At 35.4% G+C, this 144179-nt stretch overlaps 1 protein-coding gene and 2 long non-coding RNA genes across 7 annotated transcripts; 2 read left to right on the top strand and 1 right to left on the bottom strand.

Annotated features, from left to right (window-relative positions):
• Nucleotides 1-5761: 5761 nt before the first annotated feature.
• LOC128548456 (uncharacterized) lies at nt 5762-11059 on the bottom strand. Its single transcript, XR_008367057.1, has 2 exons — nt 10737-11059; nt 5762-7323 (listed from the first exon to the last, which is right to left on the bottom strand). It is a non-coding gene; the product is annotated as an uncharacterized LOC128548456 (long non-coding RNA).
• Nucleotides 11060-15785: 4726 nt separating this feature from the next.
• LOC128548454 (uncharacterized) lies at nt 15786-18574 on the top strand. Its single transcript, XR_008367056.1, has 2 exons — nt 15786-15873; nt 17656-18574. It is a non-coding gene; the product is annotated as an uncharacterized LOC128548454 (long non-coding RNA).
• A 33748-nt stretch (nt 18575-52322) lies between these two features.
• On the top strand, nt 52323-116179 carry LOC123527326 (uncharacterized). Of its 5 annotated transcripts, none has more exons than XM_053523285.1 (9): nt 52323-52447; nt 74440-74510; nt 77379-77726; nt 83959-84080; nt 86764-87001; nt 90830-90991; nt 91795-91911; nt 102953-103199; nt 115891-116179. In XM_053523285.1, the coding sequence occupies exons 2-9, from the start codon at nt 74450-74452 to the stop codon at nt 115904-115906; spliced, it is 1311 nt and encodes a 436-aa protein (XP_053379260.1). In that variant the 5' UTR covers nt 52323-52447; nt 74440-74449; the 3' UTR covers nt 115907-116179. The 5 variants fall into 5 exon arrangements, with proteins under 5 accessions (XP_053379260.1, XP_053379263.1, XP_053379264.1 ...); XM_053523287.1 differs by lacking the exon at nt 115891-116179 and adding an exon at nt 104977-105152 and having other exon boundaries at nt 52331-52447; XM_053523286.1 differs by lacking the exon at nt 52323-52447 and adding an exon at nt 52818-52854.
• Nucleotides 116180-144179: the final 28000 nt, after the last annotated feature.

The raw sequence follows: 144179 nt of genomic DNA, 5'->3' as shown, positions 1-144179 counted from the left end.
TGTCTATAAAAATTCCCCTTTCTCTTCCGTTTGCATTTTAATTCCGTTATTCGAGCGATAAACAATGTTTCGTCTTGTCAGCAGATATAAAATAGTTCGATTAATATTGATCGAAAATCGTTATCAGTAAAACATTAATAAGCATAACCAAAGGTGATAAATGCATTAGAAAATTGATTTGAAAATTATTCATACTTCCTATTTCCCTATAATGTTGTAATACACTCTATCATTGTTTAACTTATTGAATTGAAATGCAATTTATAAAAGTATGTGTTTTTTTTTTGTTATAGTGAACGACTTTCTATATTTCCATTATTTATATCATGAGGTGTCGGTCTTGAATGACTTTTTATGTTACAAGTTAGACATTCTAAGTTATGTGACCCAAGAGAGTTGGGGCGGTGACATTGATATCATTTGTTAAAAATAGGCGTGTGAGTGGTCTAAATAAGATATTATGTTACAACTCGCGGCATTTTCGGACTTTCTGTGATGTAAGTAGGATGATTTGTGAGTAATAACTGTCGTAAATCGGTGTTAATTTCATGCGACTTATCTACTGATCGACGGTCAATTATTTCAGTTTTTCTTAATTGATTTGCATGTCTCTGCCATGATAGTAAATGTATCTCTATCTTTTTGGTTAGTGGACCATCACGAGAAATAATTCTACCACCTACCTCGGTTATCACACGCTAGAAAACTCTCGCCAATTTCGAAATCACGGTATTTTTTTCGGCGAACGCCGTCTAAATTCGTTTTCGTTATCTATGCCACGTGACTTCAGTTTGCAAATCAAACTACTTGATAACGCATTATAGATAATTTATCAAAATGGAAGATTTATGCAACACTCTGCCTGATTGGACGAGAGTGTCAATTTCTTTCACTCTGTTGATTATGCTACGCTGAGTGAAATGTAGACAAAGCGTTTATCCTAAACGACGCTGTTCAGTTTTAAAGCTAACTTTGGCGCAGTATATTTAGCAAGAATATTGATATATCTCAAAATGATAAGTAAGTTTAATAAATATGATAAAAACCTGTTCAAATACCAACATATATCAAATTTAAGAAAGAGCTGAATACGGTCTGCGTATCACATGAATAAGGGTGTGATAAGAGTCTTTTATGTAGAGAAGTGCTTTTTAAAAGATTTTCCTTGTTACAATTGTCGTCTGTATATGAAAAGGTTTCTTGCTTTTGTGACTTATTCAGATTGCATATTAAAATGAGTACTTGTTTGCTTTGGTATATTTGTTATAAATTATTTGACTGATTTATTACATATGAATATTTTTCTTTAGTATGGTATGCAAATATTGAACTCAGTTGAAATCTGTTTTATTATATATATGCTATATAATGACTGAATCTCATTACACTGAAATGAAGGTACGCTGCATACAGTTTATCTATGTGATAGGCCTACGGTCAAACTTTGCTCATGAAACAGAAATATTGAAACAATTACTATCGTATGTTTTGCTTGGCCTTCACTTTTTTATAGGTGTGACGTCATTGTCCAGAGATTCATGAATAGCGAATATGCATTTGTTAAAGCGGGATCAGTTGGCCTATTTTAGAAATAAATAAAAATAATAAATAAAAAAATCCTTTAATTGATTTTTTCTCATGTATTCTAATCAAACTTGATTTGTAGCATCTTTATTAGGCCCGCAGCCAACTTTGTTCAGCTGGGACATTTGACCCCTTTTAGGGGCTGCTAGAGCTAAAACTAGAAATGCCTTTATACAGCGTCTCATGAACAGCTTGGTGGATCTTTGTCATACTTGGTCTGGAGCATCATTATAAGGTCCTCTTCCAAATTTATTTATATAGGAACTTGGGCCCTATTAGGGACCACTATAGCTAAAAGTAGATATGCCTTTCTTCGCATTAACCACTAAAATGTAATGGATTTTTATCAAACTCGATGTGTAACAATATCGTAAGGTCTCCTGCTATTTTGTTACAAATGGGGATAGGGACCAATTTAGCTAAAAATATAAACACGTTTAATGACCTCTTCTCATGAACCGCTTCATGAATCTTCATCAAACTACTGCTGTAATTATTCGTCTAAGGATAAACGAAACAAAATTGCAACCCTACGAAACCTTTGCGAATAATTAAAAGAGAACCATTTAAATTGTTAAAGTGCGGTGTTTAGTTTTGCAATTTGAAAAATGTTAGATGAAAGATGAATATTAGATGAAAAATTCATAAACTTCTTTCCTTATTACAATTCGCCGACCATCATTTTTAAAGATATTTCTTGTTGGTCATCATTTGCTCATCAGACACATATCGTTTTGTTTCAGCCCTGACAAGATCTAGTCTACATCCCAGAAAAAGTTTCGTGGATTACTCGTTAGTTGTGCTGGGTGCTGTGTAACGACAGTTACAAAAAAAGGACATTTAAGTTTCTAATCTAAATTCCCCGTTTCGAAAGTCATATACTTGCCTTGAAAGTATCTGCAATTTTTTCTGTGCAAGTCCGTTTGTACTTGTATAAAGGAAATTTAAGATGCAAAATGCCATTATCTTTCATGAGGTTTGTACAATAAAATATTTGCACAGAACTGAAGTCCATTGTCACTAACGATTTGTGCACTAGATAATCCGTTTCTAGCAAATACTGTACATGTACGCAAAACATGTGCTGTTATTTCGGACGTAAAACTTTTCATTTAAATAACTTCTGGCCATTTCGAATGCACATCTACAATTATCAAAAACATGGGGTATTTCTCAACAAATATCTCTTCATTGACAGATTCTTTAAAGCCTCCATAAATTCTCAGATCTCCATTTGGCTTGACAAATGGAACAATTGGTGATGCCCATTCGGATGTGTTCCTTTTTGAAATAATTTCTTGTTCCTGTAACATGTCCTGTTCTTTCTCCATGAATATGGCACTAGTTTCTTTAAGTGATATGGTAGCTTGCATACCTTTAGCTTTCCCAATGCCCTCAGAAAACATTGAGTCGTAACGCTTATGTATGTGGTTTAATTAAACGATTTTATACTGTTTGATTGTCAATAGCATTCACCAGCACAATACTATTCCAGTCAAGATTGACATGATGTAACCAATCTTTGTCAATCAAGATTGGTCTGTTGCCCTTAAGAACACAAATCTTCTCTATCTTTGATTGGCCATTGTATTTGATATTTACCGAGTTTTTACCTGTCTGCTAATTTTGCTCTCAGCGTCCATTTTCGCGTTTCCAAAGTATTTTCGGAATTCCTGTATTGACATCAGAGATACAGCAGAGCCTGTATCAAGTTCCATTTCGGCAGGTTTGTCACCAGTTTCCGGTGCAATTCATAGTTTATCATTCGACCGTACACTCAATTGACAAAATATGTCACTTTCGTCGTCACAAACCGAACTGACGTTTGACGAGTTAGCTTTGTTTAATTTGCACATTCTTTTTGTATGTCCAGTTTTCTTGCAAATGTAACACATTACATAAACATTTGCTTACCTGAATTACTCTTTGCTTTGAAATGTCCATGCGGGAGAACAAAACACATGATAAGTCATAAACATTACATGTAATATGCGCGTTTATTTTCTACTGAAAATGAAATATTTGGATTTTTAAAATATTTGGATCTAAATTAATACAATATTTGTCTGTGTAATAGTTGCAAAAAGAACGAAATTTATTGTAAAAAATAAAATTTGAAATTGTTCTCGCGCCTTTTTTGGAACAGTAGTGTAGGAAAAGTTATAACAATGGTGTCAAAGCGTGTTACATGACGTTTTATGTCATGTACTAGTTAGATATTCTAACGTCTAGGTAAACTAGCTACAGACTGTCCTTTCTTTCATATCCTTAGGACGGCCAGCACATATCTATGCAATCTCGCCAGGCGTATATATGTTTTTGATAACACAGAAAATGACAACACTCGACCATCAGCTATTTCCGGAAGTAAAGAAAATGAAAGTAGAAAAATTTGTAAACGAAAACCGTATTTTGATTTGTAGATAGTCAGGGGTCAAGCGCAGGCGTCACCGCGTCTAAATGTATGCGCGTGGACTTTTTTTTTTTGCTATTGGGGATTCAATTTTCAGCACTTTCTAAGCCCCCATCACACCAAAATAGTTCTCAAAACGTCCCAGCCCGTCCTAAAATATTGTAAAACAGGCTGCAATCTGGCTAGAACATTTGTACTTTGGCCGGAAAATATCCATAATGCGTAATTAGCCAGTCCGTCTTACTGTAATTTTTTGAGTAGGCTCAAAGTTCTGGAGCATCATTCCCGTTCAACCCCGTCCGAGCCAGTCCTTAAAGTTCTTAGACAGACTGTAGAACGTCGCTACTACGTCTGTTCCGTTGCCACACAGTTTGAGCCCGTTCGGCTACATTTTTTAGAACGTACTGAATACTAGCTTGGTGTGATGGGGGTATAACAAATTGAAATTACCTGGGCTTTGGTACGGCATGTCAGCTTTTCATCTACGAAAAGATATTAGAGCTCGGGATAAACACAAATCCCACAGGGGTCCGTAACGGACCAAGGGTACATTGATAATTTTGGACTTCATCAAATCGCTCAAGAGGTCGTTTTTGATGTTGTCAGTATATGCATCGGATGTAAAATATAACCGTATTTGAGAGCTGCAGACCTAGACATTTCAGAAATATTTTCGAAATAAATTTCGTGTAATATATGTTGATTCTACGGAAGCGTGAAAGGGCCATCAGACGCCAATACGTTTTATTAAGTTAAGGCTGCAGAAAGGATATGAACTCCACTTACTTTATAACCGTAACGGTTTTTCGATATTTTCTAGCATATCAGATTTTCAGAGACTTATATTTCCCCAAAGAACTATATCGCTACTTTAGAAATGCAAAAAGAAAAGGCGAGTTAACTTTTATATATTAAGAAAACTACAGTTCGTTAAATACAAGCGGCTTTAAGTGAACTGACGAAATATTAACAATGTATTAACGGTAAATGATGAAATGAATTGACATGAAAGTGTTGAGAGACATAAAGGGATTTGAAAAGAAATGTTAAAGCAATAGTCAGATTTTTTAAAACATGTAATAAATTGAAACGTTCAGGTGATTACGGACATGTTCATGTAACGACACTGAGCTGAAGTACATGGAAGGCGAGACTTTTCATGGTCACGACACGGCACTTAAAGACTCCTGATGTGTCTATGAACAGATCTTTTTGACGCATAGAATTCAACCAAGCACAATAATAGCATACTCGGTTTGACTGAGTCAAGTTATGAGAGGTAATGAAATGTGCAACACCCCTCACGCCCACCAGCACCAGCTTAAGCGGACTTATTTTATAGTATAAATTAACGTTCTTCTTGATTCCAAAGAACCAGAAAATATTACAACACTGAGTCCAAGTACGGGGAGATTTTTACGGCCACCGCACGGCACTTAATAGAGTTATTAAAATCTATAAAAAGATCACATAGAAGCATAGAATGCAACCGAACATAATAATTGCAGACTTGGGTTGACTGAGTCCGTTCTTGAAAGGTAATGAAATGAACAACACTCCTCAGTCCCATAGGAACGGCTTAAACGGGATTCTAAAAAAAAAGGTATTGAATTTCTTTCCAAAATACTAGAAAATATAATAACTCTAAATCCAAGTATTCGGAGGATTTTACAGCCGCAAAACGGCACTTAAAGATTGTTGTTGTGGTAGTTAATAAAATCGCAAGCCTTCGTTCTAGAGGGGACAGGTAGATAAATATGCAACTTAAACTTGTAAAACCTTTAATTTGATTCACTGGCATTTCTAAAATGAATAAAGACATATTCATGTTAAAATGTTTTATGAAAGAAATGTAAAAATATGCATGTGATAAAACTTCATTGTACGTCAAACTAAACATAAACACACAAAGCAATGAAATGACAGCAAAATGTATTAAATATATGTTGTAAAATATCACAGTTTCAATGTAATGTAGAGTCTGAATGATATATGTCGTAAACGTCAATTTTCATGTAATAGAAATTAGGTATATACCATTTTTAAATGACAAATGGCAGTATATATATAGATACATAAGGATAGCGTAAAAACGGTTGGGTATTAAACATGTAAAAATGTCATGTGGAGCTTGAATAAAACATTATGCTGTGAGCGTCAATATCTATAATATTAATAATAAATACATTTCTGACGAAACTTGAACAAAGTACTCAACTATCCATAAATTTAAGCTTATATAAGGCATAAGATTTTCTTTAATAATATATTCAATCAAAAATGATCGTTATATAAAATACATCTACCTACAATAGTCTTCAAATCATCATTCTAGAAGACATCCACTATATATATGACTTCATCATGATTATAAAAAAACTCACCAAATCTTCTTCTATACTTCTGTCATTTATAATTTCGATTTAAAATATATAAAAATGATTTCGACACTATAATAATTCTGTTAGAACTACGTTTGCTAAAAGACTTAGTGTTATATTAGTATTCACTGATCTAAAACAGTGCGATGAAAGAAATTAAGAAGCTTTTGTATTTTGGATAAAAAGACAGTTGATAAAGTTAGCAAGAAAATAGTATAGTATATGCAAATGAAACTGAACTTGAAATTCAAAAATGTTGATAAATACTAGTGGACATTTATGAAAAATACTAGACGTAGATACAAGATGTTCATTTGCGTGGCACAGCATTTGAAAAATAATAAAAAAGCATGTCTTAACAACTGACGAAACTTCTTGTTTATACATGAATTTTTATCCAGTTAATCTATGCCCGATCCAGTGAAAGAAGTAATTATTTATGCAAAAATATAAGATGAATAAAATCATTGAATTCTGCCATTGAAATTTTACTTTTCAAGCTGATTTTATTTCCGAAACTTTTATCTTATTTTCTAAAGAAAGCTATGCGAAACTTTAAACACTTTGAAACTAATAAAGTGCGCAAACAACAACCCTAACTAGTATGTCGACTACATTACCATCAAAAGAATAAAGTCTTCTATAAATCATTTATAGATAATTCTTTTTCACGTTTCGGTGTCATTTTGGATCAGTCCGCATTTTTATGACACTTGTTTTTTTTACAGGATATAAACACTACATTTATTTATACATTTAACTATCCTAATAAAACATGTCATGGTGAGTTCTACTGTGTGTAGGGGTGTGATTATCCTCTGGGTGATAAAGACAGTTGTTGATGAAAAGCTGACCTCTGACTAATTCTACGTGTTTTCCTGCTTTACGTTCTCGGTCCATTATTGGTTTAAGTGATTCCCTTCGCTTCTCTACGGCTTTTGAAAACTGAAAATAAACCTTTAAATAATACATAGCAAAGTTACGATTGAATGTTTCCACGAGTTTTTTTTATTTAATACAGTACAGAGAATGTTTACGACCTAAATCATCACCACAATATACCAGACCAATTACGGCAAAGCGCCTAGCAGTACAATTAGTTACGATGCTGCTTATATATATACGCCCGATTCGTACTGGTTCAACATTTGCATATACTCAAATCTCTGTTTTGATGTCTTGTTGCTTGATTGGGACCAGAGAACTTCTGAGAGAAGCAATATTTTGAGGATATATTGAATATATATAGTTTGCATTAAGGGATATATTTAAATTCAGAGCAGTTGACGATCCACTAGGATACACATTCGCATTATAAATAATTATATGGTAACTAGTTTGTTAACAAAAAAGATGACTTTGTAGACATTTCTCATTCTCATTTCTATTGAAATATGAACAATAATCAACATCTTTCCCCCCAGTGACGCAACAAAATATTTCACATGCAAATAATTATCATATGTATGCTGCAAAAATGATACTTGGTCACAGGGAGGAAAGTGTAAAAATGAAAAAAGAAACAAAAAAAAAAAAACAAAAAAAACAAAAAAAAAAAAAAAACAACTACATACAGGGTGTAAGCAAACGAATTTTACATTAAATATTTTGACACTTATTGCATGTGTTTCGTAAGTCTTGCATTTCTACAGGTTTACTCGTTTTTGTAAATATTTCAAACATAGAAAACGCTATAATAAATAAATACTGGACATAGAAAGTCAAGCTTGAAAGAAGACTGGTCCTGATAAGTATATTTTATGAATTTTTTCAATCAGGTCTGCTACCTCTTGGCAATCTAAGTCCGTCGGTTGAGTGTCATCAGGATTGAGACAACTGCGTCTGTCCCAAGGCATGAACCAAGCAAGTGACTTAGACATATACAGTTAGATTTATGTGTCTTCAACCTAAACATGACAAAGAAATACAGACGAACTTTTATAGGAAAAGTGTCACTGTGGTGCAAATGCTTTTTTAAAAACACTTTGTAGGACACAATTATGGCACACCTATAATGCATTTTAAGAGCATACTTTGCTTTAGTTCGAACTGAAGAACCACTGGATCCAACATTTTCAATTCTAACAGAACTTCACTAGACACCAACTCCTGAACTGACCCTGGTGCCTTCAGAACCAACACTGACACCCTCAAAACTAACACTGACACCCCCTGAATTAACACCAATTCTCCCACACGTCTGAAAGCCGACCGAAATAGTTGTTACGACCTCCAAAGAACAAACACTGACGCCCTAAGAATATCTACATAAATATTGGTACTAGCTAGTAAATTCTGTTCCACTGATATATTGGATCAGTCGGTATTTTATTCATACCACATTGTATTATTATGCTGTTTTATTCTTTTTTGCACTGGATTAACAAAAAGCATATTTAAATGTTTGCTAGGCATTAAAAAGTATAGGCTAAATGTGCATGACTCTGTGGCATAGCCCCTAATATTTAAGCACAACAGGACTGCGCCTACAGATAATTTCGGAAACAGAAAAACCAAACACACCAAAAATGCAATATTAAGGGACCTTAAAAAGAGCAAACAATGCATCTAGAACGCGCCCATATGTGTCAGAGCAGTTGACAATCCGCTAGGATACACATTCGCATTATAAATAATTATATGGTAGAGATAATTTATACGAACTGAATCACCAAATAAATATTTCCTGATAGACTGAATTAAAATGATCGAATTATCCCTTTTCTAAATGCATTGTGAAACGAATGTTCATCAGTACAAGTGTTACCGGAATTTGTTTCTGCTTTAAATATGTTTAAGAACAATATTAGAAAATATGTAAGACCCGTCTTAACAGTTTGTGTTCCGAATATATGAACTAAATACAGTGTGCGTAACTAAAGAAGTGATACGTAATAGCACAGGAATAAGATTTAAGAAAGTTTAGTGATCAAATATTTGCTCGCACTCTATCATACTTTATTTTGGGAAGATAATCTTTTTATGATTAAATGACAGCAAGAAATATTTGATTAATTGATAACAAAAAGATTATAAAATAATTTGTTCTTTTAACAAATGAAATCAAATACACGCAGTGATTATTTGTAAACACAGTACAGAACCTAACACAAATATTGCAGACTATAGGTCTGACTGAGACTGTTTATGAAGATAATGATATATGCAACACCCTAAAGCCCTTTACTACACGCTAAACGGCATATACATAAATAGCGAAGTAACTCTATGATTATAAAGAACCTACAAATCTAAGAACACCGAGTCCGAACCATTAATATAAACACTAAAGACTTCTTGTGATGTTATTTTTATTTTATTCAACTTGTCTTTCATTTCATGTCAGTCTGTGTAGACAGACCGTGAGGGAGGTAACCATAGTCACGAATTGGTACTATTTCCTACCATCCCTGATTAAGAGATACATGTATTAATATCCAATTTCACAAGCCACTGGATAAGTAAACCATTTATTAGTCCCCTACCGGTAAAACAACTGACAGAACAATAGAAATGCCCTCCGTCCGTCCATCAGTTCATATTTCTGTCCACATATCTGGATCATGCAATTACTCAAACAATATTCAAGCTAAGTTCATATATCTTGGTGTGTGAATAGTGTGCGATAGTAAATTATACATGTATATGGCATGCTTGTAGGTCAAAGGTCAAGGTCACTATTGAAGGTCAAGCAAAATTTGTTCCCGCTCCAAAACTTTAATATGCATTGATGAATTATCTTACCATTACAAATACATATTACCAGTAATGAGACCACGTGTCAACACATGACCTATGCTTAACTAATGGAATTCTTCCTTCTGTTTTGCCTCTGCAATGCTCAGTCACTTGTTATTATGTGCTTAAAGTATTTTAATATTTATAATTTATACTTAAATCAAGCATTTTTAATCAATTTGAATCATATCTTTCCTGCCATTTGAAACATTCTCGGTCAACTGTATTCATTTATTTAATACAGAAAATAAAATAAAACTCAAATGTTAATACTGCATGCCAGGGAAATCATTCAAAAGAGTCAGCTGAAGAGTGCATACATAGTGATAAGAGACAAACGTAATAAGAGTCAAATATTATGTTTGGTGTAATCTTCGCATCGGGTTATATAAGATATAGACTTACATTTGTCTGTCATCTGTATGTAAACATACAAGGATGTCATTACCATACTGCATTAAAAATAGTATGTAGGGTCAGAAAAATAGTATGTAGGATCGAAAAATTGTATGTGAGATCGGTTAATAACTCTTAAGTTTTTAGTACTTTTTAAAAGAATTTGTAAACACACACAGTTGAGTAACAGGTCAAAGATAGCAATATGATAAAAGTATACAAACATGATGATGATGACTATCATGATGGTGTTCCTCCGGATGCTGCCGTATAGGAGGCAGATTCGGCCTGTACATAGATCCCGAACTGTCGGTGGCCATATCGTCATTCTCGTCTGGAAAGCTCGCTGAAATTCCTCGAGATTCTATGTATGTGCTAAAATAGATGATACACCTTTTGGGTGCTTATTGGACATCTGTAAATATTCTAAAAATGAATTATTTGCATTAGCAATCAAAACAGGTTTGCCGTTTGATATTACAGGTCAAATAAATAATTCATCAGTTCTATTCTGGAGTATGTGGTGGAAAGTAGGGGGTGGAGGTAGGGGTGGGGAGGGGGTGGGGGGGAGGGTGGGGGCGTGTACTAATACAGTTTGCAAATTATTGCCTTTCACTACCGTTTTGTCAAATTAAAACATTAATCATGGCTTCGTTTAAAATAAATGTTAATGCATCGTTTGTAGACACAGGATTACAGATATGTTTTTCTGATTAAAGCTTTTATTATCACTAAATTTATTGATAATAAAACCTATGAAAACAATCCCTATGGATATTTATTAAATATATTTCTGATTATATTTAGCTTTCAAACACCAAAATCTGATTAGAATAAAGCCACTGCCACATTAATAAGCCACAGGTTCCATCAACAAAATACGAATGTTAATTACTATTTTAACGTACACATATTCTACACTCCACAAGCTTACTGGCGTAAAAGAATGTATTTTGTGACACTTGTTCTAAAATCAGATTTGCTCCCAATCTAGATGCTTTCACTTACTCTTTAAATTAAACAAATGCAAGAGTATAAGCATTGTACAGCAAATAAAAGTCAAAACTTTATAACATACAAAGTTACCAGGTCGTTATAAGGAGATAAACATGTACATATATAGAAGGAAAATAAAACAACCAAGTTATGGGTTAAAAGGCTTGACTGTTATCAGTTCAGGAATATGATACAACAATTTTACTATCTATATATTATACAGGAAATGACATAGAAAGCTCTAGGTGCAGTGATATGATAATGTCATAGAGAGCATTTAATTTGATGATATAATGGAAATTAAACTACTCACCAATTAATACTTCTACGATTTAGCATCTTACAGCTCGGTCCTGACTTACAAGATGCATTTTAGCATTTGTATGCAAACTATTTAACACATTTGGTTTTAACTTTTATCCTGCTAAATTTCTTAAATGGACTGGTCTTTCATTCATTTTGGATACAACCACTTATGATTCAAAGGGGTGTCCACATAAAATATACTGACTGAATAGTGAGCAGTGCAGATCATAATAGCTTGCACGGATGTGCAGGCTAATCATTGTCTGCATTGGTCGCAGAGGCAAAATCACTTGCTGCCAGCAGGCTAAATGTTAATACCACTCAAATACTAGTGTTTGATGAATTATCCCGCGTTAAGAATTTAATAATAATAGTGTCTTTTCACTAAGCTAGAAGTCTTTTAATACGATTTGCAATTTGAAATATATAAATATAATCGTGTTTTGAAAAAAATAATCAGAAATACATTATTATTATGTTATGCTGTAACTTGCAGCCTTTTTCATTCAGGACATGAACAAAAATACAATTTTGAATCCAAACGCTGTCAGTTTTCAGTAGGCTTGATCACAGTTGTATTAAATGGCATATAATGATCAAACTGTAATGTAAAACATAGACAAATGTTTCAGTTAAATAATTCAAATTTCTGTAATTATAATCTTCCTGAGAAAAATATGTGTTGGTTTTGTGCTTACAGGCCCGAATCACTAGAAGATTTGTATGTGCAAATTTGCACTGAGGCAAATATCCGTTTACAGAACGATATGATTACCTTGATAAGACTGTAATGTACCACTAGAAAACAAAACATCTTTGAAACAGGCATTTATTCAAGTTACAAATATATTTCAGAAAACAGATTAATTGCTTACTACAATGCAGTTTACATTGCTTGATAAATGTACAGTTATCAGTCATATCTAAGCTTACTCAAGGTTATATTAAGGCATGGAAGAAATGACCACTTCCACATAGCAATAAGTACGGTATAAACTTCTGCATAGAAGTGAAGAGGTAAACGTATGTCTCCGGCCGCGCAGGTCGCAGGTTCGAATCGCTGCGAGCGAATACTAGGCTGTTGTTCAGGAAGCAGGTATCGAACGTTGTAAGCCTAACTTATAACAACTCTATCGAGTGAAATATAGATAAATACTGAAACATCTATCAAACATTCAAAGACATTAATATATCAATGTAAGCAACTGCATATGTAAAAGGCAAAACAATATTGTTCACATGTAGACAGAAATACTGTATTTCTACAGAATTGTCTTCACAACGTATAGTAAGGTTCCATGCAATGATAATTCATGATCCAATAAATTCTCGTTGGTTTACACTGACAGTCGCTATAATTTAATATATGCCTGTCTGCAAATTTTTCCTCAATACTGTCAATTGCTTGTATATTTGACACGTCCGAGCAATTGAATTTTGTTTCCCTTTAGTCGTCTTTTCTAAAACAAGATATATATCAATAAACAATACTTACATAACACGCAGGAAGAAAAATGAAAACTAGTTAACATGGTTATCATTTAAACTTCCAACAGGACAATATATACCACATCAAAAGTCACAAAAGCATATGATGGCGAGCATACTAGTTAAATCACTGGTATAGGAGTAATTTCATAGTTGATAGGAACGGGGACGGCGTCAGCCACCCATATTCTCATAAAAGAAATGGCAACAAATACAAAAAAAATATATCATATCAATTTTTAACTATGACAATACAATGCTCTCTCATATAGACTTGTTCCCGTTAATTGCTGTTACTTCTTTGCAAAAATCAGCAGATTTTGCCAAAAGTTGAGAGAATGGGTGGCAAAGGATATGCTGCTCCACAATCACTCAGAATGTTCGGTCGAGGGTGGGGCGGTGTTGGAGATGGCAAATCCCCTTCCACCCTTGCTGTAAAACCTTTGTTATATGTCTTAGTTTATAATATATCAAATGATATTTCTATAAAATGTAATTGATTATTTTGAAATAATGTGCAATATTTTATGTAAAAACTCGAATGATGGAAAGGATTTAAATTTTGTTATTACACCTTTATTGCAAATGTATATACCATAACTTATAACAGTTATCAGAGACATGCACAGTATAAAATTATTTACCAGCTACGCAAATATGCCCTTTTTAAAGAGATTTTACTACGTATTGTCGCATTAAGGTCGTTTGATACAAAATGAAAATGGTTCTACAAATTGACGGTAGTTTTTAAACCATAGTTTTCCAAGTTTTCATTACTTACATCTCAGTACGCACATTGCATCAGCATGAGATCACATTCCAATAATAACAGTTAGAGGACAACTCTTATCAAGAAAGTGACAGAAGGAATCGACGTTTAAACTTATGACTTTATATTCGTATATATATGCAATGAATTATTACTTTTACTCAATATTCATTAAAACATATCATTACCTTATCATATCAAATTCAAAGCGTCTTTGTATCCGAAGGATATGAAGCCGATAATAAAGGAAAAAGTTGTGTCGTGTGCCTGATTCTACGTCACTCTGTTTTGAACATTGTGTATCAATCGGTCAATTCTCACATTGAGCTTTTTATAGGAAATCACAATTTTGAATTTCAGTTAAGCTGGTCTGCAGTTCGCAGTTCGCGTTTGCAATTGCGAACTGCAAACTAGTCTGCAGTTCGCAGTTCGCGTTTCGAATTGAGAACTGCAAACTGGTCTGCAGTTTGCGATTCAAATTGCGAACTACAAACTGGTCTGCAGTTAACGATTCAAATTTTAAAATGCAGTCTGATCAGCACTGTCCTGCGCATTGCAAACAAGAATGCATTTCAGAGTTGGTCTGCAGTTTGCATTTCCAATTGTGAACTGCAAACTGGTCTGCAGTTTGCAGTTCGCGTTTTCAATTGCGAACTGCAAACTGGTCTGCACTTCGCTATTCGAATTGCAAACTGCAAACTTGTCTGCAGTTTACGATTCAAATTTCAAAGTGCAGTCTGATCAGCACAGTCCTACGCATTGCGGGCAAGAATGTATTTCACAGTTGGTCTGCAGTTCGCAGTTCGCGTTTCCAATTGCCAACTGCAAACTTGTCTGCACTTCGCGATTCGAATGCAAACTGCAAACTGGTCTGCAGTATACGATTCAAATTTCAAAGTGCAGTCTGTCTGCACTGTCTTGCGCATTGCGGACAAGAATGCATTTCACAGTTGGTCTGCAGTTCGCAGTTCGCGTTTCCAACTGCGAACTGCAAACTGGTCTGCAGTTCGCTATTCAAACTGCAAACTGGTCTGCTGTTTACAATTAAAATTTCAAAGTGCAGTCTGATCAGCACTGCCCTGCAAATTGTAGACAAGATGCATTTCACAGTTGGTCTGCAGTTTGCAGTTCTCAATTCACGTTTCCAAATGCGAACTGTAAACTGGTCTGCAGTTCGCAGTTCACAATTCGTAGTTCATAATTCGAATTGCGAACTGCAAACTGGTCTGCAGTTCAAGATTCGAATTGCGAACTGCAAACTGGTCTGCAGTTCAAGATTCAAAATGAAAATATATTTGAACGTTACTCTTTTACTTTTAAGTAATAGGTCAGTGTTTGCTAAATATAAATGTTTATAGTCTGCACTTCCTCCCTCTCCATTAGAACTCCAAAGTGCCGGCTAGTCTGCGGCCCTAAGCTTCCGATTCGAATTGCAAACTGCAAACTGGTCTGCAGTTCGCGGTTCACGATTCGAATTGCAAACTGCAACCTGGTCTGCAGTTCGCGATTCATAATGAAAGTTTATTGGAATGCTACTCTTAATTAAGTTAACCCTCTAGAGCCCAATGTTGCACTGGTGCAACATAACCGTTTAGAAGCGTATCCACAGAACAGATATTGCCAATTTCATGTGTACACCCTCTTTTTAGTGGTGGCTGACCCTAACGAGTAACGGGATTTAGCCGCAGCTAATGGCTACGTTTTCATGAGTTGCGTCCCTTTGATGCAAATACGCCATTTGTCCAATGTAAAGTCGGACCGAAAAGAATATTAATTTCAACGTCTATATTTCTAAATAAATGGTAAGTAAATAGGTTTTTTTGTGTTTAATTATTCAAGTAAAAATGGATACATCATTTTGCCTCATTGATGACCTTGTATCTTGCATGTTTTTTATAGGAAAAAAAAACACAAATGGACTGTTGCACAAGTGCAACGTTGGGCTTTTGTGGAAAATGAGATTTCAGGCCCAGTGCAAACAATTTTACTTCAGATCAGTTATTTATAGCTAAATGTCACTGAAGCTTTCAATTCAGTTTTATATTTTAATTGCCTGACTATTTTTTAGACTTAGTCAGCAAAAAATTCTTGTGACATGAGTAATTCTATGAGGAAAAGCCTTCGGGTCTGGCCTATTTCTATAAATAAGACTTTATATTAGACTTAAGATGCAAAGAAAAATTAAAACGTAAAATGTCAAAACTGTTGAATATTGAATGGAAAATGGTGCATGTAAAAGCTTATTTATAGAACTAGGTCTAGCGGGGATTTGGACCCTGATCTCCTGGGCGACGGCCAAACACTTAACTCGAGTGACGTTTACTTACTTACTTGGCAGCTTACTTAGTCAAATTTACTGATCTTTTTTTGGAAATAGTTGACTTGTCATTTAAACTAAGCTATTTGCAGACATCCCAACTTTTTCTGAATGCCAAGTGGGAGTTTTTGCTTTCCAAAGTGGGAGATTGAGGTGTTCAAGTGGGAGATTTTAAACCGCGGTAATAATGTTCATGATAACGAAGCTTTTAACAAATCTAATGATAATATAAACTTATTTGCCCTTATAAAATCACTAGTCTTAAAAAAATTCACTTGTCTATATCTTATTATTCATGCATTTTTAATGTTTTGGAACAATAATACATGAAGCCTTCTGTGCAAAATTAAATAGTTATGGCACTTTAAGCACCATGTCTAAATTCAAAACACCACTGAGAATTAAACCTGCACTTTTATTTCTTTTGTTGGAAAGAAGACTCCCCAGGTGAATTTTACATGACAAACACTGTGCAGCTGTTAGAACTGTAAAAACAAAATGTATATAGCTAAAAGAATAAAAGTTTAAGCAATAGAAAATTTACTGTTTGATTCTCATCCCTGTCAACCAGTATTTAAAACCCCTGGCTCAAATACTTTTATTGATCAAAATCCTGTTATCCAAAATTGAATGTCCGGGTATTGTTACACTTTCGTAGATTTGCCTAAATCTCCAGTTAAAAGAATGTGTTTGACAAATTGTTATGATGCAAAAACAGTTTAACAGCATTTGATAGTAAGTGATATTAAAATTTACCATGACATTTCCTCTTATCAAAATGATTTTAAGAGAAATGTTTTTTAAAACCTAGCAGGTTGACTCGGCGACCATCTACTTTCGATTTCAAAAAGTTACAGAAAAAGTTAAGTAAAGCCAGTATAATTTCTAATCTAAATTTGATTGAATTTTATAAGATATCTAATGTCTGGATTTTAATTTCAACTGTGACACATTAATCAACACCTGGCTTTGTTAAATCGTGTAATAAACAATAATCAGCACGGGTAGAATAAGGTGCGAAAATATCCGAAAGCTGTTGTTTACAGACTCGTCAGTAGTGATGCAGTATCAGATAGGCGCAAAGAAGCGGATTATTTCATAATTTTTGTGTGTTTATGTTGGTGTTTTTTTTAATCGGGAGATTGAGACTTCTGATCGGGGTGATCGGGTTTTACAACCAGAATCGGGAGAAACCCGAACGGATCGGGAGAGTTGGGATGTCTGTATTTGTTTTGTCTAAGACGTAATAATTCTTTTTTATTTTCAGTCTGTGCAATGGAACTAATGGAAGAAACTGCTAGGCCTAAACGTAGCAAAACTGTGCGTGACTTTTCGGAGTTCTTCAAAGTGTTACACACAGTTACACCTGTTACCGGTACCGTGCTGATTGAAAAGTGTTACATGCAGTTACACCAGTGACCTGTTACCGATACATGCTGATTGCAAAGTGTTACACGCAATTACACCTGTAACCGATACATACTGATTGCCAAGTCTTACACCTGTAACCGATACATGCCAATTGCAGTGTTACATGCTGTTACACCAGTTACCGGTACCATGCTAATTGCAAAGTGTTACACGCAGTTACACCTGTTACTGGATACATGCCAATTTCTAAGTGTTACACACAGTTACACCTGTTACCGGATACATGCCGATAGCAAAGTGTTACATCTGTAATCACTACATGCCGATTTTAAAGAGTTACAAGCAGTTACACCTGTTACAAACAGCAAATGGAGGCAAGTGTCTGCTGAGGTTCGCCATGATGGTATTGATCATTTGCCAGAGATTGGAGAAAAGCGCAAACGATGCAGATTTTCAGGGTGTGATGGGATTACGTATGTTAAGTGTCCCAAATGTGACGTAAATTTATGCTTTGTGCATCAGAAAAACTGCTTCCGGGACTATCACACATAGACACATATAGACAGATGGGACAGTGAATGATTAATTTACACTAAAAGAGAACTTACTGTAAAGTGTCACTGTTGTAGAATTTAAACTATCATGTACCAAAACTGTGTGCATGTGCATGAAACAAAATACTGTTAATTCAGTTGAAAATATCAAGTTCTGAAATAAAATAGGTGTAGATTTTGAAAGGACATCAGTACGTATGTACATAAATAGGTCAAAACTGACTGCCATTGTATTTTAATTGGAATTATATCTATTTATTATTTCATTGTTTATCATTAAATATGTTACACCTGTTAAAAGTATTTTAGCTATTTATTATTTTCTTTAAAACCAGTTTTATGAAAACGTTGCACTGATGCAATGATTCAGCAAAAGCCCAACGTTGCATCAGTGCAACAACAAAATTTTTTTTATCTACAGTTGGAGAAATAAATTTCTTCCAGTACTGAGTATGTCTACCAAGTGTCTCCTCATAAACAAATTATCAGAATTTTCTTTGAATGTTAACAGGGGTTGGGCTCTAGAGGGTCTGCACTCGCCCCCCAAACCCCACCTCCCCCGCCCCCTCCGCTAGAATTGCAAAGTGCCTGTTAGTCTGTGGTTCTAAGTTTTCGATTCGAACTGCAAATTGGTCTGCAGTTTGCAGTTCGAAGTTCACGATTCGAATTGCGAACTGCAACCTGGTCTGCAGTTCACGATTCATAATGAAAGTTTATTGGAATGTTACTCTGAAATGTTAAGGGGTCTGCACTCGCCCCCCTCCGCTAGAATTGACGGCTAGTCTGCGTTTCTTAGTTTTTGATTCGAACTGTGAACTGCAAACTGGTCTGCAGTTCGCAGTTCTTAGTTTCTGACTCGAACTGCGAACTGCAAACTGGTCTGCAGTTCGCAGTTCATGATTTGAATTGCGAACTGTAACCTGGTCTGCAGTTCACGATTCAAAATAAAAGTATAAGGTATGTCACTACTATAATTTAAGGACTTAGTACTAGTAAGTGGTGGCCACATTGAGGTTATGTGTCTGCACTCCCTACTTCTCCATTAGAATGGCAAAACCGCCGGCTAGTCAGTGGTTCTCAGTTTTCGATTCGAATTGCAAACTGCAAACAGTTCTGCAGTTTAATGAAGTTTTGCGTGCAAGTTACTCTCCAAAACTAATGCAGATACTGGATAACATTTAGGGTAATATTCCTGCTTCTGGGACAATGAATCAAAAAGTCGAGCACTGGCTGTCTTACGGACAGCTCTTGTTTATTTTGCAATTTATCATCTAAATTGAATGGTCTTTTGTTTTTGTGTGTTTTTCATACGACACGCTAAAGAGCTAGGGGAGCGTCTGTCATTATCTTGCCGTATCCTCCTACTAAATTTAGTTGTCTGTACTCCGAAGGAGTCGCCTATATTACTATTGGCGACTATAAATAAATTTAAATGCAAACAAACCAAACTTAGAGCGGACGCAGTGATCCACTGTCTAACTACGAAACCAGGTTATTAGTTCGATACCCCGCTCCTCCAATAAAAGTTACTAACACTTGGATAAGTGTCCCGTGCATGGGTGCTTTACACCTGGAATAGTAAAGAAGAAAGGAAGATTCTTGAAGTGGAGCATCCTCTGTATCTTGCAGGATTTTTTCCAATGAAATTGGTAACATTTTTATGGAGGAGCCGCCCATATCAATTACCGGTGACAAATATATAGATAAGCTTAAATATAAACAAAGAAGACATGTAGAAGTTATAGCATGTATGTCTTAACAGTGACGTGCGCCGCGCATAGCGGGGAAAGTAATACTTTGCCCTAGCGGTATCGTCTGCTGTTTAATTGAATCGGATATCCTCGGCAATGCAGAATAATAACGTTCTTATGTACTTATTTTGAATTGCAAACTGCAGAAAAGTTCGCAGTTCGCAACTGGAATTGAATTGCGAACTGAGAACTGCAGACCAGTTTCCAGTTTGCAATTCGAAACGGGAAGTACGAATCGCAGACTAGCCGACAGACCAATTCTGACGGAGGGTGGGGTGGGATGCAAACCCATAACCTTTATTTAGCAACCACTAACTTAGTACTAAACTTATAAGAGTAACGCTTCTTATACTTAAATTTTGAATATTTTGACTTATCTTCATGAAAGTTAGAATGTTAATCTTGATGACCTTTAGGTCAAGTTCAACTCTGAGTCATATCGGGTCAAAAACTGGGTCACAGGGTCAAATCAAAAGAAATGCTACTTAACACTTTAGAGGCCACATTTATGACCATATCTTAATGAAACTTGGTCAGAACGTTAAGCTGAATGATCTTTAGGCCAATAGGGCAGGTGAGCGATACAGGGCCTTCATGGCCCTCTTGTTTAAGATACAGCCTTGAAATTGTGATGACTTGTACAGTTTTGCACACTTATCTTAAAACTGACTTTCAGTGACCATGAATATGACCTACTGACCTACTTTCTTGTTTTTGAAGCTTTAGCAAAGAAATTTGTTCAAGCAAGCAACTTAACTCAGGTGAGTGATATAGGGCCATCATGGCCCTCATGTTTTTTAAGATACAGCCTTGAAATTTGGATGACATGTACAGTTTTGCACACCAATCTTAAAACTGACTTTCAGTTACCATGAATTTGACCTACTGACCTACCTTCTTAATATTTTAGCATCAGTTTGCCATTTGAAACATGTGGCTCATATTACTCAGGTGAGCGGTCCAGGGTCATCATGACCCTCTTGTTATGTCTCCCCCAGGAGACATACTGTTTTTGCCCTGTCCGTCCGTCCTTCCGTCCGTCCGTCCGTCCGTACGTCACACTTCATTTCCGAGCAATATCTGGAGAACCATTTGACCTAGAACCTTCAAATTTCATAGGGTTGTAGGGCTGCTGGAGTACACGACCCCTATTGTTTTTGGGGTCACTCCATCAGAGGTCAAGGTCACAGGGGCCTGAACATTGAAAACCATTTCCGATCAATAACTAGAGAACCATTTGACCCAGAATGTTGAAACTTCATAGGATGATTGGTCATGAAGAGTAGATGACCCCTATTGATTTTGGGGTCACTCCGTCAAAGGTCAAGGTCACAGGGGCCTGAACATTGAAAACCATTTCCGATCAATAACTAGAGAACCACTTGACCCAGAATGTTGAAACTTCATAGGATGATTGGTCATGAAGAATAGATGACCCCTATTGATTTTGTGGTCACTCCGTCAAAGGTCAAGGTCACAGGGGCCTGAACATTGAAAACCATTTCCGATCAATAACTAGAGAACCACTTGACCCAGAATGTTGAAACTTAATAGGATGATTGGACATGCAGAGTAAATGACCCCTATTGATTTTGGGGCCACTCTATGAAAGGTCAAGGTCACAGGGGCCTGAACATTGAAAACCATTTCCGGTCAGTAAATTGAGAACCACTTGACCCAGAATGATGAAACTTCATAGGATGATTGGTCATGCAGAGTAGATGACCCCTAACAGTTTCAGGGTCACACTGTTAAAGGTCAAGGCTACAGGGGCCTGAACATTGAAAACCATTTCCAATCAATAACTTGAGAACCTCTCGACCCAGAAAGTTGAAACTTCATAGGATGATTGTTCATGCAGAGTAAATGACCCCTATTGTTTTTGGGGTCACTACGTTAAAGGTCAAGGTCACAGGGGCCTGAACATTGATAACCAGTTCTGATCAATAACTTGTGAACCACTTGACCCAGAATGTTGAAACTTCATAGGATGATTGGTCATGAAGAATAGATGACCCCTATTGATTTTGTGGTCACTCCGTCAAAGGTCAAGGTCACAGGGGCCTGAGCATTGAAAACCATTTCCGATCAATAACTAGAGAACCACTTGACCCAGAATGTTGAAACTTCATAGGATGATTGAACATGCAGAGTAGATGACCCCTATTGATTTTGGGGTCAGTCTATTAAAGGTCAAGGTCACAGTGGCCTGTTCATGTAAATCATTTTTTGGAAATAACTTGAGAACCACTTGACCTACAATGTTGAAACTTAAATGACCCCTATTTATTTTGAGGTCACTTGATGAAAGGTCACGGTCACAGGAGTCTGAACAGTGACTTGAGAACCACTAGGCCAAGAGTGTTGAAATTTAGCGGGATGACTGGACATGCCAAGTAGATGATCCCTATTGCAGCCAACTATCAGTGTCTCTTTGACTTTCGCTCCTGACCCCTATTGACTTCTTGCCTATAGGACTTTGCATTGGGGGAGACATGCGCTTTTTTACAAAAGCATTTTCTAGTTTTTATTTGTGATCACCCTGTGTCCATTGTCCCTTGTTGTCCGTCTGTCTGTCGTCGTCCGTCCGTCCGTCGTTGTCAACAATTTGACTGTTAACACTCTAGAGGTCACAATTTTGGCCCAATTTTAATGAAACTTGGTCAGAATGTTACCCTCAATAAAATCTTGGACGAATTTGATATTGGGTCGTCTGGGGTCAAAAACTAGGTCACCAGGTCAAATCAAAGGAAAATCGTGTTAACACTCTAGAGGTCACAATTTTGGCCCAATCTAAATGAAACTTGGTCAGAATGTTACCCTCAATAAAATCTTGGACGATTTTGATATTTGGTCATCCGGGGTCAAAAACTAGGTCACCAGGTGAAATCAAAGGAAAAGCTTGTTAACACTGTAGAGGTCACAATTTTGGCCCAATCTTAATGAAACTTGATCAGAATGTTACCGTCAATAAAATCTTGGACGAGTTCGATATTGGGTCATCTGGGTTCAAAAACAAGGTCACCAGATGAAATCAAAGGAAAAGGTTGTTAACACTGTGGAGGCCACATTTAAGACTGTATCTTCATGAAATTTGGTCAGAATGTTAATCTTGATGATCTCAAGGTCCAGTTTGAATCTAGGTCATGTAGGGTCAAAAACTGGGTCACCAGGTCAAATCAAAGGAAAAGCTAGTTAACACACTAGAGGTCACATTTATGACCATATCTTAATGAAACTTGGTCAGAATGTTAATCTTGATGATATATAGGTCAAATTCAAATCTGGGTCAGATGTGGTCAAAAACTAGGTCACTCCGTCAAATCAAAGGAAAAGCTTGTTAACACTCTAGAGGCCACATTTATGACTGTATCCTCATGAAACTTAGTCAGAATGTTAATCCTGATGATCTTTAATATGTCAAGTTCGAATCTGGGTCTTATGGGGTCAAAAACTAGGTCACCGGGTCAAATCAAAGGAAAAGCTAGTTAACACTCTAGAGGTCACAATTTTGGCCCAATCTTAATGAAAATTGGTCAGAATGTTAACCTCAATAAAATCTTGGACGAGTTCGATATTGGGTCATCTGGTATCAAAAACTTGGTCACCAGGTCAAATCAAAGGAAAAGCTTGTTAACACTGTAGAGGCCACATTATTGACTGTATCTTCATGAAACTTGGTCAGAATTTTAATCTTGATGATCTCAAGGTCCAGTTTGAATCTGGGTCATATAGTTTCAAAAACTAGGTCACCAGGTCAAATCAGAGAAAAAGCTAGTTAACACTGTAGAGGCCACATTTATGACCATATCTTAATGAAATTTGGTTAGAATGTTAATCTTGATGATTCCTTGGTCAGGTGTGCGATACGGGCCTTCATGGCCCTCTTGTTTCATTCTATAAAGTGGTCTAGAAAGATAAAATCTGTCTTAAACCAAGAAATCAGTAAATTTCAGAAGCCCTCCCTTTAAACGGCTTCTGCTCATAAAGTGCTTAATGGATATTTATGAAACTTGGTCTTTAGCAGTTTTATTAAGTCTTGTGTTAAACTTTTTCAAGTGGGGGAATTTAAAGTTGGAATAGAAATATCCTTTAGAGACTTTTTCTGACAGATCTTCATTAAATTTGGTCCATGTCATCCTTGTAAGGACCTCTCAAATTTATTCAAATGGAGGCTCTCAGTATTAATGTTTTAGCTCATTTGAACCAAAGGATCCGCCTTTGCTGTTAGTATAAATGGATAGTCTGTCTTTCGTCCATAGTCCTCAGTTTACATAAACATCTCCTCTGAAACTACTGGTGAGAATTACACCAAATTTGGTCTGTAGCAACCTTGCAAGGTCCTCTTTCACATTTATGCAAATGGTTCTGTTTGAGCCCTTTTAAGGGCCACTAGAACTAAACATAGAAGAACCTTCAAGCAACGTTTAATGTCGTTACTCCAGAAAAAAGAGACACCAAATTCCCAACAGTATGTGCATTTCCACTTCAAGTTAATGATGTATACAGGTTTCATTTTATTAGATGGAAACTGTACTAGTTGAGAAACACTATGTTCAGATGTACCTGTGATATTTACAAGTATAAAAAGCACCATTACACTAGAAAAAATAATTGGAAAGCACAAACAGGTATAATTGTTTCATAAATAGGTAAGAAATTATCTCCTAGATTGATCTTAACAGGTACAGTGAGATGTATTCAGAAATATGCCAGTGAGTATTTCCATTATTACCTTTTAAAACAAGGCTTTTAGTGGGTGTATGTGTCACCTTTTAAGACATCTGTAACTGTGTTTGTTTGAGGAACATTGATATGACAAGCTGTAACAGTGTCTGTTTGAGGAACACTGCTATGACAGCTGTAACAGTGTCTGTTTGAGGAACACTGATATGACAGCTGTAACTGTGTTTGTTTGTTTAAGGAACACTGATATGACAAGCTGTAACAGTGTCTGTTTGAGGAACACAGATATGACGGCTGTAACAGTGTCTGTTTGAGGAACACTGATCTGACAGCTGTAACTGTGTTTGTTTGTTTAAGGAACACTGATATGACAAGCTGTAACAGTGTTTGTTTTAAGAACACTGATATGACAGCTGTGACTGTGTCTGTTTGTTTAAGGAACACTGATATGACAAGCTGTTACAATGTCTGTTTGAGGAACACATATATGACAGCTGTAACAGTGTCTGTTTGAGGAACACTGTTATGAAAGGTGTAACTGTGTTTGTTTGTTTAAGGAACACTGATATGACAAGCTGTAACAGTGTTTGTTTGAAGAACACTGAAATGACAGCTGTAACTGTCTGTTTGTTTAAGGAACACTGATATGACAAGCTGTAACAGTGTCTGTTTGAGGAACACTGATATGACAGCTGTTAAAGTGTCTGTTTGAGGAACACTGATTTGACAGCTATAACTGTGTTTGTTTGTTTAAGGAACACTGATATGACAGCTGTAACTGTGTTTGTTTGAGGAACACTGATATGACTAGCTTACATCACTTAAATCTTATCACCAAATATATTGTTTCTGATTTATAGAACATCTAATGGGAAAAGCACAACAATCAATGCTATGTTACGAGAGAAGATATTACCAACAGGTATAGGACACACAACCAACTGTTTCCTACAAGTAGAAGGGTCAGATTCACATGAGGGCTATCTTCTCACAGAGGAGGAGCCAGACAAACCCAAAAGTGTTCAGGTTAACATTAAACTATATTTTTACACACAAGATTCATAAGTTAAAAGGATGATTTAAATTCTTAACTGTTAACTTTGCACACTTTTCTTGCCAGATTAAATCCAAGTGATCATTGAATCTGAGTTACGCAAGATTTGTTTAATAACACCAAAATGTTGAATATAAGGATGATTTAAATTCTTAACTGTTAACTTTGCACACTTTTCTTGCCAGATTAAATCCAAGTAATCATTGAATCTGAGTTGCGCAAGATTTGTTTAATAACACCAAAATGTTGAATATGTAACATGAAAAATACACTGTAGTCAAGAAAGCCACTAATACACTGCAGTAGAGATAGTGTTTAATATACTGTAGTCAGTATATTGTCTGGAGACATTGCAGTCAGTATGTCTTCTAATACACTAGTCAGTATATTGCCTGGAGACATTGCAGTCAGTACATCTTTTAATACACTGTAGTCAGTATATTGTCTGGAGACATTGTAGTCAGTATATCTTCTAATATACTGTAGTCAGTATATTGTCTGGAGACATTGCAGTCAGTATATCTTCTAATACACTGTAGTCAGTATATTGTCTGGAGACATTGCAGTCAGTACATCTTCTAATACATAATACACTGTAGTCAGTATATTGTCTGGAGACATTGCAGTCAGTATATCTTCTAATACACTGTAGTCAGTATATTGTCTGGAGACATTGCAGTCAGTACATCTTCTAATACACTGTAGTCAGTATATTGTCTGGAGACATTGCAGTCAGTATATTTTCTAATACACTGTAGTCAGTATATTGTCTGGAGACATTGCAGTCAGTATATTTTCAAATACATTGTAGTCAGTATATTGTCTGGAGACATTGCAGTCAGTACATCTAATACACTGTAGTCAGTATATTGTCTGGAGACATTGCAGTCAGTACATATTCTAATACTATGTAGTCAGTATATTGTCTTGAGACAATGCAGTCAGTACATCTTCTAATACATTGTAGTCGGTTATTGTCTTGAGACAATGCAGTCAGTGCATCTTCTAATACACTGTAGTCAGTATATTGTCTGGAGACATTGCAGTCAGTGCATCTTATAATACACAGTAGTCAGTATATTGACTGGAGACATTGCAGTCAGTACATCTTCTAATACACTGTAGTCAGTATATTGTCTGGAGACATTGCAGTCAGTGCATCTTATAATACACTGTAGTCAGTATATTGACTGGAGACATTGCAGTCAGTACATCTTCTAATACACTGTAGTCAGTATATTGACTGGAGACATTGTAGTCAGTACATCTTTTAATACATTGTAGTCAGTATATTGTCTTGAGACAATGCAGTCAGTACATCTTCTAATACACTGTAGTCAGTGTATTGTCTGGAGACAATGCAGTCAGTACATCTTCTAATACACTATATTCAGTACCATATAGCGAGTTAATTGTACCCCCCGACAACAAAGTTGTAAGGGGGGGTATACTGGTTTCAGGTTGTCTGTCCGTCTGTCCGTAGACGCAATCTTGTGCGCACCATCTCTCCTTATCCCCTTGACAGAATTTAATGAACCTTCACACAAGTGATCAGTACCAACAGTAGTTGTGCATGGGGCATGTTAGGTTCTTTTAGAAAAAAAATTTGCAGAGTTATGGGACTTTGTTTTTTTGTTACTATACTATATACATAGACACAATCTTGTGCGCACCATCTCTCCTCATCCCCTTGACACAATTTAATGAAACTTCACACAAGTGATCAGTAACAACAGTAGTTGTGCATGGGGCATGTTAGGTTCTTTCAGCGACAAAAATTGCAGAGTTATGGGACTTTGTTTCTTGTTAACATACTATGTACATACAGTCTGCATATGAAATCTTGTGCGTGCCTAATCTACCAAACCCTTACACACAATTTAATGAAACTTCACACAAGTGATCAGTACCAACCCTAGTTGTGCATGGTGCATGTTACATTCTTTTAGATAAATATTCTGCATAGTTATGGGACTTTGTTTTTGAGTCGGCTAAAGGCTGAAAGCCTTTTGACGAGTCCTTGCTATCCAACGATTCTCTAAATGGACCAAATAACACAGTGAAGGGATGTAGTTCCATTAGATTTCTCAAACTTCAAACAGTTCACTGCATGAATGAAGTTAAGTTGTGTCAATTCCCTTTGCTATGACAAATATACGATGTTATCTGTCGTCATATTTATGACTTGTAATTGTGCAATACTCGAATGTAACTCACTAAGCATAAATGTGCATTTTAAGAATTGCGCAGGCTTACAAAGCTTTGGTAACATCCAGCGAAAGACAAAAAATAGTTCCACAGGGCTCCAGATAAGATGCGTATTAGCGTAAATTACGTATAGAAATAATGCAAATACGCATGTCTAATAATTTCTAAGCGTATAAAAACGTATATAAAATTACAGAAACGCACACAATGCTTTTTTAAAAACAAAATCTGAATCGTCTGGATGCGTTAGGTAACATAGCCGATCAGCCTTCATTCTCCCACATTGAACGTAATCACGCATCGTATGATTTCTATAAACTTTGCGTGGGTTGAATTTTGCAGTCAGTAAACGGATAAATTATCGGAAGAAGAAGCTCTTACTGGTTTGTTTAGTTTACTACTGATATAAAAAATGATTTTAATTCTTATTTTTCGAGAAATAAACAAATCGGCGAAACATTAAATTGTATTTTCTTGTAGTTTTTGAAATCGAAAGTAGATCGTCTATGTTTGGCTGCTTTCACGAAACGAAACAACTTTTTTATGAAAAGATTTAAATAAGAGGTAATTTAACCGTAAACTTCAATGTCAGATACTGCCAATTGCTGCTAAATGTCTTCGTATCATCACAATTTGTAAAATATATTGTTCAAACTGGAGAAAAGTGTAATCGTATCCGGATATAATATTTTGGGTAAATATCGAGCTGTGTTATGAAATTTTAAGACAAAAACTAAAAACAAACTGAAACTGGTAGACTATACTGTCAGTACATCAATCATTAGCCGACTCAGGCCATTCAGGCCTTTGATTTGTTACTATACTGTATTCATACAGTCTATATACATACAGTCCACATAATTATGCAATCTTGTGTGCGTCAAATTGCAATGTACTGTGTCAGTGCATGCGGGGGGTACATTCATCACCTTTAGTGATAGCTCTAGTTTTTATTAGCTCATCTGTCACATAGTGACAAGGTGAGCTTTTGTGATCACCCTTCGTCTGTCGTCTGTGCATCCGTCAGTCCGTCTGTCCGTCCTTCAACAATTTCTTGTCTGCACGATAGTGGTTTCATTTATGATTTTATTTTAACCAGACTTGCACACACCTTGTATCACCATAAGATCTCGGTTCCTTTCTTGAACCGGCCAGATCCCATTATGGGTTCCAGAGTTATGGCCCCTGAAAGGGCCAAATTTAGCTATTTTGACCTTGTCTGCACAATAGCAGCTTTATTTATATGATTTTTACCAAACTTGCACACAACTTGTATCATCATAAGATCTTGGTTCCTTTTTTGAACCGGCCAGATTCCATTATGGGTTCCAGAGTTATGGCCCCTGAAAGGGCCAAAATTAGCTATTTTGACCTTGTCTGCAAAATAGCAGCTTTATTTATGATTTGATTTTTACCAAACTTGCACACAACTTGTATCACCATAAGATCTTGGTTCCTTTTCTTAAACCGGCCAGATTCCATTATGGGTTCCAGAGTTATGGCCCCTGAAAGGTCCAGAATTAGCTATTTTGACCTTGTCTGCACAATAGCAGCTTCATTTATGATTTGAATTTGATCAAACTTGCACAAAACTTGTGTCACCATAAGATCTCGGTTCCTTTTTTAAACCGGCCAGATCCCTTAATGGGTTCCAGAGTTATGGCCCCTGAAAGGTCCAAAATTGGCAATTTTGGCTTTTGCAGCCATATATTTACTTCATTTATGGTTTTATTTGATACAAACTTCCAAAATATCTTCAACAACAATAGATTTTGAATTCCATGACAAATCAGATCCAATCGTAGGTTCCAGAGTTATTTTATATCTGATTACCTCCCCTGATTGTAATCAAAATGGATTTATATCAGTAAGTCCTTATAGAACTTATTTGAACTTTCATTATTGTCATAAGTTGGACTGAGCCAATCAGGGTAGATAACTATGGATGATTTTATGTCAAATTACCTCCCTTTATTAACCAGGTTTTCAACAAAAACCCTGAGTTATTAGATTGGGGTAGATGTCGGTCGGGCGGGCGGGCGGCGGCGGCGGCTGCGGCGGCAAACTCTGGTGTTTCCGGTCAATAACTTTTGTTTCGGTAAAGATATTTGAATAAAACTTGGTGTGTATGTAGCTTATATCAAGACAAAGGCTGGGATTGATTTTGGGGTTTCTGGGGTCAAGGTCAAGGTCACTGTTACTCAAAATAGAAAAAGGGTTTCCGGTCAATAACTTTTGTTTCGGTAAAGGTATTTGAATAAAACTTGGTATGTATGTAGCTTATATGAAGACAAAGGCTGGGATTGATTTTGGGGTTTCTGGGGTCAAGGTCAAGGTCACTGTTACTTAAAATAGAAAAAGGGTTTCCGGTCAATAACTTTTGTTTCGGTAAAGATATTTGAATAAAACTTGGTATGTATGTAGCTTATATCAAGACAAAGGCTGGGAATGATTTTGGGGTTTCTGGGGTCAAGGTCAAGGTCACTGTTACTTAAAATAGAAAAAGGGTTTCCGGTCAATAACTTAACTTAGGAATGAGCTATCATGATGAAACTTGGTGTATAGAAAAACTTATATAAAAGTTGTAGCTTGGGATTGATTTTGGGGTTTCTGGGATCAAGGTCAAGGTCATTGTTACTAAAAATAGGGTTAGGGTTAGGTTAGGGTTAGGGTTAGCATATCTTCTACATGCATGGAGGGATTTTGATGAAAGTTGGCACAATTGTTCACCATCATGAGACAGAGTGTCATGCACAAGAACCAGGTCCCTAGGTCTAAGGTCAAGGTCACACTTAGAGGTCAAAGGATACAAGAATAAAAACTTTGTCCGGAGCATATCTTCTTCATGCATAGAGGGATTTTGATGTAACTTGGCACAATTATACACCATCATGAGACGAAGTGTCTTGCGCAGTTCCCTTCTTTAGAATTACTTCCCTTTGTTGTTACTATAAATAGCTTATATTGTAAACTTTTTCATTACTAGACGTAGGGAAAAATCGAGACCACTTTTCTGTAGTACAACATGCATGTTACATCCAATTTTGAGGTGTATTTTGACCAATCTCTACCTGGTAAGGATTTCTGTGTGGACTTACAATTTTTTTTTTTTTTTTTTTTTTTTTTTTTTTTTTTTTTTTAAGATTAACTTCCCTTAGTTGTTACTATAAATAACTTATATTGTAACTTTTTTATAATTGACCGTAGGGAAAAACCAAGACCACTTTTCTGTGGTACAACATAGTTCTTACTTTCTAATTTTAGGTGTATTTTAAGGTATCTCTACCTGGTAAGGAGTTTTTTTGTGGACTTGGAAAAAACAAAAGAATTACAATGATTACTAAACAACCACAAAATTAAAATTATATCTGCAAATACAGGTGCTAGAGTAAAGAAATTTGCTGTGACGGGCGTATATTGTGACATTCTGGTACTCTTGTTTATTCTTATGAAAAGTGTTGAAACCTGGTTTCGTGGCATTGCCGCGTTTCTTGTTTCAAATTAAATGGGTATTTCTCCGTAAACTAATGAGATACTGATCTGAAATTTCATTTATGTCAACAGATTTATTTGGCAGATCCTTATTTTGTTCACTTACAATAATTTGTTTTTTTTTAATTACTTCCCTTTTACGTTATTATAAATAGCTTATTTTTAGTAACTTTTTTATTATTGGCCGTAGGGAAAAACCGAGACCACTTTTCTGTGGTACAACATGGATGGTACCTCCAATTTTTAGATGTATTTTGACATATCTGTACCTTGTAAGCATTTTTTTTTCTTTTTGGTTAAATTTCTTCCCTTTGTTGTTCCTGTCCTTTGGACTTAGATATTTTTTCTGAGGACCTTCTTGTCCTCAAGTGCAATGATAACAGGTGAGCGATATAGGGCCATCATGGCCCTCTTGTTTCTGCTTATTCTGCGGGTCGAGGCTGTCATGCAGAAATAAATTCTGGACATTTAAACTGTCAGCAGAATTTTTTGACGCAGAAATAACTTTGATATTTCGCTTAATATAATGACCCGTTATCTTTATAGGCCAAAGGTGAAGGTCACATTGACCGGAACAGTTAAACCTTTCGGACGATACCTTGAGAACGCTTGGGCCTAGGATCACGAAAACTTAAAGGGAGGTTGATCATGACCAGCAGATGACCCCTGTTGATTTTTAGGTCAATAGGTTTAAAGGTCAAGGTCAGATTGAACCAGAACTGTAGAACTTTTGTTACAGTGAGCATATAATTTCTGTTCCTTGTGCAATTACTGAATGCATCAGGGGCGGCATTGTTGTGTGCGACAAGCTCTTGTTATATCTTTCATAAAACTTGGTCAAAATGTTGTTATTGTAAAGTCTTTGACGATTTGAAGTATGCAGTATTTAAACCTTACGCACTACTGTTTTTAGTGGCGAACATGATTATTTTATTATTACATAGACAATATGTGGTAATTGTTCATATATTCAAATATGAAGTTTGGGCATAATATATCTTTAATATTGTATAAATCCTTTTATTTGAAATAACATAATGTGAGATAATTATATATGTGAACGATGTAAACTACATAGAACTCTTTTTTTGGATTGAAAACAAACAACTTTGAAAATTATAATGGGTTAAATTTTTAAAAATGGTTGTCATTTTTATGACGTCATAAATCTCTCCAGATTGGTATTTGTCGCCATTGATCTTTTTTCCAATCGCACTGGACCTAAGATAACTCACTTTATTATTAAATCTGTATTTATAGTCCTTTCCATTGGTCTAGATGTAGTCACATGATGAATGATAAAAAGTCATATTGACCCGAAGGCGGAGCCAAAAACACGAATTGACCTCAGCTGTGACGTCATCACGATTTGACGTCAAAACAAATCCATGCCGTACACAATTTACCATGAAAAATGACCAAAAGGCTGCAGATATTTGTATTTAGTGTTTATGCTATTGAGTAGGCTGGATTTAAGAATAAAACAATTGTTGCCTTTTAAGTTCGGTTGATATGTGGATTTATCGACCTGATAAAAGCGATATTGACCTCACCAAAAGGCAATAATTGTATAATAGTACCCTGTAATCAGTATAATATATAACTTGATAGCCTGTAATACAGTGCAGTCATTTAACTTGACTGGAACATCAATATAATACTGTCAGACTAATTGCTTTATATTTTTAGTTCACCTGAGCCAAAGGCTCAGGGTGAGCTATTGTGATCGCTCAATGTCCAGCGTCCGGCCGTCGTCCATCTGTCCGGCTGGCGTCATGCGTCCGTCCACACTTTCCTTTAAATAACATCTCCTTATCAAACATCAGGCCAATTTTGATGAAACTTCACAGGGATCTTCCTTGGATGGTTTTCTTTAAAAAATTTTCAAAGAATTGAATTCTGTACAGAACTCTGGTTGCCATGGCAACGGAAAGGAAAAACTTTAAAAATCTTCTTGTAAAAAACCACAGGTCATAGGGCTTTTATATTTGGTGTGTAGCATCATCTAGTGGTCCTCTACCAAGATTGTTCAAACTATCTCCCTAGGGTCAAATATAACCCCGCCCTGGGGGTCACATGGTTTACGTAGGCTTATATAGGGAAAACTTTGAAAATCTTCTTGTCCAAAACCACAGGGCCTAGGGCTTTGATATTTGGTGTGTAGCATCATCAAGTGGTCTTCTATCAAGATTGTTCAAATTATCCCCCTGGGATCAAATATGGCCCTGCCCCAGTGGTCACATGGTTTATAAAGACTTATGTAAGGAAAAACTTTGAAAAACTTATTGTCCAAAACCACAGGGCCTAGGGCTTTGATATTTTATATGTAGCATCATCTGGTGGTCCTCTACCAAGATTGAACAAATTATCCCCGGGGGTCAAATATGGCCCTAAACCGGGGGGGGGGGGGTCGTAGGGTTTTTAAATAGACTTTTACAGGAAAACTTTTAAAAAATTCTTGTTTTAAAAACCTTTAGGCCCAGGCTTAGATATTTAGTATGTGTTATGCTCTAGTGGTTTTACCAAGATTGTCAGTATAGTCCCGGGTTGTCCCTAATGTTTTAATAGGCCACTCCCGGGTTGCCCCTAATGTTTACATAGACATTCTTTTTTGAAGCAGTGGCAAAGAAATTTGGAGCACAAGCATAATGTTTAATACAGATTTCAATATTTATCTTGTATGCCTTAATCATGACCTACTGACTACTTTCTTGTTTTTAAAGGTACAGCATAGAAATTTGGACCACGTTTATAACTTTTGGTACTGATTTCAATACTCATCTTTTATTAGCCCACCATCATGATGATGGTGGGCTATTAAAATCACTCTGCGTCCGTGGTCCGTCCGTCCGTCATTGTCCGTCGCCCGGGTCGTCGTAACAATTTCTCGTTATCGCATTCCTCAGAAAACTACTGGGGGGATTTGACCAAACTTTGTCAGAATGATGTATTGGTACCCTATTTGTGTCCCCCTGAAAAACAGACTGGTTCAACAATTTATGAGTGAGTTATGGCCCTTTGTTTATTTCTATAATTTATATAGATTTTTTATAGGGAAAACTTTGAAAACCTTCTTGTCCAAAACCACAGAGCGTAGGGCTTTGATATTTGGTATGAAGCATCATTAGTGGTCCTCTACCAAGATGATTCAAATTTTTTTCTGGGGGTTTAAAAAATGGCCCCGCCTGGGGGTCACATGGTTTATATAGACTTATATAGGGGGAAAAACTTTGAATAACCTCTTGTCCAAAACCACAGGGCCTAGGGCTTTGATATTTTGTATGTGGGCATCATTAGTGGTCTTCAACTAAGATTGTTCAAATTATACCCCAAGGGTCAAATATGGCCCCGCCCCGGGGGTCATATGGTTTACATAGACTTTTATGGGAAAAACTTTTAAAAATCTTCTTGTCAAACCACCCAAAACCTAGGGCTTTGATACTTGTAATTTTAGCTCATCTAGTGGTTCTCTACCAAGTTTGTTAAATTATCTCCTAGGGTTAAATATGGCCCCGCCCCGGGGGGTCACATGGTTCATTTTTAGACTTATATAGGGAAAGCTTTTTAAAATGTTTTGCAGTAACTACAACATTCAACTTGGACCAATGTTATTTTTGAGTGGCAAGATGAACCTTGACATGAGTTGACCTTGATTTTGACTAGTGACCTACTTTCACATTTTTGTTGCTACAGCCTTCAAATTTGGACCACATGCATAATTTTGTGCACTGGAAAAAACTTTGACCCTTTATTTTTACCTTTGTGACCTACTTTCCCTTTTTGAGGTACAGGCATCAAATTTGGACCATTTTGCATAGTTTCCTGTTTCAAAAAGAAAATTTGACTTGATTTTGACCTAGTGACCACTTTACATTTCTCAGCTACAGCCTTCAAATTTGGACTACATGCATAGTTTTTTGTACCGAAAAAAAATTTGACCTTGGGCATTTACCTAGTGACCTACTTTCACATTTTTGAAGGTACAGGCTTCAAAATTTTGGACCCCATGCATAGTTCTGTATTCTGAAAAAAAATTTGACCTTGATTTTGACCTAGGGGACCTACTTTTACATTTCTCAAGTACAGCCCTTTAAATTTGGACCACTTGCATAGTTTTGTGTACTGAAATGACCTTTGACCTTTACATTGACTAGTGACCTACTTTCACATTTTTAAGGTAAGGCTTCAAATTTGGACCACATGCATAGTTTTGTATTCCGAAATAAAATTTGACCTTGATTTTGACCTAGTGACCTACTTTTACATTTCTCAAGCTACAGCCTTCAGATTTGGAAACCCCATGCATAGTTTTGTGTACCGAAAAAAAACTTTGACCTTTACATTGACCTAGTAACCTACTTTCAATTTTTGAAGGTACAGGCTTCAAATTTGGACCACATGCATTTGTTTGTATTTTCCCAAAGTAAAATTTGACCTTGATTTTGACCTAGTGACCTACTTTTACATTTCTCAAGTACAGCCCTTTAAATTTGGACCACTTGCATAGATTTGTTGTTGTGTACGGGAAAAGAAATTTGACCTTTAGCTAGTCAGTAAAATCGAAATTTGGAACCTCAAAAATGGGACTTGGTGGGCAAAAGATACTCTGTGATCTCTTGTATTCTTAATATAACCTCTTTCTTTTTTTGCTAAGGCTAGATTCACACGCCTGATCGTATTGACCCGACCGAAACATTGTTTCGAGTACTGGACTAGTGTGGTCGGGATTATTAGTCGTGTGTCTTTAATTTGTATAAATGTTTGATCAATTATTGACCGAGGGGTTCGGAAAGTTATCGACTGCATTTGTACGGCCGTCGGGTGGCGGTCTAGTTAACATTGACCAAAACATTGCCAAACGTTCGTGAAGAAATCGTGAAAAGATCATGTAGCAATCGGCTCTTCATCATTTAGAAACTGCCTCGATCGAAAAAAGATTGAAAAACGATACTCGATTGCTGTTCGAAATCAACACCCGATCGATGCCATCTGCTGTCCGGATTAGTTCAAACTACCACTACCACCATCACTACCACCATCACTACCATTTATATTAGTACCACTACTAACACTACCACCATAACAACCACTACCACTAAAACCGCCTCGATAGCCTAGTGGTAGAGCTTCCGCTTCGGGTGCGAGAGGTCATGAGATCAATTCCCCGCCACGTTATACCAAAGACGAGAAAATTACTTCCAGTCGCTCTCTTGCTTGGCGCTCAGCATTGAAAGGGAAACTGGCTTCTCTTCTCTCGTAACCACGTGGAGGTGAGGTATCGAGAGTGATTATTATAACTTGTAAAACTTGTTTCACAACCTATCTAAAATAAATTATGTATAAACTAACCAGTACCATCACCACCACCACCATTTTTACCACTAACACCGTCACTACCACTGCCACCACCACAAACACTAGTACTACTACCACCACCAATATAACTTCTACTACTACCATCATTACCACTACCACCACCACTACTACCACGATCACCACTATTATTTCTACTACCACCACTACTACAACCATCACCACTACCACCTCTACTTCTACCACCACCACTACCACCATTACCACCACTTCTACTACTGCCACCACCACTACTACCACTTCGACCATCACAACCGCTACTGCCCTTTGAAATTTCTTTCTTTGAACTTTCTTTGTCATACCGCTGACCATCATGCCGTTTCAAACAGTGACGTCATGATGATAAAATACGCTGCTTAATTCATTTATGTACTGCCTGTTTCTTTCTTATGAGACAGCATTGTTTATTCGGCGTTCGTAGATATGAAACTCAAAAACATCGGTAATCCCCTGTTTATATATTTTTTAATTACATCAAGTATAAAACATCACTATACATTTTTATCGGTGCAACAGTTAGGGAAATCCATTGTAGCATTTCATTTTTCATCTGAAAGCCTATGCTGTAATTTTTGGAGAGCCGAAATGCAATGACGGGATTGTCTATTACAATACATTTATTTCATAAACACTGAGTAAACTTGATATATTTGCATGACCGGCTCCTACGGGGGTGGGGGGGGGGGGGGGGGGGGGGGGGGTCTAGGGTCTAGGTGCTAGGTTTCATGGTAAAACTTTACCAAAGGGCTATGTTGTCACACCGAGGTGATAATTTGAGGCAAGTTTCATGAAAACTCTTCAGTAAGCTAGGACATATGGAACGGAAAGAAAATTCCAATGCGTTTTTCCGACAATCAACCCTCCACTGGCCTGTCTTACCGCAACGGAAACAAGAACTTGGTTTCCTGTTCACCGTCTGCGTCTGTGTATAAACGTTGATATGGACGCTGTACCGCTGTCTAGACTGGTTACCGGGTATTGTGTAGGGAACGTAACGTCTGCTCCTCAAACGTATCTCCCTCTGAACTTTACGTTCTGCCTGCATTTGGGCTCTGTAAATCTTTTTCTCATCGGAGTTGTCTGCCAATAGGTGAGCTTCGTATTCATGTACTACTTTCCAACCGTGTTCCGATGAATCAGCGAGCTTAATACATTTTTGACGATGCTGAAGAATATCAATACCTCCGGTAATTTTGCTGATGGCATTATCTGCGGCCTCGATTGAAGAATCTCTGCTGGCCTCTTTTACAAAACCCTTTGCTCTACGCAATTTGTCGATAACTTGTGAATTAACTCTATGCTGCTGTTCATGTCCCTTTTTCTTAAACACGTAATTGTCATGAAGATTTTCTTGAATCACTGAAATCTGTGACTGTGATAATTCCTTCTGGTTATCACTAATCCGTTTCTCAAAAGCCTCAAATTTTCTGTTTACCATAGTCTCTAATCGCGAAAGCATCTCATTTTCCTCCTCCATTTTATCCGTCTTCCACGTGTTATCTGACAAAACTTAACTTGTTCGGAGTCGTCTAGTAGAATGACCAGTATCTAATTACAGCCTATCCATATATACATACATGTACGCTTTACTGAAAAAAAACGTGCAAAATCCATACTGACCAATATCAATATTCACTCTTTGTTAAGCGTTCCGCGTTCAAACATATATTTCACGCTATACTTCGAAACGCGTGAAATAAAAATTATATAGGTTTTACTCGTATATACCCGTGTAGATACAGATTCCGAGAACACATATCACTGTATAGAACACTCCGGCAATGAAGGCGAAACTATTTCATACAGATGAAATCACAGGGTGATTGAGAAAACTGTGTTTTACATTTGTAGGAAACTGATTTTACATATCCGCTCTTTTCCATGAACCACGCAAGCACTCACATGCATGTTCAAAATCATTGAAAATAATATCTAAGTTGTAACGACTGTTTAACTTATCTTTTACTTATTCTTCTTTAGCTTTGCGACATTCAGCGTTGGTACTGGAACATTTAACAGTGGACAGATTCTTGCGACATTTAGTATTACAGGTGCGATGTGTAGCGGTAGATGTTTTTGTGACATTTAGCGGTGGCCGGCGACTCATCACTACACTTAATTAATGCATGTCATATTTTCATTAGAGGTATTCTTATAATTCGATTTGTCTAGAATTCCGATTGCACAGCCAAGATATAGTTATTTGAGCATAATTATGTATAAATTTAATAAACATAATTTGCTTAACATTATATTGTTGGAAATGCCTTTCTTTCTTAATAATTAACGAAGGAAACGTGTAATGTAATTATGTATATTTACCCTATATTGTGTAACTATACGTATACTACTCTGGTAGCAAAGATCTTGCCTTTCAGAGTAATAAAAGTTTTTTGTTGTTTTTTTTCAATCTGACTTCGAACCAGAATGTTGTTTTTTCCTACTGATTTGAGAGCCAGAATGTTTTTTTTCTTTAATATGTCGAAATCAGAATTTTTTCAAGCATTTTATTTATTGAAAATGCCCAGCTGCCTCCTCACAGACAAATGACCGGCCCTAAGTATTATCAAAACCCACCAGTTCGCATATGAGGACTTCTGATATAAATATATAATAAAACCGACGATATTATAAACACGAGAGCTAAGATAAACCAAAATACAGGGTTGATTCAAATATATTTCTATACATTTCTATAGATATAAACATTGGCTTAGACTGATTTCTGTAAGTATGATTTCTGTAAGTATGATTTCTGTAAGTATGATTTATGCGGATAATGTGATTACAGAAAAAGTTTGATATTTGGTATTTCTTTTATCATATCAACTAGATGATGTAGTTGACAGGAAAATGAATATTGGAAGTTGGATAGTATTCAATACCTATAGTTACGTAGCTCTGAGTTTGGTATTCAAATTATTTAAGGCTAATATTTAGCAAGAGGTGAATACACAGCTGGCTTCACGGGCAGTTCTGAGCTTGGAATACACGGTACACGAGAAAAAAAATGAATTCACAGCCTGGATCGAATACCCAGCCAGCTGTATGTTGGGCACTTAATTGCCAATATACAGCCGATGGCCTATACATAGCTAGCTCTGAGTTGAGAAATCGCGGCACAGTCAGAAAATATTAACAGCCGGTTTCAACACTCGGCCAGTTCTGCAAGGCTGCTTAGTTGTTAGGCTTCTTCTTAGCAAAAATGCTAAAGTGCTAGGCTCTTAGATGGATATATGACTTGATTTGAACATTTGTGCTGCATTCAAATTGGTACATATGTGCGTGAAGTTGGCAGCCTAGCAGCGTTAAGTTGGCAGCCTAGCAGCCAAGCGGCCTCCATTTTCGGCGCAACGCCGCTGAACGGCCGGCGTTGGGGCCATCGAGTGATCACGTGATGGCCCGAACGCCGGCCTTTCGGCGGCGTTGCGCCGAAAAGTGTTTATACATTAACCTATTAATTATTTATGATGCGTTTTAAGGTGAATTTATGTATTATTTAATTCATTTAGGTAAGTATTGGAGAATTATTTTGAAAAATGCGTCATAACATATTTATCTTTATTTTTTACCGAATTGCGCAATGTGATATAAAAATTACGGGTTCTAAAATGTATGTGTTCTAATTTGAAGATCATTCAAATGATTTTAATGTTGAATATTGAAATTTGATCTTTGACAATCTTTGAATATATATGAAATCAGTTTAAAAAGCCAACCCTTTTATTGGAAAAACGTGCTTCTATTATTGATGATACTGTTATTTACTTGTTCTATTACTATATTATCATACATTAAATATTTAATTGTTCATCTTTGATCTTTCTATACAAATGTATACATGTACATTATAAGTCTTTATTCCATATTATAGAAATACTTACGATCTTTTTTTAAAAAAAAGGATGTGTCTATGTGATGAATACAGTCAATACTTTCATCTAAGATTGAAATTTTCTTAGTTGCTATCCTTGAAAATCGTAAACATAAACGGGCTAAGAATCATAAAAGTATCTTAGAAAAAAGTCATGAAATCTTAAGGACGCTCGTCTTGAAATTTAAGATAAAGATTCGATTTCTAATGGCCAGTTTTTCAACTCTAGCACTAAGAAAGGCTCAAACCAGTATTAGTTAAGCCATCGCTCAACCTTGTTTTCTAACGGATTTTTACTAATACTCGGCGGGTATATATTTGCGATGTATTAGCTAAACCTTGGTCCCACACTATGAACATGTAGATACAGTCATCGGACCGTTTCGCTGTATTTTTTCAAATATAAAACGTGTTACTTTTGTGATTTACTACTTTCGAAAAATAAATTTCATAGAAAAATACAAAAACACATTAAAACACAAAAGCACTAGCGCTCGTCCAATGAATGGAAAAAAAAATTGCTGGGAAAAAGGTGAATTCCTATGTTTGCTCATTGTCTTATTGTTTTCATTATTCCTAAAGTTCCACCTTTCATGTACAAAACACGTGCAATATGCACTTGTAATTAGGAATGCATTTGTAAATTTAGATCAATAGTACAGGTACTCAAATTGCACTTGCAAATGCATGAATTTCAAAATCCACACGTCATTGAAAGGAGACGTATATCTATGTCCACCTACATATTTGTGCGTTACATGCACTTATATATTTATGGTTGCACGTATATTTTGAAACGTGTACAAACGTAGGTAAAATTGAAGAGTTGAATCTGTTACATTTTAAGTTCCACTTTTCGAATAAAAATAGACCTTTTGCACTCGCTCCAGCGTCGGCGTCGGCGTCGCCGTCGCCGTTGGTTGAAGTTTTTAAGCTAGATTTTTCGAAGAAAAGGTAGAGCTATTGCACTCGCCCCGGCGTCGGCGTAGACGTCGCCGTAGGTTAATGTTTTTAATAAAGTCAAATGTCTCTGTTACTATCAAAGCTTTGACTTGAAACTTAAAATACTTATTTACCATCAAAGTCTACACCAGGAGAAACAATATCCACAACCCTGATTTGAATTTTGACAGAATTATGCCCCATTTTAATTTAGAGTTTTTTGTTAAAAGTCAAATATCTCTGTTAATGTTAAAGCTTTCGACTTGAAACTCAAAATAATTATTTACTATCAACGTATTCACCAGGAGACACAATTCCCATAACTCTGATTTGAATTTTGAAAGAGTTATGTCTCTTTTGAACTTAGATTTTTTTTACTGTCAAAGCTTTAATTCAGAGTCAAGCACTGAGAAAAATCAAGCGCGCCGTCTTACGGACAGCTCTTGTTTTTTATAAAGTGAAACATCAGTAATACTAGCTTTACTGAGACGAAATATATCCAAAAGTCCAAATCGTCGTACATAACAAAAGGGTTTGCTCAGTCCCGTATCATTCCCTCCCTCCTCAACATTTCTGCTTTAACTTCATACTGGAAATTTAAATCCATGTCTAAATATTTCGCCTCCATCTTTTCCTAAACCACCTATGCCCCAGGTTTAAAATAACAATAGAAAGATAAGCCATTGCTGACACCGCTCAAAGTAGAAAAATCCAATTGAAGGTTTAACTTTTGCCGAGCCCCGTTATTCACGTGCTGACTAAATCATTGTAAATATATCCGTCACGGCTTAAGTCAGAGCTTAAGTCATTACTTAACAGTTGAAAAACTGGCCATAAGACATTTTTCCCTATTATTCTTTTCTATCTTAGAAAATATCTTTAAAATATCTGTCTCAGACATATATATCCTTTACGAAAATACGGGCCGAGATAATATTATATGCATTTCATCAGAATAAAATAACAGTAACCTAATCATATTTACCTTGGTTATAAGTGAAGGAAAGGACAAAGCCCAGATACTCCTTAATCAGTTTAGTTCTGTCTTCACCACTAGACCATTTAATATTACTGACCCTCTTTCAAAAAAGTACAAACACGATCTTCAGAACCTTGTCATCTCAACTAAAGGTGTGGAAAAATTGCTAAAGAAACTGAATACTTCAAAAGCAACAGGACCTGACAATATTTCGATCGAACATGATTCTGAAAACTTGTGCTGAACATTTGGCTCCAGGTATTGCTTGTACCTTCCAATCATCAGTGGATAACGGAGAGCTTCCGGACGACTGGGTAAACGCTAAGGAGATGTTCATTTGGCTGAAAATTATAGGCTTGTGTCACTAACTTCTGTGCTATGTAAGACACCGGAACATATCATTTGTAAACATTTACTTGACCACATGGATAAAAACAACATTCTTACTAACCTAAATCATGGATTTGTTTGTTTGTTTGTTTGTTTTGGGTTTAACGCCGTTTTTCAACAGTATTTCAGTCATGTAACGGCGGGCAGTTAACCTAACCAGTGTTCCTGGAATCTGTACCAGTACAAACCTGTTCTCCGCAAGTAACTGCCAACTTCCCCACATGAATCAGAGGTGGAGGACTAATGATTTCAGACACAATGTCGTTTATCAAATAGTCACGGAGAACATACGCCCCGCCCGAGGATCGAACTCGCGACCCTATGATCCGTAGACCAACGCTCTTACCTACTGAGCTAAGCGGGCGGGCTAAAATCATGGATTTAGAAGTGGTCATTCTTGTGAAACCCAATTATTAGTCACCATGAACGACTTACTTATTAACAACGATAATGGAAACCAAACAGATATTATTATCTTAGACTTTTCGAAAGCTTTCGATACAGTGCCACATGAAGAACTTTTACTCAAACTTACTAGCTACGGCATACACGGACCGCTACATACATGGCTACGCACCTTTCTAACAAAAAGATTCATGCAAGTTGTAGTTGATGGTGAAACATCGGAGAGAGCAACGGTAGACTCAGGGGTACCCCCAGGAGACAGTCCTGGGCCCCCCTCCTATTTCTGTGCCACATTAATGACTTACCTCTATCAGTATCGTCTCAAGTACGTCTGTTCGCAGATGATTGTTTGTTATATAGGAAGATCCAAAACCAAAAAGATTACGACTTACTCCAAAGTGACTTAAAAAACCTTGAACTCTGGGCGGATAAGTGGGGCATGAAGTTTAATGCAAAAAATGTTATGACATGAGTGTAAATTGCAAAAATCCTCACTTCTATTCTTTGTGTGGTCATATACTTAAGCAAGTAACTGAGAACCCATATCTGGGTCTAACACTATCTGAAGACCTTACATGGACTAAGCACATTAACAAAATTACAAAAAAGGCAAATTCGACCTTGGCTCCACTCCGTAGGAACATTCGTCACTGTCCATCAGAATGCAGAAAAAGTGCCTACTTAGCTTTAATACGATCAACTCTCGAATATAGTGCTATCGTTTGGGACCCTTACTTAGAAGGCGATATTAATAAGTTAGAACGTATCCAGCGTCAGGCAGCGAGATTTATTACCGGCGACTACAGGTCTAGAGAAAAAGGATCGGTCACAAACATGTTGGAATCTCTCAAACTAACTCCACTCCAGGATCGTAGAAGAACCAGTCGACTTGTATTTCTCTACAAAGTGGCCGAGGGTCTGGTGCCAGCTATACACCCATCGGCCGCGGATTACCTACAAACTGTAACTCGTAAAAGACAAATCAGAGCAAAATCATATAGTTACTTCCATGTGTCAAACATTGTTGAAAACCAAGTAATAAACAATACCAGAGGTTTTAGTGTTAAGCATTGTAAATATGAGCAATTGAAAAATTCATTTTTTGTGAAAACTGTAATTGAATGGAACCACCTGGACGATAGGATGGTCCGCGCAGAGACAACAGAGGGCTTCAAGTCTGCCCTTCTTCACGATTAAGCGCCTCCCTCCAGTGTGCGAAGCTGTAACAGGCCCTACACTGTAAAACATACAGATACAGATACAGAAATCCGTGCTTTCTGCAGACCAAATATTATCAGAATTTTCTAAACTAAATTTTGCACCACTTTTAAATTTTCAGCAGATTGGCAATTACCACCAAAAAAACCCCAAAAGATTCTCACTTTCCCAACACTTAACCCCGCCTCTCTTGAATAATATACCTGATTATTAAATGTCAGCAAAAAGAGACCCCAAAAGATTGGTGATGATCAGAATACAGGATGTTTATTTAAGGCCAGTTAAATGTTACGTAATATCTTCATCAGAGGGTGCCGTATCCGGCTGAGCGTGCAATATCCGATCTATTAGCTCATTTGCATAAAACGCAGGTAAATCCAGGTAAAAAATAAGTCCATTTTCACAATAGAATAAAAAAGCATGCTTAAAAACGAATAAAACATAATTTTGTGGATGAATGATTTATAAAATCCATGTATTGTCAAAAAAAAAAAAAAAAAAAAAGATATGATTTATAGGCGGTACATGGAAACTTATTTACTGGGCCTGAGTGGATAGCAGAAAACACGAGAAAGAAGGTTAGAACTGATAATTCAATTACTTTAAAAAAAACTTGTCAAACAGGAAACAATTTTCGTTTAACTCAGAGATTCTTGACTTGTTGGCTTCTATTAAAAAGGCAGTTGAGCTTAGAGAGGCAAAAAAGGCCTATGAGTTTATCGAAGAAGCTTCTGACAAAATTAAGCACAGAAATAAATTGATCAGAATCGCTGACAATTCGCCCACTGGTTGGGCAACCATCCAAGAATATGAATTGTATGATATGGCCAGCGACTCCGATGATGACAAGAGAATTCGTAGGGCTGAAGAGAGAGCAAAAAACAAAATTGAAAAATCTAAAAAGTCTGAAAGTCCTTCAAATATTAATCCTGCTGATCAGTCTTTTCGCAGCTTTCGTGGTAAAAACAACGGCGCCAGAAGTCCAATGGCGGGAAGATTCGTTCAGAGAGGAGAAGGCGTCTGCTTCAAATGCGGATTGGGAGGACATTTCGCTTCCGGCTGCGCAACAGACATTTCCCAATCAGGATCCATGGGCTCCACGCCAGCACCAACTTCCGGTTCGGCAACAACTGTGGCAGAACAATCCAAGAAGTGAAAGCTTGCATTGCGACCATCATGGCCTCTATAGTACTCAGAGATGGACAGATGTTAAAAATCATTGTTTTTTGATTTCGGACCAGCCCGAGGAATTGTTCTCAGAAGTAAAAAGTACTGTTTCAAGCGGAAAAGAACAATCTACTACACGTAACTATTTATCATATTACAATAAATTTGCAAAGTGGTGCGACGAAATGAGTTTAAATCACTTACCAGCTACGCCAGTGACAGTAGCATTATATTTAATATCAGTTATTCAAGCGGAAAGTGCTTGCGGAAAATCCAAACTGAACAATATTTTTTACGCTATAAACTGGGCTCATATAATTTCTCATGTGGAAAATCCTTGTAAAGATGACTGGCTGAAATTATCTTTGTCCGGTTGTATCAGAAAGGTTTCAAGACCAGTTCATAAGAAAGAACCAATGACTTCGGATATAATTAAAACGCTTATTTTACGTTTTGCCTCTGAGAGCAGTTCTTTGGCAGATTTAAGAATTGTATCTTTGTTTGTTCTTATGTATGCTGGATTTTTTAGGATCAGTGAAGTTCTAAACATTTTGACATTACATTTTTTGACACGTACTGTCAAATATTTGTTTCAAAATCTAAAACGGATGTCTTAAGAGACGGCAATACTGTTGTAATTGCCCGGACAGGTGCATTTTCCTGTCCAGTTCGTTTACTCGAAAGATACTTGTCTGAAGCTGGCATAAATTCAAAGTCGTCAGAGTATGTTTTTAGATCGGTTCAATACTGTAAACAGTCAAAAAAGTACGTTTTAAGGAAGAAAGATAAACCTCTCTCCTATACTGGAGTAAATGATTTGTTCAAGTCTAAACTTGAAATATTAGGTTTGAATCCTGGCTCTTATGGTTTACACTCATTCAGATCCGGTGCAGCATCAGTAAGCGCTAACAATAAAACATGTGAAAGACTTTGGCAACGGCATGGCAGGTGGAAATCTGTCTCTGCTAGAGACGGATATGTTAAAGACTCTTTACCGGATCGTTTGTCATTCTCTTCAAATTTAGATTTATAATTTACTTACATGTATATTTCAGTATTTGAAAATATAACGTTGAAGTATTTTTAGCGATCTTGTATACAAATCTTTTTCAAATACTCGTTTTTGCAATATTAATATGATAGATTACAGCATTATATTTATTATTTATTAATGCAATATGTTTTAAGTTCTATCTAATGAACTATGTGATATAGTTGTGTGACGTACTATCAGCGCAGATTCTTCTCTGCACAGTATTTCCGAATATGAATAGAGACAGTTTTGGAACGTTAATATAATTACACATGCTGTATATGTGGTTTGTTATTATACTTATGCTTGTTTATCAAGAACTATTTTGTTGTCATTTACTGTTCGAATTATTAAAATGAGATTCAAGTTTAAGAAATTAGTTTTATTCAAACAGGACACAATTATGTGGCATAGTAAAACCTTCATTGCATTTGCATGATTTAAAGTGGTTTACCATCAAACATAATACATTGATGATAATTTATTGGTCACTTTATGCGCATACAATGTGATAACTTTTAATTTCTCAGGTCACTTATGCATACTACAGGGAGATAATGAAATGTTATGTACACAGGTCGCTGTTTGCAGAATACAAGGCGATATTGCAGTCTTATATGAGAGGTCAGTTTATGCAGGATACAGAGTGATAATGCAATGTTATGTTCACAGGTCACTACACTTTATATAGAATACAGTGTGGAAACACAATGTTATGTTTACAGGTCACTTTATGTAGAATACAAGGTGATAGTGTTATGTTCACAGGTCATTTTATGCAGAATACAGGGCAATATCTAATGTTCACAGGTTTTTTTATGCAGAATACACGATGATATTGAGATGTTTGGTACATACTTCCCTTAATGTAGAATACAAAGGGGAAATGAAATGTTATGTTCACAGGTCACTTAATGTGGAACAAAGGAAATTTAGTATCGTGTACAAAAATTAGTATATTCGTATTACAGCGTGATATTTCAAATTATTACACGGGTCACGTTGTACAGAATGTATAATAAGAACATTATGCAGACTTGGGACACAGGTTCTTTTTGCAGAATATAAGCTAAAATTCTGCCTTGACGTATTCAGGTCATTTATAACGCGACGATATTGCCGTTATTCACACAGGTTATTTTATGAAAAGGTTATAATGTGGAGTTATGAGCTTGCAGATTGATTGATGATAGCATTGACTTTTAAGTGCACTCATTATGTGAATTTGTCAGTACGGGTGATAACTTGGAGTTATGTGCCTAGGTTACATTATATGATAACCAGGTTTATAAAGGAACGCGTACGGGTGATAACCGTTTTGGTTATGTCCCTAGGTTTTATGTTGAATGCACGGGTGATATCCTTATGTGCCCAGGAGGCTTTATGTGGAACGTACGGATGATATCCTTAGGAGTTATGTGCCCAGTTTACATTATGTTGTACGCACGGGTGATATCCTCATGTTATGTGCCCAGGTTGCTCTATGTGGAACGCACGGGTGATATCTTTCGGAGTTATGTGCCCAGGCTGCGTTGTATTAAAACTTGTTGTACGCACGGGTGATATCCTTCGAGTTATGTGCCCAGGCTGCGTTGTATTAAAACTTGTTGTGCGCACGGGTGATATCCTTCGAGTAATGTGCCCAGGCTGCGTTATGTTTTACGCACGGGTGATTTCCTTATGGTAATGTGCCCAGGCTGCGTTCTGTTTAATACACGGGTGATAACTTTTGGGTTATGTGCCCAGGTTGTATTAGTTGGTTCGCACGGGTGATAGCCATCTGGTTATGTGCCCAGGCTGCATTATGTGGAACACACGGGTGATAGCCATCTGGTTATGTGCCCAGGCTGTATTATATGAAAAAACAAATTGATGACATGTCCAGTTGACAAGATGGTTTTGGAGATGCATGGATCTGATGTTGTCGATAGAATAGTGATTGTGGCTTGGTTATGGTGTGATGTCATGTCCACTGCTGACTGTTTGAGATAAGTATTGTTAACTTCTTGTTTGTGGCGAGAAAAGTATACCTGAATCGGTTGTCTTACAATTTTGCTTCTATTCATTCATATATTTCTATATTTTACTTAGACTATTTAGTACACAGTTAGTTAGCTTCTTTTTGCTTTCACTGAACTGTTTTAGACTAAAATATCTAATTATTAATTTCTCTTCAGATATATTGTTCGTACGAATAATAGAAGTATCATGATACAACAATAAGAATACATTTGTTTCGATAGTAATATTAGTATGAAAGTAATGCTTTCTTTATAGCTTTTAGAATATACTGATGATTACAACTAGCGGGTAATAGTTTAATAATGATATGTACAATATTGTAAATAGATTATTAACTAAATGCTTATATTTCGTTTCGATAAGCTTTTAAAACTTAACAAATGCGCAGATTTTACAAATCGTGTGATGCAATTATTATTCCTTACATATGTATACCTGTTTCTGTTACGAGGATGGGATCAAAAGTAATGCGACTGGCTATTGATAACCGCTATTTTTAGCGCGGGTATAGAATTAACGCCTTGCACATGTTTTCCATTGTAATAGCTTTCAATCGTGTGACAGGATGGACGTACCGGGGACAATAACTATCGGAACAAATCAACACCATTTACAATATTTACAAATTTATTTACATAAAATGATTATTTACAATGAATAAATGAAAAGTGGAAAACAATCTTATTATAGGCAAGAAAGAAAAAAATCTGAGCTCAGTAACTCTTCTATCAAGTATAAAGTTCTAACACTGACTGTTCGTTGACACAAATGTTTCCGTTAATTTTGAACTTTAAGTAGCACACAAATACAACATATCTTCAAGTAAAGTCCCTTTAAACCGTGAATACGTTGATTCCGTTTAGGCTCCCTATGATGGCGGGTGATTGGATCCCTTAGCTGACTTCAGTGAATCCAAAAATAATCGTCTTTGCGGTTTACGGCACAACCATGGGACGAAAGCTCTGCGCTTGGAAAATCACATCCAGGCGAGTGAAGACAAATGAACCTCAGGTATTGTACTTCCGGGTCGTGACAACATCACCAGGTAAAAGTCGTCTGGTGGAAGAAGCTCGATCGAGCATAAATTTCTACCCAAAAAAAATCAATTTGACATAGATTGGTCTAATGTCGATAGTGGTGTGCCCTAGGTAGAGATGGTACCTAAAAATTCAAATTCATCTTTACAGGTTTTTTTCAGAGTGAAATGATAGTTAAGTGCACCAATTTTCTAGATATATTTATGGTTTTCCTCTTCTCCATGTCAAAAATAGAAATATTTGATATCTAAAAAATGACTTTCTCAAAATATCTGAAGCAAAATGGACAACTCTTGTATTGACCGTTTTTCAAAGATTTTAGGAGTTTCCCAATTATAGTCTATATCAAAACCTCCCACAGCTAAATAAATTCAATAGGGTATAATGAAAGTTTACTCTACTTTCAACATTTTGAAAGAGCCTATACTGAACTTCCTTTTGTCTTTTAATAAAGTCAAATTCCAAGACTGGCCAAGAGTCTAAAACGCTTGAAAAAATTCTGAGTGAAAGAGAATGACATGCTCTTTATTATAAGCTTACCAAAAACATACCAAAAATGTACCTTAAAGAAGTTATTAAAGATTTTATATTGTAAACAAACCCCTACACCATTTTACTAATAAACTTTGATAATGTGGCAGTTGACCTCAATACAATCGATACTGTTTATTTTCCAATACAGGTAAATCCAATGATTGCTTTACAATAGATCTATGACAGATTATCTTTGAACACCCCTGAATTTATTGGACTCAACTGCCACATTATCAAAGCTTATTAGTACCATCAATATTTTCCATTCATGAATGCACTCAATTCAGGTGATAATTGTTGATATATTTGTAAATGAGAGGCCCCAACAAAAACCCCTTTTTTCAAGTTGTGTAAACAGTTTAAGTTTTAAATTAATGTTGATATCTGAAGTTATCCAATGACTTGTTTTCAACAATAAATAAGACACCTTATAGTTTGTTTAGGGTAGTTGACCTGTAGCGAAAATCATCAAATAGAGTAATCTCCATATGATTTTTCAGCATTTATTCGTTTTTCAAGGAAAGCAAATGATCGTGCTAGTTCCCTCCAGAGAATGTTTAAATTGAGAATTGCTTAAAATACATTACATATAGTCATTACCTATCAGCTACCTTAACATGTAGTAATTACAACCACTACCTTAAAACATTGTAATTATATTTGATGACAATGAATTTTTGTGTTACCAGTTTAACTTTTTTTGTTATTTCTCATTGTTAGATATATACATTTTACATTTTGATACATAAATGTTGTGTAAACCAATGTATTACCATTGAGAACAATAAATAAATAACTTTGGCTAAAGGATCAAAACTTAATAATGTTTCTTAATGTCGTTAATTTTCTTCAAAGGAATGTATGCATTATTCTATATCATCTTCATGCATTACTAAACTTTCTATCAGGGCCTCACTACAACTTACAAAATAACTGTCAGTGTAAGTCATGAGAAAAAACATGCATATTGTATATTGAATACAAAGGGATTTAAACAAATGTAGGTCATATTTTGTCTGCCTGATAAGTTGTTTGAATAAGGACCTATCTGATTTTTCTTTCACTTTTGATCAATGTTTAATGTTGGCTTCCGTTTATTGGTCAATTCAGAGTTGTCCCCCTTTGATTTATTTGGGTAGGTACCATCTCTACCCTAGGCATATCTAGTCCAGTCTATTTGTAGGGTAATGTCCCGCCAAATACTAAATTTCATGGGACTCACGACTTATGCGTGTACTCTGACTATTTGTATTTCCACGGGAATCATGATATAGCCGGGAAATCTGACTACTTTGGCGCGGATTGAAATTCACAATTTAAGGCCCGTTATAGTGGTTTTGGGGATAAAAACATAAAATACTGAAGTTTATAAAATATCAACTTTCTTATTACTGAACCGAATTTAATAAATTTTACATCGAAATTTAAATAATGAAATACAGAAAAACATGAAAGGTATTTTATGCGTAAAATCTGAGATATACCTCAATAACTCAAGAATTTACAAAAAGATGATGCAATACCTGTATTTAAATTACAGACACAATGAGGCCCGTATGTCAGTTTGTGACATATACCCTAACCTAGTCCCTTACCACTTAACAGGGATGTATTCAAAGGTATCCCGAGACTAGCAGCCAACATACCTAAGAAAAAAAATTGGCTCCAGCGGGACTCGAAGAAATATGTCCTCCCCCCCCCCCCCCCCCCCCCCCCCCCCCCCCCAAAAAAAAAATTGTAATTAACACAGGATAATGTTAGAAATTGAATCCTCTTTATTATGGACCTAATACCTTAACACGGTTTAACTATCGTAAACCTTTACATTGATAACCTTGTTTTTCCAATAATTATAATTTCGTCTGCTAAACAGCCTATAGTAAGCAGTTACCTTGTGTACATGTTTACTACAAAATGAAGTTATAATATAAAAATGGAGTTATAGGTTATAGAGTCAGTATATGAACGGGTAAATATCTTTTTTTTTTTGCATGTTCTTTTCCTTTTGTTATAACATATTGAGAATTTAAGAAGTTGGTTTGTTTTGATTGTACCTGGCTGATAATGATACACGTTAGATCGCTTTCGATCAGTATATTTCATTCTGTAAAATCAATGTATTTTAAAGTAGAAAATTATTAAAAAGTGCAAAAGCCCCGTCTGCTACGGCATACTACAAAACATGGAGTGGAGTCATGTAGTGGAGTCAAATTTGGAGTAGAGTGGAGTCAAAATTGGAGTGGAGTCATGGAGTCAAATTTGTTTTATCAATAAAATTTATTTATTGAGATTTTTATAACTATTCAACATAATTATGCTTTTGTCTTACATTGATTGTAGGTACACGGAACAGAGGGCTTGGTCAAATTGTTAATTGTCAGTATATTTTATCTCATTGTTTTTTAAGAGATTTTAAAGCATCACATAGATATGAAATACAATTTTATTTATTTAACAGTTGTAAACAAATCAAAAGGCGGTCAACCCATGGGAACATATTCAAATAGACCACAGCATAAAGTACTGGTAAAAAGTAATAACCAAGTTTCCAAAACTAAGTTCCAAGTGAATAACTGTAGGAGCATGTTCTAATTACTACTGGATGTATTATCTGATGGGTTGGGTGTAATAATAGACAATATTTTTCATAACCTTTATCAGTGAACAAATATAATACTCCTCATCAGTTTTTTTTTATTGAAGTTTGTTGTTTTTGTTGTTTTATTTAACAAATATTTCACTTGGCCTTAGATCATTTTCAAAATTTGTCGACAGATTTATTATAAGAACCTTTCAGTCCCATTCTGAATACCAAAGTCTGTTTACAAGTTTAATTATCTTATTAGATGAATTATTTCAGCAGCACTTGATTTAAGATAAACAAGAGGAATTTATGCAAGTCGGATAAAATTTAGATATTTACACTTGTTACATAAATAATTTAATATTTGTGATTATGCTTATTATACCGTGTTCAGACTACGCTTTTAATCCTACATTAACTTGGGTTTATTTTTTTAAACTCGTTTGCGTCCACACTATATGTAGTGTAAAACGTGAATTATGTAAAGGTCTATTGGTTTCTGTGATATAGCATTAAATCTACCTCGGTAGGTGGTTTTAATACTATATTAAAAAGTAATACTACATCATTTTACAAGTGTGAACGCAAATGTGAGTTATAACTGGTTTTACAATCCCAAATCCCCAGATCTGACCTTTTGGCTGAAGAATACCGTGTGTTTCTCTTTTGTATCAAACAATTGATGCTATGTCTGGCAAAAGTAATTGGAGTGTTGATGAAGCAAAACATTTAATTGCAATATGGAGTCATGCAAAAATTGACTATAGATGGAATGAACAGAAATTTTAGATGAACACAGAAGTTTAAAACATTAATGACTCCTTCTTGTTTCTGTCATTTTCTTCTTTGGCACCTTTCTTGCTTATTGCAAAATATTTGTTTACTTCCAACATTGCATGTATATATTTAAACCACATTTCTTTGCCTAGTGTGGACGCAAACTAGATTATATTTTGAAGGGTTTTAAATGTCAAATACCAATTTATAGCCAGATAAAAATAAAACCGATCTGCTAGTGTGAACACGGTATAAGTGTTTGAAATTGTTTATGTCCAATGATATTGCAATATTGACTACCGTTTAGCTCGGGTAAATAAAACAAGAGGGCCATGGAGGCCCTGTATCTCTCACCTGACCTATTGACCTAAAGATCATCAAGATTAATATTCTGACAAAGTCTCATAAAGATATGTTAAATAAATGTGATCTCTAAAGTGTTAACTAGCTTTTCCTTTGATTTGACCTGACCTAAAGATCATCAAAATTATCATTTTGATCAAGTTTCATGAAGATACAGTCATAAATGTGGCCTCTAGAGTGTAAACAAGCTTTTCCTTTGATTTGACCTTGTGACCTAGTTTCTGACTCCAACTGACCCAGATTTAAACTTCACTTATAGATCATTAAGATCAACATTCTGACATTAAGATATGGTCATAAATGTGGCTGTGGCCTCACCAGTGTTAACTAGCTTTTCCTTTGATTTGGCCTGATGACCTAGTTTTTGATCCTACATGACCCAGATTCAACCTGGACCTTGAGACTATCAAGATTAACATTCTGACCAACATTCATGAAGATATAATCATACATGTGGCCTCTACAGTGTTAAAAAGCTTTTCCTTTGATTTGACCAGGTGACCTGTTTTTTTACCCCAGATAACCCAATATTGAACTCTTCCAAGATTTTATTGAGGATATCATTCTGACCCAGTTTCATTAAGGTTGGGCCAAAAGGGTGACCTCTAGAGTGTTAACAAGCTTTCCTTTGATTTGACCGGTGACCAATTTTTGACCAGAGACTAATATAAAATCGTCCAAATTTATTGGATAACATTCTGACCAATTATTAGATGGGCCATAATGTACTCTAGGGTGTTTAAAAAACTTTTCCTTTGATTTTACTGGTGACTAGTGTTCAACCCAGATGACCAATATCGAATTTTTCCTAGTTTTATTGAGAGTAATTTCTGACAAGTTTCTAAGATTGGGCCAAAATTGTAACCTCTGGAGTGTTTACAAGCTTTTCTTTGATTGACCTGGTTGACTAGTTTTGAAACCCGAGCCCAATATCGAACCCGTCCAAGATTTTATTGAGGGTAACATTCTGACCAAGGCCAAAATTGTGACTTCTAGATAGTTAACAGTCAATTTGTTGACGACGTACGGACGGACGACGGACACAGGGCGATCACAAAAGCTCATCTTTGAGCACTTCGTGCTCATGTGAGCTAAAAATAAGTAGCATGCATGTTGGTGTATTGAATTCATTAATTCTATTGTGACAAAATTCTTTTGTACCACCCGCGACCTGCAGCCGAAACCGCGATTAGTGTACATGTAAATTTTGCGGGCTGAGTTGTACAATGAAACATTTTCGTTATAGCACCGCAATTTAGTGTACTTATTAAATGGTGCCATTTTTACTCAAAATGAGGTGCTGGACAATAAGCCTCTGCAATTTGTCAGGTGTGATGTGATCGTTGAAAAAATTCTTGTATTTATAGTATACTAATTTCTTATTCTCGATCGCGAAACTGTTCTTACACTTAAGATTAACGCTCTCGAGATCATTCCAGAAGGATTAACTCGAGTAAGATGTTTTAGTTGTCTTGTAAAATAAACTCGCAGAAAGTATTTAAAATAACGCAATCTCACAAATTGCTGTATCTATACAAAACGTAGATATTTTGAGATTTCATAAGTTATCTATTAATTTTGAGACTGGATGCTAGGTCAACCCAAGTTATATTTTTATATGCTCAGTATACCGCATGTACATCCATTAAATGATTATTTTTATAATTTGCTTAAATTTTTCTATTCCAAGTTACTAACTTTGTTCCCAAAAATTGCTTACAATGTGCCGAAAACGCAATGAAAAACCACCGATAGGAATACCATGAGTAGCATTATTTATTGAAGTCCCTTGTATTTTGGTGTCAAAAAGTTAGCGATTTTTGAAATCCATGTGTTTAGTGTGCGCAAATTTTAGCAATTTTCTGATTTCCTTACTTGTGTAATGATATCAATTGTTATGTTACATTACAATTTTATTTACAATATTAGCGAATTTTAAATTGCAAAATTTCCACTTTGCTAACTTTCCATTTACGGTATGTTTCGTGCAAAACCCAAAGTCTATTACTTTGGTTTTTCATTAATTTTCACCATTGTGTGTTTATCACAGGTAGTAACTACATTTGGAAATAAATTGGGCAATAATTTAGTATTATTACTATTTTCTCTATATCACACATATCAAATTAATACATGTCATTATTTAAAATCTCACCCAGTTTGATTCTGAGCTACACTGTATACTGTAGTCAAGTTGTTGGCCCTTCAGGTTAGCACAATTTGTTAATTTCATCCTCTGTTAGATCTGTACATTGATTGTATCTTGTTTCTTTAGAATTCGATCATATTTATATACAATATGAAATGTTCTTAAGATCTAGATCAGGAGTTATTATAAGGCAAACCAGACTAAAAAATCTAGCAGAGTCAGAGCTATAAGACCTTGTTCAATAAAAAACATTATTCCCAGGTTTACACTTTCATTTCTGCATCAATCCAAATTATATTTATTAAGAATTAAAATCAGGTGCAAGTGTGATGGTAAGATCAGTTAAGAAATAGGGCAGTGTCATAATCATTTATGTTTTTATTGTATGAAATAAAATTCTCTTCAAATAGTGGCATTGACTTAATGATTCCATAGCCCTTTACGAGTGGTAATTCTTCAAATGCATTTCAAGATAAGAAACTTGTATTTTATAAGTTCCCTAAAGTCTGTTACTTTTAATTAACAAGAAAAAACGAAAAATAACATGTTATCTCCATTGATAAATTAATATATATAATGCAAATGCATTTCAATCTAAATATAAATCCGTGTACATCATGAAATGCTACAATTTTTTTAACATTTTAATTGGAATTACACCACCATGATAATGCACAACTTTCTCCTGTCACTTGTGAAAATTATGTAGGCAACAACCATCAATATAGCTAATTAAACGTTCAAGATTAATCACCAATGGTAGTGTTAGAAAATACTGGAACTAGAACATAGATATAGACACTTACATTTATTATTTCAGAAAAAGTTATACATGATATTACTGACTCACATTTCTCAAAGGGCATAAATCAAAATTTTTTACAGGAATTCATGGAGTTTCACAGGCTTAATAAACATTTCAAATTTTGACTCAAAAAACACTCTAAATTGACTCCACTCAAAATTTGACTCATCAAATTGACTCACTCACGTCTCCATCAATTTGACTCCCCTCCACGACTCACTCCTGTTTTGTGTATGCGGTCTGATTTCAGCGTTTAAGTCATCTCCCCGTTGGCTCACCGAAATGAAGCATTGGTCCATCTGAAGCCGTCCGATCTGTTGGCTCACAGCAGGATCCCCTTTAACCCTATTGTTCGTTGCCTCCCGAACCTTCGAAACAGAGACAAGAACGAGATAAGGCAAGCCGGGTGGCTATTACAAATTATAGGAAGATATCTATTGTGCGCGCAACCTTTAATTTGTAATAGTCACAGCTACTGGCATCAAACGGGTGGAACAGACTTAATACCGGACCTCTGAAACAAACCAGACTACCATTAAATAGGAAAAGACAGACGTCATACTAGACTTTCCTGAACGTAGCATGTAACTAAAACGTATTGAAAATTTTCCTTATATGTTTAACACTGCACTTGTGCAATCCACTTATCAATAAAGTTGTAAAGTGTAATATAAACACCGTGCGTCATCAATCAATAAGGGCAAAACTACTGTAATTTGTTTTTCAGTGTGAGGTTTAAAGTTTTCTTCCGGGTTTTTACAGAAATATCTTTTATATAAAATATCTGTTCTCTTCACTTTGTTAAAATCTGCGGTTAAACTAAAGATTTTCATTTGGTTAAACGAGAGGTTTTCATTCGGTTAAACCAGAGGTTTTCACAGTAAGTTGTTAAAACCTGTGGTTTTTTGAATTGGTCAGCAGTGGTCACTTTGGACCAAGGGCTAAAGGTCAAATAAGGTCAAATAGTCCTTATAATCTAAAACCTCTAACTACTTATACTAAAGGTATATGAATCAACAAATGATAACGTAATGCATATTCACTGTATATGACTTTGCGGCTAAAACAAGATCAGATAGGGAAAGTAGAATGAGCTGATGTTATACTCTTGCATTTCTTTAGAATAAAAAGTAAATATAATATAATGAGTGGCATTGTTTAGAGCTTGTTGCCAGTTTTCTTAGCATAACACTATAAGGTTTCGGCTCACCGTTTTAAAGATATCATGCATAAAGTAAAGCTAAAACGGCATTTTTTGATGTTATACTGTGTCATTTTAAACAAGCCAAAAACTGCACATGTGTTGCAAAGAAGTATGTGAAAGGAAACCAATTTTAAGGTAACAAATGTATAATTATACATCTGGGCAACATTTTGTTGATGCAATTCATTAGCATATTGAGTATTTTCGTGTGTAGCATCTTTTGGGAAATGTTGTCATTGTTATGCTTTTTCAGTCTTACATTTGTTGAGTTTGTGAAGATGTAAAAGCAATATCTTTGACAAATCATGTTCATGATAATCACCAGACTGAGTGATTATGTATCCTTACAACAGATAAAAACAATCATTTGCCAAAACTCTTGTCAAGCTTCAGGAACTAATAATCGAAGTACACCGTTTGGTAGTGTCCGTAGATAGCATATTTTTAAGCACGTTTTTTTATAAAAATGTCGAGCTATTGATATGTTCGTATTGTTTTCTGTTTTAGACTCCGGCAATAAATGAAAAATGTACAGCTTGAAACCTTAGCTTTCTGCATTTTTTTTCATGGCGACCAATTGAAATTTGTCCGTAGGTCGTAGTATCTGTAGATCACATTTTCAAAGTCAAGTAATTTTGCAAATAAGAGTCAGGAAATGATGTTGTCATATATGTTTTATTGTTTTCAACTAAATAAATAATATTTATCATCTAAGGCTTATGTATTCTGCTTAATATTTGAATAAATCAGTATTAATGCCTCATTTGCTTCTTACATCTTAATATATACTTCAAAACTTAAAAAATGATATCAAGTTTTTTCAAAAGGACTTGTTGTAATGCATAAACACCTTTTTAATAAAATACATTAAATTCTTGAACATGTTATTGCAAAAGAAATCTCCTGCAGTTCATGTTTGTTTCAGGGTTTAGTGATCTACGGACTCTACAATCTTAGGCTTATGCTTATATATGTTCAAGATAAAGTGTTTTTCATGTTAAGTTGATGGATATGGGTGCTAAAAGTAAGACCTGCTTTTTACATGTATATGTGTAGGTTGGCAGCCCTTATAACAAGCTTTTGTCACTTTTTCCATGAATCACACAACATCAAATTGTATATACCGTAATAAAATGAATGAACTAACACGCAGAAAAGTGTTGTTAAAATAGTCCAATTAAATGTTACCACAGGTCTCGTTTAAATCAAGTACAATGTATAGATATTTTTTTAAGTTGAGCACAACCACCCACGTGCACCAAGCATCATCACAACCCAAAATTCTACATACAGATTTTATTCAGAATTAACAATTCTATTAAGTCTGTATTTATTGTAAAGACTTATTTTAAAAATGTATCTACATCCTTGAATAAACGTTTAAAGATGTAACATGCTTGAAACAAAATTTTATATTCTAATTTACTAGAAGATATTTACCCTCGTCCTAAGGCAGCGATTTGTATTTATTTAGGTATCAATTTTAATAGAAAACAAAAATACAGTAAAAGTAAGGTTGCATACATCCACAGTCAGCACTACATTTGGTAAAGTAGCCTCTGTCTGGATACAAAGATCAAAGCCTTGAAATGTCTGATGGTGGCGGGTTTTTGGTTGATTTATTTTCTGTTTAAATGCCAGTCTTTGAATATACATGAATGAGAAACAAATACAAATTTTATGTGCCTCATATCTAAGATGAACTCTGCCTGACTAGCTTGTGATATAATCATGGGCTGGAATACCTTATCATTGATAGATCTTATATAATCTAAATGGTCAGTGTGAGTGGATACAGGTTGTATAAGAACTGCTTGTTCATTGATAATTCATCCGCATTGTTCATGAAATGGGACTACTTTGTGTAGCACATTCACATCCTTTGGATGTGATTCGGAATAAAACAAAGATACTATGATTGTCAGAAATACACTTTAACTGTGGTAGCGGGATAAACCCGCAACCGAAAAACGATATCTTGAACAGATTTAGAACTTGCATTTTTAAGAAAAAAAAAGGTCATTGTCTGTATTCAACGGAACTGAAATCAACGGTGGGTATTTCATTTTCTTCAACATCCTACAGAGTGAGTAACTAGAAATATAGATATAGTTAGAATTTTCAAATAATTTCCACTACTTTACAAAGAGAAACTATATAAGAAAAGTCATTTTCTGTACTGAGAACAGCTAGAATCAGTAGATGGATGTTACATGTTCTTGCACTTTCTATAAACAGAGAAACTAAAAGATATAGACAGAAATGTCATCTTTTATTACCCATACTAATGAAAACTAAAATTAAAGAAAAGCACTTTCTACACAAAGAGAAACTAAACAATATAGATAGAATTTTTCACTGCAGTTGTCCCCACACCTGGAAACTGAAATTTAAAAATGGCAATTGATACATTACAGCTGAAATAAAATAAACATAAAAAGCTAAACTCTATTAAACAGACAGATTCCATTATCTTTTGTTTGTGTTATCTCCTTAGTCTTTGATGTCTGGTGTGCTGATTGCATTTAGAATATGTGACATTAGAGTGCTGAGTGTTAGCTGAATAAAACATGTTTAAGGCATCAGTACATTTTTCACAAGGAATGTATAATGTCATGTACACTTAAGGCCATAAGTTCTGCACGGTGCATAAAAAGTAAAATAAAATAAATTAACGTATCTGTTTTACCTGTATTTTAATTTGATACCCAAAGGAATTCATTTTCACACAATAATCCCAAATCTGAACCAATTTTATCCATTAAAACATTTTATGCAGCTTTTGTTAATACTACCACCAAAATCAGTTTATCACTTCAATTTCAAGTACATCTGAACTTAATCCCCGCTAATAACGCATATGTCTACCGCCTGCATTGCATACGGCTGTACAGCTTCTTCTCATTGAAGAAACGAGTGTCTGCAAGAATCGCTGATCCAAAGCAGCCCATTCACGCTGGAGAAAAATCCTTAATTCTGCTGCATTATGGAGATTGTTGTCACGGAGTGTAAGCTTCAGGTACGCCCAGACGTGCTCTAATGGGTTCAAGTCCGGGCTCATGGCAGGCCATGGATCAATAAAGTCGATGTTATTTTGACCCAGGAAATTTCTTGTCAACCTCGCTGAATGGGAAGGTGCATTATCTTGTTGTAGAACGAGTCCAGGATTCCGCCGCATGTATGGGACAACAACATGACGTAAAACTTCATCGACGAAACGCTGAGTTGTTATGCCACGTCGTCTAGCTCCGGGGTTAACGTTATCCAAGAAAACCAAACGTGTTTTCCCATGGTACGTAAATCCAGCCCATACCATTGTAATTTGGCCACCGAAACGATCTCGTTCCATGACACAGGCATCGGCGAACCTCTCATTACGACGTCGGTAAACGTGCTGACGTCGGTCGTTGAAATCAATCTGAAATTTGCACTCGTCGGTAAATAGGATGTGACGCCAACATTGTAATGGCCATCTTTGATGACGTCTGGCAAAGTCATTACGATTCCGGCGGTGCCTAGGTGTCTAACAGGCGCCGCAATATGGACGTCTTGCACGTACTCCAATTTCCCGTAGACGACGTCGAATCGTACGCGCGCTTACATGACGACGTATCCTACCTGGCGTGGCCCTATCAGTATGAATAGGAACTTAAAAACGTCTTCGTAGAAGTTAAAACTATCCACCTGTCCTGCTGATGTGTAGTTTCACGTGGACGTCCTGTACGTTGACGGTCGTTTACTCACCCGGTAACGCCGTATCGTTGTCTTAGACGACGAATGGTATGTTCGTGAACTCCAAAGTTTCTTGCAACTTGCGCCGCAGTGATCCCACCTTACAACTGGCCTATAGCGCGCATACGTTCATCATTTGAGAGTTTCATTGTGACGTTAACGTCAAGATAAATTAAAGATATGCACTGGCGAATGATGTGTCAAAGCAAGATAAGCATAAAAACTCAAAATTACATTGTGAATCTACACGTTGTACATTGCACGTGAAATTCGTGCTCACCATGACCACTCAACCGAGACATTGTCGCTCACATGGATTTTCAGAAACATCTGAACAGCACTTTTCTAGGTGCTAGTTCATTCATTTCATTCTATATAGCTTGATGTTGTGTGACTCGTGAATACAGTGGCAAAAGCACTTTTCATAAGGGCTGCCAACCTACAGATACAAACAATAACGTTTTTGGTAGTGGAACATTTAGTAATAGTTATTTTACTGTTTTGTTGTTCAGATTTTGTTTCAGACATTACCTCTAGGTCCAAGAAAAGGCATTTACATGTCAATAAATTGTAAGTTTAACCAAAAGGACATCAGAATTAATAAGAAATTGTCATAAGTAGTACTTAAAATTGTTCTTTCTTCAATTTCAATGTTTAAACTTCAAAACATATAATATTTATCTTGAAAAGCATTATTAACAGAACTTTGTGCATTGTAGAATATAAAAAAGTTAATAGTTTTAGTTAATATACCATATGTAGTCAAAGCCAAGGTTGGCATATAAATAACAAAAGCCAAAGTTGGCACATAAATAACAAATTTTGTAGTGTCCAAAGATAATTTGACCCTCAAACGGAATTTGTCGTATTTCTAAAACTAAGATTTTGAGAAGTCTAGAAACTGGTAATTTTTTGTTGGCTTATACAAGTTTTGTGATTTATGTCCTTTACTGGTTCTTTCCAGTTGAATTTCAAAAGCAATAGAATTTGAAAAGAATAAGTAAATGTTAAGCTTTAGATCTTGTTTTAGCCGTTTGCAATAATGTACATGTATATTCACAGTATGCTATATGAATCAACAAATGATAAAGTAATGTATATACATCGTACATATGAATCAACAGATTACAAGACTTGAAGTAATGCATATATCCTGTATGAGATCAATGCTGCAGCACATACTATCTTGCCTATAAGTTTATCTTTTGTTCGTCTATTCTGTATATATATGTTAATGGAATTTGTGAAACATTCAATTGAGGTCTGCTACTAAACATAATGAATTAAGTTTTGGAAGTGTTCATTTTCAGTTTGTTTCTATTCATCCAGTTATTGATAATAACTTCGCACCTTTCAAGGTCTCCGATCGCTTGTGATTCTACGGAAACAGATGTATTTTATTTGCTATATGAGCATCAGCAACTCCGTAGACTGATGTGGAATTTGGAATGAATTCAAAAGAGTTCTAGCATAGGTGAGATACAGCCACCGACCAAGCAACTGCCCTGGGGCACTCTGTATTCAAGATGGCGGTCTGATGAATATACATTGTTGATATTAATCTTACAAGTACGGGGCCTTAAATTTATGTTAGAAGACATGCATAAATTATGTTATAATCTTACTTATTTCACTTAAAATAGCGATTTTTCGTGTCTGTCGTACTATTTCGTGTTATCGGTCTGCCATTTTGGGTATCCACTGACTGCAATATAAGAGATTCAATTAATATTCTACCACTGCATGTGTATGGACTATTTCAATTTCATATTGAAAGCACAACAAATTAGATAAACCAATACCAAATTAATATTTTTAATCTATCAATTACAACTTTAGATAAGCCCTAAAAAGAATTTAGTTTCCGGTATCCCGACCTACACTAAATTTTTTGCTCGATCCTAATCGGAGAATTTTTTACAACGCTGCACTTTTATGCTTTAATCAAGAAATCAACTAACTGATGCTCGGAAGGCATAACCCCCTTATTTGTATTCATTTTTGGACACAAAAATAATTTCCGAAAAGTTACATATAAAAGAAAAACAACCAACGACCTACCTTTCCTAATTGTTATAGCATTTTACCACAAACAAACAATATTTCTAGGCCTAACATGTAAGTGTTATCAAACCATATATACAGAAAGACGAACAAAAGATAAACTTATAGGCAAGATAGTATGTGCTGTAGCATTGATCTGCAAGTACACGAGATATAACTTCTTTCCTCTGCTTATTTTGTTTACACTTGTATTGGTTACTTAAGGACGCTCGCTACAGTTTCGTAATTTTTTTCTCAATAATAGATTTTGATGAAATGTTTTGTATTAAAAGATCATGTTATGATGTATTGAAAAATGAAATAAAAATACTAGGTCACCAGCTTTGTTTCAATTTAATTTGCCCCTAGATATGGTGCTATTTTAAACATTTTTCAAAATTTCTGTAATCCTAAAATATATTTCAGTAAAGTACAATAATCAGCATAAATTTGATTGTCTATCTTTTTATAACGGAAAACAATATATCTATTTGAAACATGCTCAGAGAAATCAAAAGAACATGATTTTGTAAAGAAAGGAATACTTGTTCAGCAGACCCAAGGGCTATTTTTGCATATTTTTGTCAGTTTTATGTTGGTACTTCTGCTATTTTATCGAGTTTCACATAATAGAATTTGATCAAACTCTGCACATACCTTTGGTTACGTCTACCTAACCTAAAACAAAAAGAAAATTGTTAGGTCACCATATTAGATTTCGCTTAAATCAAATTACAACGAGGTGGGGTGTGGCGGGCATTTATACAACACAGGTTGGTACGAAATACTCTTTCAGTGTTTGAGCAAATGACTTAGAAATATATATATATAATTATCAAACCGCAGATTTCTTAGTAGATGGGTTTTAAGGTGTTTCTGAAGCATTTTGATGGCATAGAACGATGAAAGTTTCCGCTTTTTTTTAAGCAAAACCTATAGTTTACGAATGTACGGTACGGGTACGGTACGGGATTAGAAACAGCTGTGACTCAATGTACAGTTGGAGCGCTGGTATAAATAACAGACTCCAGTATATGTCGGATTGAAGCAATTTGAACTAAAAGTACTTTAAATGTATACATTTTGTAACCACGGTGATACTTACCATAATCTTTAGTCAGTATATTATATATTTTATACATTAAATGCATGCAAACAACCAATAATTTGCGAATGTTTGCCGTATGCGACATTAGATAATCACTTCCGGGCATGCGCAGAAGACCGCACCAACACTACAGTGAGCTACATCGATTACAAATTGGTACTGTGTTGGGGTAAATATCGACCCGTCCGGAAAAAAACTGTAGCGAGTGCCTTTAAGGCCACATTCATCCAAACGCAATGTCTTGTAGAATTGATAATGAACTTTAACATTAGATTTAACTCTAAGGGGAGCTGAAAATGCAAAAACAAAAAATGATGAGTTATTGTCATCACTTGATCGGCATTGGCGTCGGTGTCGGCGATGGCGTTGTCGTTGGCATTGCCTGGTTAAGTTTTATGTTTAGGTCAGCTTTTCTCCTAAACTATCAATGCTATTGCTTTACAACTTACACACTTATAATATTAATTAATATATACATTAATATCTGATTCTGTACAGCAAGAAACATAACTCCATCCTGCTTTTTGCAAGAATTATGGCCCCCTTTTGGACTTAGAAAATCAGATTTCTTGGTTAAGTTTTGTGTTAAGTAACTATCAAAGCTATTACACGCTATTATTAACTAAAGCTACTATTACTATATCAAAGCTATTGAAAGCTATTATTAAGCTACTTGTTCACTATCAAAAGCTGAATGTTTTCAGCAAGAACCATCACTCCATCCCGCTTTTTGAAAGAATTATCGTCCCTTTTTGACAATGTCATAGAAAATATCAGATTTCTTGGATAAGTTTTGCGTTTAGGTCAACTTTTCTCCTTAACGATTAATGCTGTTGCTTTAAAACTTGGAGAGTTTTTTGCCACTAAAAGCTGACTCTGCACAGCAACTACCGTAACTTCACATTGCTTTTTGCATGAATTATGGCTCATTTTTGGACTTAGAAAATCATGGATAGGACAATATTTCTATTGTACAGAGACAAAAAATAATCAGATGAGGGTCTGCATTCGCATGGCGGTGCTCTTGTTTTTTACCGTTACGGTAATAAAAAGATCCTAAAACTGTTCAACTATATTTTTTTTGTGCCCAGGAGGTCTGACTGAGTTATACCATAGTACTAATATTTGATTGATTAAAGCGGTATAACTCTTATAAAAGTTTATCGAGAACTGAGCAATTATTATTTTCCTTAAGGCAAAAATATATTTTTAAATTATCAATAGGCTTTTTTTAGACATTTCAATTACTTATTGAACAATTCTTCTTTGCAATAAAATTGGTAAAAGTCTTTTTCATGCAAAAGATTAGTAATGTAAATAGATATTTGTTTTGATATCTGTTTAGGTTGAAACCGAAATTTAAAATTTAGAACTTAGCTATTGATTACAACAGAAATAGTGCACTTACTAAAATATGCATATTTAAACTTATTTAGAAAAAACAAACTCTACCACTGATTACTTCAATTTTGCACCTTAAAGCTCTAGAATGTGTAGCAGAAATATCACAATAAAATCATACAACTTGAGCTTGGTTAAGGGAATAAAAAATTATAATAATTGTTTTATATCATAATCATCATCTAAATCAGAAGCATAGTAAAATAAAAAAAATGAAAACAGAATCATAAGAAATTGTACAATCCAAGTGCCACTGTTGAAAACAAATAATTGCTAGTCTGATTTCTTCTTTTTGTAAAGAACTAATTTAAAAGAATCTGAGTTTCTCAAATACTGCTAGTTCTGTCTGGTGAAACAAAGGTGAATTGTATTCTAATTTAAATTAAGTTGTATATTGACAAAAAACGAACGCCGACGACATCAGGATCAGAACAGTAGCCAGGACCTGTCTACGAATAGTCAAGCTAGTCACTATTTTAAAGTATACATAAATGTATATATACCCGGTGTTCTACGGAAACAAGCTTTTACAAGACTTTCTATGTTAGTTAAGACTGCCTTGATCTTGATTTTCCCCTTTAATCATACATATTCACATATTCATGCATTTATTAAAAATGAGATCTTACAAACCAAAACCAATATGGGAAATTTATAAGTGACATTAGATAAATAACTATGTATACTGTACTTTTCATTATATGCACATTTAACTGTTTACAGGGTGCTCTTATCAGTATAAAATGTGATTTTCACTTTATTTGTTTTGCTTTTGACTTTATCTGCGATGCTTTAAACTTCATATGCTGTGCTTTTAACTTTATATGATATGCTTTCTATTGTATACGTGGTACTTGCAACTGTATATGGATTGGTTTTACATTTTCATGTGGTTGTTTCAGCTGTGCATGCGGTGATTTCAGCTTTATATCTGGTGCTTTCTAATGTCTATGCGGTGCTTTAAACGGTATATGCTGTTGTTTCACCTTTCGTTAGTCGTCTCTTTTTATTATGTGTAGTGGTTCGATTTTCTTGTTTGATACGTTCAACTTTATTTGCGGTAATTTCAAGTGTATACGCGGTGTAAACTTCAATATGGTTAAACAACATTATGAAATTTAGCTTATTGCGAAAAAATAGCAAGCATCGTCATCTTTTGTCCATCCACGAAGCGCTGGAAAATAGCTTTAAGATCTACTTTGGTCTACTTCGTCAAGCATAGCTTTCAGTGCAGACGACATCCTTTGCAAAATGGCAAAGGTTAACTTGTGTAGTAGAGGCAGAATGCCCTCGAATGATACCCTATGTCGGATGTCTTGGCAGTATTCTTTAACTTTCGTAATATTCAGATTTCATAAATTTATATAGTTTGCACATAACGTTATTTGTACCACATATAAAGTTGAAATAACCGGATATAAAGTCATAGCATAAACAATTTAACGAACCGTATATACAGTTGAAAGCACAACATATACAATACAATGCGCCACATATAAAGTTAAAATCACCGCATGTAAATCTAAAAGAAATGTACATACAGTTGCAGGTACCTTATAATAAATTATACAATGAAAGTTGAAAATACCGCACATAAAGTAATATCGATACATAACTTATAGGCAACAGCATATACAATTGAAAGCACTACATATACAATTGAATGCACAACAAAAACAGTAGAAATAGCATCATATAAAGTTAAAAAGACCACAAATGCAGATGGAATCACCGCATATACTATTAAAAGACCACATATACAGTTGAAACAACCATATACACCGGAAAAATCATAGCAAACACAGACGGAAGCAACGCCGATACAATGTTAAGCTCTTTATAAACATGTTGTATACTAGTATATCGGTAGAGGCATTTCATATACAGGTATATCAACAACAGAATACAGATTGGGCGCTCCATAGCTTTAGGATTATTATTTGGTATGCTTAAATCCTGCAAAATTGCCTAATTGTGCCCATAACAGTTTTGCTCTGTGTTCTCTGACTTCATACATTGCTCTACCGTTTCTTCAGAGTTACCTATTTGGGTGAGATTTTGTACTATATATTTCATATAGTATTTGTATTTGTAATACTCCCGAAGGGACGTATTGTGTTATGGTCCCGGTGTCCCTCCGTCCATCCGTCCGTTAGCAGTTTCGTGTCCGCTCTGTAACTCTTGAACCGCTTGAAGGATTTCAAAGAAACTTGACACAAATGTTCACTACACCGAGACGACGTGCAGAGCGCATGTTTTGGATATCTCGTTTCAAGATCAAGGTCACACTTAGGGGTCAAAAGTTATATGAGTGTGTTTCGTGTCCGCTGTGTACTCTTGAACTGTTTGAAGGAATTAAAAGAAACTTGCCACAAATGTTTACCACACTGAGACGACGTGTAGAGTGCATATTTCAGATTACTAGCTTCAATGTCAAGGTCACACTTAGGAGTGAAATGTCATATACTTTGTTGTGTCCGCTCTGTAAAATTTGAACTGCTTGAAGGATTTCAAAGAAACTTGGCACAAATGTTCACTACACTGTGGCGACTAGCAGAGCGCATGTTTTGGATGACTGGCTTCAAGGTCAATGTCACACTTAGGGGTCAAAGGTCAAATATGACTTTGCTTTGTGTATATTGCTATGCATTACAGTGTTCATGTTTTTATTTGGCATATCCCTTTTAGTTCTCTCACAACATGTTTTTTAATTACTTCCCTTTTTGTTACTATAAATAGCTTATTTTGCAAGTTTTTTATTATTGTCAGTAAGGAAAACCGAGACCACTTTTCTGTGGTACAACATGGATGGTACATCCAATTTTTAGATGTATTTTGACATAACTTTACATGGTAAGAATTTTTTGTGGACTTAGAATTTTTTTTTTTTTTTTTTTTTTTAATTTCTTATTTTTGTTCCTGTCCTTTGGGCTTCAACAGTCAAGTTCTTTAAGTTTTGCTCCTATTCTCTGATGTGACCCTTCGGGCGTATATTGCCTCGCTTAGTGGCGTTGCTCTTGTAACTTATGTTAAGGGTCTACCTCCTTTCGGAATCATTTCATTTGCACTGTCTAATCTGACTAGTTGAAAATAGGACAAGTGAGAGGCTGTCATGCCCAAGGCGCTTTTAAAATGACTGTTTCCTATCTACAGCTTAATTTTGTACGTTTCGTTTCATATGTTATCTACATTTACGCACATTTGTAACAGCTACAATTGACTTTTTATGGTGAATACATGTACATGCTAGTGGCGTTGTAGACTTATTGCTAAGTTGTAAAGTATGACATGATCAATCAGACAGTTTTAGTTTGAACACTACCTGCGACAAGGACAGATAATATTTAAGCCGTCTTCAAAGTCAGTCTGTAATAAGTCAGTATAACTGTAAGCATTTCAATTTGTATTTGTCAAATGAATACACTTCTCTGGCGTAGTTTCGTTGTTCCTATTTATTTATCACCCATAATTAATTGGCCTAAAACATACATATAAACCTCTATAAGACAAACATAAATTAGATAAAACATTACAATATTACAAATAGAAATGCAATTAAAGCGATCAGAAACAACACACATAATCATATATCAATTTATTTGATAACATTTTACAGCAACGTCTGTATAAGTTATTTTATAGAACTCGAAATGAACTTCTTTATGAAAATCGTCTAACTCGTAATCGTTTACTATATAAAGTGCAGAGATGAAGAGAAGATGCGTGGCAGAGAAAGACTGTTACTAAAGCAATGTATTCAACTCCCACATAAACATAAAACATACAATACAATTAGTTATGTACAATACAATAGACTGGCATGTGTTCACCCACTATATTGCTTCAGTGAGCTTTGGTCATACAATTTCCGCCACAGGTATTAGAACTGGATGTCATACACTAATGGATAAAACAAAACATATCTAACTAAAACGTATACGCTAAGGTTAATTATTAACAAGTGGGCCAAGATGGCCCTAGGTCGCTCACCTGAGAAACACACCATAACAGTGTAAACTTGTTTGACCTAGTGATTTTATGGAAACAAATTTTCTGGCCAATTTTCATTAAGATTGGATCACAAATGTAGTCTCTTGAGTTTAAAACATTACTTTCTTAGATATGACCTAGTTTTTTAACCCATATTCAAACTTGACTTAGATTTTATCAAGGCAATTATTTCGACCAAATTTCATGAAGATCAATTGAAAATCAATTGAAAAATGTAGCTACAATCGCATACACAAGGTTTATCTTTGATTTGACCTCGTGACCTAGTTTTTAACCCCAGATAACCCAATGGCATATTCAAACTCGACTTAGATTTTATCAAGATAATTATTCTGACAAGATTTCACGAAAATCAATTGAAAAATACAGCCTTTATCGCATACACAAGTTTTTTCTTTGATTTGACGTAATGACCTAGTTTTTGACTCCAGATAACCCATTTTTAAATCTGGCCTAGATTTTATCAAGGCAATCATTCCGACATAATTTCATGAAGATCAATTGAAAAACATAACCTCTGTCACATACACAATGTTTTTCTTTGATTTGATCTAGTGTCCTAGTTTTTAACCCTAGATAAAACATTTTCAAACTTGGCCTAGATTTTATCAAGATAATCATTTTGACAAAATTTGATAAAGATCAGTTGAAAATACAAGGTTTTTCTTTGATTTGACCTAGTGACCTAGTTTTTAACCCCAGATAACTCATTTTTTAACTTGCCTGGAATTTATCAAGATAATCATTCTGACTTAAATTCATGAAGATCAGTTGAGACATACAGCCTCTATCGCATACACAAGGTTTTTCATTGATTTGACCTAGTGACCTAGTTTTTTACCTCAGATAACCCATTTTCAAACTTGGCCTAGATTGTATCAAGGTAATCATTCTGAAACAAATTTCATGAAGATCAGTTGAAAAATACAGCCTCTATCGCATACACAAGCTAAATGTTGACAGACAGTCAGACGACAGACGACGGACGCCGGACATTGAGTGATCACAAAAACTCACCTGGTGCGCAGTGAAGATCAAGTAATTATATCCTTGATGATTGAACTATACGAACGCTTCAAGTTAGCACAAAATAAAGAACGTCTGGGCAATAGTCGTTACGTTCAAGAATGCTTCGGGTAATTAAACTTTTAAAACTCATTAAAAAAATCGATCAAAGGAGTTTAAAGTACGGCATAAATAACGGACTTTAATTTGTGTAGTTTCTGTGACTCGTGGCAATAACGCAGATTAAACCAGTCTTTATCAAATATCACTAAAGTCTTATGTATACAGCAAACAGTATGCACTAGGGATTTAAAAATGTTAAATGAATTGTTTAAATTGCAGTATTTATTGTCTGAATAGGATATATAAAGCAATTAAGGTAGTACTAAAAATTTATTACGGTTTTATAGTTTTCAAATTCAATTTGATAAAACGGCATGTTGAAGTCGTTAAGTCATTACTCCCTTTTATGAAAAATCAGTATTTAACGAACAGATGTACGGTTTATTACTTACATTTCGGGAATCAAAATCTTATTATGCACATGATCATGTAAATTAGGTCCAGACATGTTTCTGAATAATGTTTTGGGGATTGGATATGGCGGGGGAGGGACACATTGCCTTCGTCTGTCAGTCTTACGCGTCATAGTGCTTCGGCGCATGCTGATATAAAATGTATATTTTTGCAACACTGCTTCATAGAGACATGAATGTTTTAAAAGAATGTTAACGAGACTAATTATGCGGAAATGCACGTGCGGTTTTGTTTGTTATTTCACAGCTATCGTATTAGAATTAAAACATTTAAACGTGTTCAAAAAGGGCAAAGAGAAATGAACGATTTTTGGGAAATGTTAAATCCAGCATGTGACATTTTACACCTAGGGTTTATGCTTTTACACGGGCACCAAGACAGAAAGGCGAGATTGAGAACATAAGGAAAACCCATAACGGGAAAAGGCGAAATAGCGAGAATATAACGCGCCGTCAGCGGCGCGTTAAAAATCTCGCCTTGTCACCTTGCAAAAGGGAAAAGGCGACAACCCAGTGATCTCGCCTTTTCGCTATGTCGCCTTCTTGTAGCAAATGTGCTGTATAAAATATACATTCCTTTGGGATCATTTTAACCGGAATATCCAGGTATTAACACCAGGTGCATAGTTCCTGCAACTGTCATATCTCATAAAGAAGGAAGGCGAAGTATCTATCAGATTGACGCAAAATGCATAATTATTCTTTTAAAGTAACAGGAGCTAATCATTTCATATCTAAGTTATTCAATTCAATTCAAAGAAAAAGGAAGGTAACATTAAAGAAGAATTAGAAAATGTTCATAAAACGCTTGCAACTTTTTATAAAGAGCTTATACTGGAGCAGGAAGAAAGTTTAAATAATCTTGAATATATAACGAATTGAGTCAAGACAAAAAAGGAGCTTCCGATCATTTTTCATACATTTTCCTCCCTCCTATACAGTCTCAAATTATTAAAGTTATAAAGAACATAATAATCATGTAGTCTTATGAAATAAAGAAAGGATAGATGGAACCCTTATAATATACACATTGTAATAAAGCAGAATGTCAAAATCTGAAAATCATTTGTGAACATTTGTTAGGATAATATTATACATATAATATTTATGTATATGTCTTTAAAAGTCGTATAGATCTAAACTTAAAAATATAATGAATAACTTGAAATTCTGACCATCCATTGGAAGGACAAAAAGTGATATCTTAGCACAAATGGACTATCAATACCACATATAAAGGAACTAAAAATGTTCTCTCAATAAATACAAGTGGTCTCAGAGTAACCATAGTCTTTCAAGCAAGTTGACTATGGCAAAAAATGGCCCAAAATGCACACCTTGCGCGACCTGTACCGTATTATCTGCAAATGACTGACCCACTGGCACCAGAACAGAAAGAAAATGCCTCTGTACATGTTATACCTTACCCCTAGGTATTCTATAAGAACCATGGTCATGAACGGGAAAATATACTAACCCGTTTCAATCGTAAATTTCTCAACTTAAACGCTCAGTTCGGTGAAAGGGTACTTAGTATATTGAACAAGCGATAATTTATATTCCATATTTTATGCTTTCATCAACGTTACAGAAAAAACTTGCTTGACCTTCCCTAATAAACATCCGGTCTAGAGGTCACGGCAGTGTGCACACGTTTGGCGAAATGTAAACAAACAAAAACAGAAAAAAAATCACATTTTTACAATAAAACTCGAAATGATGAATGAAATTCATCTCGTATATGATCTTTAATTTGAAATCGTACATTGGTCCGCATCTGTTCTGTTCATTTTATTCATTTTGCACATTGATGCTGCATTGTCACATTTTAGTGAACACGTGTAGAAAAATGACGATTGACATACATTTTCACATTAGCCAATCAGAATGGTTTTGTAATCTAGAACGGAACTTCACCAGGGAAGTTCAAGCAAGTTTTTTGTGTAACATTGAAATAACTATAAACTACGCGTTGTTCTAAGATAAGATGTATTGAAGAAATGTGACCGGTACACAACCACTTGTTTGATATCCATAGTACACATTTACCGAACTGCGTGTTTTAGGTATGAAATGCGCGATTGAAACGGGTTCAAACGGGTTTTCATTCCTTTTCTAATTTTATATGATATATTGTCTCGCATTGCATAATTGTTTCTCGGCAAAAATGTTTTTGCATGTATCTGTAAGGCTTTTGAGAAATACTGATAAAATACAAATAAAAATATTGTATATTTTTGTAGATAATTAAACATGAAGACATTCTTGATGTTTCAAGCTACGTTCCTTCTTTCATGCATGGATTTGAACACAGGTAAGAGACAATTTGAAGTTTGTATACGCGTAAGAAATAGAGATCTTAAAGCACTTTTCACGGATCCTGAATATTAGGAGGTGCCAATCAAAGATTCAAAGCAGGAACTGATCAAATTAAAACGATTTAGTTGAACTTATATTTATCATTACGTAACATCATTAAGTTGTGTCTTCTCGAGTTGTTGACTTTATATGATTTTATACGTTCTTTGTAGTATTCAACACTTGAGTTCATATGAGCAAAACTCTTCAATTCTTAGGCAGTTTGAAGGCTACATATGTACAAGTAAGGTAAAAGCACATAGGGGTTTGAAAAAAAAATAGAATCAGTCAGTTTTGACTGTCATGATGTAAAACGCTGAAGAGAAGAGAAAAGGCGGTGTATTTAAGGGTATTATTCTGTCAAATATCTAAGCTATGGAAAATGCAGCACGCAAGTTCTAAATAATAGATGTTCTGCATAGATGCCTATGACTTTTTTCAGCTTGTGTCCCTATGGTGTTGTGTGTAGAATACTTTCACAGCTTGTAAATGAAATTGAATGATAAAAGATAGAATACGTTGCATGACATCAAGCATCTGTCCGGCTGGCATATAGACCTTAAGAATATGCTTTGGAACTTTAGTGGACATTTCCTTTTAAAACGATGAAAGTGTAGTTACAAAAAATATATATTCGTAAGATATTAATCAAATCAAGGACTATAACTACACACTGAAGGAAAATACCTGATTTCTGATTATTTCTTATGTTTACATGCTGGGTCATTTTCATATCGAAAATGTATCGCGCAAAAAGTCATTATCCGTGATTTTATAGAATTATTATGATAAACTTGAATTTCGTAAACTTAAGAATAGAACAGATAAAGAATGCAAGTATAGAACACCCCTCCTCCCCGCTACCCGCCCCCTATCTATTAAATCTGACCGCTGCATTCACCATTCGAACCACTTTGATAATGCCAAATAAAAACTTTCAAATTCGAAGAAACAATTAAAATAAAAATAACAATTTTAAGATCATCATTTTTTTTTTTTTTTTTTTTTTGAATACTGAATGAATTGATCCCCGTTTGAGTATAATTGGATATAAAACAAAAGGCTTAACATTTTTTAATTAAACATTTCATTTTCAACTTTCACTGTTAATTATATTTCAAGTATCATGTAAGCTAATTGCAACGTGGTAAGTTATGGGAGATCACGTTAGGAAATAAAACAAAATCTTTGTTATTACTTTATAAATTCATCGAAAATATCATTTTTTCATTTTTCTTAACCTAAATTTGTCGAGATCAAAATTGCCAAATGAATAGTCCATTAATCCAAAATCATCAATGATAATGCAAATCAGTTAAAGCTGTGGGTTTGCAAACATCTACATATATTTTCCTTTGTCTTTCGGTGGATATTTACTATAAAACAAACTCATTATTGATCGAATAGATCAAAATACAATATACCTCTAACGTAATTTATATTGTGCAGTCATGTCTTTTTGCCCTACGTAGAGTACGCATGCGCGAAAATTGTTTCCCGTTGCTAAGCAAATAGCTCTGTGTAAAAAGTTCTTATAGATATTGAAATACTAGATATACACGTGAAATGTTGTTTTTTTTTTAATTCACAAAACAGCTCCGCCACGTGATATATTAATCTGAGTGCGTTCTTTTAACGGCGTTGATGACCGAAGGCATTAATGTATCACATCAAAGCCATCTTATTTGCTTCAGTAACCTTTATGGTCCGCTCTAATTAGGGGACACACTCGAAATTAACTTACGGTCTTGATTACCCAGGTGACCTATGTTTTATCATGCCAATTTCACAATAGTTACGCAATGATTTCCGGTATATCACTTAAAACAGCAACTTCAGTGGCATGGAGCCGCGACCCCAAAGTATGTAGATGTCATTTAAGGCGAAGAAAAATATATATAACAACTATTTGAAGTTGTGGGAAAAATAGATATAATGAAAAATATGAAATTTTTAAATGTAAGGAACAAGTTTTATATTTGTATGATGTGTGGAAGTTTGGAAATGCTTGTTCTTTTCTGATGAAAATAAGAATAAAGCAGGCTTTTCAGGTAAGATATGATTAATTAACATACACGTCTTTAATCAAAGTATACTGTATAATAAATTACTTGACTGAAAATATCTTTATCATGGCAAAACAATTCGTAATATAATGATAATTTTATGTAGGTTTTCTTATCGTTGAGGGTTCTTTTGCCACACGTAAAGAGCGCATGTGCGTTAAAATCAAAACATCCGCGGATTAGCATAGCAACCAATAACTTGTGTAAAAACATCTATAATCATTATTGGTATGCTTTGTATACTAATGCATTTAGTTCACAAGTAAATAAACCGCAGCATGTCGCTTATTTGATGCTTTCTCCAGTCAGTGTCATATATAAATTATATAAATTAAGTTCTACAATTTCCAATGAAAGTTGTTCTTCGAAGCTAATTGGAATTATTTTGTGTGCAAATACGATGTAAATAATCATCAGCTGGAAAGCATTTCCATCCAGCAGAGGTTTGCAGTTATCCCGAGACGAACCAGGTAGACCATTGGTTAATGCTGTATCAGTTAACAAAACCGTTGCCATTTATTTGTTGTCTTTTTAACTTTCCCGTTTTCTGAACCCTGGTTTTATTATAAGTTGTACATATACATGACGTGTAGATATTACTAACGATCTAACAAACACGCAGAACTGCTATAAATGCATTTACTATATCAGCGTTGGCTGAAAGAATGGGCTTCTTTTCGGTGCGGTGATAGTATTAATTTTCTAAAGTGAACCTCAAGCAAAGATCATTTTTTGTATTAACACTGCTTTCATTCCAGGTGCGGAACTTTCTCTTACTGTAATCAGTCCTCTAGGTGATACAACAATAAATGACCTTGATATACCCATAGACTTTGTGTGCAATGCCGAAGCCACTTTGTTATGTGAAATTAAACCATATATTGACGACTCCGTGACTTGGCAAATAAATGGGAAAACATACGCAGTGTGCGTTTTGCAGAATTGTGTCATATACCCGCCCTTTCCAGAAAACCACAATTTTTCTATGGACGTGGCAAGCGGAGTTTTCAATTTAACTGTGGATCCGGTTACCAATTGCACAAACTACAATATTTACAAATGCGATGATGGCATTACTTCAAGATCAGTTGAAGCACAAGTGAAAGGTAATTATAATAAGTAGAAACAAGGTGTCCACAGGTGTTGACGTTTGCATTTATATCAATGTGACGTATAACCGTTTATGAAAATTTATTTTTATTACATTTAGAAAATGCAAGGGGCGTTCAATAAATAATGATACTCCGAGTGTAGTTCCGTAAACGATGGTCATTTTTGAATGCGATTTTCATCACGTTATAGAGCAAAATGCTATATGAATGATAAAAATCGGCAGATTCAAAGTAAAGCTATTATCATTTGAGAGAGGTGTATTAAGGTATAATGGACCATAGCAAAAATAACTATAACTTAGGTTTGTCCTGGGCCTCCAGGGTCTCAGAGTAATAGAATAACTTGTAAAATCACAAATTCTATCATTTTTCTACGAGATACAGCAATTTGTGGCGAGTTTGAGTTTGTTTTAGCTACTTACTAGCATATAGGAGTGACCTGTCGCTTTTATTTTTAGATTTGGATTTTTCAGACTGTTCCATTTATTAAATAAGGGTTTGAAAGATATTTGACTTATTTAAAACTATAAATATATTTCAAATTGTATACAGATCGAAATTGCACCGGTAGCTCTGTTGATAGAAATGAGGAATCTTGCTTTCATCATTTCAATTTCATTTTTAATTTCATTCATACAATTTCAATACGTTATTCACAATGTCTTTTAAATTAGAAGTAAGAGCTTTGTCTTTGCTGGTTTTGAAAGTGCCATTTTCCTTGCCAAACTGAGTATGGCTATATTCTCAATGTGGCATAGTGTTTAATATGCAAACGATAAAACAATGTAATCCTCGTGAAGTTCGTGCACTCTCGTGCAAGAACACACCATGTTGAATAATTCGAAATCAAGAAGATATTTGAAAAACCTATGTTATATGCTAAAATAGCAAAATGATACACATTATTATCATTTTAAAATGTATGCTACCAAAATATATAATGAAAAAAAGTGAAAAAGAAAAATCATTGATCTCCGTTAGAATTCGAACTCACGAAAGTTAGATTCTAGAGCCGTCACGCTTACTACTACACCATGACGTCTAATTGTTGAAGGTGGCAGTCACTTGAATATTTATTATAAAAATAAGTTATAAAAAGTAGGGTACCCCTTTACTGAAGTGGTTTATTCCCGTAACCTTTCAAATCTAATAAGAAAAGCGACAGGTCACTTCGAAATTTTAGTGCCTACCGGCTTCCTTGTTTCGATAAGGCCTATAAACACCTTATAGACCCCTTTAGCAGGTTACTAGACCTGTCCTATTGTTTACGACGAAAGAAATTCCATGTGCCTGTGGTGGGATTTAGACAAGCATCGCTAACCACTGAGCCAAAGAGTCGACACACATACGCATTTGCAGAGATTAAAATTTAAACTTACAGGTTGTGCGTAAGCGACCATAAAAGGCAGTAGAGGCATGAGAAATCCATGCATGTCATTTACAGTGCACACCTGATTGACTCCGTAAATAACATTATCACTGTATTTTAACACTCAGTTCTGCATAGGTCTCGAGATTTGACAGAAAATGAAACCGTGCATACTCTTCTGACTAAATGGAGAATGCTTCTTAAAACTGGGCATTTTATTGTTCGTGATATATTTTATAACATTTCCGGACGTGTTTGAAATAAGATTAACAGTTTAAAAATATTTTAAAGGCCTTTTTAAGTAGTGTAAATGGATGGAAAACTGGTCAAAGCACATTTCTCGTTTACTGAAAAATGTTTTACTTTTGCTGAATATCGTTAATCCCTATCGAATTAACGGTTAACATTTTTTATTCCTTTAAATTTTATTATATATTTTGCACTGCACAAAGTTTTGTCGGTTTTATGCCATTTGTCAGTTTTCAAAATTATACTGACTTAACATCCACAAGTAAATGACAACATCTTCTTGTGAATCAGATGTGGAAGACGAGAGCGATTTTAAACTAAATAATGTTAATTCAAATCGTTATCATGTCACACGAACTGCAAACCTCTTAATTAATAGTACTCATTATTTTCATGGTCAAAAAGATAGAAGGTTTTCATATCTTCTCGATGGTGTGCGCGCAGTTTTTTAGGACATTTCGTTGTGTCGCCTTGGCGCGCCTGAACAGGGTATATCACCTCTGTTTGGATTATTTTGCCCGGATCGGGGAAATACAAGAACACCAGAAAGAACACACAAGTTTCAGTATCAGCTCTCTAGAAAATTGGTAACATTTACATGTTATATAGATTATATTATTAGGTTACCTATTTATCAAAAAATAGTTACACGCGTGCGTAGAATTATATCTGTTTTCTCTGTGTAATAAAATAGCTGAACTTTTATACATTTAATTTATCATGCTGGTATGAGTTTTAGCACTTTCTTATTAAAAAGTTACCAAAACTCCAGTGTTTTCTATTGTACCTATGTTATCACTGTTACAACGATCGGTGTATATCATTCATATAGATTGAAATATATACTCTTGGAGAAATGCCAAGCCTGCTATTTTTTACAAAAATATACAAAAGAACCCAACTGCGCTACTTGCGCACGCACCCTTTACTGGCTAACTTGATATGGATAATACGCATTTCTTGTGATAATATAGTGTTAAATTTATACGGCAATCTGTATTTAAGTAGCTATTTAAAGTCCTAAATTAGTTCTTCAAATATGTAAAAGAAACCTAGAATACCATTCGCGTCAAATTCTGATCAATTGACTCGACACACATTGCAGCCCTCAGAAAGAGACTATAATCTTCCCAATGTTTCCCAAATGTGCACGGATTTTTCATGCAATACAAATGTCATGTCCTGACTGCTGACAAATATATTTACAGGTGCCTAGAAAGTTGTGCATTTTGATATATTAATAGTATCTGATAAGTTCTAGCACACATTGGTCTTGTTCCTTATTGTAATTATTTGTTTTTAGTCATGCATACGTGTTACAAACGTTTTACAAGTCCGAATGCAATCTGGACTATTTAAAACAAAGAAACATGTAGGTAAGTCAGTTATCATTCGAACAATAACTTTTACTTATTGCGTTTTACATTTTACAACACAACTAAAACATCTAAACCCGAGAATTAAGAAATTAGTATCAACTTCAAATAAAAGATTTTTTTCAACGATGAACATCACACCTGACAAAATAGCAGAAGCTTATTGTACTCATCTTATCGTTTTTCGAGTAAAATATACACATTCCATTTAAAACTGTTATCATTTTTTTTTTGTTTATTTTAGTTTTTTAATGTTTATGTAAAGATGCTGATTTGTTTTTAATTGTTTAAACTGAAAATTGTGCTACAGTTCTAATTGTTGAATAGTAGAATCAAGGACTTATTACAATCTCATTATTCTATATCTACGTTAATTCGAAACACGTGACCGTACAATATAATTATTACCTTATTGAATGCACGTGCGTACAAGAAAACATGTATTTCTTCCGTATTTGGACGGTTAAAAAAGTCCCATGGCAAACATACGATAAAGCCCGAAACGCGTGAAAATGTTCCGAATGTAAATCGGATGAAGTAGGCGCTATATGTACAGTGTTAGATTGTGAGTCTTGAAATGAGGAAGGCTGAAATACAATATTCAGTGAATCAATTTTGATTTAAATTAAAATAAAATAGATGTAGAATAACAAGATTATTTAAAATTGAACTGTACAAAACGAGATATATTTGGACTCGAATATGGTTTTCTCAGCTGGGTACTCGTCTAAATATATTTCCGTATTGTACAGAACAATATCAAATACCTAATAATTTTTTTTACATAAAATGGTCCAGTATACCTGAGTACACCTCACTCAAATGATTATATTTTAACTTTGAATCTACCGATTTTTATCATTCTTATGGCATATTGCTGTTTCAAATAAACTGCTCTATAATGTGCTGAAAACCGCATTTAAAAATAACCACTGATTACGGAGTTGCACACGCAGTATCATTATTTATTAAACGCCCCTCGTATATAAAATAAACACTTTTAAGGTATTCTTATCATAAAGCTCATGACTACAAAATGTCAAATGTTATTTTTGAAAATACAAAAAACAAATATCTTAACCATCATAATTTTCTGATTGGGATAACCTCTTGTTCCCTAAAGTTATAAATGCTCTTTATACACCATTCTCTGCTTGAAGGAACTCTGTTGCAGATTTGTAACTTATCCCAAAACAAAGTGCTCCTGATGAGCATTTAGGATGTCATATAACCGTCGTCCACCGTCCATCATCCATAATGTCTTTTGAAAAAAATATTGTACTAAACTACCATGTAAATTTCAACAAAACGTCAAAAGATTGTTTCTTGTGAAGTATTCTCAACAAAATATGAAACTTTATATTAAATCCGCACAGAATACTAGTTGCCGTCGCAACAAAACAAATTAGAAACCGATTTCAAAATAATTTCACAGCTTCGCTAATGCTGTCTTAATGTGTTTAAACAAGACTGCCAGGGCCCGGACTTCTTTTAATGGCTGTATGGACCACTTTGAAATTCTTCTCTTCTGCAACCACTGGTCTAATTTGAAATTATTTTAACTTAAAATGTCCCATAAGTGGCCGTCCAGCCACGCTGATTTGAGAAAGGAAAACAGGACAGCCAGGGATGGTGTTTAACAATATGGCGTTTTAAAACTTTGAATATATTTTCCTCTGAAATCACGACTGATTCTTTTCAAAGTCACACAAATCTTATTTATTATTTCAGACTATTCCGTTACATTAAAAAATCATGGCCAACGTAGAACTTGGCAGATTTTGCTTATATGATTGAAAATGTTTACAATCTTCTTGTCATAAACTGCGGGTCTGATATCAAAACCAGTTTTCATGATTGTTCCTTGGATGACCGTTTATCAAAACATTCAGATCATTTCCATCCGCTACGAAATATTGCCACCAAGGGAGAATGACAACATTACTGTTCTTTATTTTTTGTAAGGAGCGAACACTTTCACTTTCAATTATTTTGATTTGCGTGGTGAGTTTTCCCTGAAGAGAACTTGCTTTCAGCGACACATTATTGAAAAGACATTCGCGATAATCTGTCACTTTAAATAGTTCCAGTGTCTTCCTTATACATGTTTATTTCTATTGTTACAGCCGATCGTAAAGAAACCTGCTTTGTGCATCGGCACATTTTAGAGGTCTATGCAAGCTTAATTGCTATTCAAGGAGACACTTAGTGGACACATCAAATAAATACACAGCGAATATTACCCAGTCACGCAGGCGTCGATAATATTAAATAATCTATATATTGACCAAGATGTTCAATTATATATAGAAAAACAATTGTTTTTAACGTTGCAAAATTCTTTTGTATGTGACGTTGACGTGAATGAAACTTTGACGAGTTGAAATCACATGATACTGCCTGTGTCGCAGTCTGATGTAGGTACATTTTCGACGGCTCCGTCTTGTGGCGTTGTTGCCAATTTGACTTTTGGAAAGGCATTTTTTGGACATAAATAAAAGTCGATAACTATTTTGATTTAAGTTTGGAAATTTCATTTCATTTTCATATTTATTTGAACCGACTTTAACATTTGATTTTTGTACATACATGGTATGGATTCTGAATTTACATGTATCTCTACACGAGCTCCCTGTACATAACGGGCAAATGTCATATATCACAAAGAAACACCCATAATGGATCGCATTTAAAAGAATGATAAATACGCATCAACCCTTTTGAAAAGATATTGCCGGAATAAAATATTTGCCATAAATAGATGTTGCTTTTTTACATTTCTTGAGAGAATATAAAGTTTATAATCGCTTAGAAAAATAATTCTTTTTGCATCAAAACATAAGAAACTGTCAACGAATCAACGAGTCACATATCGATACAGTGTGTGATCTTGTACATAACTAAAACCTAATTAGTAATACATGATCGAAGGACCTTAAAATTTCGAATTTCAGTAAAATAAGATTGCTGTTTGCTTAGTAGGAACGAATTTTTTTCATACCCTTTAAATATTTGTAAGAGCTGAAACACATATTCAAATTGTTTTTGATGTTTGAATTGATATATGTTATACGACGAATGCAGGTAGTATAATGCAAGTTATATATAGAAAACAACAACAATCAAGTTTTAAATCATTTTAAAAACGACGCAGTCGAATAATTTGTTACAGTAGTACACCTTCACTCGATACTTTTAAAAAAAAGATGACTAGCTTGTCCTATAATTTTAGTATATTCAACCAATGAGACTTTAAAAATGGATACAACTGCTGAAGATCGATTAACAGTAACAACCGGATGTGTCTATCCAAATGAAATTGAAGACCTAACATTTGAATGGTACATATCTAAGGTAATCATTCAATATTGTTAATTAAAAAGAATTTAAACAACCTTTAAGTATCTTAAATTTTATAACGTTCAATCAAAGATTAAACGTATTCGTAAACAATTTCTTTAGGATTATACTTGAATTTGCCGTATACGGTACATTTGAGGCGGGATACCCTTATTTTCTATCAGCTTATTTCGTTTAAATTCTTTATCTCATGAATGTCTTGATGGATTGTAACCAAATGTTTATGCACGTCCATCCTAAGACAACAAAATCTGTCTGAAAGTCTCAAAACCGCTTGATCTCCGTTTAAAATGCCACAAGAGCTACCAATAAAAACGCCTTTGAAATATCTCTTCTGATGAGATGCTCTAACAATTTTCACAATCTTTATCAGAAGCATCATTGCATATACATGTACCTTATAGAACTTATACAACTTGTTTTATTAAATCGCTTCAAGTTGAACCCCTTTATTGGTCTCCTGGATTAAAATTGAAAACCTTTAAACAATAATCTTATCATTAACTGTTCTATGTATATTTACCAAATGTGGCCAAAAGAAGCCTTGAATGAACTCTTCATAGGCTGGTTTAATAATATCTGTCATGTATTTACGAATCGGATAGAAATATCCGTCCCGAGGGCACCTGCGCATTGGGCGGTAATGTGGCTTGCCGAATTACCGCCCATGCGCAGGTGGCCGTGGGACGGATATTTCTTTCCGATTCGTAAACATATGAATGGTATTTTTTTCGCATATCGTATACATGTGAGCATTTTATTCTGGCACATTTTTTTTCTTGCATACCGTATTTTACAAATAACAGTAGAAATACTTACGTAGCACTCTTTTTTATAGTAGAGAATGAACACAAAGTGCGGGAAATTAATGTCCGTAAGCAGACGTGACGTCATAACGTTTTGCGTTATGCACAATAACAAAGGTCTTCTTCAGTTTATCATTTGCAGCGTAGCGTATGTTCTTACGGAAAACTAACGTATTTTGAATCGGGCTATATACTATAGGGAACGGAGAGAAACTATCAAGGTACCTGCTTTTTTCGTATTTTTACATAAACAATATCTTATCAGTGCATGAACCACTGGATGTCATTAACAGCACGAGAGTAATCTGGCATGGGGGTGCCAGATGGGTTTTGCCGGTGTAATGAAGTATTTCGACCCCCATAGAATAATGACCCCCGGTCATTATTCTATAGAAAAAGTGACCCCCGGTCATAGTATTATGACCTCCAGATCATAGTACTATGACTCCCCCACGTGAAGTAAATTGAACCTCATGAAGAATATTGACTCCCATAAAAAAACGACCCCCGGTCATTTGGACAAATTTAGTGATAACTCATGTATCTAAGGCCTATACAAGAAAATAACAATTCACAATACGTTCACAAAACACATCAGTGTCAATAATCCCTGCAAACTTCGGTATGAAGTAATTCTTCAGAAGAAAACTGCACACGAAACTGCTAGCATAGAACTTAGTATTAATAGAAGTTGCAATACTTAGCAGTGGCAGTAAAGTACGGTAGCGGCAACAATAGAAAGTAGTAGTAGTAGTAGTAGTAGTAGTGGCAGTGGTAGTGGCAGTTGCAGTTGCAGTTGTAATAGCAACAGCAGCAGCAGCAACATCAGCAGCAGAGGAATAAGTGACAGCAACAAAAGCAGCAGGAGAAGAGGTAGATGTACAAGACGTATTAGTGGAAGCAGGTATAGTAGTATCAGTAGTAGCAGTTGTAGTAGTAGTAGTAGTAGTAGTAGTAGAAGTAGTAGTAGAAGAAGAAGAAGTACATGTAGTAATAGCAATAGAAGTAGCGGCACCAGTAGTAGTAGTACAATCAAAATGTTAACTATTGGTAATGGAGGGTATTAGAGTTGTAGATCTAGTAAAATTGTCCGTTAGGTTTGGTGGGGACCACTTTTTAATAGATATTATAGTCGAAAGTCTTTTTAGGGGCCGGTGTTTTACACGGAAAGAGTAACTTTTTTTAAATAGAATAATGTCCGGGAATCGATATTGTATGAGAGTACGAATGTAGTAATTTCGGCAGTGAGTATTTTACATGGAAGGAGTCACTTTTTCTATAGAATAATAATCGGGGTCGTTATTCTATGAGATTCGAAGGGAGTCATCTTTAGGGAGTCAGTATTTTAGTTGGAGGGGTCAGTTTTTCTATAGAATAATGACCGGGGGGTCGTTATTCTATAGAGTTTTCAAAGGGAGTCAGTTTTTTATAAGGGGAGTCAATATTTTACAGGAAAGGAGTCATATTTTCTATAGAATAATGACCGGGGGGTCGTTATTCTATGGGGGTCGAAATACTTCATAACACCGACATGGGTAAAATAACCGGGAACTCCGGTCCGGTGTGCAAGAATATATGATTCCCTTTACGGGGCAGCCAGATATAGAAGCAAAAAAAAATGGCACAAACTGCTTATTGTAATTTTAACAAATACAGTCTGTAAGATCGTTTTCAAGGTCGTTTTACTTTATACTTTATCCTTTATAACCGCCACCTAAACATGAATGGATGGTTACTGACTAAAAAGGTATTGAATTATAGGCATTTGAAGATTTTAATTATCACTTTTTAAATGCTTCTAACTAGGTTTAAAAAGAATAAATCATCACAAATGTATTAAGATAATTTGATAATTTTCTTACAATTTGCAGTATAACACGACTCTAGAGTCAGAGCCATTTACATCAAAAAAGAATGAAAGCACAGTAATTTTTGATTGTAAAGAAACGCCAAGTTGCACAGCATCACATTTCAATAACACTGTAGTTTTTGATGTTTTCGATGATGGAGATGAATATTACATTTATGTTATCGTTAAGTACAACGGTGCACCAAATATGCCCTCTACATTACATTCAACTGGAAGACGTTATAAAGTCAAGGACAAAGGTAGGTTAACTTTTATACGTCTTAAAATAAACATCATTTTTAAATGGAAAAATGTTTTCATAAAATATACATAAAAGATAATAGGTAACGGTAGATTTCTCGGAAGCATATAACATAATATATAAGTTCATATAAAGTGTTATTACATTACCATGATATAATACACATACGGCCTTTTCCTTCCGTCTCACACATATGTATGCATATTAAATAATACATAGTTGTGTCTAGGTATTCAAATTAAAACAATATTTTCTATTTTTGGAATACAAGTGTCTCTAAACTACACAACGAAATTTTTCATTGAAAAAAATCGTGGAACGTCCCGTTCATGTTGATTACCAGGCCACTTTATAAATAAATATGTTAAACCAAACTTAAAGATTAGACCTGCAGCTATGTTAGGCATTATGGTTCCTTTGATTTGAATTAAAAAAAGGAAATTTTACATGGCCCTTAATATAAATTGCCTGTCCATAATGTGTGCTTTATGACTGGTCTATATTCAACACATATTTACCTGGCTAATAAGACAAAATATTCAAAATTAATATCTAATGCCCTGTAATATGGCTGCCGGCCAGTAGTCAAAATTGTTCAACTATTGACCGGAGAGCCATTCAAGACATATAATACTTTAGTAGTTACACACGTCTGTGTATGACCGTTTTTGTTATTTTAAAGCTCTTTTTATCTATATCAATAACATGAGCTTGTCAAGAGTTGCAAGCGAATTTTGGGTGCCAAAGACAACTCTGCACGACAAGGTCCACGTAACTGGCACGCATGTGAAAAAACGTACATGCACCAATTGTGGGCGTAGATTTCACCTTAAATGTGTAGCAGATGAGTTATTGGGCGATACAGACAAATTTCCGTTTGAATGCAAATACTGTTAAATTAAACACAGGTTCTAAGACATTTTGAACTGTTATAACACTGCACATTGCACCATGTATAAGAATGTTAATACCCTATTCAACGTTTTGGACATTAATCATGTAGAAATTTGTCAAGATGTTGTGCTGTGCTTCTGCAAATTTCGGTTTAGATACAGATACCCTGTGAATACGAGTTATATGTTTTGTTTTATAAAGTTCCTTAGTTAAAAATGCAAGTAATACTGTAAAGAATGTGTATGTTTATCATTGTATACAAACAAACGTTCTATTTTTTAAAAAGTTGGGACTGTTCCGAATTAGCGCCCCTATTGTTCGGAATAGCCTCCACTGTTCGGAAATACCCGTTCAAAAGGTAATATATTCAATACACTGTACTGACAATATCTATATACGTATATAGTTCGGAATTATACACGCTAAATCAGTTGGAATTACTTTATAAATAAGTTGTTTTTTAATGGCAGTATAAGTGGGTATTTCCGAACATTCAACTTTATTACTTAACTGTTCGGAAATACCCACATCCGCTCTATGTTTTAAATCAAACAGTATTCAAAGTATTTATATAAAGTTATTAAATCGTGTTCTGTTTTATTGTTCCCATAGGATGACATTCATGAGTAATAGCATAACATGGTCGTATAAGTTTGCGCAGGAAGTGTACCTTTTTGTATTAAATAGGTTACGTCCCAGATAGCAGACATGCGTTGGCCCAACGTTGGGCCAACGACAGACTCTTCGTTGGCCCAACGAAGATTCCCGACGTTGGTCCAACGCCATTTTGCTAATTGGCGCAACGTTGGCCCAACGGTTGGTACACCGTTGGCCCAACGACTGGTATCCTACACTCACCGTTGGCCCTCCATTGGGCCAACAACTGATATCCTACACTCATCGTTGGCCCTCCATTGGCCAACAGCATTATTTCGTCTATCATCGTTGGCCCAACGCCATTTTGCTAATTGGCGCCACGTTGGCCCAACGGTTGGTACACTGTTGGCCCAACGACAGGTATCCTAAACTCATCGTTGGCCCTCCATTGGTCTATCAACTGATATCCTACACTCATCGTTGGCCCTCCATTGGGCCAACAGCATTTTTTCGTCTATTACGGTTGGTCCAACGTTAGGCCAACTCTGTTTCTTTGTTGACCAAAGATGGATGCCAACGCTATCCCAACGATAACGAAATTGAAAGAAGGCTAAAACTAGCATTGTTTAATACATGTTTTATTTTCAAATAGTTGTGATTTTGTTAACATTTAACAAAAAGAAATCTAATATTTATTTAAAGTTTATTTGCAATTTTCATAAAAAAATATAACAGAATATTTCATCACTACAACATGTAAAATATTGATTCCAGCCTTTTATAAATCTAAATATTTTTCTTATTTCAGTCACTAATTAAATCCTACTGAAGTGAATTACTGTCTGTATATTTACTCATTATATATCCAAGTGCTGTTTGTTTGTTTTCTTTTCTCACTGAAGTTGCAGCTTTTTATATTTTTATTTTTTCCTGTGCACCACAGTGCTAGGCACCCCATTATTACTCCCTTGAACAGCATCCTGTAAAAAACAAAAAATCATAATGTTGATTAAACCATCAACGTCAAATTGATAACAATAACTAAAAAATGCACATAAACCTCTGGACATAAACTTGCGTAAAATGTATGAAATAAATTTTTGTCTGTATTTTACCGACAAAAATATGTTAGAATTAACAAGAAACTGAGTTATTTTATTTACAGAATTCAATACTCAACACAAGTGCCATCCGCCAGCATTAGATATAAGTATTTAACATACGTTCAAGTCATATGGATATAACATGCATACAGGATATAAAAAAAATTCTGTATAAGAACTTTATCAAAAAATATTTCAAAAAAATAAACTTCTACTTACAGTTTATAGCTGGAAGACCTGGTTTTTGTTAAATCTAGACCTATCACATGTATAATAGTTTCCTTTACTTCACATGTCTATAAAGCTAGAAAGCTGGCCTAGAGAGTAAAATTAACCACATTTTCTGGGATTTCTTACATAACTCGGGTTAACGAGAGTTCATGTTCTGGGATATTCAACAGATTTATTGTAAACATTTTATGATTGTATAAAATTAGATATTTGTTATAGAGTTAGTAAGGCTTTTTTTTCAATACTTCTTCACATTTTTTTAAGGTAGTGGATTTTAAATACATGTAGTTCAAAATATCATTACGGCTGCAGATAAGTTTTTAGTTTAATTAGCCCAAATTTAACTGATTACGAACTGGTGCAGAAAAGTGTTTAATAATTAATTAAATATTGCATGTTACACCTGCACAACCTGTGTTTACTTGTGGGGGGTTGTGATAAAACAGTGACCTGTAAAATATACAAATATTATATTACTTTTTCTAATGGACCAACGTTGGGCCAACGTTGGGCCAACGATGTTTTCTCTGTGTAAGTCTTTCCCTGTAAATCAATATTGGGCCAATGCAGAGATATATGTGACTAAAATTTAAAGTTGGTTCAACGTTGGCCCAACAGCTGTATTTACAATATTTATTAATCATTGTTGGGCCAACAGTGGCCCAACAACGATTATCCTTTGACGGTTTTCCGTCGTTGGCCCAATGACTTCATGTTTACAGGGGTATTTTAAACTCAAACTTCACAAAGTATATTTGTTTGCATATAACATTCTTAAAAACTCTTTGTGTATACACTTTACACGTCTTCATGTTGTCAGGACCCTTATTGATATGTTCTGTCTGTACTTCTGGTTTTATGGGTAAAAGTGTAAAATTACGATTTCATTTGGCTCATTAGTGCTAGTTGCATGATAAATATGCACAGATGAATAGTTTACCAGCTGCTGTTACCATACTTTTATGGGTTATCTTATCACAGAGACAATTATATCCTTACAGATAAAAGCACACCTTCATATGGTGGATCTAAGGATGACAAACCAGCATTAGACCTTGTGCTTATCATGGTCATTGTAATACTGATCACGTTATTCCTTGTACAACTCGTAATTATGTGTTTTCTCCAGTGCAAGATACATAGCATACTTAGCAGAGCATCAGGTATAGTACATTGATTTACTGCAAGTTACATTTGGCTGTTAAGAGAACCAACCCCAAATTCTGATGCAGGTTATTGAAACTAAAGAATCGATTACTGTTAATTTACTGTTAATTCGCAATGTTATACACATCACTCATTTCTTTATATGTTTCATTTATCAGTCCTGCGTGATGAAAAAAAGTTCATCAGTCCATCAAAAACGAAACCATAATTAAGCATTTTCCGTATCAAATCAATATTATAAGGATTAGAACGCGGTGGTCTAAAAAGGGCAACTTTTACATTAAATGACTGTGGCACTTTTTTCCTCTGATCAGGCGTTTAATCGACCGCATGTGATTATGTTTAGCGCTTCGAAGTACTTTATATGTAAACAATATATATTTTAAACATTTTTAATCTAAGTTATTGGGCATTTTTCTTAAGTCAGCCGGGAAAGTAAAACAATATTATCATAGATGTTCATGGAACAGTTAACACTTATATCCCACATTATTTTGGGCGCTATTTATCCGCATCTGGAAACAAATCCGACGTCGTCGTAAATAATTTTGAATTGAAGCACTCTTGAAATAGATATTGCATCTTTGTTTACAATCTCAAGTTCATTTGTTGCAGAAATGTTCATATACTTGCACTATGTTTTCTAGGCAAATTTATCCAAAAGTATGTTGGAAGTCAAAGCAGTTTATGCATAAATTATTCATCTAGCGCAAATTGTTTGCAGAACTTTCTATGATATAATGTCATTCCACAAGCATAAATATACTCTGTCTATCAAAACATTTACCTGTCATTGCAGACGGAGATTCTGAAATTTCCAAAAGGATCGGTATGACTATTTTGGGGAGTATTCCAGTTTTTGGACTGATACCAATATACATTACCTGGAAGGAGTTTTACAGAGACGTGTATCAAGGTTAGCTCTCTTTACTTAGGTTTAATATTCAACATTATGCTCAGGACCCGGTTGCTTGAAACTTTAACCGCCTGCTGAATTTTGATTCAAAACACTAGACTTGGTGGGAAACAATAGTATGATATTTTGATTTTATTGTAAAGATTTTTCAGTGTTCATAATTCTTACCTTATACACTTAAGGCCATAAGTTCTGCACGGTGCATAAAAAGTAAAATAAAATAAATTAAATTAACGTATCTGTTTTACCCGTATTTTAATTTGATACCCAAAGGAATTCATTTTCACACAATAATCCCAAATTGGAACCAATTTTATCCATTAAAAACATTTTATGCAGCTTTTGTTAATACTACTACCAAAATCAGTTTATCACTTCAATTTCAAGTACATCAGTACATTTCAAGTACAAGTACCCCGCTAATAACGCATATATCTACCGCCTGCATTGCATACGGCTGTACAGCTTCTTCTCATTGAAGAAACGAGTGTCTGCAAGAATCGCTGATCCAAAGCAGCCCATTCACGCTGGAGAAAAATCCTTAATTCTGCTGCATTATGGAGATTGTTGTCACGGAGTTTAAGCTTCAGGTACGCCCAGACTTGCTCTAATGGGTTCAAGTCCGGGCTCATGGCAGGCCATGGATCAATAAAGTCGATGTTATTTTGACCCAGGAAATTTCTTGTCAACCTCGCTGAATGGGAAGGTGCATTATATTGTTGTAGAACGAGTCCAGGATTCCGCCGCATGTATGGGACGACAACATGACGTAAAACTTCATCGACGAAACGCTGAGTTGTTATGCCACGTCGTCTAGCTCCGGGGTTAACGTTATCCAAGAAAACCAAACGTGTTTTCCCATGGTACGTAAATCCAGCCCATACCATTGTACTTTGGCCACCGAAACGATCTCGTTCCATGACACAGGCATCGGCGAACCTCTCATTACGACGTCGGTAAACGTGCTGACGTCGGTCGTTGAAATCAATCTGAAATTTGCACTCGTCGGTAAATAGGATGTGACGCCAACATTGTAATGGCCATCTTTGATGACGTCTGGCAAAGTCATTACGATTCCGGCGGTGCTTAGGTGTCAAACGGGTGCCGCAATATGGACGTCTTGCACGTACTCCAATTTCCCGTAGACGACGCCGAATCGTACGCGCGCTCACATGACGACGGGCCCTGCCTGGCGTGATCCTAGCAGTATGAATAGGAACTGTAAAACGTCTTCGTAGAAGTTAAAACTATCCACCTGTCCTGCTGACGTGTAGTTTCACGTGGACATCCTGTACGTTGACGGTCGTTTACTCTCCCGGTAACGCCGTATCGTTGTCTTAGACGACGAATGGTATGTTCGTGAACTCCAAAGTTTCTTGCAACTTGCGCCGCACTGATCCCACCTTACAACTGGCCTATAGCGCGCATACGTTCCTCATTTGAGAGTTTCATTGTGACGTTAACGTCAAGATAAATTAAAGATATGCACTGGCGAATGACGAGTCAGGTTTAGTCAAAGCAAGATAAGCAAAGCAGAAAACCTCAAAATTACATTGTGAATCTACACGTTGTACATTGAACGTGAAATTCGTGCTCACCATGACCACTCAACCGAGACATTGTCGCTCACATGAATTTTCAGAACAGTTATTTGTAGATTTGTGTAGGAATTAAAATAAAACCGGTTTTAGGACAATTGGTCAAAATTTGAAAAAGTTATTACACTTCTAAAGCCGTGCAGAACATTTATAGGTTATTAGCTTTGTATCGGGAAATATGCACGAGTTCTTCAGCGGAAATATTGCGCGACTTTAGGAGCGCAATATTCCTCCGCTGAAGAACGAGTGCATATTTCCCGATGCAAAGTTAATAACCTTTTTATTACATACGCTTCTACACGTATAAATATAATGTAAATATCATAAATTTATGAAATAGCCTGAATAGAATTGACAATACTGAACTAAATAGAAAAAATAGTGCAACAACACACACTGAATTACGTCACGCACCCGATATGAAATTCAGGCGTCAGTGTATGGAAAAATATTGACGTTTCCGGTACCAGTGTAATTTAACGGGGAAAAGAAATGTGTATGTAATAATTGGGCTTATGTGTACATTTGTTTTCTGAAATTCCGAAAAAAAACAACCCTAAAAGTTATTCAACCGTAAGTTTAATCGCCTGTTAGAGTTTCGAACAAATGGGCCCTGGTGTCCATAATCTTATGGTTTCAGCTTGTTACATGTATATTATCAGTTTATCTGTATGTTTTGTATAATTATCTGCCCGTTTTGGAAAACAGACGTATTATGTAATGACTCGAGCGTCTTTCTGTCCGAAGCATAACTCAATAATCAAGTTATTGACTTTAAACTTTGCATATAGGAAGGAGGCGATGAGACGATGTGCATTACCCAGGTCAGTGGGTCAAAGGTAAATGTTTCAAATGGAGCTCAAAGGTCAAATTGTCCCTATATGTCGTGTCCGATTGATAACTTACTGGCTGTTGAAGGTACTGACTTTAAACTTGGCATATAGAAAACTGGCGAGAAAACAATGTGACAGTTTAAGGAAGTAATCTGGCACATGTTTAAATTGTGATAAAGCGATGTGCATGAACTAAGTCCGACGGTCAAAGGTTATGATCACAAATGGATTTCAAAGGTAAAATTTGTCACCATGTTTCGTGTACGGATGGCACTACTAACTCACTAACTATTCAAGGTGTTGACTTTAAACTTAGCATAAAGGTAGGTGGATAAGACAATGTGTGGAGCGCAAGAAAGCATTGGATGGATAGGTCAAATGTCAAGGTCACAAATGGAGTCCAAAGGTCAAACTTGTCTGTCATATTTTATGTCCGAAGCATTTCTTGATAACCGTTCAAGGTATTGACTTCAATCATGGCACATATGTAGGTGGCAAGAAAACGATGTGCATTGCACATGAATCAGGTCAGCATGTCAAAGGGCAAGGACATAGAAAAGTCAAATGTGTTCTTTTACTTTATGTCCAGAGCCTTTAAAAGTATCCAACGGAATGTAGTGGGGTGGTGATAGTGTCATAAGGTGAGTAAAATGTGCATCCAGACCGGGACCACCCGGGGCATCGGAATACCGTTACTCTACTGACTGAGCTAGCCGGTCACTTAAACATTTTCTCCCCGTTTTGATAATTTTAAAAGTCCCGTACTGTGATATACTCTTCCGCTATATGAAATTCGACCTCAAAACTTGGGAAAAATGGGACAGAGATTAAGGTGAACATAATCTCGGAGTTTATACAGTCACGGTCCAATGTTGGGATCGAAATGTCACAGGGTGAGAAAAATGTGTAGTCAGACCGGATCTCTAACCAGGAGTCTCGTAATACCGTACGAGCTAGCCGGTGTAATGTAATGAAGTATTTCGACCCCCATAGAATAATGACCCCCGGTCATTATTCTATAGAAAAGGTGACCCCCCCCCCCGGTCATAGTATTATGACCTCCAGATCATAGTACTATGACTCCCCCACGTGAAGTAAACTGAACCTCACGAAGAATATTGACTCCGATAAAAAAAAGCGACCCCCGGTCATTTGGTCAAATTTAGTGATAACTCATGTATCTAAGGCCTAATTGCTGCATTTTATGCCCCCACACGGGGGTACCATCACTTGACACAGAAATCAGAGCATTCCGCAACGGGAAAAGGGATTCTATTTCTAGACGCTGTATCTTGGTGTATACATTCTTTTCAGGAAAATAACAATTCACAATACGTTCACAAAACACACCAGTGTCAATAATCCCTGCAAACTTCGGTATGAAGTAATTCTTCAGAAGAAAACTGCACAAGAAACTGCTAGCATAGAACTTAGTATTAATAAAAGTTGCAATACTTAGCAGTGGCAGTAAAGTACGGTAGCGGCAACAATAGAAAGTAGTAGTAGTAGTAGTGGCAGTGGTAGTGGCAGTTGCAGTAGTAGTAGCAGGAGCAGCAACTGAGGAATAAGTGACAGCAACAACAGCAGCAGGAGAAGAAGAGGTAGATGTACAAGACGTAGTAGTGGAAGCAGATATAGTAGTATCAGTAGTAGCAGTTGTAGTAGTAGTAGTAGAAGTAGTAGTAGTAGTAGTAGTAGAGAAGAAGTACATGTAGTAATAGCAATAGAAGTAGCGGCACCAGAAGTAGTAGTACAATCAAAATGTTAACTATTGGCAATGGAGGGTATTAGAGTTGTAGATCTAGTAAAATTGTCCGTTAGGTTTGGTGGGGATCACTTTTTAAAGATATTATCGTCGAAAGTCTTTTTAGGAGCCGGTGTTTTACACGGAAAGAGTAACTTCTTTAAACAGAATAATGTCCGGGAATCGATATTGTATGAGAGTTCGGATGTAGTAATTTCGGCAGTGAGTATTTTACATGGAAGGAGTCACTTTTTCTATAGAATAATAACCGGGGTCGTTATTCTATGAGATTCGAAGGGAGTCATCTTTAGAGAGTCAGTATTTTACTTGGAGGGGTCAGTTTTTCTATAGAATAATGACCGGGGGTCGTTATTCTATAGAGTTTTCAAAGGGAGTCAGTTTTCTATAAGGGGAGTCAATATTTTACAGGAAAGGAGTCACATTTTCTATAGAATAATGACCGGGGGGTCGTTATTCTATGGGGGTCGAAATACTTCATTACACCGGCCGCCTGCACATTTTCTCCCCGTTTTAATAATCAAGTCCTATACCGTGGCAATGAGACAATTTGAGAAGTACAACAATCCACAATACTCCTCCCTCACTCACTCATTATCACTCGCCCGCAAAAAATCAATTTAAGCATTCTTTCTTATATTTCTTATGTCATAGTATTCCATCACCGCCGCCGCATAAAAATCCTCAACCCTCACAAACCGCTACATTACATACGCCCCTTCCACGACACAAAAATCGTTATATTTTACCTCCTCTCCCACTGATCTGGATATTCGGGTGTATATTGTCCCGATTTGCGGAGCTCTTGCTTACAACTAATACAACCTGTAAAATCAAGTATATTTCCTTACCTACCGGCTTGTTTGTTCCGATGAGGTCTATTAAGTCTATAAGAATTTCCAGACATTTCTTACCTCTACTTTATACACGAAAATGACGAAAAATCTCAGGTGCCTGTAGCGGGAATCGAAACCGAGTCGCTCGGATGATAGTCCAATGCTCTAACCACTGAGCCAGATTGTCGACACACTTCCGACTTATCAGAGATTAAATTTAAAGTTATGCGTAAGCGAATCATGAGAAATCCGTGCCTGTCATGTAAGGTGAACGCGTGACTGACTCCGTAAATAACGTATCACTTGTTTCAAAAAATAAGTATGTTTTAAGTGAGAAATTTCCGATCAGTTTTACATATCTTGAAAATTGATCTAAACATCACTTTACTGTGTAGTTTAAACATTCAATTCTAAGAAGGTCTTGATATTTGTCTGTGCGTTAATACGGGCAACTCAGTAGAGAGAGCGTTGGTCTATGGATCGCAGGTTCGTGAGTTCGAACCTCGGGCGGGGCGTATGTTCTTCGTGACTATTTGATAAACGACATTGTGTCTGAAATCATTAGTTCTCCACCTCTGATTCATGTGGGGAAGTTGGCAGTTACTTGCGGAGAACAGGTTTGTACTGGTACAGAATCCAGGAACACTGGTTAGGTTAACTGCCCGCCGTTACATGACTGAAATACGGTTGAAAAACGGCGTTAAACCCAAAACAAACAATAATACGGGCAACCTCGTCCGTATAGGAGAATTCTTCATGAAACAGGGCATTTTATTTTACAATGAAAAATAATGACAATGATATAATTGCAAAAAAAAAAAAATACAAACAACACAAATTTCCTCCAGATTAATCATTAATCTGCTATTGTAAATTGTGACGATTTTCTGTACAATCAACATGGAACATAAATTTTGAAAATAGCCCAGTTTAATGATCGTGATACATTCCAAACGTTTCTGAAATAAGATTGACAGTTTAAACATATAGTTATAGGCAGTTTTTAGGTAGTGGTAATTGATGGGTAACTGGTTAAATTAAAGAAGTAAATAAACTTAAAGTTTCTTATAATAATAATGAAAAACAAGAGCTGCCACTATTGGTGACAAATGCCCCCGAAGTAGGCCTCAAAATGGCACAGTTGTATGCGCAAAAAATCACATATTATCTTGTGACATTGACCTTGCCCTAAGAGGCCTCAGTCATAAACGTGAAACATCTCCTCAGTATGTTTAACATTTGTGTCAATTATTTTCAAATCCCTTGATATTTGGCAGAGTTATGGACCAGACAAGAAACACCTTTGACTTCTAAGTGTTACCTTGACCTTGGAGCTAGGGGTCTCGGTCCCGCACATAACACTCATCTCATTATATGGAACATTTATGCCAAGTAACTTCAAAATCCCTTCATGAATGGCAGAGTTATGGACCGGACAAGAAACAAACCATGTTAACCTTTGACTTATAATTGTGACCTTGAAGCTAGGGGTCTGGGTCTTGCTCATGACACAACGTCTCAGTTTTGTAAACATTAATGCCAAGTAATTTCAAAATCCCTTAATGAATGGAAGAGCTATGAACCGGACACGAAACATACCCTGTTAACTTTTGACTTCTAAGTGTGACTTCGACACCTCATATCATTATATTGAACATTTATGCCAATTTGTTTCAAAATCCCTTCATGGATGGCAGAGTTATGGACCGGACACGAAACAGACCATATTAACTTTTGACCTCTAAGTGTGACATTGACCTTGGAGCTAGAAGTCTGGGTCTTGCTCATGACACGACGTCTCATTTTTACAAAAAATTATGCCAAGTTATTTCAAAATCCCTTTATGGATGAAAGACATACATCCCGGACAAGAATTTACCGGACGCACACGAGCATGGACGCACGCACGAACGGACGGACAGTGCGAATTTTATATGCCCATCTTGAAAAAAACTTATAAAATACCATTCGCGTCAAATTCTGACTAATTGACTAGACACACATTGATGATCTCAGAAAGAAACTATAAATCTTCCGAATATTTCCCAAATGTGCACGGATTTTTAAGGACACGTCACGGCTGAGATAGCTTAGCATTATTACAATACACAGTCGGTATTGAAATTGTGTTTCCAATACATGTGCTCATTAGATAAATCCTCAATATCTATGTGAAAATAAGGGATGTGTTTTGTATGATTGCAACACTGTGAGTTGCTCTGATTACTGACAAATGACTGAAACAATAGGAATTCTTACAAGAGATGGATAGACAAAACGACAGTGAGGTAACAATATATTCTTTTATTGTTTTAATGTATGAGTTGTAAGCTACAATAAAGAATACCCATTTTATGAAAATCAAACTGGAAGTGAGAAATAACAGAAAAATTTTAATTAGGTCACGAGTCATCATATACCTGTCAAAATTTGTCATTAGTTTTCACGAGCTGTCAAATTTATTTTTATCTCTCTATTCTGCAAATGCATTGTTTTTGAAAGTATCTTGGACGGATATTGTAGTGTGTAACTTACTTTACATTCCACATTAATATTTGTGCTTGAAATTGCTTTGTTGAGCTCACCAACGTCACATATGAATGTCTATTGTTTTAGTTTATTGTCTGTTATAAAGGTAAAAAATCTCAATATTAAGATATAAGAATTGTTCCTTTCTGGTAGACAAAGGAAACTATTTGGTTGAATCATAATATAACGGTTTTTGGAAAGAACTGAATATTCTTTGTTTTTTTGTTTTTCGCCGGAAATTCAAAAAGTGACATCACCTTAATGCAAAACGAAATGTCCTGTCCTAGTTGCTGACAAATATATTTACAGGTGCGTAGCAAGTTGGGCCTTTTGTTATGTCAATAGTATCTGATAAATTGTAGCACATAATTATTGTCTTGTTCCTTCTTCTAACTATTTGTTTGTAATCATACATACACGTTACAAACGTTCTTCAAATCCGTAACCAATCTGGATTATGTAAAACAAAGAAGCATGTAGGTAAATCAGTTATTATTCTCGGAATAGGCCTGCATAGTGTTTATAGACCTGTGAGGTGATTTGAAAACCACGCTCGCTACGCTCGCCCGGTTCACAAATCCCTCACAGGTCTATAAACACAATGCAGACCTATTCGTCGAACAGTATTGTCCGTAAGTATTGACCTGGCACTCATGAATATTCCGTATATTTCCGTAAATTAATTTTCGGTGTCCGAACATGAATAACGATATAACTAAATATTACATATATTGTTCTTAATTGATGGAACTGTCACATGTGCAGGTAGTTGTACGGACAAAGCGTTTACCTGTCAATATCACAATATCAGGATTGTGGGTTCGAGTCCTACGTCTGACCATACCTTTTTTTCCCCAAATTTTCTATGCAGACCTACCACTCATTTGATCAAACGTATCATGATATTTATGGTTCATTTATTAAGAGTAATTATATTTACCCGTTTTAAAAAAGTGGAATTAAATTGTTTTAAAAGTATCTTAGACATAGATAAGACAAATTACCTGTCAGCAGCGTTCCAGAAAAAAAAATACAAGAGAAAACAGTTACAATACATAAAATAATGTAAACGATAACATTACAGTACATTAAATTGAAAAAAAAGAGATCTATTCAGCAAGTGATTTCGAACCCGAGGTAACGTGCGTGGAAGTCAGACACATTACCTCTGCGCCACCGTGTCATCGATTAACTTTATATGTTACTTAAGTAATATAGATACTTTCAGGATACTAATATTGGCGAAGATTAATGAGTGCCAGGTCAATACTTACGGACAATAACTATTACTTGTAAACTAAATGACCTAATTACGTTATATTTACTGCTTAACACACAGAGAATGATATGAAGAGTAAGTACGATTGTATTCAGAGAAACATTCCCCTGTAAGCTATTATAGAGGTAGCAGGGTACACTTCGAATTTTGGCCGCCGTCAATGTTTGTAATAATTAAAACTTCGTGATTTTGGATGTCTGTAAATTACGGTGAGAGATAATGATTGTTAATTCTTTAGAAGTTTTTTACAGCCGGTACATGTACAATTCTGATGTCAGTTGTAAAACTAACTGCTGCTAGCTTTGTATGAATCAATGAGACACCTTTTCGCGGAAAAATTCAAATCACGGAAGGATTCTGTGCTTCCTGATTGGTACTCAGTACCATTTCCGCTATTTTATAATAAAAAAACGAGCTGGATGGGCCCCCATTCCGTTTATATCCTGAAGTTCAGTAAGGACTATTAAATTGAGAAATTCAATAAAATTGGGCATTGTTCTTGCAGCTGGATCATTGCAGGCTGTTCAAAAGGTGCAAAATTGATGATTTTGGCATGCTATTTTTTAATGTATGGTGTAAAACTTTCGTTTTGATAACTTTCTTTATTTTTGTATGAGAATCCTGATCCTGCTATTAATTAAAAGCACAAAACATGCACGCAATTTATAAAATGGCCGCCCTGATTCTGCTCATAAGGGAAGTGCAAAATTGCGACTCGCTAAATGTAAGACTGTCCGTGCCCAAAATTTTTGAATCTAAGTGTACCCTGCTACCTAAAGAGTGTGCTGTGGATAAATCAGCTCAAGTCTGTTGCGCTTCTGCAGAAATAATGTAATCGTTGGAGTAGTTGTGTTTCTAACTGTTTGGCGTTGTCACCGTATCAATATTGGTTAAACGTTTTATGTTTTGTAATCTACCCGCAGCAACAGCCAGTTATGAATACTCCTATCTGATCTAGTTTTAGTTGTGCTTTATTAGATGCAACAGGCGTGCTACTCTTTCAGTGATACAATATAATTGTAATGGTTTTTATAATTTTGCTGGTATAATTATTGCACCGGTCTGTGTCTTAAACATTTCACTTTATATCAGTCATAGTTCCGTGACATACATCTTTTAGTGCATATTGTCAAAATTATAGCTTTTTACAATGCGGATATGAAGATTCAGTTTGTGTATTTATAACCACTTTCAATTTCGGAAATAAATACTATTTCTAGAACAACCAAATTGCGTTACGTACGTACATAGGTACATTTGTATTTCCAATAGGATTCTAAGTTAGTGTAATGAGTTAGATTGTTTGTTTTTTTTTTTTGTTTTTTTTTTCGAGACAAGTAAGATATATAAGGTTTAATTCATGGACCCTTTCTTTACAAACTTGGGTCACAACAGCGGGTGTTAAGTGCTGTGTGGCGGCCGTAAAAAGTCGCCCCGACTTCATCTCAGTGTTGTTATATTTTCTGGTCTTTCGGGATCATTGATTTCAACTCATTTAGTTTTGAAGATTGAATTCTGCTTAAGCCGGTGCTAGGGGGCGTGGGCAGTGTTGCATTTTCCATTACTGCTCATGAACGGACTCAATCAAACCGAGTCTGCAATTTTCACTGTTGCCTTGTTCTCGGTGCTTCCGAGGGATCTACTTTCCAGATTTCATATATAGTAAATGACAATGGTAATTTGTTCATTATTTGAACATGAAATTATCAACAAATCTAATCTTGTGCTAGGAGACGTTGCAAAGTTCTTTTTTACTAAAATATACTCACCAGTTCTTGCTCAAATGTTGCTTGAGCCAAAGTAAGTCGTTTTGATTTAGAGAGCTAAATGCTGTGTAAGTTACAGTTGAAACATTTTCTATAAACTAAATATACCATAATGGTCTCTTCAGTGAAGGAAAGGAAAAACAAAATTAATTTATATTTTGTAGACGGAGATTTGAGTGAATCTTTTCTAAAGCTGTAAAACTGTTGAATGTATTTAGTACTAATGCGCTGAAAGTTACCTCTTAGGTTTTGAAAAGAAGATTATAAGGAAAACAAAATTTATCAATCTATATTTTGTAGACGGAGAATCTCTTCCAAAACTGTATAATTATTGAATGTATAAAGTTCTACTCCGCTGAAAGTTACCTCTGGTTTTGATATAAAAGATTATTATTTGCAAGGAAACAAACATTTAGAGTGTATTGTTTCATATTACAGTTACACATGGAAAGCATACCAAGGAAGATAAGAATGCCAATAAAGCCTTTTCAAATAAATCGTACAATGACGTTAGCTGGAGTAAAAATGGGACCATATCACATGAAGTCCATGAAAACGAAATAAGATTGGAACACCAGGAGACAGAAAAAAACCAAAACACAAACAGCAACCTTAGAGAGGATAATACAGACATACAGAAACAAAGTTCCACAGTGACAGCTGCTCCATCCAGCGAGCATGTCGGGTAATACTCATGTTTTATGTTTTATGTTTTATGTTACCACTCTTCAATGTTATATACATAAACGGCAATGTCGTGACAATAGTGTTTATAAGTACGAGAAAGCTTATATTTGCACATGGGCAAAGCTCGAGTGTCAACGGTTAGATTTAATCATTTTTGTATGTATCACATTTATACAAACATCCAAACAAAAACATACAAACTGGTTGGACTAACAGTTATTCCAACATATAGGCTTAGGAGTACTTGTAACCAAATAAGGCACGTCATATCTGTTTACCGAAATCTTGTAAGTGACGGCATAACGTCACCTATTCGGAAAACTTAAAATAATACCCGGTAGCCGTTATACGGGTAGCCAAAATACTGACGGGGATCTTTGAGATCAATTGTTAAACAGTCAGCGCTGCTCTCGTCCTTTAAATTAATTTTAACAATAGATAGGTTTTGACTTAAAATAATTCAAATATTGACTTGAAATAGTAGCAATGCAAGAACTGCAACTGAATCTTGGCGTATTGTGAGAAAGCAAATGGACCAATATTTATCTTAAATTAAATTCTGCATTGTCAAACTTTTTGTTTGCACGGAAATGTCATCAAAATTGTGAGTTCCCATTAGAAGCTCAATGTGAGAATGGACCGATTGATAAAAATGTTCAAAATAGAGTGACGTAAAATCAGGCACACGACAACTTTTTCTTTTTTTATCGGCTGAATTTCCTTCGGATACAAAGACGCTTTGAATTTGGTATGATAATGTATTGATATGTATTAATAAATATTGAGTAAAAGTAATAATTCATTGCACGATATATACGAATATAAAGTCCTAAATTTAAACGTCGATTCCTTCTGTCACGTTCTTGAATAAGAGTTGTCCTCTAAAGTTCACGAGACTTTGTATTGTTATTATTAGAATGTGATGTTGATGCAATATGCATACAGAGATGTAAGTAACAAAAACTTGGAAAACTTGGAAAACTAGGGTTTAAAAAATCTACTTTCAATTTGTAGAACCATTTTAATTTTATATCAAACGACCTTAACGCGACAATACGTTGTAAAATCTCTTTAAAAAAGGGCATATTTGCGTAGCTGGTAAATAATTTTATACTGTACATGTCTCTGATTACTGTCATAAGTTATGGTATGTACATTTGCAGTAAAGATGTAATAACAAAATTTATATCTTTTCCATGATCCGAGTGTTTTACATAAAATGTTGCACATCATTTCAAAATAATCAATTACATTTTATAGAAATATCATTTGTTCATAAATTAAGACATATAACAAAGGTTTAACAGCAAGGGTTGGAGGGGATTTGCCGCCTCCAACACCACCCCACCCTCGACCGAACTTTCAGAGTGAGTGGGGAGCAGCATATCCTTTGCCACCCACTCGCACAACTTTTGGAAAAATCTTCTGATTTTTTGCAAAGAAGTAACAGCAACTAACGGGGAAAAGTCTATATGAGAGAGCACTGTAATGTCGTAGTTAAGGATTGATATGATATCTTTTTTTTTGTCTTTTGTATTTGTTGTCATTTCTTTAATGAGAATATGGGTGGCTGTCGCCATCCCCTTCTCATCAACTATGAAATTTCTCCTACGCTAGTGATATAACTAGTATGCTCGCCATCATATGCTTGTTTGAATTTTGATGTGGTATATATTGTCCTGTTGGAAGTTTAAGTGATAACCATGTTAACTAGTTTTCATTTTTTTCCCTGTGTGTTGTGCAAGTATTGTTTATTAATATGTATCTTGTTTTAGAAAAAACGACTAAAAGGAAACAAAATTCAAATGCTCGGACGTGTCAAATATATTAGAAATTGGCAGTATTGAGGGAAATATGCAGACAGGCATATATTAAATTATAGCGACTGTCAGTGTAAACCAACGAGAATTTATTGGATCATGGATTATCATTGCATGGAATCTTACTATACGTTGTGAAGACAATTCTGTAGAAATATAGTATTTCTGTCCATATATATGTGAACAATATTGTTTTGCCTTTTACATATGCAGTTGCTTACATTGATATATTAATGTCTTTGAATGTTTGATAGATGCATGTTCAGTACTTATCTATATTTCACTCGATAAAGTTGTTATGAGTTATGCTTACTACGTTCGGTAACTGCTTCCTGAACATCTGACTAGTACTCGCTCGCCGCGATTCGAACCTTCGACCTGCGTGGCAGGAGTCCAGCGTTTACCTCTTCACTTCTATACAGAATTTTATACCGTACTTACTGTTATATCGTAGTGGTCATTTCTTCCATGCCTGTTATTACCTTGATATTACCTTGAGTAAGATATATAGAGGATATTACATGAGTGTCTTTTCATATTGAATTTATTAAACGAGTTGAATAAAATAATAAAATGCGAGGCTCTGGTGGCTGCTGCCACCAGTGTTAAAAAGAATACTCTGTTTGAGGAACCTTGTCAGTTCTTAAGACCATCCTAACAACACAACCAAAAATAGTCCCAGGCTTTCCAGGGAAACAATTATCTACACAACGTGCAGAATATGCAATGCTACAATATATGCCTTAATACCATTTTTAATGTAAATTCGGCAACTAAAATCAGTAAAAACTGAAGTCAACATTTTAATTAAAACAACCACGTGTATGAATACAAATATGCAAATTTATGATCACGTGAATAAACGTTGACCTCATGTCACCTGAACTGAGCGATGATATTGATTAGCTATTGCACGTAGCTTATAACGTAGAAAAGGTAGAAACCTAGCCGGGAATCCAGACTGACAATTCAAACATGCTTCCTAACCGCATTGTCACATGTATAACTCCCGAAATATAAGACTGTACTTGATAAAGAACGATGACTTCTAATAGCAATAATCTACAGATTATATACATCTACAGATAATCCACGGCTAAAAATAGAAACGGAATTTCAATGGAAAAGTTTCCGAACATTTCCGGTCCATAGACAATACCAGTTTGTACCTACCATAGCTTTTCCAGAAAGTTGTAACAATTTTCAAGTATGTCAGAATAAACTTAAATGTTCGTCAATCATAGCTATCAAATTATAAGATATTATATTAATGCAACCCTATTGATCTAAGACTTTTACCGAATTTTAGACAGTATTGTCTCGTTGTCGTTTCAAACACTCAAAAATATGACCACATGTTAATTAGGCTATTTATAGAAAATCCATTTTATATAATGCTTTCACTTGCTGTAGGCGTTGTATTTATGCAACAAATCGAAATTGAATTGAACTGAATGTACGCACAGCTAATCTTGAGCAGGCATAGCTGGCGCTAAAAGATATGAAAAATCTGTAATCCCTTGTTCATATAGTAAAAATATTCGTGATAATTCTTATGAATAACCTTGCCACTACATTATTGTCACATTATCCTAAATCTTTCCTTTTTCTATGATGAGCTTGTTTTGTTCTTAGGTTTTCCACTTTTTATTGTAAAAATCTGACATTTATTAAACCAGTCAGTTAGTCCCTTTGAGAAACCTTGAGAAGTCATAATTCGCACATACTTTACTACAAAATGACTGGCTCGGGGGCAAATAGGTCACACTTCCAATTAAACAGGATCTAGTGTCATAAAAAGATACCTTTTGCATTGTCAAGTATGCTTGTTAGTTTGTTTCTCTGTTCATTTTTCTTTAGTGTGTGACAATATGTTTTTCAAGTGTTCATTTCATAGCATTTTTTTTGACGAGTTAAATACAATTAATTGATTAATTACTTAAATTTTCATTTCCAGTGAATGTAATAAAAAACGTATTTCACATCTATTAATAATAACTGAAAATGAAACTGTCAAGTTTGAAATCACTTTTAGAAAATATTTTTTTTCCTGCTTTCGTCTTTTTAAGATAATAGTAGTTTCATGTACATGTATGTTATGCTCACCTAACATACACGATTTTGTGTATTTATATTTGTTTTTATGTCTCAGTTTCTTTAATGTAAAATATAAAGTGTCTTTTTTTTCCGTTCTGTATTTTATATTATTGAAAAACAGATTACACCAAGTTGTTACTCTGTATGTAACCTGATAAATATAAAGATGACTATATTTGTCGTTGTTGTTTTACCGGTCCTTAAAATTGGTGTAAAATAAATCACCCTTCCCACTACGTTTTAACAGTAGATCTCTAATCTATAATCCTTGTTTTTTATGATCGGCACCTCCCGTGATACGATAAGCGGAGATAGCCGAACCATAACGATTTGCAACACTCGCTAAAAAATATCCGATAGTGATCGATATTTAGCTAGACAGTCTAAGGGAGACAACAAGGTATAGCGTTGATCTCGATAAACAAGGAAAGATAATAGAATCGATTTTTGCCCAATTCTTCAGTATGGATAATCAGCAGTGATACAGATTTCCTCAGGCGTTGCTATTGCCAATTAACACTAATTAGCGCACTAATTTAGTAAGATGCTTTATGAACAGAACAGAACAGGACAGTAATTTATTGATATAACTTAAACATGTACATTTCATCTTCATCGTTATATTAAGAACAAAATATAATTAAACATGCTTTGCAATACGAGAGTGAACAAAACAAAAGAATATTCAGTTAAAATTCATTCAATAGTGTTTGCAATGTGACCTGCCATGAGAATCAAAGACATGTATGTTTTCTAAATAATATTCCCTCACGGATAATCTTCCTTCAGCAAATGTACAACATAAGATACTATATTAATGCATAGAAACACATGTATTCGGTACAATTCCGTCTAACAAGACACGAATTATCAACGGGCGCATACTCGCCTTTTTGAAACGGCAATATGTCAGACTGTAGCAAGCCATCGGATAACAGATTTGACCAACTTAAAAATTGAATTGTTTTAAGACAGATTCGGCTCACTTCAGTCGCACCAAGAGTAAAACTAACATAGTGCATTTGTGACCAGCATGGACCTGCGTATCCGCACAGTCTGGTCAGGATCCATGCGCTATTCGCTAACGGTTTCTCTAGTTGCAATAGGCTTTGAAAGCGAACAGCATGGATCCTGACCAGACTGCACGGATGCACAGGCTGGTCTGGACCCATGCTGATCGCAAACGCACTATGTTGGATTTCTCATGGTGCGGCTCGAAATATCTGGATTGATACAAATATGTATAAAAATTAAAACAGTTTTTTTTTCGCCAGTAACATAATTTATTTTTCGACTTTTTTCTCGATCTGACTAAAGTTGTAAGTTTGTCTGACTGAAATGTCCAACATTTTTGCGAAGCCTGCTTTTATGTCTAGCGGACTTTTGAGTACCGGTATAACAGATGGAGTGATAATTAATGCGCCTCTTAAATACACTGGCTGCAGAACTGAAATTCTGAGGTGCATTTTTGATGCATGTTCTATACTGTTTTCTTCCACAAAAATCTCATGAAAACCAAAGTTATCCCATAAGGACTAAATCAGTGTGTATATAATTAATGACAGGCACTGTCCAAAAGCTTTAGAAAGAAATCTTAAAAGCTGAATGGTTTGTAGAAAAAGCATATATTATTTATTTACAGTAAAATAAGTTGTTGTTTTCGTCACAAATAATCAAAAAGGATCAAAACTATTCGTTAAAGACAGAATCAGTGTGTATGTAGTATATAAACAATGACTGGCAATGAAAAAAGGATTAATTTTGAAACCAAAGCTGAATATTTTGCACCCCCCCCCCCCCCCCCAAAAAAAAAAAAAAAAAGTTCTTCTGGTTTATATCAAGAATTCCTCAAATGTCACTTTATTTGTAATATTTTACACATTGATTAGCAGCCACCATCAGCGCTTTGAGCGCTTTGATTATTTAATGGCTTTATTACACTCCCGCGACGTCAAACATGTGATAAGACTGTTTACTGTACATTTATCAAGCAATGTAAACTAAGCATTTAAGCTGTTTTCTGAGATATATTTGTAACTTGAATAAATGCCTGTTTCAAAGATATTTTGTTTTCTAGTGGTACATAACAGTCTTGTCAAGGTAACATTTTTCTGTTTTTTGGGGGTTTCTTTGTTTTTTGTTTTTGTTTTTTTTACTTTACTGTTTGATCATTGTGTGCTATTTAATACAGCTGTGATCTTACGGCCTATCGAAAACTGGCAGCGATTGGATTCAAAATTGTATTTTTGTACATAACATGTCCTGAACAAAAGTGACTGCATGTTACACCATAACATAATAATAATGTATTTTTGATCAATTTGTTCAAAATGAGTTTATGTTTATATATATTTTAAATGACAAATCGTATTAAAACACTTCTAAACTAGTGAAAAGACGCTATTATTTTTAATTTTTTAACGAGGGATAATTCATCAAACACTAGTATTTGAGCGGTATTAACCTTAAGCCTGCTGGCAGCAAGTGATTCTGCCTTTGCGGCCAGTGCAGACAAAGATCAGCCTGCACATCCGTGCAAGCTGATCATGGTCTGCAATTATTCACTATTCAGTCAGTAAATTTTAAGTGGACACCCCTTTGAATCATAAGTGGTTCTGGCCGAATTGAATGAAAGACCAGTCCATTTAAGAAATTTAGCAGGGTAATGGTTTAAACCAAATGTGTAAATAGTTTGCGTACCATGGCTAAAATGCATCTTGTAAGTCAGGCCCGAGCTGTAAGAAGGTAAATTGTAGAAGTATTAACTGGTGAGTAGTTTAACTTGCATCTAGAGCTTTCCATGTCATCTCCTGTACAATATATAGATAGTGAAACTGTTGTTCCATATTCCTGAACTTGATAACATTCAATCCATTTAACCCATAACTTGGTAGTTTTATTTTCCTTCTATATTTCTATCATTATCTACATGTTTTTCTCATTATAACGACCTGCTAACTTTGTATGTTATAAAGTGTTGACTTTTTTTGCTGTACAATGCTTATATTCTTGCATTTTAAACAAAGAGTAAGCGAAATCATCTAGATTGGGAGTAATTCTGATTTTAGAACAAGTGCCACAAAATTTATTCTTAAGGTAGTTATGCACGTTTGGATCGAAATGTTTTCTACAATGTAGAATTTGTTTAAACACTGATATTTCAAAACTTCAGAATATACCTAGAAAATTCAGCAAATATAAAAGATAGGGTCGCGTGTTTGATTTTTTGCTAGACTTATTTGAAAACTTTGGTCCTCACGCAATTTTTCATAATGGAAGTCAATAAGAAAAACCATAACTTCCATAACATTTTCACGAATAGAAATTTTTCTACAATTCCCAGCGTTGTAAATAAATATATGGCCTATAATGTGGTGAAATAAAATTTATATGTCGGTGTGCTTATTTTTTAGATATCTGACCATGATTAAAGTGAACTGCAATTTCCATGCTAATTTAAATACATTATTTTGATTTTTAACGTGTCAGATGTTTTAATATCATATTCTAACTTAAGAAAGACAGTAACAGTGCCATTGTAATAAACTAATTCACAGGTTGCTGTTGTTTCATACAATAATTTTCATTTCCGTACGCAGAATCCAGGCTTTATTCTACGTTATCCGGGTAAATGACGTTACGCCACCACTTCCGGTTTATCAAACGTGCAGAACTACCTTAATACGCCAATAAACTTGTGGAGCGCAGAACATTTGTACGTTAAATTAATAATTAACATGCGTATTTTGTTGATGGAACCTATAGCTTATTAATGCGGCAGTGGCTTCATTCTAATCAGATCCTGGTGTTTTAAAGCTAAATATAATCAGAAATATATTTAATTATATTTAATAAATATCCATAGGGATTGTTGTTCATAGCTTTTATTATCAATAAATTTAGTGATGATAAAAGCTTTAATCAGAAAAACATAGCTTCGATCCTGTGTCTACAAATGATGCATTATCATTTATTTTAAACGAAGCCGGGATTCAGTCCTAAATTGACACAATGGTAGTGAAAGACAATAATTTGCAAACTGTATTAGTGCTGCAACTCAGGATCTCTGTTCAACCAAGGCAAAGAAATGAATACGCACATGCCAACCAAATAAGCTTAGTTTCGATGCTGCTTTATATATATGCCCGAATTGTACTACACGTTCGTACTGGTTCAACATTTGCATACATACTCAAATCTCTGTTTTCATGTCTCACAAATCAGTAGTGAGGTTTAAATCCCTTTAACAGATTGGGACCAGATAAGCTATATTTTCTCTCTCTTAAAATTAACTGGATTTCGAGAATACATTGAATATATAGAGACAGTTTGCATTAAGGTACTAAATGATTAAATTCAGAGCTGTTGACCTTCCCCTATGATACACGTTCGCATTAAAAATTATTTACTATATAATAGAAAGAATTTATACGAACTGAATCACCAAATAAAAATTTCTTGATAGACTGAATTAAAACGATCGAATTATCCCTTTTCCAAATGTATTGTGTTACGAATTCCTCGAAGTGAATGTTAACCAGTGTTACCGGAATTTGTTTCTGGTTTAAATAATTCTAAGAACAATATTAGAGAATATGTAAGACCCGTCTTAACAGTTAGTGTTACCGAATATATGAATAAAATACAGTGTGTGTATAAACACAGGAGTCTGAAATTCTATCAATAAGACCATAGAAGTCTATCTTTACAAAAAATACCCCCTATATATATAAAATAAACACCAGGAATGAAACGTCAAAAACCCAGGATCCCCTGAAAATACGCAAAGAACACTGGGTGATCGCAATTTAGCGAGCGTAGTGAAGAAATAACACTAAAAAAACACCTACCACACTCGACATCATTCAAATCTGATACACTTTACAAGAGTAATCAGACATTTTCTGAGGTTTTCCGAGATTTTCAGCTGTCGCCGAAGCCATTCGCTGACGTCACATTCCTGGTGTTTATTTTATATATATAGGGGGTATTTTTTGTAAAGATAGACTTCAATGGTCTTATTGATAGAATTTCAGACTCCTGTGGTATAAATAACGTCATTCGTGGTAACCACAATAATAACCACGGTTAATTTTAACCCACCTACGGGGGCTTGGTAACCACAAAGTAACCACTCAAACATAGCCCCCGTACAATTCGACGTATTTACAGACAAAATTTGACGGACTTTTCGGATGAAAAATTACGCAAAAGGTATTCAGGTGTTCAGCTGACAACATAGACAGACTTGTTGGACTTCTTGGACCGACTTTGGAACGACGGACGCAACGGAACCAAGCTCTGACACTACGGCAACAGATTTTATCCGACGACGAATCATGAGTGGATTTTATGCCGTTATAGGGCTCCCGTCTGTAATTCACTAATCGGTTGTATTGACGAGACCCATGTTAAAATATTTTCGTCCGTTTATCCGCATTGAGGCCGCATTTGTTAGTAGAAAACATCGACACAGTATCAATTTCCAGGCGAACTGCGACCACAAAGACATGAATTTAACAACGGTATAGCACCATTGCGCACTAGCTCTACAGTATCCCCACACAACCTAAATTCGAACACAACATATATCCGAACACATGCATGTAAACAGGAAATGACGCAACACAATCGGCCATTTTGACAGGTCACGTGATTTTTTGTTTGTAAACACCCGGCGAAATGTCACGCAAATTCAAACGTAGATAATGGAAGTAAGAAAGGTAAGTTACATGTCAAAATATAATGTCCTTACCTATTTTCAGCCATTTTGCTAATACCAATCAGTAATAAACTTCAAAAGTTCCAAAAATATATTTTAAGAGCACTCAAACTTTTGACAGCTGGCGTCTGCTATCGAGTTAAGTTTACCTTATTCCCAGGTATACGGAATAGTGTTAAAATGTATACTACCAGTAAAAAACTACGTTACAAGTTAGTGCATACAATGTATGTTATGAACTGATGATAAAAGTTTCAATTTTCTTTTTCAAATGTCCCTTTATATCTTCAGATAAAAGTTGACCAGAGGGGGTCTTACAGGTCATATGATACCCAGTCTTTGTCAAGTGCCTACATAGCTGTCAAAGAAACAGGTTTATCCATAAGAGGGGCTGCTAGAAAATATGGTATTCCAGTTACAACACTCATTGACAGAGTGAATGGTAAAGTAAATGTTGACGTTGTTAAGTCTGGAAAATCCCCTCTGTTTACCATGGAACAAGAATCTTTATTGGCTGGTCATTTAACTACAATGGCAGAGGTAGGATATGGATATAGCCGCAGTGAAACAATAAATTTGGCCACAGACTACGCAGTTTTCCTGGGTTTAAGAGACAAAGGCCATGCACTTACTGACAGGTGGCTTTATAGTTTCCTAAATAGGTGGCCAGAATTAAACGTTAAAAAACCAAGAAGTCTTGAAACATGTAGGGCCAAAAGTGCCACTAGAAGTGCTATTGATAATTACTTTTCAGAGTTAGGGAATATTTTGCAAAAGTATGACCTTACAGAAGCCTCACTTGATCTTCAACATCGATGAGAAGGGATTACACACAGAGCATAAACCACCTAAAGTCATCTCTGGTGTTGTTAATAAAACACAGGCCATTACATCTGGGAAGTCTCAAACTGTAACATTAATTGGATGTTGTAATGGTGTTGGGTAAGTTATCCCACCTTATTTTGTGTTCCCAGGAGCTAGGATGCTTCCACAGCTATTAGATGGTGCTTCACCAGGTGCTGATGGTACAATTTCTTCAAGTGGTTGGTCAAACACAGAAATTTTTTCAAGTTACTTGAAATCCCATATCATTAAATACTTACCTATCCAGAATAACAGCAATGTCCTTATTCTTTATGATGGACATAAAAGTCATGTGTCAATTGGGTTAATTGAATGGGCAAAGGAAAATGGTATAATATTGTTTGTTTTACCACCACATTGCAGTCACCTCTTACAGCCTTTAGATGAAGGGTGCTATGGCCCCTTTGAAATGGCCTGGAATGCGACTTGTCACCATTACTTGCGTGAATCAGGGGGAAAAGTCATCACAAGGTATGATGTGTGCCGTCTTGCATGTAAGGTATATGCCAAGACACTTACTGCCAATAATATACAGTCATCATTTAAAAGGTGTGGTATTTATCCTTTTAACCCAAATGTTGTTGAGGACTCTTCAGTTGCCCCTGCTACTACATTTCCAGTAATTGATTCTCAGGCTACACTAATATCTGCACAAGATCTTAGCAAGTCAGCTGAAAGTTTCCTAGAGAAGAGAGGTGGTGAAATACTTAAAAATGTTCAAGTCTCCAAAGTAAGAAAAACACTCAGTAAGGTGGTTGGGGGAAAGGCTATCACTGAAGACCATGTGCTTGAAAAAATAAAGGAACACTGTGACAAAAATGGTACAAATTCTAAATCTAAAAAAGCTGAAATGCAGTCAACATCATCAAAAGTTCCCTCAAAGAGACCAGCAGCCCCAAGTACTTCCAAATTACCTGCAAAAAGAAAACAAAAAGTTGTTATGTTAAGAGGATGAATCATCTGATGGTAGTGACATAGAAGAATCAGAGAAATGTATCATGTGTGAAAGTTTCCAGATTGTAGATCTTGATAAGTATCCTCAGTTAATACTAGTAAACTGGGGCCAATGTGATAAATGTAATGGCTGCAGTCCAGTTAGGGTTATTAGAAGGGGAGACCCCTTCTATTGCCCAAAGTGTACCACTGAATAAAGCAAAATACAATATGTTTGACAATGTAAATAAGTTAAAACAGTTAAAAAACACTAGTTAATTGTTAAAACTGACTATTTCTGTGTTTAATCAATTTGTTTTATTGACTGGATGCAAATTTTTTACCTGAAGTATACTTTTACAACATGTGCCATAAAGCGTTCGAAAAGAGGTTGGAAATCTACCTGGGAATGAGGTAAGCATCCGCCATTTTATCTAATGAAAACAATTAAAGTAGGTCATCATATAATGCAATACTTGTGTACTGATATAGTGCTTAGAAATGTTAAATTGATGATGCATACGAATCAAATTTATTGCACACATACGTTCAGGTATTAAAGGAAAATCCTTTAGGTGTTCGAAATTAGGTTGTGCCGGGATACATTACATACACATTGATTCAGTATATGAAATAAAGAAGCAAACATCTCACTTGATAGATCTAATCCACATTCAGCATAACACGTTTGTAGACATTTCAAGAAGCATTTCCTTTTACAGTCCTACTGTCACTATAAACACACATTACTCCGAAGATACTTTTAAAATCCATAATTTAATTAAATGCACAGATTCTCTCTAGTTAATGCAGTTGTTTACACTGTTTAATAACCTTGAAATTGGTAACACAGTATGTACTGTACACACGTGTATTGATGACATCATTATACTGATGACATCATAAAAGTACCTTGTTCAAGGAACTATATGGAAGGCCGGTTATGCGCGCAGTGCATTATTGGAAAATTTACCGCGGTTAAATTGATATTTTACGTGGTTAGGTTACCGCGCGGTTAAACTGGTTTATACAAGAGAAAATAATCAGTGGTTACCTAACCACGATATATACCGCGGTTATAGTTTTACCGTGGTATACTAGTATTTTAACCATTGTTTATACAATTGGCTGCTGGTATATTGTGGTGGTGCTTTAGTTCGTAAAAATCCCCTCTGCTTTTTACATTTTTTTTCACGTGGATACATTCAATCATAACTTGGCTATGTATATATTATTTAGATATTTATTTTCAGTTTCCAAAAGAGGTAGAGAAGCGAAGGGAAGCACTAAAATCAATAATGGACCAAGCACGTGAAGCAGGAAAACACGTAGAATTAGTCATAGACAAGCTTTATATCAACAACTGTCTTTATTATCCAGAAGATAATCACACTCCTGCACACGGGAAAACTCATCATAATTGATTAAATGTATAAACAGATGTAGTGTTTATATCCAGTTTAAAATGTGGTCTGATCCAAAATTGACACAGAAACATGAAACAGAATTATCTTGTTTTCTTTAAAAAAAAAAAAGATAAAAGTTTCGGAAATAAAATCAGCTTGAATTTAAAATTTCAATGTCAGAAATCAATGAATTTATTCATCTTATATCTTTGCACAAATAACTACTTCTTTCACTGGATCGGGCATATATATTAATTGGAGAAAAATTTGTGTATAAACATGCAGTTCGTCAGGTGTTAATACATGATTTTTATTATTTTTCAAATGCTGTACGTGCCACGCCGAATATTTATTCTTACGCAAATGAACATCTTGTATCTACGTCTAGTATTATCCATAAAAGTTTTTGAATTTCAAGTTCAATTTCATTTACATATACTAAACTATTTTCTTGCTAACTTTATCAACGTTTATCCAAAACACCAAAAAGAAAGCTTTATATAACCTACTTCTTTATTTCTTTCATGGTACTTAAAGATTATTGTAGATATATGTATTTCGTATAATGATCATTTAAACACCAAGTCTTTGATTGAATGTATTTTTTAAAGAAAATCTTGTGCCTTATATAAGCTTGAATTTATGGATAGTTGAATACTTTGTTCAAGTTTCGTCAGAAAGGAAAGGTATGTACTTATTGTTAATATAATAGATATTGACGTTCACAGCATAACGTATTATCCGAGCTCTGCATGACATTTTTACATGACTGTTTAATACCTACCCGTTTTTACGTAATCCTTATGTATTCAGATTTTTAGATGTATTGCCATTTGTCTTTTTTAAAAAAAAGGTACATAAACCTTATTACTATTACATAAATATTGACGTTTACGAAATATCTTATTCAGGCTCTACATTATATTGAAACTGTGATACTTTTACATCATTTATTTAATACTTAACACTTTCTTTACATTTTGCTGTCATTTCATTGCTTTGTTTACAATCTGAGCGTTTATGTTTAGTTTGACGTACAATGAAGTTTCATCACATTTCTTTCATAAAATGTTTTAACATGAATGTGTGCTTATTTATTTTAGATATGCCAGTGAATCAAATTAAAGGCTTTCAAAACCATAAAAGTTTAAGTTGTATAGTTATCTACCTGTTCCCTGTAGAACGAAGGCTTGTGATTTTATTAACTACCACAACAACAGTTTTTAGCAAGAGGCTCTTCAGAGCCCCTTGCTTTAGTTAGGCTAAATCCGAAGACATTCGATGAAATCCTTAAGTTTTGAACCGCCAAATGTGCATGAAGAAATTAGTCCTTCAATAACAAAAAAAAGCAGCCGTAAGAATTTGCGATATCAGCTGGAAAACACATTTGAAGTAATATTACTTCTACAATAGAAATCACCAAAGAGGAATTCGATGTTAAAATGTAATTACAGAGTTAAAAAAAAATGTCTTCCTACGCGAACGCGACCTTCAACGAATGTAATCATGCCTATCACGCGTGAACTGTATGTGGCAATGCTAGTCACGTGGAAGCAGCTTATCGATTAATCGAATGGCATCAGTTTCGATTCCGATTTACAAAAAAAATATAATCTTGCCCCTAGAGATAGAATAAATACCAAAACAGAGTTATTATTTTGAAATGATAATACAATTAGCCAATATCAATACAGTATATATAACAAATATGCCAAAACGGGCCATTTGTTTTTTAGGTGCAAGTTTCGGTTTTGATTTTGTTTGTTTGTTTGTTTTGGGTTTAACGCCGTTTTTCAACAGTATTTCAGTCATGTAACGGTGGACAGTTAACCTAACCAGTGTTCCTGGATTCTGTACCAGTACAAACCTGTTCTCCGCAAGTCACTGCCAACTTCCCCACATGAATCAAAGGTGGAGGACTAATGATTGCAGACCCAATGTCGCTTATCAAATAGTCACGGAGAACATACGCCCCGCCCGAGGATCGAACTCACGACCCCACGATCCGTAGACCAACGCTCTACCTACTGAGCTAAGCGGGCGGGCAGTTTCGGTTTTGAAACAAATCCTTTCGGAAACAATTTTCTGGGATACTAAATAGGTTTGTATTTTGAGATATATAGAGCTATACTGGATTTTTATTTACGTTTGAACATATATTAAAATATGAAATGTCACTTAAATTAATGTGTTTGAAATTTGTATCAGTGCGGTCAGTTTAAAATACTCTCGGCCAGCAATTCACTGAGCCATTCCATCGTTGGTATTTCTTAATAGCAGTGAACATTTTTTCGCATGAAACTGCACATACTTTGTGTGTGTATTCTCAAACGTATGCAAGGGCATTTATTCAAACTGCATACAAAGACAGAGCACCTTAAGGGACAGTGCAGCGTCAATGATCCATAAATCTGCCAGTCTTTGTTTTAGAATTATGTCCCTTTGTTATATGGTACAATGCTTCCCTGAAACTTTAAAACTCGAAAACTAATGAAGAGATTTAGTTGATATTTCATACAATGATAGAAGACATTAAGAGGAAGTACACTAACTAAAAACTATAACTCTGTCGAGCCACATTTTATTATATTTTAATATGCTTGTCCAGAGAAATACAAATTATCAAAGGGATTTGTTGAAACTTTACGCAATAAAGGGGACTTTATTATAAAATAAACTGTCCAAAAACCATAACGCCACCTTGTTTACTTTTCAAAATATCTCCCATTATAATTTGTATAAAAGTTCATAACTTGTCTGAAGTATAACAGAAAAAGTTTAAAAGGGAATTTATTAAAACTGCATTCAAAGATAGAGGGCCTTAATGGGCACCGCAGTGTTAAGGAACCGTAACTCCGCCTTCATTTTAGAGTTATCGCCCTTGGTTATATGTTATGCTTCTCTGGAACTAGAAAACTAATCCAGGGATTACGTTGGTGATTCACGCGACAATAGAGGGCCTCTCAACTACTGCAGTTTCCAATTGCTTGCAGTGTAATACAGCATAATCAACATGATATACATGAAGTTGTTTGCTTCTTCCCCATCCACTCTGCTATCCACCAACATTGTGATTACTATCTTGTTTGTTCCACTCCAATATTATTCATTATACTGACAAAACAAGGTGCTGTCCAACTGACATCCATGATCTGAACTGAGCCCCTTGCTGTCAGCACTTTCAGTGCTTTGATTAAGTGCCGTGTTGCGGCTGTAAACACCTCCGAATACTTGGATTCAGTGTTATTAGATTTTCTTGTCCTTTTGAATAAAAAATAGAATCCATTCAATATCTGTGATATAGAATCCAGCTTAAGCCGTTCCTAGGGGATTGAGGTGTGTTGTGCATTTCATTACCCCTCAAGAACAGACTCGGTCAACTTAAGTATGCAATTATTGTGTTTTGTTGCATAGGATCTTTTTCTAGATTTTAATAACTTTTTAAGTGCCGTGTGGCGGCCGTAAAAAGTATCTCTGTACTTGGACTTAGTGTTGTAATATTTTCTGGTCCTTTTGGATCAAGGAGAACATATACTATGATAGAAGTCAGCTTATGCCGGTGCTAGTCGACGTGAGGGGTGTTGCACATTTCATTACCTTTCATTACTAGACTCAATCAAACCGAGTATGCTATTATTGTGCTTGGCTGAATTCTATGCTTCTGAAGGATTTGCTCATAGATACAACAGCAGTCTTTAAGTGCCGTGCCGCGATCATGAAAACTCTCCCCTTACATGTTCTTGAACCGGTGCTAGGGGGAGTGAGAGGTGTTGCATTTTTCATTAAGGTAACCTCTGATGAATAGTCTCAGACAAAACGAGTTTTCTATTATTCTGCTTCGTTGTATTCTATGCTTCCAAAGGATGTCCTTATAAATTCTCTTTAAAAGAATATAGAAAAAGATTTTTTCTAAAATCACCTGAGCCATCAGTTTATATCTCAAACGTTTTACTCTGAACTTAATTTCGAGTGAAGTATGTATTAAGATAGTAAGAATTGATTCGTTTAGACGTTTTCAGACAATATTGGCTTTTGAGTCCACATGAGGCGATGGTGCTGTCCTCAGTATATGTCAGCGATAATATATTTATACTTCTTTTTATACCATATGTTAGCAGAATCATAGTATTTTCATACGTGATATAATATATGATTTGTTTATGTTTCGCCAGTTCACATGAAGCCGCATGCAAGTTTTTACTAACGAGCAAACATATTTGAAGGCCACTGAAATTACATGTGCTGTCGAACTAGCCAAAATCACGTTTAACTATCAAACAAATATGTTTTTTCTGTATGTTAGATATAACGGGATGCCTGTGCTGATGATTCATGATAGATCACACAAAATACTTAGCCTGTAACATACTTGCTTAAATGTCTGTTACGTAAGTCATGACGGACCGCTATGTTTCATTTAGAGTATCATGTAGGCAGATCACTACTAAATAAAGTGTAAGACTCCGCTGGTCACAAGTAGTCCAGATATAAATAGTGCTTATCTTTCTCCCTTTCCTCGTGCCCTTTCTCAATAGCATCGTGTTTTCTTTTACTCTACCGAGTTTCAGTAGGTATAACTTAGCTTTCTTTCGAAATCGGCATGTTCCTATCGCATGCTAGGTAAAATGGCGGCGTAAAAATTTAATGTTTCGAAAAGAGAAATTGAAAGAAACGAAAAGGAGTATAAATTCAGCGGGTTGTATTTGACGAACTGTAGTTTTCTTATAAAAAAAAACAGTTAACACCCCTTTTTCCTTTTCTTTTTCTAAAGTACCGATATAGGTCTTTTTGGGAATATAAGTCTCTGAAAATCTGATATGCTAGAAAATGTCGAAAAACCGTTATAAAATAAGTGGATTTTATATGAAATAAAGAACAGCCGGATTTAGTGGTGTTCAGCCTGTAGCTAATTTACCTAGACGTTAGAATATCTAACTAGTACATGACATAATGAATAAGTCACGTAACACGCTTTGACTTCTTTAAAATGTTTTTTTTCACACAATAAGTCGGAAAATATGTATCTCAAAGTATTATGGTGCCTTTAAATTACATTTATATCTTTTCCTATACAAACGTTCCAAACTAGGCGCGAGAACAATTCCAAGTTTTATTTTTTACAATGTATTTCATTGTTTATGCACAGTTGCAAAGACAAATATTGTAGTTTATTCAGATCCAACTATTTTACAAATCTAGATATGTCATTTTCAATAGAAAACAAACTCACATATTACATGTAATGGTTCCTGTGTCTGATTTATTGTGTGTTTTGTTCTCTTGCGCGGACATTTCAAAGCAAAAGGGATCAATTTTGTAAATTTTAGGGAAAACTTATACTTTACTTTGAATAGCGCTGCCCCATAATGAATTTCAGTAATGATTATGCACCTGTCAATATTTTGCCCGCCCGGGGGAGCGGCGGGCATACACGGGACTTTAGACAGAAGACCATTCCCGACAGGCGGGAATTTGACAAACATTTGATGTACCAACCAGGCTCTAGGGTGGGATTAGACAAAAAAGGTGGTCTCTAGGGTGGGGATTTAGACAACAAAATTTTTGAAATGTCCAATTTCCCTGGGTCAGCCCGCCGCCCACCCCCCGGACGGGCAAAATATTGACAGGTGCATTAGTTTAAAGATACAAGAAAAAATATGAATATGTGTATGTATATAAGAAAAGGGTCATTCAAGTAGTACCTTGATTTGCATTTCGTGAATTTTACTAGACTCGGCGTCAGCGCCCCCATGGGATCAACGCCTGGCAACATTCACTCGAGCCAAATACAACATTGCAGATCAAAGAACTAGAACACTATTGATTGTTTATTTATATACACCTAAAGATAAAACGCTATAATAATGTGAGATACTTTTAGGTCAGATTTATTTAGAATGTCTGGTGACTAACAAAATCATGCGAGGCCACACTACTCCTTGGGAATATATCTAAGTCGTGATAAGATGCTCTGATTCTATTGGAATGTTCTTACCACACCATAAAGTCATGCTAGACCGCTCCGTTTCAGTTAGACTATGTTTTTATACGAAATGTCATGCTTGAACGGTAAATATATAACTTGCAAAAATACATCATGCAGGATGCTGGCCACCATAAGAGTTTCTTGTATCACAAAAAGTCATGCCAGACAGCAAGTACCCTTTTATAATATCTATCATGTAACATATTAAGTCTCGCAAGACGTTTTGTCTCAATTATCAAATGTCTTCTCTCACACACAAAAAAAGACATGAGTAATTATTCTGTAATTCATGTTTCTGTATTGTATTATTCAAAACTGCTCTTATATAATATTTTTGTTAATTTTAGAATCTTAAAAAGGGGAGAAATATGTTATATTGTGGGGCCCAGGTGACCATGGTTGATGGACACAAGAATAGTAATATGATACTCTGTTATGGTTCGAATCCGGTCTTTAGGCTTATCCGAAAATGTGCAACTTGAGATGTTATTATCGTCTTATTTTCTGCTAACGGTGTTGACACGCTGTTTCTGCATAGTTTACCTGATGAACAACGTACGGACAGATGAACAGACAGTCATTTTTAACGCTAGGTGTCTCTGTTAGGCCATTTGATAAATATTCATAACATCTCGTAGATTTTGCGGGTACAGAGGCTGGAAATGTTGGAGTTTACGACATTCCATCTTTGAGTAACCCCTTCCGGTAGTCGGTAAAACTCATAGATCAGGCCAGAAATTACGAATTTTATCACAAATAATTATTTTTGTCTTGCATGTGTTTACAAGATTTATTTTAGGTACAGCACAAGTTATTTGGAGGTAGGATCGATCCCGAAAGACTTGTGGAGCAAGTGCGTTAACGATTTGACGATAGTAATGGCGGAAGAGCCGAGACCTTGAGTTCCAGCAATTCTGACCGACTTTCCAGCAAATCCAGCATCGCATGGTATATAACGAAAAGCGCGCCTTGGATCTACCTCTTCCACGCTTTGGAATCATTCTTACAACTCTTTAAATTAGATTTTGTGATTTTCTAAGCTTTTTTTACGCTAGTGCTAGGACAGGAGCATTTCGAAAGCGAAAGTAAGGATGGCGTTCGATGTTTGGATTCAAGTTGGAGTTTCCGGAGTTCAGTTAAGTTATTTCTTGTTTTGAATTTCTGTTTTCTATTTTTTTTTTAAATCATGTACAAGAACATGGCGGACGATGATTATTTATCCTGAAGATTGATGACAGTTCTTGGACTATATTGTTTATACAGCGGTGTGTGATGCGGTCAGCCAATCAGAATGCTCAGCGCCGATGACGTTTGTTTTTGTTTATGTTTTGCAAATGTTCTTCTTTCGTTTTGACGGATAGACAGAAGGAAATGCTGTGATGGTCCTGGGAGTACTGTCAGCTGCCGATTGTTATGAGAACTTGTTACTTCAATGGTTTTTACAGTTCTGTTTATATTCTGAGTTGCTGATGTTGGCTGATTCATGAATTAACTTGATGTACAGAAATATTATCTAACTATGCATAAAAGATGAAAGTTTAGCCTAACTGATGTTTTTATCTTTATGAATTGGGCGATATGCGGGTTATGCTCGTGTCCTACCCTTTTCATTTTCACCAAGTGCTGCATTATATTTGAGGAACTTCGATTCTTTTAGAAGATGCTGAATTTCAAGATACAGATTTAATACTTATTTCCGCATGAAACTTTGCATGTATTTTATTTACATGGGCAGTGGTATATGAGTGTCTCACTCATCTCACTCTCATATTTGCAGTTTGCACAGCTTAGATGAGTAATGCTCATCTTTGTGCCTCCTAATGTCCATGATAGAGGACCTAGATCCTGACCAGTCATTTAAAAGTTCTGGAAGAACAAGGGGTACAGTACAGAATAGAACAGAACAGAACAGATAAATACGATTTATGAATTTTACATGTACACATTTTTTTTTGAGAGTATTTTTCAATTATATTGTTGAAACTTATCAGATATGGCTTGTACTTCATCCCTCTTGTCTCTCATTCTTTAAGTGGTATGTTATCGGGGATTTAGGGTACGGCTCCTTAGGTAAAATTGCTTAAGTAGCCTTGCATGAACTAGGATTTGAACCGCACATTTTTTTTTAATGTTGTTATTAAGTTCATCGTCCCTGGACCCCGACAATATATCATGAATGATAGACATGTGAAACCGGTATATACCATATAGTGAGTAGTTAACAATTGTATCATATTGAGTTTATACGTTATATACAATGTATGTATTAAAGACTATAAGTAAAACAATGCAATTATGTCTCTCATATAATATACAACAGACTCCATTGGAACTTTTGAAATACATAGTCGTGCAATGCCGCGTCCCGCATTGAGTTTTTATAATATAAGTATGTACCATATGTAACATATTAAGTGATAACAGATCATGTCGCAGGCCCGGATCCAGAGCCGGGCTCGTGCCCCCTAGTTGGCTGAGAAGTGACCTATACTCATCAAAGATGCACCCTACTATTTTGGCAAAGGAATATTTTTTTCTCAAAATTTAGACCCAGAAACGCACCAGAGGCCACCATTTCATACATTTCAAAATTTTCCAGGGGGAGAGCCCCTGACCCCCCCCCCCCACCCCCCAACCCCCGCATCAAGAGGGGAGTAACCCCACCATTACCTTAAAATTTAGATCTAAAAATGCACCAGAGGCCACCATTTCATGCCTGTATTTCAAACGTTTCCAGGGGGAGAGCCCTATGACCCCCTGGTGACCCCCCCCCCACCCCCATCAGTCAGAAATTTATGGATCTGGGTCTGATGTCGGGTGCCTCCTTGGCTGAGTGGCTAAGCTAGGCCGCTGACTTCAAATCACTTGTCCCTCACCGATGTGGGTTCGAGCCTCAATTTGGGCGAATAATTCTGTATGGCGAGAAGCCATCCAGCTGATCTGGAAAGTCTCCATATGACCTATAAATCACGGGTGGGAAACGCGCAATCCAATTCCCGCCGGGAATACGCTTAAAATGGGTTGCGCAACGTCCGGTGGTGGTGTTGCGCGTACAAAAAGACGAAATTGAGGTATGTGAAGTTATGATTTTGCTTAGTATGAGACAAGAATAAATTTTCTCGTAAAAAGCAAAATGCTATTCGACACAAATATGATAATACATAATATGTGTAAAAGATCTTGTTTGTTATTTATGATTCGGCTCTATTATCACAAAAACTCGACACGAAGCGTTAAAAAAGTATGAACTCAACAAAAATGGAAGTTTCTGACCTCATATGCCTAATCTGAGGACATCTGATGCTTTTTATGATAACTCAACTGTTATGAAGTAACGAATATCAAAATTATTTGCTTCAAATCCTGCTTACGGGGACATAATTGACAAAAAAATCATAGGGAATGGGGTTGCGCACCGGGAATGGAGTTGCTCGTATACATCATAATGTATATAATGTATACGCGCAACTCCATTCCCGGGGCCCAACCCCATTCCCGATTATTTTTTGCCAATCTTTCCCCCAAAAGCAACAGTTCATTCAAGTGTATGTAATAATTATGAGTTTTACACGTGTTTGATCATTAGAAGCGTCACATTTCCAGAAAGAATGCACAAGAGTTAGAAAATTTGCATTTTTCATGATTTCATGTTTTTTGACAGCTCGAGCCAGCAGAGTTTTCGTGATAACAGAGCTGATTCTTAAATTAATAAGTTGGTATTTCACACATATGATCTTTATTCATTTTTGTGTCGAATAGCATTTTGCTTTTTTTTCGAAAGCACTCGTAAATGTGTCATTATTTACAAAAACAAAAACCCACCTACCTCGATTTTGTATATATTGATGCGCAACACTAGCACCGGATGTCGCGCAACCCATTTTTAGCGTATTCCCAGTGGGAATTGGATTGCGCGTTTACCACCCGTGTAAACGTGTCGGTGTGACGTCAAACCGAACAAAAAAGGTTATGTCAGTTCATTTTCAATATTGAATTTGTAACATAATGCCAACTGAAGACCACTCCAACACCCTTGTATATATAATATGATTAAGACCGTTCTGACTACTTAAGAATTCTAAAATCTAATAAATTAAGTAATTTACGACCACTCGGACTCCTAAAGAGTGTCCAGCTTGTAACATAACAAGTCATTAAAACTGCCCTAACTCCTTTTGTCTAACATGTATCAGAACAAGTACGAATAATTATGACCGCTCTGACACTTTTAGTGTATCTAACTTTTCTAACTTGTTATCAAGACCGCTCTGATGCCTAATTGTAACAAAATATATTATTTAGACTATTCACACTCCTACTTTAATATAGAATATCAGTGTAACCGCCCCAACTCCCTTGGAGTATCAAACGGGTCTCATAACAATTTAGAATATCTAACTAGTCATGTAAGACCTCTTCGACACCTCATGGTAAATAAAAGGAAACATAGAAAGTCGTGGTCTTATTCTTATGTAACACATGAACCCGTTATTTTATTAAAATGCATTTCAATTCTATGAGTTAAACAATGATAGAGTCTAGGGAAATAGGAAGTATGAATATTTTTCAAATCAATTTTCATTTATCAAGTTTCATTATGCCTATTATAGATTTTACTGATAACGCACTTCGATAAATATTAAACGATAAATTCAATCAGATTGACGATAAGTTTTATAGCTTGCATGTTCGCCTAGTGACAAGACAAAACATTTTTTATCACTCGTATGACGGAATTAAAATGCGAACGGAAGAGAAAGGGGAATTTCATATATGACATCATGAAATTTATTGAAACAATTCCTAGAATCAATGTTATAAACAGACGTTATAAATCGTAGAATTTCAACTTTTAAATTTGGTGAAATTAGTAAGACGGACGTAGAAACATTCAGAATATTTTTTGAAGTTTATCTTTTTAAATTTTGCCGGTTTAAATATTTTTTGCCAGTTTTTTTCTTAGTTTTTTTAAAGTAGGGGTTGAAAGGGTCGGCATGCTCTAGACGAAAATTAAATGACCTTGCCAGTATAAGTTAAAAACAATTCGACTACATACTATTGGTACATTCTTAAAAATTAAGAAATGAAAATGGTACTTTTATAAAAATAAATGCTCTGTTTTTTAAAATTTTTAAAAAGTTTTTACATTAACTCCCGGATTTAGTTTGCAAATCCGGAAATTTTTCGCAAACCAGCTACCTTTTCCCTTGATCTTCTCTGATTTTTTTGACTTAAAACGATAGTTCTAACCCCTGAGTAATAATTGGTCGTTTTCTTTTAAATTTTAAAGAATGAATTCATGGGGGGTTTTTTAAAAGGGGGCCTCCCATGGGAGTTTTTTTCCTCCCAGGGGTTTTTGCAAACCCAGGGGAGGCCCCACGGGGGATTCTCCCACTTTACCAAAATTAGGGAAAAAAAAACCGTGGTTTTTCAAAAATTTTTCAATCAAAAATTTTAATCAAATTAATAATTTATACAATAAAAAACGTTGGACATGATTTCGCTTTGAAAAACGACTTTTTAAAAAAAACCCCCATTTTCGTTATGGGGGGGAAACCCCCCCATGGCGATCGATAAATTTTTTTGAAATTGCATTTAATTTTCATTTTTGCAAATTTAAATTAAATTTTTAATTTAAAACCCAAAATTTTAAAACTTAAAGCTGTATTACTTGCGAAAAAAAAAAAATCGTAAACCCCACGGTGAAAAACCCCCCATTTTTTAAAATGGGCCAACCCGGGGGAGGTTAGAAAATAAAAAAAAAAATAAATATTGTGACATTTTGACAGAACAAAACATCAGTTTTTTTTTAAAAATACTAATTTCCATCTACAGTAACATCGGGGTTTCTACTCAGCAAAAATATTTAATTGTAAAATTACAATGCCACCGACCGATTAAACACAGGCCGCTTTGCTGATTAGACCGTAGCATGCGACTCAACGTGTCCATAATAAGACGGGTCAAAAAAACTCTGAGCATAACGTTTTTTTTGCATACAAATATGCACCGCGGGACTTTTTTAATCCAAAAATTTAAAAAATGGGGAATTAGAGGAAACCCCCTTTTAAATTGATTTCACAAGAAAAACATACCAAATCAAACCCCGTCGCTCTGTATAAGTAGGGGCAAAGATTTTAATCATTTTTAAGTATTTCCTTTCTTTTTTGAATGCCAAATATCCCGCAAATTATGTATTCTTTCTTTAAACTGTTAAAAAAATACGATCGAAAATAAATAATTTTCAATATGGGGACATTTAAAAAAATAAACTCAAATTCAAAACAATGCCCCACCCTCCAAAAAACCAAAACATACCGCCCCTTCGGGAAAAAATTTCTCCTCCGTAATTTGCCCGTCAAGAACCTTATAAAAAATTAAATCACAGAAAGGACGATATAATGTAAGACCAAAAAAATCCCCACCCAGTTTTGTAAGAATTTGAAAAATTAATACTGTAACTTTAACTTTTAAAAACTTACGAGATAAAACTGTTTTAAAAGGTTGGTTTTTTTTTTTTAAGCGGCTTTTTCAAAGAAAAAAATTTTTGTTCCTAAAATGTTAAAAAGGGGCAAAAAAGACACCTTGAGCAACGCAACTCTAAAATTAAAATAATTTGTTTTATTAAGTTTTTAGTTTCTGCTTTGACGCGATCGGAGCTGGGCAGCTCAGGGTATTTGAGGCAAATTTTAAAAGGGCATTATTCGTCAATTTTCCCAACAAATCATACTACTTTGATGATTAAAACACTAACGTTCGTACCATATTTTGTTTTTAAAATATGATTTTAAAATATTCCAACCATTTATCTTGCTATTTTTCTATTTTCTATATGCCCGTTAAGTTATAAATTGTGTTTGTATAATGATGCAGAAAAGCCACAACCTGTATGTTTTAACGTCCTTTTCGATAAGTGCTTTTTCATTAAATTTGTAGAATAATCCATTTTTACTAGCTTTTAAAAATATTTTCTTAGTATGAATTTCAAAAAAACGGCGAGACAAACCCCCACGCCCTCCCCAATAAAAGGGGGTGCGTTTTAGGCTGTCTGCTCTTTTAGTGAATACTTTTTTAAAAATAAACATTCATCAATCCGAAAAGGGGAGGTGTAAAATTTAGAGGTGTTAGCCTTTTTTTTCGTTTCCTAAAAAAACAGTACTAATCAAAATATGGGGGAAATAGTTTAATTTTAAGTTGGTCTCAGTTCGCGTTCGCAGTTCGCTTTTTCAAATTTGCGAACCAAATGGCTGCATTTCGCTTTCGCATTCGCGATTCAATTGCGAACGCAAACTGGTCTGCAGTTCGCGATTCAAATTTGAAAAACTGAAAACGGGTCTCCCTTTTTTCGTTTAAAAAAGTCAACGGCTCTGACACACTGTCCTGCGCATTGCAGACAAAAAATGCATTTCCGGTTGGTCTGCAGTTGGGCGTTTCAAATTGCGAACTGAAATGGTCGCAGTTGCGATTCGTGTTGCGAATTGCTTAGTTTACGATTCAAATTTCAACGTGCTCTGTCAACACTGCCTGCCATTGCAGAAAAGAACTTTCACGTTGGTCTCAGTTGCTTTTCGAATGAAAAACTGCAAACTGCTGCATTCGCGTTTCGTGTTGCGAACTGCAAACTAATCTGCAGTTTAAACATTCAAATTTAAAATGCAGTCTGATCAGCACTGTCCAGCGCATTGCGGACCAGAATGCTTAAAAATTAGTCTGCAGTTCTCATTTCGCTTTTCCCAACTGCGAGCGGGCCGCGTTCGCTTTTCCCAAAGAAACTGAAAAATCTTGTCTGCTGATTACAATAAAAATTCAGAGTGCGTAATCGCACTTTTTTGCGCATTGCAGACAAAAAAAGCATTTCACAGTTTGGGTCTTTAGTTTGCATTTTGTGTTTCAATGTGAACGCAAACGGGGGCTGAGTTCGCATTCGCGCGAATTGCGAATGCAAAGGTCTGCAGTTCGCAGTTCGCAGTTCGCGATTCGAATTGCGAATTGCAAACGGTCTCAGTTCGCGTTTTCGAATTCAACGAAAAAAGCTGCATCCGGATTCGTATTGCAAACTGTAAACGGGGCTAAAATTTTACAAATAAAATTTTCAAAGGCAGCTGATCAGCACGCCCAGCGCATTGGGGGGAAAGAATGCATTTCAAAATTATCGCAGTTCGCTTTTTCGTTTTTAAAAATGCGAACTGAAAAACTGGTCCGCAGTTGCTTTCCGAATTGCAAAGTGAAATCTTTTCTGGTTACAAAAAAAATTTTCAAAGTGCAGTCTGATCACTTTTTATCGCATTTCACATTTGGGTCTATATTTCGCAGTTTGTTTTTTTCGAATTGCGAACGCAAACGGTCTGCATTTTCGCAGTTTGCGTTTCAAATTGCGAACTGCAAACTGGTCTACATTTCCCCGCAGTTGCAGTTCGCGATTCGAATTGCGAACTGCAAACTGGTCTCGTTCGCGATTCAAATTTGCAAAACTGCAAACGTCTGGGGTTCGCAGTTCGGTTTAAAATTTGCAAACTGAAAACTGGTCTGCAGTTCGCGTTCAAATTTCGAACTGAAACGGGTTTGCGTTCAAGTTTCCAAATGAAAGTGAATTAAAGGGGTTACTTTTATATTTAAAAAATGGTCAGTGTTGCTAAATAAAAATTTTGACCTGCCATAAAAAAACAACATAGTGGTTTGCGTCCAGCATGGACCCAGAACTTGCGCATCCGCGCAATCAGTCAGGTCCAGTGTTCGCTAAGGTTTCTCTAAATTGCAGTAGCTTTAAAAGCAAACAGCAGGGATCCGACCAGATTTCGCGGATGCGCGGGTGGTCTGGATCCAGGGTCGCACACCCACTATGTTGGTTTTTCTCATGGCAGGGCCCCATTAATTTAATGGCTGCATTTCCCTCCTTTTCATAGAACTGCAAAGTGCGGGCAAGTCTGCGGCTCCTATTTTTCGATCAAACTACGAACGAAAACTGGTCGGGCAGTTCCGTTGCAGTTCGATTCGTAGTTATAGTTCAAATTTGCGAACTGAAACTGGTCTGCATTTCCATTCGCGTTCGCAATTCGTAGTTCAAATTTCGAATTGCGAACTGAAAAAACTGGCTCGTTCGCAGTTCACGTTTCGAATTGCGAACGCAAACGGTCTGCTTTCATATTTAAAAGAAAGTAATTGGAAATTACTTTAGGCCAGAATTTCGATTTATAATTTTTGTTTAAAAAGGGTAGGTCCCTCAGCTGCTCATTTTATCCAAATCGAAATTTTAAATGTAAGGGGGGTTGAAAAGCCCCTGTACCGTTTCTTCTCCTAAAAAAAGGGCCCCTTCCCTAAGTGTCTTTGCACACAAGGATACAAAGCCCCATCGTCTTTCCACAAAGACGTATCAAAATACACGATTTTCTCTCCACTGCTCTGGGATCTCCCTTTCATCTGGTGAGATCGTCGGTGTCAGATTACTTTCGCGACCAGAGTGGCTGCTTTTTGTGCTATGAAAAACGCCTTTAAAGGGGTACATGAAAGACTAAATAAAAGGTAAATAAAATAATTTCAAATTACCTTATCAGAGTCATAATTTTATATGTTTTGCCCTTTTTTTGGAATAGGTCAGTAAAATTGAAAAAAAAAATGTTCGGGGTAAAATTCAAAATCGCCCATAATAAAGGTACCTAATTTCCCATTTTTTTGGGCACATTCGGTAAACGGGCTTTAATAAATCACATTTTTTGCACTACTGGAAAAAATTCTCGGGAAAATGAGACAGTTTACTTTTTCTACACCCCACAGGCAAGTTTTTCAGATCGAAACTGGAAAAAAATTTTATTGTGCCTAGAGCAAATTGCGCTATTTTAAGGGTAGCAGCCCCAAAACGGGGCGGGCTTTTAATAGAATATCCAACCCCCATTTTTGTTTTTTATCATTTGTAAAAAGGCTTTTCTGAAAAGTGTTGTGGGGAAAATTGATTTCTCTAAAGATAGAAAAGAGGGCCAGAATTTGCGGTTTTAATACAAAAAAAAAAGGATTAATCACGGGTTTTAAAACATTCCTGTTAAGTATATGGGGTTTTTACAATTAAAATTGTGAATAACATTGAATTTGTTAGCGTCTTTTGGGAAAGGGTAAAAAAGACTTTAAAAAAATAAAGGGAACAACAAAAATTATTTGACATTTTGTTTAATGCCCAAAATTTATTTTTTAAAAAATGCGAGACTTAATTCAATCATTTTACCCCCCATTATCTTTTTAAACATTTGATTGGTTCCTTTTGCACAGACAACAACACAACTCTCTTCTTACCCCTTTAAGTATGTTGCCCAAATCATGCAGGTCTTAGTGCCGATGCATAATTGCGCGCGAAAAAAAAATTCGGTTTTTCCAATTAGTTATGGACAATTAATTAAAATTTACTTATCAAGGGCACAAATAGAAAAAATTTCCCCAAAAGTATAACACCTGCACATATCAAAGCCCATTACTTTAAACCAAACAAGTTTTATAAAGTAAGTTTCTAAGCCAAGATCAAAGCCCAGGCTCTGTACTGCCCGTTTGCGATTTTTTATGTCATATTTTTTTAAATCCCAAGACAATAAAAGGGTCTTCGATGAGCCATTCCAGTGCTACCATTGGACATATCCGAAGGCGGGGGCAAGAATGGTTTTAAAATGTTGGTTTTTTATTAGGAGATGTAAATGGGGTTTTTCCCCGGACGAGTTTATAGGGGATTTTTTTCTTTATATAAACATCTATGAAATTTGTACAATAAGTCCAGTATTTTTCGCTTTAAAACACTTCAAAATCGCTGCAAATTTGTTTGTTGGGACCCTTTCTTTAAATATTCGTTACTTTTTATCAGATTTTTTCTTTTCAAAAATTTAGAAATGGGGAAATTTTCAGGAAAAAATTACCCCGTTCGGGTGCAGTTCATCGCAAAATTAGCCTCCTCTTGACGGGAAAAACAATACGGGCTTCGCGCAGAATGTCAATTTGCATTGACCCGTAGGTTCAATTATATTTTTTTTTCAGAAAAAATCCAAAGTAGGTGACTAAGTCAACGTGAGATGACATTTTTGAGTAGCTGACGTGACTTGAACATTCCGGCTAGATACTTCAATATCCGGGGAAAATTTCCCTCAAAGAAACAGTTTTTTTGTTAATCTTTAAAATTTAAACTTTCTTTATTTTTTTTACAAAGGGCAAATTAAAATTTTTTTTTTAAAAATTGAAAAAATTTTCCACATGTACTTAATAGAAATCAACCCCAAATTTAAAACGAATTATTTACAGGAACAACGCCTACTGCAAAAAGCTACAAGACTTTTATTTTTCTTTTTTTATGTCAGTTCATGTGTTTTTGACCTTTTAATAAGTTTAAATACAATAAAATGTATTTGAGTTAAAAAAATTCCATTAAAAAAAATGTTTTAAATCAGACAGTAAAAGAGTTGGGTTTTAAGCCACAAAGTTACATTAGGCCCTACGTGGGTGTAGACGATCCTTATAATGGGGTAAATGTCTTTACTTGAAAAAGTCACATAACACGCTGATAAAAAAAAAAAAATAAAACAAGTTTTTACAAAAAAAAATTCACGCGCCTGTAAAGAAATACAAACTAATATTAAAGATATTTCAAAATATTCCCTTTCCACACCCACGGTGAAATTTAAATTTAAGTAATCATAAAAACTTTTTGATTTTTTAATTCATTTTTTATGAAAATTTTACTTATTGCTCGTAAAGGTAAAATTAACTAACGGGTAGAAAGGGAAATTTGGGAGTAAAAAAACTAAAGAAAACCAGTGAATTTCTTTCTTCATTCTACTCTCCTTTTTACTCATAAAAACAAAACCCAAAAAATTGGTCATACAACGATTACACCAAAAACCGGAAATACTACCAGTGTTACATGTAAGTAGTCCAAATGTAGTTCCCCTGCATGGATGAAGTCTGGTATAATGATGACGAGGAGTGACAGTTAAATTTTGGGTTAGTTTTATTGCTTATTGTATTGAGAAAGATCTAACCATTTTCATTGTAAATTTCCCGGGTAAGTTTTATTTTTGGAAAAATGTCTACCCACGCGTAAATTTCTAAAAGGCTGTTTTCATGGGGGGATTTTTAGAGGGGGATGTTTCTCAGAACAGATTTTTTTTCTTTTATACAACAAAAAACATGTCAAATTTTTCTTTTTTGTAAAAGACATGTTATCTAAAAGACCATATTGGTTTTCTATCAAATTCAAATGCCTAAAAAGCTGAAATGGGTCGAATGTTTTTTTATTAATTTGAAAAAAAAGGAATTGAATTGGTAAATGTAACCTATAACAAAATCACAAAGACTTACGGGGAAAGGGGAAGGGCCCCGGGCATCTCCGTTAATATTTGTTTAAAACTTTAGCCCAGGATACCAATTCAAAAACACAGACGATACCCCCAGGGGAAAAATTTAGTTTCCCCCCATGCGCGGGGCCCCTCACTATTGTTAAAAAACTGAATGTTACATCCCGTGACAAAAAATGCAAAACCTAAGTTTTCGTTTTTTTATTAAAAATTTTCTATATTGTCACCGGGAATTGATAGGGCGGGTCCTCATAAAAAATTTTCTAAATTCATTGAAACAATCCGCAAGATAAGAAGCCCATTTTAAATTTTTCATTTCTTTTTTACTTTTTTAGTTTTGCAGATCGCATTTGAAAACGTGAACTGAGAACTGCAAACGCAACCAACTGTAAATGCTTTTGTCTCATTTTTCTGGCAGTGCTGATCAGACGCACTTTGAAATTTGAATCGTAAACTGCAAACACAGGTACGTTCTCAATACAACCGAACGCAGACCAGCTTCGAATTTGAATCGCGAACTGAGACCATTTTGCTTCGCAATTCGAATCGCGAACTGCAACTGCGAACTGAGGGCCCGTTTGCAGTTCGCAATTTGAAGGGGAAATGCGAACAGCGGACCAGTTTGCAGTTCGCAATTTGAATCGCGAACTGCGAACTGCACCGTTTCATTTGCAATTCGAAAGGCGAACTTTTAACGCGGGCCCGTTTGAGTTCACAAATTTGAAACGCAAAAGCGAACTTAGCCAACGGAAAGCATTCTTGTCGCAGTTCTAATGGAAGGGAAAGGAAGTGCAGACTTTCACATTTTTGTTTAGCAAACCTTGCCCATTTCTTTTTAAAGATAAGGTAACCCCTTTAAATCATTTCATTTTGAATCTTGAACTGCAGACCAGTTTGCGTTTCCCAAATTTGAAGTGAATGCGAATTGCAGACCAGTTTGCGTTCGCAATCGAAATTTTGAACTACAAATTTCGAACTGCGAACTGAGAACTGCAGCCCTTTGCAGTTTGGTTCGAATCGAAAATAGGGGGCCGCAGACTTGCCGGCACTTTTGCAGTTTTACGAAGAGGAGGAAGTGCGACCATTAACATTTAAAGGCCGTGCCATGAAAAATCAACAAAATGGGGTTTTCGGCCACAGGACCCGCCGCTTGCGCATCCCGCGCTGGTCAGGATCCTGCTGTTTACTTTTTTAACCTACTGCAAAATTTGAGAAACTATTAGCGAACGCAGGACCTGACCCAAATGGCGGGTGCCAAATGGGCTGGATCCTGTGGGCGCAAAACCCCCTATGTTGTTTTTTCTGGCACGGCTCAAAATTTTTTATTTAGCAAATACTGACCTATTACTTAAAAAATTAAAAAGTAACGTTCAAATATTTTATTTTGAATCTTTAACCGCAACCATTTGCAGTTCGCAATTCGAATCACGAACTGCGAACTGCAAATGCAGACCAGTTTGAGTTTGCAATTCGAAACGCGAACTGAGCCAGTTGCAGTTCGCAAATTTTAAACAAAACTGAGAAATATAGACCAAAGTGAAATGCATTTTTCGCAATGCGCAAAAAAGTGTATCAAATGCATTTAAAAAAATTTTTTTGTAATCACACCGAACTGCAACCCGTTGCAGTCGCATTGGAAAGCAAATGCGAATCAACAATTATAAAAGCATTCTTTTCCGCAGCGCTGGACATGTGATCAGACGCACTTTGGAAATTTGAAACGAATTGTAGCCCCTTTTCAGTTTGCAAAACGAATCCGAATGCGACCAGTTTTTCAGTTCGAAATTTGAATCGCGAACTGCAGATCAGTTTTTCGTTTGCAATTCGAATCGCGAACTGCGAACTGGAACTGCAGACCAATTGGGGTTCGCAATTCGAAACGCGAACTGGAACTCAGACCCCTTTGCAGTTCGCAATTCGAACACAAACTGCGAACTTAGACCAATGGAAAAAGCGCAAAAAAGTGCTATCAACTGCACTTTTGAAATTTTTATTGTAATCAGCCGACAAAATTGCAGTTTGCAAATTGGACGCGAACTGCGACCAGTTGCAGTTCGCAGTTGGAAAAGCGAAATGCGAACTGCAACTAATTATGAAATGCATTCTTTTCCCAAGCGCGGACGTCAAGTCAAACAATCAAAAAATTTTTGAAATTAAAAAAGGCCTCCGGCCCAAAATACATACAAATTTTTAGTAAAAATAAAAAACAGTTGTGATCCCACAAAATTATACATATACAATCGGGTAAGTTAAAATACATTTCAAGGTTCAGCACACAGTCGAAGTAAAAATGGTGCTAAAATAATTTAACGGGCAAAACTTATTTAAAGTTTTTTCAAAATACAATGTGTTGTAAACACCTTTTTATTATCAAGCTAAATATGTTATAAAAATTTGATACTTCTGTCAGAGAATACCAATTAAAAAAGATCTGATTACGATCCATTAAATTCTCACATTGAAAAAAACATGATTTCACATTTAACAATACAGTTTACTTCTATTAAACAAAAATTTGGGAGATACGAAATCAGTTAAAGGTGATTGTTGTGCCTACCCGTTTTAACATGCACTTATGGTTAACAACGAAATTTTGACTTGCTAGTTTGATTTTAAAAGGGAAAATTTTTTTAAGGTAACGTTTTGATTTTAAAAAAGTTTAAAATGTTTATTGGTGACATCACTGATTTTTCGATAGACTCTTTTCCCGTTTTTTTTAGACAACTAGATCTTTGACGAAAAATACTAACGAAATATCAATATTTCCAACCATTGAAACCCAAACCCTAACCAAACCATACAAAAATAAAAAGTGTTTTTACCTCAGTAGCCCAGTGATTTACCACGTTAGCAAAGATTTTAGCATAAAATAACACCGTTTAGGGTAACAGAGTTATCCATCTGTATTAGTTACTGTCAACGCACTTTGAAATTTGAATCTAAATTTAGCCCATTTACGTTTTCAATAAATCCCGAACTGCAGACCATTTGCAGTCGAAATTTAAATCGCGAACTCGACCGTTTTCAGTTCGCAATTCGAAACCGACTGCGAACGCGAAATGTAGACCCTTTGCAGTTTGAATTTGGAACACAAACCCGCAACTATAGACCAACTGTGAAAAGCATTCTTGCGCATTGCGCAAGAAAGTGCTGATCAACTGCACTTTGAAATTTTTATTGTAATCAGCAGCAAGATTGGTTTGCAAAATTTGGAACGCGAACTGCGGGGCCAGTTTTTTCAGTTTGCATTGGAAAAAGCGAAATGCAAATGCGACAATTATTGAAATGCATTCTTGCCCAATGCGCGGGGCAGTGGATCAATGCACTTTTAAATTTTGAATTTTAAACTCAGCCCCGTTTCAGGGGAAAGAATCTCAAAATGCAGACCAGTTTGCGTTCGAATTCGAATCCGAATTGCAGACCAGTTTGCAGTTTGCATTTGAAACGCGAAATGCAGACCAACTGTAAAGCATTCTTGTCTGAATGCGTAGGCCGTGTTATCAAATGCACGTTGACATTTTTAATCTAAAGCGCAGACCAGTTTTCGTTTGCAATTCAATGCGAACTGCAGACCATTTGCGGTTCGAATTTGAATCGCAAATGCAGACCATTTTCAGTTCGCAATCGAAAGCGAACTGCAGACCAATGTGAAAAGCATTTTGTCTGCAATGCGCAGGACAGGTTTTATCAGACTGCACGTTTACATTTGAATCATAAACGCAGACCTTTTACAGTTTGAATTTTAATCGCGAACTGCAGACCAGTTTCAGTTTCGCAATTCGAAACGCGAACTGCTAATTAGACCAAATGTGAAAACATTCCTATCTACATTTTGCCGGCAGTGTGACAGACTGCACACTTTGAACTTTGAATCGTAAACGCAGACTATTTTTCAGTTCGCAACACGAATCGCAAACTGCAGACCATTGCAGTTCGCAGTTCGAAACGAGAATGCAGCCCAAAACTGTGAAATGCATTCTTGTCTGCAATGTGCAGGACATTGTTGATCAGACTGCACGTTGACATTTGAATCGTTAAGTGCAGACCAGTTTACAGTTCGCAATTCGAATCGCGAACTGCAGACCAGTTTGCAGTTCGCAATTCGAATCGCGAACTGCGAACTGCGAACTGCAGACCAGTTTGCAGTTCGCAATTCGAAACGCGAACTGCGAACTGCGAACTGCAGACCAACTTAACTAAAATGAATATAGTGATTGTTACGGTGGCACAGAGGTCACATAATATAAATATCATATGGCAGCGTACGTGTTTGACATTGATATTGTCAACCCGAGGGCAGAATGTTACCCGAGGAGAAATAAAGATTATTGTATTTCATACAAATACGTGAGCAGATAATAATTATTTCGGGCGGACGTATTAGATCTTAAACGCGCACATACTTGTTTTGGGAATAGCTGCGCACATATCAATATAAAATATATATGAGCCGCCCCAATGAGAATACCAACATAGTGGCTTTGGACCAGTATGGATCCAGACCGCTTGCGCATCCATATAGTCTGTGCGAGTCTATGCTGTTCGTTTCAAACCCTATAGCATAAGAGAAACCGTAAGCGAACAACATGGATCCTGACCAGACTGCGAGTATGCGCAGGGTGGTCTGGATCCATGCTGTTCGCAAAGCCACTAAGTTGGTTTTCTCATGACGCGGCTCATATACCTCCACAGTAAAAATGTATCACTCGCCGTGTCAAACTCCAACGCGTGATCTTCCTGCCGCTTCGCCCCATTGATCACTGCCAACACAAAGTTTTTAGCTAAAATTCAGCTAGTGGACTTCTTTCAGTTATTGATAATTGGTTTTTTTTCCCCAATGTTTTCGAGTTTACCCTTTTAGCACAGGCGAAAGTTCCATAATGAAAAAAAAAAGATTCTGAATGAAAATAGGTATTTATTTACACAACCGGTAAGAATCCTGAAACGAAACTGAAAGTAAACAAACGAGTATGTCGACGTTAATTTTTGACGCCGTTCACTATTAAAATACTGCCATTTGACCCAAGTGGAAACAAATGGAGGCTTTTGAATATTTTTCTGCTGGACAAGATATGTTATTGTCAAAAGTTTGGTATATCATATGAATATATAAGTTATTTTTTAAACCGATCATCACGTGATGAACCATGGTCACGTGAATGTTGTGGTGGCAGTGATCAATGAGCGAAGCGGCAACGGAGATCACTGCGTTGGAGTTTGTCGCCGTGTTGGAAAGTACCGGTGTTTTGACTTACTATTGTGTAAGCACTTACCAGCTATTACCTGCGAACATATTGCTTAATACGTGCGCAGATGCTATCTTTATATCAATACACGCAGTATTAGAGGCATGTGAGCACGAACAATAAAACTAACAGTAATAAAAAATCTATGCCACATCTGTGCTACCCTAGGTGTCTGCCATAATAATAATAATAATAATAATAACATTAGCGAATACCCGAAACTGCATGAACATATCCGCGATTGGTGTACTTCAGAACGTTTCGCATTATATTATTTGAAATTCAGTGACACTGTCAGTCTTGTATTCTGTAAAATCTTTATTGAATTCAGGTGTTGTAATAATTGAGGGAGTTAACTCCGGAAAGAATATAGCAGTAAATGTAGTTCAATTAAAGATTTCACCTTCCCTTTAATCGTTAAAATTGTTTCCCGTTACACATGTATTCAATTTGTGTTTTTCATAACTGGTTCAACAGTGTGCGTTACAACAGCATTAATACCGTGTTCACACTAGCAGAACGGTTTTATTTTTATTAGGCACTAATTGGCTATAATTGGTATTTGACATTCAAAACCCATCAAAATATAATCTAGTTTGCGTCCACACTGGGCAAAGAAAAGTGGTTTAAATATATACATGCAATGTTGAAAGTTAAATATCTTGCAATAAGCAAAAAAGGTTACAAAGAATTGAGGCTAACAGAAACAAGAAGGGGTCATCAATATTTAAACTTCTGTGTTCATCTAAGAATTTTTGTTCATTCCATCTATTGTCCATTTTGAGCATCAGCATGACTCCATATCGCAATTTAATGTTTTTGTTTCAACAACAGTCCAATCACTTTTGCCAGCCACAGCATCAATTGTTTGATACAAAAGAGAAACACATGATATTCTTCCTGCAAAAGGTAAGATCTGTGGATTTGGGATTGTAAAACCAGTTATAACCCATATTTGCGTTCACATTTGTAAAATAATGTAGCATTACTTTTTAATGTAGTATTAAAACCACCTCCCGAGGTAGTTTTAATGCTACATTACAGAAACCACTTGACCTTTACAAAATTCACGTTTTACACCACATATAGTGTGGACGCAAACAAGTTTAAAAAATAAACCCAAGTTAATGTAGGATTAAAAACGTAGTCTGAACACGGTATTACAGAATGAATTTTATTCATGTTCGGATTAATGACGAAATTTAATAAAGTTATGTTTACGTCTGCACTGTGCCTTAAAATTATTTGAAAAAAAGCATTTACATCAAAGCTCAGACTGTTCTAAGTTCTGCACTACCATTACATGCATCGAAATATTTTTTGAAAGCCGGTAGCTGGAAAAAGTCTATCCACCTAATATCGACTCTGAAAGTGATGTCAAAGTATGATTTGAAAAAAAACATCAATGTTTTGCAGTAGGAAAACACATAACATATTAATCCTCAAAAAGCTCTCCATAACCAGGTTTACAAAATCCAATCGGATCTTCTCATTTTGTTTTTTTTTTAAGTGTACATTTAAGTATCAAGCTTTAAGGTTACACTGGCGTTTAATAGCATCATTAAGTCAAAACTGTTCTTGAATGAAACAACTCTAATCAATAAAAACGACTGGAATAAATATAATGATGCAGTTTATGTGAGAGAAATATATGCATTTTATTTTCATAAAAAATTACTGCCAGATTGTTGGCAACTGAGGTCAAAGTGAAAAATGATGGCCAATAGCTCAATCTCTTCCGTTTTCATAATAGATGATGGATAATTCGTTCGTTGTTAAGAAAGATGGATAGTGAAAAAACTACAAAGTAGGCCTATGGAAATTTAATTAAATTATCATTTGTCAATAGATGATATTTATTATAACGGCTGTTTTCAGCAGTAGCTGTGATCCCATCATTTTTTCCGATGACGCTTGTAACACACATGAACCTATGTTTGTTTTTTTTTATATTATTTTCAAATAAAATGATTGTGGTTAATAACAGTATATAGGTAAATTATTAGTTAAGCCCGCCCGCTTACCTCAGTGGGTAGAGCGTTGGTCTATCGATCACGGGGTCGCGAGTTCGATCCCCGGGCGGGGCGTATGTTCTCCGTGACGATTTGATAAAAGACATTGTGTCTGAAATCATTCGTCCTCCGCCTCTGATAATTCATGTGGGGAAGTTGGCAGTTACTTGCGGAGAACAGGTTTGTACTGGTACAGAATCCAGGAACACTGGTTAGGTTAACTGTCCGCCGTTACATGACTGAAATACTGTTGAAAAACGGCGTTAAACCCAAAACAAACAAACAGATTATTTGTTTTGATCCATTTTTTCGAGCAATCAAAGTAATGGATTGCAGTACAGTTTGAAAGATATTGCAATATTTAACATATAGTTTACTACACAGTTACGATATATCCTTTATATAGCCCTTTTCATTCTTAATTCAAATAACATTCATACACAACGAAAAATGGATATATAACTAGGAAGACATGATGGACGTCTTCAATCGGCACGGTTCGTAAAGAAAGAGTCTCGTAATATAACTAATATTTATACAAAAATTCTCTATTTACAATGATTATGCGGTCGTTTCTCATCCTCACTGCAACACCTTAAGTTTTGATGTCCAATAATCCGAAAGATAAACAGAGGTACATCTTAGGTACGTAGGTGTTAATTTAAATATAACCTTCGGCAAAGATTACATTATTGCAGTTACAGGTTGAAGCTCCAATGTGGTGAACTGAAAGTTTAACATACAAACGTTTGACACTGATCTAATCTAGATATATACCATAAACTAGCATAATGGTGTAGGCTATTAAAATGGCCATGGATTGACTGCTTCGCAATTCACAGAAAATGGAGTTAAAAAAGACAATGAGTGCCATTAAATGAATACAATATCTGCTGCTAAACAACATTTAAACGGAAAGGTTTTAATTTTCTACCAGTCAAAAGTGTGTAATATGTAACTCGCCATTAGTAACCATTCTACAGCATGTCACTGATATCTCTGTCAACGGCGCAGTTAAAATAACTTTGTAATCAATATAAATGCAGTATTGTATTACAACAGATAACGCACTGAAGCTATTGAAGTTATGTCGTGTTGTAAAGTTGTAGGAAGGTGAAATAGTATATTGTAGACTGTACTACAACAATTTGTACGGGGATATCAAAGTCCGTGTTTGTTTACGTTTTATCACAGTTAAATACACAATCCGTATGGCGGCAAGTATGGGTTTATTGCGATAAGAAAAACAAATTTGTAATCACTTTTTTTTATACTTTTTATGTTTAACCTATTAACTATATGTACATTGTATTTTGACTAATTTTCTTAAGTAATATCTTGCAAAAAATAAAACTATAAAGAAAAAAAATGGTAAAAAAATATATATTCTCTTAAATACGATACGAAATGACATATTCTAATATATTACTAAATCTGTTGTGTAGAAGGGTGTAAACTGTTATACCGCTTTTAAAATAACGAGATAAATCAACATCATATTTGCTTTTTATCAATTTCTAATACTTATTTTCACTAATCTTAACAATTTTCATAATTGTCATACATAATCATACATTCTATGCCGGACTTGCTAAAAATTGACATGTTGAAAACTTTTATCCAAAGTTTGGACGAGTAATATTACACAATTTAACAAAAGAATTTCAGTTTTGTTTTTACATTTTCTTGTGTTTTTGATCAAGGTTTTATCAGCTATACTTTATTAAAAAGGAATCTTTCTTATGTGTAATAAAAAGACAATGTTCAGTTGAAATACAAGAAGAAGATATATGTCTTTGTTCCCAATGCACCTTCAGTGAATAACTAGAATGTATGTGCAACGTCAAAGAATATTTTCATATGGTCACTAAATGTCCACAGTAGTTTTGGAGGCTAGTAGATAACCAAAGAACCACCATACCTGTGTGTGTATGTATGTATGAGAACATGACTAGTATAGAGTCCTATCGCATAGATGTTCAGCCTATGTCTTCTTAACTGCAGCTGTGCTTGAACTCTTGGATGCTCAGCGCCGGTATGCTGTCATATATAGCATTCAACTTCCATATAAGTAAATACACAGTGCCTCTATGGTGGCTGATTTCTGTCATTTCGTGTGTTCGTGTCGGCGAAGCGAAATGTCGAAGTAACGAGAACACGAAAGGTCGAAATAATGCATATTTGTTCATGTCGGCGGGTCGAAATGTCGAAAACACGAAAGGTCGAAAGCAGCTTACTTGTCGTGTGTTCGCCTTTCGATATTCAAGGCAATTACACGAAATAACGGAACACTAAAGGCGAAATAACCAAATTTTAGAGGCGAACACACGAACTTTTGTATTAATCACTTAAAATTCGTGTCGGCGGGTATCAAAACTTCGTGTTGTCGCCCTTCTTTTGTCGTGTCTTCGTGTATTCGCCTCGAAAGTCGAAAGGCGAACACAAGAGAAATAAGCAGTTTTCGACCTTTCGTTACTTCGACCCACCGACACGAACACATGTCATGTGTGCAATTTCGTCTTTTCGCGTATTAGCCTTCCGGTAAGCATGCGCACAACAATTACACATATGC

The sequence above is a fragment of the Mercenaria mercenaria genome, chromosome 14, assembly GCF_021730395.1.
Source record: "Mercenaria mercenaria strain notata chromosome 14, MADL_Memer_1, whole genome shotgun sequence".
Taxonomy (NCBI): domain Eukaryota; kingdom Metazoa; phylum Mollusca; class Bivalvia; order Venerida; family Veneridae; genus Mercenaria; species Mercenaria mercenaria.
Note: the sequence above shows the minus strand (reverse complement) of the source record. Positions and strands in the feature narration are given on the sequence as shown.

What these genes read in the sequence shown, in the direction of transcription:
- LOC123527326 (XM_053523285.1), top strand. Translation starts at nt 74,450, where the DNA reads ATGAAGACATTCTTGATGTTTCAAGCTACGTTCCTTCTTTCATGCATG. An exon ending in CATACTTAGCAGAGCATCAG is followed by an intron (nt 90,992 to 91,794) that starts GTATAGTACATT and finishes CTGTCATTGCAG; the next exon opens with ACGGAGATTCTGAAATTTCC. An exon ending in TTACAGAGACGTGTATCAAG is followed by an intron (nt 91,912 to 102,952) that starts GTTAGCTCTCTT and finishes TTCATATTACAG; the next exon opens with TTACACATGGAAAGCATACC.